Source organism: Epinephelus fuscoguttatus, linkage group LG5, assembly GCF_011397635.1.
Source record: "Epinephelus fuscoguttatus linkage group LG5, E.fuscoguttatus.final_Chr_v1".
Classification (NCBI taxonomy): Eukaryota; Metazoa; Chordata; class Actinopteri; order Perciformes; family Serranidae; genus Epinephelus; species Epinephelus fuscoguttatus.
This window is the reverse complement of record NC_064756.1, coordinates 26,845,408-26,980,781: the sequence shown is the minus strand read 5'-3', so window position 1 is coordinate 26,980,781 and position 135,374 is coordinate 26,845,408. Positions and strand designations below refer to the sequence as shown.

General features: G+C 40.4%; 4 protein-coding genes and 2 non-coding genes across 10 annotated transcripts; 5 read left to right on the top strand and 1 right to left on the bottom strand.

Moving 5' to 3' along the window:
* The first annotated feature begins 35,091 nt into the window (after positions 1 to 35,091).
* LOC125889327 (CD166 antigen homolog) lies at positions 35,092 to 91,522 on the top strand. 2 transcript variants are annotated; one of them, XM_049577194.1, is made up of 16 exons: positions 35,093 to 35,406; positions 66,963 to 67,069; positions 67,314 to 67,530; positions 76,450 to 76,514; positions 76,946 to 77,033; positions 77,272 to 77,445; positions 79,798 to 79,922; positions 80,051 to 80,183; positions 80,517 to 80,629; positions 80,719 to 80,845; positions 81,744 to 81,865; positions 85,587 to 85,719; positions 87,321 to 87,350; positions 87,821 to 87,932; positions 89,673 to 89,808; positions 89,905 to 91,522. In XM_049577194.1, exons 1-15 carry the CDS (start codon positions 35,346 to 35,348, stop codon positions 89,773 to 89,775), a joined length of 1,710 nt encoding a protein of 569 aa, XP_049433151.1. In that variant the 5' UTR covers positions 35,093 to 35,345; the 3' UTR covers positions 89,776 to 89,808; positions 89,905 to 91,522. The 2 variants fall into 2 exon arrangements, with proteins under 2 accessions (XP_049433152.1, XP_049433151.1); XM_049577195.1 differs by lacking the exon at positions 87,321 to 87,350 and having other exon boundaries at positions 35,092 to 35,406.
* Positions 91,523 to 101,443: 9,921 nt separating this feature from the next.
* On the top strand, positions 101,444 to 113,219 carry dyrk1ab (dual-specificity tyrosine-(Y)-phosphorylation regulated kinase 1A, b). 3 transcript variants are annotated; one of them, XM_049576111.1, is made up of 12 exons: positions 101,444 to 102,280; positions 104,166 to 104,235; positions 105,969 to 106,165; positions 106,476 to 106,568; positions 106,699 to 106,887; positions 107,146 to 107,293; positions 107,401 to 107,687; positions 107,854 to 108,000; positions 108,351 to 108,491; positions 108,615 to 108,918; positions 109,148 to 109,272; positions 109,568 to 113,219. In XM_049576111.1, exons 2-12 carry the CDS (start codon positions 104,223 to 104,225, stop codon positions 110,153 to 110,155), a joined length of 2,232 nt encoding a protein of 743 aa, XP_049432068.1. In that variant the 5' UTR covers positions 101,444 to 102,280; positions 104,166 to 104,222; the 3' UTR covers positions 110,156 to 113,219. The 3 variants fall into 3 exon arrangements, with proteins under 3 accessions (XP_049432068.1, XP_049432069.1, XP_049432070.1); XM_049576112.1 differs by lacking the exon at positions 104,166 to 104,235; XM_049576113.1 differs by lacking the exons at positions 101,444 to 102,280; positions 104,166 to 104,235 and adding an exon at positions 102,324 to 103,146.
* A 232-nt stretch (positions 113,220 to 113,451) lies between these two features.
* trnap-cgg (transfer RNA proline (anticodon CGG)) lies at positions 113,452 to 113,523 on the top strand. Its single transcript has one exon. It is a non-coding gene; the product is annotated as a tRNA-Pro (tRNA).
* Positions 113,524 to 113,784: 261 nt separating this feature from the next.
* On the bottom strand, positions 113,785 to 113,856 carry trnap-agg (transfer RNA proline (anticodon AGG)). The gene has a single exon. It is a non-coding gene; the product is annotated as a tRNA-Pro (tRNA).
* Positions 113,857 to 114,443: 587 nt separating this feature from the next.
* Positions 114,444 to 119,580, top strand: thap12b (THAP domain containing 12b). The gene is made up of 5 exons (XM_049577126.1): positions 114,444 to 114,737; positions 115,297 to 115,417; positions 115,507 to 115,614; positions 116,635 to 116,671; positions 116,783 to 119,580. Exons 1-5 carry the CDS (start codon positions 114,649 to 114,651, stop codon positions 118,720 to 118,722), a joined length of 2,295 nt encoding a protein of 764 aa, XP_049433083.1. The 5' UTR covers positions 114,444 to 114,648; the 3' UTR covers positions 118,723 to 119,580.
* Positions 119,581 to 119,883: 303 nt separating this feature from the next.
* map6b (microtubule-associated protein 6b) lies at positions 119,884 to 131,876 on the top strand. Of its 2 annotated transcripts, XM_049577128.1 has the most exons (4): positions 119,884 to 121,134; positions 123,630 to 123,843; positions 125,803 to 125,851; positions 129,581 to 129,637. In XM_049577128.1, exons 1-3 carry the CDS (start codon positions 120,389 to 120,391, stop codon positions 125,845 to 125,847), a joined length of 1,005 nt encoding a protein of 334 aa, XP_049433085.1. In that variant the 5' UTR covers positions 119,884 to 120,388; the 3' UTR covers positions 125,848 to 125,851; positions 129,581 to 129,637. The 2 variants fall into 2 exon arrangements, with proteins under 2 accessions (XP_049433085.1, XP_049433084.1); XM_049577127.1 differs by lacking the exon at positions 125,803 to 125,851 and having other exon boundaries at positions 129,581 to 131,876.
* The last annotated feature ends 3,498 nt before the right edge of the window (positions 131,877 to 135,374 follow it).

Genomic DNA, 135,374 nt, shown 5'->3' with positions numbered 1-135,374 from the left:
TCAGGCCAATTTGTTGCCCAAAGCATCAGGCTCAGTTTGGGTTTGGTCATTTTTAAATATAATTCATTAAGAAATGTCTCTTTTTCTCTCTCTGACTGTGCCAAATTGTCTGTTGATCATTTGTTGCAAGTGGATACACAGTGCCCAGTGGGAACAGGAAAATAGACCAAGTGAAGTCAATGTGTGAGCATTATCAGTAATGGGTGAAATAAAGCAAAAATATAGCTTAGAGAATCAGGTTGCTTTCCAGTCTAAAATTTGGCAGTACCAGTTAGATTTAGCTGGTACGGGTCTTAAAACTGTTCAGATCAATATTTCCATGTCAAAGTCCAGTTTGGACCAAAGACTTGCGATGAGATGAGTTAAAACATACAACTACTTGCAATGCACCGTTCTGCAACGTTCTAAAAACCTGCTGGATCACAACAATGCAACTAGATGAGACGGTGTATCATCACCTCTGTTCTGTTTTCCAGCTTTTCAGGCTAAATCTGTGGCTGAATATAATTTGTAGCTTCTTGAAATATGAATGAGGATAGTGATAGAGAGATACTGGCTATTTGTAGTAGTGATAAAAGGCCAAAAAAACATAAAAGGAGCATCAGAGGGACTGTATTCATAATTGATATGTCACAACAATATAAGTGAGCAGCGCCAATTAATCAGTCAGCGAGAATATGCATGTGTGACGGGGGATAAGCACATACAGCGAGCAGCAGCAGCGACTCACCATCTGACACGTGTACATGTGAGGACGGAAATAAGGGGCTCGGCAGGGACGGAGCACCTGCTGCAGCAAGCGAACATGCCATCTGCAGTCATTTTGACTTTACCAGCAGACTTCACTACACGCTGATTGGCTGTAGAAACAGGTGACGAGCTTTAAGGTGCTGACACACCAAACCAACATCAAAGAATTAGCGGCGATGAAAGCCAACTGTTGCATCGTCTATGCCTCACGTCACCCTGTGTCAGTTGCATTTGAACACACTACACGGACTACATCCGACGGCCAAGTGGCACGTACGTTCTGCACCTGCATGAGAGAGAGCGGAGTGAGAGAGTTGTACATCCTGTCAGCCGAGGGGTTTCCTATCTGTGCAGCCGAGCACCGCAGCACCTCCACAGACTATTACATCCAGATGGTCCCGGTGTTTCCTCCACAGGCTCCACTTCACTCAGCTGCCCAACAAACCTGCTGCTTTTTTCCACTTTAACCTGAATAACAAACTGGGGCTCGGTGCTTCGGTTGGATCCAAACGGAGAGCCAGGGCTAGCTGGGAAGCTAGTGGAGGCTAACTGGCTGTACTTCCCTCCAGTCATGCTGTGGCTAACGCTCCGCTAGCCTCACAGCTAGCCCCAGTTTGTTATTCAGGTTAAAGTGGGAAGAAGCAGCGGGTCTGTCGGAGTGGAGCCTGAGGAGGAAGCACCAGTTAGCCCCAGTTTCACTACAGGCAGATTCACTTGCTACAGGGGCGAGGAAATAAAACCTGAACAGCCAATCAGAGTGATTACTCTCACCGACAAGCTGTGCCACCGATTTAACATGCTCAATCGGCCGAAAAACCGCCGATGCCGAAGTGCCGATGGTGCGGGACACACTGCAAAAACTAGGGTGACAGACGATCACCAACGGCCCGACTTTGACCAACGGCCAACCATCGGCTTGGTGTGTCAGGGCCTTTACTTTTGAAAACCAGCCGCCAGCGATTGGACTGGCTCTAGTGGCTAACTGGTTAACATACTGGAGCAGCGAAAGAGATATTCCCCTCAGGAGTTGGTGGAGACCAAAAACTTACCATACATGGTGCCACCTGCTACTTAGTAACCATTCGCACGCTCTCACAGCGACAGAACAGCCATCAGGAGCAATTTGAGGTTCAGTGTCTTGCTCAAGGATACTTCGACATATGGACTGGAGGAGTCAGAGATCGAACCGCCTATCTCCCGATTAGTGGACGACCCGCTCTACCTATGCTCTATATGCAAATAATCCGTCCTGTTGGTTAGGTACTATATTCTCTCACACAGGCACACACATGTGAGTCAGCTATTGGTTGCAGTCTTTGTGATGTGTTCACAGGCATCGTTAGACAATGCAACAGTCAGCCTTCCTTGCTGCTGGTTCTTTGATGTTGGTTTGGAGTGTCTGTGCCTCAGGGGCGCCAGCCTGGTGCTTACTTTGCACTTTGACCTCCATGTGTGTAACACACATGCTCTACTGGGACCAATGAAAGATCAAATTATTATCACACCGCTTTAAATAATTGAATGGTATGTAAAGCTGTTTCTATCTATATGCATTTCCTTTAAGCTTTCAATCGATCCATTGGAATTGAATTGATTTCATCTGAATAATGATTCTTGTGCTGTAAGAGAGGACAGACGCATTAAAGATGTTAATGTCTTGACTCTAAAACAATGAAGCTATAACCAGCGGACACAGTAATAGCTAATAACATATTTCCATTATGGTACATAGATTGACAAAGTAGGAATATTTGCTTGTCTGGCAATCATTCCGCCCATAACTCTCTCAGTCATTAAAATATTTGATTCCACCTTTAGTTGAGCAGAATGATGAATTGCATTTCATGCTCCTAATTTGTCTCTTTTGTCTTCATCAGCATTTTTTTTTTACACATCCTCTCATTTTTCTCTCTGATAGAGTGTGAAAGAGGGATTTCTCACTTTAAGGTGCAAACGTTCAGCGACTTCCTCTTTTTCTTGTTCCACCTGCAGCATCTGTCTCCATTTGTCTTGGTCTGATTTTCTGCTCTTGTTTGGCTCTGTATAGTTTCTGTACAGTTTGAAATGTGTTGAACTTATTATGCATACTAATACTGGTGCAGCTTCTCTTTGTTGTTCTCACTGCTCGCTGAATGGGCCATGTGCAAGACTTCCACCCCCCTTTATACTGTACGTGTACATTGCAATTGTGCACACATTCATTTGAATGTTTGTGTAATTAGGGAAATCCAACTGCCTGTGTTTGCTGTGTATTTTCTCTTTTCATCTGTCTTATATGTACATGTCTGCTCCTGTGGGTACGTGTGCATGTGATGTTTCCAAAAGCAAACACTTGGAGTGAGTAAAACGCAACCTCTTTGAAGTCATTGTTCACTCAACAGAGGGAACTGATGACATGCTTTAGTGATGTTTGTACGTATGAGTATATGGCAGAATATTTGCAAAGATTTTCTATTAGTTCGTTTTTTTTTTTAACTGCACCAGCAGTTACACCGACAGGAGAAAAAAGCAGAGAAATGTCTGCCTCTTAGTGCATGTAGTTCACAATCTTTTTGTGCTTTAGAGCTCCATAAAACCTCCATAATGTGACTAAGTGCCTCTGCTTTCCTAAAATACTTTCCCACGATGAATGTATCTTGAGTGTATTATAACACTTTACATGAATACGGTAATACAAATAGCACTTACTGATGCATTGGTTACAGCAGTGCCCGATGAAACCATGTCTACAGTCTAATGCACCACATGGTTATCTCGCGGAAACTTCCATCTCTTGCTGCCATTAACGTGTTTCATTCATAAATAATCACTTCCTCTCTTTACTGCAGCTGTAATGCATGGCTGGCAAGCAGCACTTATCATAAAATCCATATACTGTCAAGATGCCTGACTCTAAACTACTAAAGAAGAGAGACACGCTTGTGGTTAGCGAGTAATCAGTGAGCAATGTAGATTTGCGTACAACAAAAAAAGGGCGTGGGGGGCTACACTTTAAAACAGTACATCTGTATAAATAGGATCTCTGTGTGGAAATATCACTTCTGTTTGCAAAACAAAACTTGACTGAATAAAATAAATAATCAACTTCTCATGAATCCTGCATAAATTTCCGGTGTCATTTTCCTACTCAGCTTGTGCTCAATCTGCTGTAAACTTAATAAACAATCTCACTTTTGCATGTTTGTATGAAGACTGTTTTAGATATTTAACTGGAGGCAAAATGATTAAGTATGTGCTTCACTACCTCCTGTTCCTTACCCTTTTTAAAATGCTGAAATAGTGCAAGGTCCCTGTGGGAGTTTCTGAGGAGGGAACCCGAAACACAGCAGCTTCAGTGCACAGAGAGCCGCTCCCATGACACATTTGTACTGGAGAAGGGGATTTATCCTGTTTTGGGGGAAGCAAGATCTGAGATCTCAGCATCTGCTCTCCAGCTTGGCACTGTGAGTGCTGGAGGCAAGGCACATCACCAACGTTTGATTAAAGATTTATACCCTTTCAGACATGTTTTCTCTCATTTTTAGCAAACCATATCTCCTGCGTTTTGCTGAGAGCTGTTTAAGGTGAGGGAGTGGCTCCTGTCTCAGTTGCTCTGCGACTGATTTTTAGCATCTAGAATCTCAAACAACACAGTTGTTGATTTTTAATAAATGTATTCAGTTTGGCTGAGTTAAAAATGTAGTAATAAAGGAAGTAATGGGGCAATATTAGAGGCATTTACATTTTTTTTCTCCACATACTTAAACACAGCAATCATATTTTTTTTAAATTCTACTGATTTTCAGGTTTAGATTATCTCCACTTAATGCATGACTGGGCTGGAGTTGAACTCCATTCAGTCTCTGTTCTAAACAAATGTTTAAAAGCCTCCATTCAGTTTATTTGCATTTGAATTGGGGACAGCTCAGCACTGTCTGTAAATCACGGTCCACTATTGTGGCTCTTGTACGTGTGGATTTTCCCCCTCAAACTCATTCAACAAACAGACACTTTTAATCAAGCCATATTTATGTGAAAAACATCCCCAAGCACAATATCATATTCTGAGAGATGGAAATGCATTTAAAAACACATTTATGAGAGGTGAATAATATGACCCGTAACCAGCAGCATCCCAAACACTGAAGGATGCACCTTGCATTCCTGGATGCATTTTGTTCTTTATTTCTCTGATTACCTCAGATAGCCGACGAAAGGACAGAAAGTCAATGTTACATCCAGATAATTCAGTATAGCTGTGATACAGTTTAATGGAACAACATGGTAAATGTCAAATATTTTAGTGTTAGTCCTTCAGAATTCAAGAGAAAGCTCTTCCTTAATACACTTTAGATTACAGCCTGCAATTTACACTATAAATATGTTGTAAACATGGCGTAAAATATGGTGTAAACAATGAAATAACAATTTAAGTATTTACTGGGCACCAACCAGTAGGTGAAGGAGAGGGAGTACAGGCAGTAGAGGGGTAACTAATTTGCATTTAGAAGGGCCCTACTGCAGAAATAAATTACACCATAAGTACTTTTTTAATTACCCAGCACATATTAAGTAATAACAGTGTACACAGAGGACCAACAGGCTTAACCATGTCCTTTTCAAAATAGGCCTTTTTCCCAGCAGACTTTTGGACTTGTCATCTTAGGAAAAGCACAGGTGTTCCTAATTACATTAACAATAGCTCTGTTATATTCAAGTGTCCCAGTAAGTCATGACAGTGTGACAGTGAAGCACAATACCTGCACCCTGAAACTTAAGAGGCTAAATGGAGCCAGCCATCATTCATTCACATCTGACACTGACTCTGTTGCTGCACCTATGGCAGAGTTTTGGTTGCCCACATTGGAACCTAAACTGCACCAAGGAATCATCATTTTTAAAAACATCGGCATAACTATTTTACAGCTGTGGCAGTAAAGGTACACCTTCCAGCGTTGTAGTCAGGACCACTTAAACTGAGATCAAGTTATGACCACAACTAGAGTGTATCAAGACCGAGTCAAGACCAGACCAGTGCGAGTCCCACGCTGCATGAAACACTTTCGACAACAAATGGAAAAATGCAAACTACAGGCACTCCTCAGACTGATCTGAAAGATCCACATTACCATAAAAACACCCACAAGAAAACAAATGAAAAATTCTCCTCACGCATCTCTTTGCATGCATACTGTGTGTTTGTAAAAACGCACCATGAAAAATGTCTTGATTAAATAATCAAGAAGCGTTGCAGAGGTGAATTTGATGTGTAGGAGTGTCTTTTGTTTTCTATGAGCAAACAAATATAAACAAACACTAAGAAGCTGGAACCAACTTAAAGAAGTATTTCACTGTTGGAGATGGTCTTTTCATTAGGGCTGCGTCCTAATAGTCAACCAAACGTTCGTCCACCAGAAAGGTCATTAGTTGGCAAAATTTCAGTGGTCGCTTAGTTGCAGGAAAAAACAAAAACAAAACTAGTGAATAACATGTCGGGCAGGAAATCCAAAGTGTGGGATCATTTTGAGAAGGTGAAGGACGAACTTCATTGGTCGACTACAAACATGACGTATCATCTGAAACATGTACGTAGCTACATGCCCATTAGCCACTTAGCACAATCATTACTGCTTTGCTGACAGCGTCATTAACAGGCGGCTCGCTCAGTTTGTGACGTGCACTTAAATATAAAATATAGGCCTATATTAATGAAGGTTCATTAGTACGGTTTGTATTTCTCTGTAATGTAGCACAGTGTTAACAATGTGACTGATACTATTCTTTCTCACACCTTCAACCATTGTGTTGTCCCGCCCAAGATATATAATTTAATAATTAGATTAATATGGTAAACATGTGGGCAACTAGTCGACTAATGGCCCTACGTGACGACTATTGGTTGACTAGGAAAAGTCTGAGTTGTGGGCAGCCCTACTTGTCATTAAACTGGACTGTCTATGCAGTACAAAGACAAATACTTCTGAGCTACCTGACCAGAGAAAAAAGAAAAAAGGGACTGTGGCCTTTGGTTTCGCTCAGGAGGTAGAAAGCCTACAACTACCAGAATGCACTGCGCCAGACCAGACCAATAGACACTCCCAATTGTGGGCGACATAATGCAAGCTTGGCCATTTATCCATAGGAAACAACATGGCAGCCAGGTGGTAACAAACAATCTCCAATTACAGATAAATGGTGAGCTAAAATATTTTTCTAAAACCTCTCTAGCCAATACGGTAAAACAATCTTGGTTTATATTTGATCAGCACTGTCTAGTTTTACCGCTTGATCTGAGTTTGAGAGACGGGCGGTTCCCTAGTCTGCTTGTTCTCTTTTTGTCCATGGTGGTGGTGAAAATGCAGGAGTACAATCTGTAGTTTGAGCAACAGCCCCAGAGCCAGACAAAAAAATCCACAGCATCTAGCAGATTTGAGCTGAGAGATGAACAGGGAGATCTGGGCCCTGGTAAGATGGAGGGAAAACATACTACCCACATTGTTACGATACAAAGCTGGTTGAAAAAAACGTTTCTATTCAGCCATCTTTATTTAACACTCCTGTTTTCTTGCACAGACAATTCAGTGATATCTCTGCAGATGTAGTCTTGACGAGAAATAACATCCCAAATCCATTTTGTGAGACAAGGCTGAGTGAAAATGTGGTGGAGTCTGAGACGAGACTGAGACCTTCAAAAAGTAGCCTTAAGATCAGTCTCAAGGCGAAGACAAATCATGAATATCATAACACTGCAACCTTCTTATTGGTATTACATATTCAAAACGTTTTACAATGTAAGTTCCCAGTTTGTTTTTGTAACAATATGGAAGTTTAAATGACACCATAACAAATTTGATTACAGTATCATCACTATAGCATGCAATTTCTGTTGCTCAGTCCACCACTTTGGTCCAAACTGATATATCATGACAGCTATTGGATAGATCGTCGTAAAATGTGGTGCAAGTCTCAAGCTTTGCCAAAAAGTATCATCATTATTTATTGTCCCGGACCACATGATCAAACTTTAAAGCTGATGTTGGTCCAATATTGATTCCCCACTTTGATCTGTGTGTTTTCTGCTGGTGAAGAGGTGAATCACTCGGGGAGCTCAGACACCTGTAAAATCAACTCCTGTATCATTTACCTCACTGTATTTTCTCTGGTTGCCGTGGTTACACACTGAACAAGTTGAGAAAGTTAAACTGCCATAAACTCTGCAGCAAATTGCCAAATAACCCTAGAAAACCCTGGAGTCTTGTTTATGTCCTTGTTTACCCAGAAAGAATGTTACCTTTGATATATAACTATAAAACAAATACTCTGTATTTAAAGAAATACTTACAATGCATTTTGTTTTACATGGTAAATCATTTATGTGGATTATTCATGTATAAAGTCCCCAAGTCCCTAACCTGTTGTCCTCTTCCCCTCTACTTTCATATTTGTCCTGAGAAATGTACTCAGTATGTACAGAATAATTGCACTGTAATTTGCAGGCTATAATTTAGTGTCACAGGATCCACTGCAGCCACAAGCCATGATGTGTTTTGCAAAAAGGGGGTGGTTAACTTTCATTTTTCTCGACTGGAAAAACTAGTTCTTTGTTGTTGATTTCACCATAGCAGCCTATTGTTATCGCACTAATGCAACAAGTCTGGGCGAACACTGTGGGGAATGCTGAAAGTATTTCTGGAAAAACATTAACTGAGGTTAAAATATGAAAGGCAGGATGAGGTAAAGAGAAAACATAAATTATAGCTCTGGATCGCAATTGACCTCACAGAAAGCTTTAAACATCAGAGACTGATGATGCATGAGAGGAGTAATTTTGCTTTAAAGGCTGTTGTCCACCTGAGGGTGTCAGTCTGTCTGTGCCCCGCAGCCTTGGACAACACCAGTGACTTTTAATTGGTCTCTCATACAGAGAATCAAAATGCAAATCCTGATCTCAGCCCTTCAATTCTCCTCTGGTTTGCCGGAGAAAAAGCTTTAAGAAGCTCTTGTCTTTTTTTTTTTTTTTTTTTTTTGAAAGTCACAAGATGTAAATGAGCAGGTACAGGATGAATGTGTCATTGCAAACATTTCCTTATTAGATGCAAAATTGGATTTCGTGGGCGACGTCAGGGATCAGCCTGAATGAATTAGCTCTTTAATTAATTGGTTTTTTTTTATTTGTCCATCAAAATTTCCACAACACAGCGTCACACGCCATGAAGTCGTCTCAACAAAAGGAAACATGAGTTGAAATATTAAATAAAGTGGTTACAGAGAGCTTGAGGGTTAACCTCAGGCTGAGTTCATCTTTATTATATGTGTTGTCTGCAGTTCATCTCCAGTGAGTGAGTGAGTGAGAGAGGAGTGTGGAAGCGGTGGACGGTGATTCATTACTCAGGAAACTTGATGGACTTGCTCACAAGCACATCATTGTTGCTCTAAAGCCTCTGGAAATAAGAGGTCTCCTCTCTGAATTAGAGAGGGTACCGGCTGTCAGGATTCAGGGAAGGCTGGGGAGCCGACCCCTGACCCCTCTAAGAAGAATGTGGCCGGCATCGGCAAGGACGTCTGTTTGGAGGGAAAGAAAGTGTCAGAAGGCCATGCGGGGGCCTCAGTAGTTAAATCATCCCTCGGAGCAGAGATACCACCCAGGGGATCGTTTACTGGAGATAATATAACGTGACATTCAAGGAAACTGTGTCTTGTTACAACCTGTCTCATTTTAGTAGTTTTGGCAGGGATTTCTTCAAGGTTACAATAACATTTTACTCATCAGCGTAATGGTGGTGAGACTGTGCTAACACTACAATGGATACCAGTGGGACAGGAAACATGAGCCATGAGATTCTCGCACAGATTGTAAACAAACCCCAGTTTCACACAAAAGCAAAATTACTTGGAAGTGACAATGTAGGTGAACGTACCTGGAGTGTCCGTTAGCTGTTTGAAAATTACCTTTAATAGGTCAAATCTGATCTGGGAAGTAGATCTGCATAATCTATAAAGGCCCAGACACAAACCGACATCAAAGAACTAGTGCCGACGAAGGCCAACTGTTGCTTCGCCTCATGTCACCTGTGTCTCATTTTAAAGTCGCACCAACACTATGCCAGCAACCAATCACAAGGTACATTGTGTTCCTGTGTGAAAGGACATCGCTCTCAATACCAGCAGGTGGCAGTAGTCTGTATTCGTCATTCAAAAAGGGGAACACATTAAACACACATTAAACATGACTTAATAGAGACAATTTCAAACACAAATACACAAATTGGCTTCAATATAACTCGCAGCATTCACAGTGTGTCCTTATCTGGACACATTTTCCCCACAAATTCAACACGCTAATATTTTTAGCACAAGCCTATGGTATTTTACATTGTATAAATTAGCCTGCGTCTCAGCGGAGATTTCCTCTGCTCATATAAAACCAGGGACAACAGCAACATTTAACAAAGGTAACGTTGCAAAATTTGGCTCCATTACAACTCACAAGGTTCACTGACAAAACAACTGTCTTATACTAAACACGTTTTCCAAACAAAAATAACATGCTAATGTTATTAGCAACAGCCTATGGCATTAAACATTGTATAAATTAGCCTAGCGAATAATGGAGATTTCCTCTACTCTAATGAAGCCAGGATAAATCACACACAAGACTTAAAATGCTATTTTGTGGGGACTTTATTGTCTTTATAATTTATTGTTTCTTATCTGTGAAATTCAAGAAATTAAAAGCTTTGTTTCCGCTCAGGGAAATGGTTTCAGCTTACAAAAACAGACAGAAGGTCTTTGTCACCTTTCTGGGGAGGTGCACGTAAGGCTTTGGCGTAGGGTACAGTGCAAGCTCTATGTTGACGCAGAGACTACGCTGTTGGTAGGATGTCAGTTTGATAGAGAAGTATAAATCCTGCTAAACCTTTAACTTTTAACCAAACCAGAGTTGGTGATTGTTGAAACAGGGGAAAGACTAACGAGTGGTACTGGTGAGTTTTATTTTGTTAATGCTGAGTATGAATGAAGTGTGCTCTACGATGAGTTATTAGCCAGGTGATTAAGCTAGCATTAGTCTGACAATAAGCCTCTCGGGGCTTATATTAGGGCTGATATTTTGGGCGTAGCAAGTGGATACAGGGGCCAAGACGTCTCTTTCATGTGCCTGTCATTTTGGCTAATTTAAACAGCTAAGCTAAAGCTACACAGTCAAGAGACCATAGCCAGTGAGTTTGAAGTTTGCATTTTGGCCGATGGACTGTTTACCTGCCACTCAAATGTGATTGGTCACTACTGCTTGGACTAGTTTAAATGGAAACCAGAACACTTCAGGTTTCAAAATCTTGACTCATTGCCTACAGATTCTGTCTACATATGCAAGTATCTGCTTATAGAGATTAATTCATTAGACTAAGAGAGCTTGTAGCCTACTAGTTAGCATGGCAGAGAAATGCTGACCCCAGTTAGTGTGAAGCAGGTGGCCAGGCATTACACATCACATGTTTAACCCAGACCACAATCTTCCCCTAACTGTAGCACTTTGATCTGCTTAAACCTAACCATATAAACATGAATCATGCTTTACATTACATCACAGTTGCTACAAGCAACTAAATATATGGTAGATATGCAGATATGTTCATGAAAATATGTTCATGTCTCACTATGCCGATAATAAAAAATGAATGCTGGCAGGATTATGTTTCACTGGAAATGTACAAGCTGTTGCAATTAGCATAGTATAAATGTAATTTCTTGGAGTCAGGGTTGTGTTTTTAAAGGGGTTCACCAGTGATTTAGCCTGGCATGGCCATTAAGTTGGAGGGTAGATTTTAAAAAACGGTCAAAATTGATGCTGAGATAACCTAACTTTCACTCTCTGGTGCGGGTCAGACTCCAAAAACACTTTCATCAGACTCTTTAGAAAGCTTTTCAAAGCTCCCTTGAATACCACAAAATACAATATAGCTGGGTTTTAAATGCTGTGCAGCACCCCAAATAAATAAACTGACCTTGAGGTGTAAAATTGGTAAAATGGCCCTTTAAAGATAAGACTGGGGATAGGTTTACAACGTGTCTGATGTACGGCGATGTTAGAGGCCCTCAGATCAGCAATATCTCAATGAAATGTTTCTACACCATCATTAATGGTGACCAACACTGTGTCAGTATGACTCAGGACATAAAAAATGATGTATTTTTAATAAAGTCATGTAAGAGTTTGAGTCAAAAAAGCTCAAAGCAGATTTAAGATCAAAGCAATTGTTCAAAGCAATGTAAGGATGTTTCTACCTGTAGCAGGCGCAGCATACACATGATTTGTAGTACAAACAAATATGTATTTCAACATCTTAACACTGTTTTCACTGAACCAAGTGAAAGGACAAGCACAGAGTAAGGATTAATATTCTGGTTAATATCACACATTAGAAATCATCGTGAGCAGAGGCACTTGTAGGTGTTTTCAGGAATGCAAACACGCCATTATGCTGTCCACGTTTCACACCAGATTAATGGTTTGTTGTCCTCGTGGCAGTTGCCAAGGCTGCTGGAAGATGAATGAAATGTGACTTGTTTCTGTAGAAAAGGGACACTGGGATGCACAAAGAAGAATTTAAAGAGGTTGTCTAATTAGAGATAGAGATAGGCAGTTCTACTCATTATCAATCCATACAGACACCCGACATGAAAACAGGGCTGACAGTGCTGAGTAATTGCATTACCCCTCACCTCTATCTCCCCTATGTACTGCAACAATATGCAATAGGGCCACTGATTTCCCCTCATGAGCAGGAAGTAAGATAGACCTCTTCAGTGTGACAAGCACATATTTAAAGGAAATGGAGAAATATTGACCACTTGTTGTGTGTTGTTTGGATTACTGACCGTTTTCCGAAACAGTGTTTTGGATATTTGAGTGTTTTTATCACTTTTCAGGCAATCTTTGTTGCCATTTTCCATTTATTATAAAACAGGACCGATAGTCTCAGCCTGAGAATTGATGTCTGATAGTCATCTGCAAAACAAAACATCAATGGTGAGCTGTGTTGTTGGAAAATCAATTTTTTTTTTTTGAATGTTTAGAACAAGGCTGCAACAAATGATTATCATAAATATCAATTTATCCACTGAAGCTGAAGAGTGGGTCCTAAAATAGCTTGTTTTGACTGACACAGCCCAAAACCAAAAAATATTTAGCTCACACTCACGTAAGAGTCCTGACATACAATCGGTTGTTGGTCACTGTTGGAATGTCAGTGAGCATCTGTTGCCTTAGTCTTTGCGGCGCGTTCAAGTGCAGTTTGTTGGCACAGGCAATGAGAGGCAACACAACAGTTGGCCTTGGCTGCCACTAGTTATTTACTGTTGGTTTGGTGTGTTTGGGCCTTCAGACAAGACTACAAGTCTGCAGCGGGTCCATGTCATTGGTTCGACAGCCCATTGGTTCAACATCCCATTAGTCCGACTGTCTGTGGTGCTGACTGGCTCGCGGCGGGCGTATGGTGCGCCGCGACCGGCTTGAGGCGGAGCAGGCTCACGGCTTATGTGTTTGTCACTTTCTTTTTCATTTTAACCCACACCATGATCTTTTCCTGACCCTAACCAAGTGGTTTTTGTGCCTAAACCTAACCAGACCTTAACCACAGGGCATCATGGTGATTTCGGAATGGACCTCGGAACAATGAGTTTAATATGGTCGGAACAATGGGATGTCAAACCAATGGGCTGTCGAACCAATGGGCAGTTCCCGTCTGCAGCCATGCTAGCAACTCTGTGAGGTTGTTTTTAGGCAAAGCAGCTGTTTGAGATAAATGTTACTGCTAGCATGCTAACATGCTCACATTGACAAAGCTTGATTGTGGAAAACAAGTGTTGCACACTCTGGCTCTATATGCATTTCTTTTATTTGATGACGTTTCGGCTTTTGGGCCTTCTTCAAGATCAACAAGCTTCAAGAACTCTTGATGAAGGCCCAAAGGTCGAAACATCATCAAAATAAAACAAAATGCATCCGGAGCCTTGTTTTCTACAATCAAGTCTATTGCCAGTGGTCAGCACCTTATTATATGCCAGTATGTGTTGTCTTTATATTTTAAACATTAGAGATGCTAACAGCAAGTATAAAATTTTCCATGTTTTGGTTTAGCATGTTAGCATGCTAACATTAGCACAAAACACAAAGTAGGCTACAACTGGGACTGATTTTTTGAAGGTATTTGGACTTAAAACTAAGAATCTGACGTAGTAAAAAGACAGTTCATTCAAGTTATCACAATGCATCCTGAGAGAGACATTTATATCTGAAACAAATGACATTTCACATTTATACAACTCGAACAAGCAAATATTTTATTTCTGCTTGAAAAAATACTTATTACTCAATTATAAGAACAGTGGATAATTAATTTTCTGTCTGCTAGCCCATAATTGGCCAACTGTTTCAGCCGTAGTTCAAGCAACATGTCAAATTGTGATTTCAGAGTGTCCCTGAATGCACCAATTGTTAGTTTTCAGAGCAGTCTTTAGTATCACATGGAGCAACATGTCATTGACTAAATCAGAGGCGGTGAGTCGCTTGCAGTGATGGATTATCTGTCTCGAGCAAGTTCCACAAGCTGATTTTAATAGTGCACTGAAATGAATGGAAAATAATGGCTGTCTGGGAGAAAGGAAATCAATCTGCAATCTTATGGTTTGCTCTGGAAAAAAGCCAGTAATGCAAAGTATACATAATTTGTAGCTAATGGGATGGAAGATACAAAGCTGCCATTATGATCTTTTAAAGGCTTCTATGATAATATGGTGTGTGCAGGAGAATCTCATTCAGCAGCTGCAACGTTAGTCCTGATGTTAAATATTTTGCAGTATGCATGCTTGGGGGCGTGGAAGGTTCACGGGAGGTGTGAGCAGCCCATTATCCATGAGGGGAGCCCAGTCTCACTGGAGACGGCTAATCTTGTTTTACTTTGCAAATGCATTTGCTTGAACTTAATTGCAGCAGCAAGCCGTCTCTGAGTGGATCAAAATACAAATTGAGGCGATTGTTTGGCCTCTTTTTGACCTCTCATAAATTTTAGGGTTAATCTGGTTAAATTACTGACTAATAAATTGAATTTTGAAAATTTGGTTATCACAGAAATACCAGTAAGCCAGGGGCAAAGCAGAGGAAGGTGTACATTTGATAGTTGTAATGGGCAGTGCAAAGGCACGCGGAGCTTTTAATGGATATCTCGAAGTGTTATCCTTCACGCCAAGGACTTTTAAAAATAGGACGGCTGAATCCTTTTTTCGAGCCAAATGGTTTGCATACAATGACTCTGATATTTGCATGGCTGACTCAGACATTGCAGAAAGTTTCTCTGCAGTGCATGATAAGCTGCAGCTCCTGATTCAGCCTGACAGCAGCCCGACAAGCTAATATTGGATCAGTAAGACACTCAGGACCTCTTAAATATTTTCTATTTCACTAATATAAGGCTTATTTTTGATGGCAAGCGCAGAATGCATTAGTCTGTCTGAAATGTCTATTTAATGGGCGTAAAGAAAGCTTTACTCTGTGTGCATGACACACTCATATAATATATGAAAATCTTTTAAAATAGCCTTAAAGCTCCACCAATTAATATATTCATATTAGTGAAGGATCAAGTGTGTAGTGCAGCTCCCCCCAGCTCTGCAAAACATTTTATCATCTTTTAGAATATTGTTTTGGTTTTCTGGCCTGAAATTTTCTGTTTTTCTAGTCTTTTCAGCTCACAATGTCCAGCCACAGCAGCAAGTTGTTTTCAAGGAAGGAAAAACAAAAACATAAACCATCTGTGCACAACCTGCTGCAGCACCACACAACAGACAGAGTAAAAGTTAGTAAACACAGTGGAACATTTAAAAGCTAAAGGTGGCCAGTAACACAACTCCGAATAAATGATGTCGCTCTGCTGGGTGTGTACAGAGGTATTTGTTTGCCAACAAGTTCATCATATCAACTTAAAGATGCTGTGTGTGGTATTTTGTGGCATTTACCTGCAAAGGAGTGCAGATTGCATTCAGCTGTGTGCCAAGTGTGAGCTCTCGGTTAGGGTTCCTTCAGTGTTCATTGTTCAGGAGGTTTTAACCAGGTGTCAAATTATTCACAGAGATCTCTTCCTATCCAAAACAAACAGACCAGGTGATTAAAACAGGTAAAAACACTGAATAAAGTAGTTTAACATTAGAAATAATTGTCTTTCCACCATCGCTAACTAGAGTGGCTGATAAGGTTTGTCTGTTCTGGGCTACTGTAGAAACATGGCAATGCAACAGAGTGGACTTTGTGTAAGAGTACCACTCCCTATGTAGATTTAAACCGCTCATTCAAGGTAACAAACAGTAAATTTTAAGGTCATTCTATGATAAGAAAACATACATTTCTGTCCCTAAATGCTACAAACAGGACCTTTACAAAGGTGATAAAGTGTTTAACTAAATAAATTAATAAACTACTGTCCTTTAAAGGCCGAGTGTGTAGGATTCAGGGGCATCTGGGTTGCAGATTGCAACCAACTGAAACTTATGCCACGTGCCAAGCATGTAGGACAGGGGTCACCCTTAACAAAGAGCCATTTTGACCAAAAATGATTTTAAAAAATCTGCCTGGAAATGCAAAATGTATTTGAGCCTTATGGTAACAATGTGCATTAAGTCTAAACTAGCCTATTGACATTAAACATAGGTCTAAATGCGCATTTATAAATTCATTTTACCACAAGATGGCTCCTCTGCAGTGGGATATTTATGATTATTTGGTACTTCAGCACTGCAGCTTTGACGGAGAAAGCAATCAAATCTGTTCATGCACTATTAAATACTCTTTGGTTCCTCTGAGACTTTAACTTTAATGGATTTGGAATCCATTGCTAGCCTAGCTAAGGAGGCTCAGGACTAACAACTGTTGCTGAGGTTTGGCAAGATGTGGAGGACAAGGCATCAGGCTGTAGACGCATGAACCACATTTAAGGTGATGAAATGTTAAACCTTTTTTTTTTTTTTTAAAAAAAAAGAATTTATTTTCATAATATTTTTTGTCAAAGCCACAGAGAGCCACTGGACAGGGAGCCTGGTCTCACTCCAGAGTCGTTGAAATCCGGCGCTTGGGCAGTGACTTGAAGTGTCAGAAACCAATGAAAAAAGGCATCCTTTAATGTCGGCATGATACGCGTCTGGTTGCCGTTATAGTTTAACTGCGCCCTGCAGCGTCAGGGGGAAATGCAGCAGGACAAGGACGAAAGTTAAGGTGGTGAAATTCCGAGAGGCGGGCAAGAGTGGTGGCTAGCCTCGCATCACCAGGCTCTTGATATATGGCGAAGAGCCTGGTTTCCATTCACTCTGAATTTTGTCTGGATTCTGGTTCCGGTCTAGAGAGCGCATCCGGAATTTTAAATTCTGGCGCACCATCGATTTCCGTCTCCGGTTTCTCCACATTGGAAAGTTGAATCGGAAAAGAAAGAAGAGTGAAGACTGTCGCCACGATTGATACATTTTAATCATTTAAACATGGATGTACAACAGTCTGTTTTAGAAGAGGTTCTTCAAGAAACTTGGTTGATAGAGTATGCTACATGGTGAGCATCAGGCAGTTTTCCTCTCTCTTCCGCCCCCACCACCCCAAACTTTATTGAAAAAATGCTACAGGTATAATGAACAAAACTACAATCAAGTGCCTATTAAATAAAACAGACAACTGAAATAGACAATAACTTGTAATACAATTAAATACAATAAGAGAAAAAGGTTAACTTAAAGGGCCAGTGTGTAATATTTGGCATGGTTTATTGTCAATCTGAATCTGAATCTGAATATTCTACCCATTAATATGTTTATACAAGTGTATAATCGCTATAAAATAAAATTTGTTTGGTTTTTGTAGCCTTATAATTATGCTTATGTATATATATACAGTATATATATATATATATATATATATATATAGCAAGGGCCTTGCTTTAGAGAAGTCGCCATCTTGCGCCGCCATGTATGTAAGGCAGACCGAGCAGACAATCCAGCCAGCCAGAGAACGCGTTTTAATGTGTATAAATGAACCAACGAAGACAGCGGAAGGAAGGAAGAAGGAGGAGGAAACAGCAGAGAGTGTTAGTAGTTTGTCGATAGAGAGTAGTGAAAAGTTTTTTTAGTTATAAAGTTTGCGAATGGACCACACTTACCACGCAACAGGAGAGAATGAACCTGAACCGTTATCTGCAAGGAAAAGAAGACGCAACTTCACTCCTTGTGATGCACTCTCTGCAGCGCTTTTCCTCCTGATGATGTATCTACCCAATGATGGTAGCAGTAGCACCGAATCCCATTCTGTGCATTCAGCCTCTCTTCTCGCCCGCTCAGCATCAAACACATGGAGTTCCTCATCTGTGTGCTCCGGCTCAAACAGGTATGGCTCTGGGTCTGTGTCCGCTACAAGAAACTCTTCAAAATTGCGTTCAAAGTCGTCCATTGCAGCTACTATAGTCCGGAGATATTGCTAGGCTAAATAAACAGCTGAGCTCTGTTTACAGGCTACGCTGTCAGTCAGTGTGCGGGCTGGAGATTGGTGGAGCAGAGAGGGGAGGGGGTACCCACTCGGTATGGTAAACGAGTATGTGTGTATGAAGTGTTTCTGTTACGCTAGAAGAGTCAGAGTTTGGGATGGAGTGGAGTGTTACCGGAGTTTCTGGAGTGCTCAAATAAACTGGCCTTTTTCCCGAACGCTTCTCTGGTCTCCTGCTCGTGAGGGATTCATTACAATATCGTAACATGGCTTAGATTTCTAAATAAATATTCACCTCGTCACTAGATAGACCTACTCCTGAAAAACTCGTGCGCAAGGCTTTTTGTCCCTGCAAGGCCACCGTCATTTACCCGATGGGAGGGGTGAGTGAGTGAGCCCTGCAATCTAGAATTTGACCACTGATGTCACTGTTTTCAACCCATTTTACACACTGGCCTTTTAACCGCTTCATCCTCTTGAGGGTCGCGGGGGGGCTGGAGCCTATCCCAGCTACATCGGGCGAGAGGCAGGGTACACCCTGGACAGGTCGCCAGACTATCGCAGGGCTGACACATAGAGACAAACAACCATTCACACTCACATTCACACCTACGGCCAATTCAGAGTCACCAATTAACCTAGTCCCCAATCTGCATGTCTTTGGACTGTGGGAGGAAGCCGGAGTGCCTGGAGAGAACCCACGCTGACACGGGGAGAACATGCAAACTCCACACAGAAGGGCTCCCACACTCGGGATCGAACCGGCAACCCTCTTGCTGTGAGGCGAGAGTGCTAACCACCACACCACCGTGCCGCCCCTTTTCTTGTAAATTATATTCTTTAAATTAAAAAGTTTCACCGCATTTTTATTAGCTTGGTGCTTTTATTTTGACAGAAAGGCGCATCCATCGAATTCCAGATTCTGTCTCTCTCACCCTGGTTCCAGGTGCTTACCAAAATGGCCACTAAACAGCCCCAGACTAGTGGTGGCAGTTGCAGTGTTTGCATCTGGTAAGAATCTAAAGCCAAACCCTGTTTTTTGTCCTAAACCTAACCATGTCCTTTTGTTGCCTAAACATAAACATGTGTTTTTGTTGCCTAAACCCACGTGTGTTTGTTGTTTGTGAAAAAAAAAAAAAAATGTATTTTGAAAGAAGGCAATGCATGTAACAGGCAGAACTTGACATGGTGTCCCAGAAAGTCAACACCCAACACACCCAGGGTACCTTGCAAGTTGTATATGGACATTCATGACCAAACGTCATCATGTGGCGAGGTGGGAATGTGTTGATGTGGGTGAAAGAGTCACAGGTTGCCTACCCCGCTGTGGGAGAGCTACAGTAACCAATGCAAAAATGCCAAAGCGTAAATGGCCCTATCTAAAGCCAGTGTTTGGTTTGTTCATTATGGAAACACGATGAATCTTATTTTCAGGTGATTATACAGCAATTAAAACACAGTTATGAATATTATATTCCACTGAACTGCCACTATATCCCCCTAAATTCTACATATTGGACATTTAAAAGCAAAGATAGAGAGTTACTCTGGGTATTGCATGATATATTTCAGTTGCACTTTGTGATTAAATAAAACCCCTCGAATGTCTGTAACGAAGTTTAGGAGAGGAGTGCTGGGCTTTTCAATTAAATAAGAGGTGAAGAGGTCAGTTTTAGTTGGTTTCAGTACATTCATTAAAATGTTCTCGTACTTTAAACTCGGTGTTATTCATATAATTCTGTGTCAAAGGCTATCCAATCAATGGCTGCTCATCAAATATAATATTTTGTCATTTTAAAGTTCAACCACTGGCCAAATGAACTGCTGGAAACTGCCAGAAATGACAGGCATGCATCAAAACCCTCTGAATGTTTCTAATAAACACTGTATACGTCTAGAATGATCAGATTTAGCTGCCACTTGTGTTACTTTCTAAAAGGTTATTTAGAGCAAATCAGCCTCACTAATAGGAAGTCATGAAATTCAGAGCTGTCTTGCCAGAGCAGGTTTGGATTGAATGGCACAGCTAGCTAATCTCCATATGAAATGCACACCACAAAGGAGAAAATTAGCCGCAAAGAGTAATTGTTTAGAATGAGGCATGGAGAGGGAGAGTAAAGGCAGTGGGGCAGGGACACATCAGCTCCAGTGAAGTCATGAACTACCCTGTGAATGTCCCACGAGTTCACATGCAGAGGTTGTTTTGGCCCAAAGTAATATTAAAACAAATCCACAGTTAGTGCTCTGCGGGATGAATTGTTAGTTCCCTAAAGAGAGTCAGACAGAGGAGCTGAGAATGCAGAATCAAACATGGAGCCTGGAGTATTTCAATCAAAAAGCTGATTTAAGCCTTCCACGTCTATGAACGTCTTTAGTATTTAATGCCATAAACACTCTCTTGTCATTTGAATAATTTGATATTTTTATCACATAGCAGAAAATAAATCCAGAGACAAACCAAAACAACACATTGTCATTAAAAGTACACCCAAAAGCCAACACAAATCAAACAAGTCAGTGTCACCTGAGGCTCGTCATGGTTATTCAAATGCAAACATGAACAGCAGAGCAAGTCATGTGAACACTAAACAGAGGGAATGTATGCAAGGCCAGATTTTAGATATGTGCTGTTTTTTTGGCCTCGGGCAGGTTTCAGGGTCATTTGCATTCTTTGAAACCATCCTAGAATGAAACAATGCCAAATACTGTGCTGTCCTCTACTGCGAGCTACGACAGCAGCCAGCTCTGCACCACCCAGCTGCCTCTCTCTCTGCAGCTGAAGTTGCATTGTCATAGACACGGCATGAGGCGAAGGGAAAACTGGGTAGAAACAGAGCTGATTGTTATGGTAACACCCGTTTGTTTGGAGGTGTGTTGTATAATGTAGGTGTGGCTAATTGTACTAATGTTCTCATAGGTTGCCACTCGTGAGCATAAACTCTATGGCTTGTTTTTCGGAGCCTGAGGGCGTTGAGGAGATAATGTGAGCCTGGTGTGGGCCAACAAACAGACCAGTGCTTCTGCCCCAGACTGGTGTTAAACCTTCAGGGCAAAGAGGCTCCAATCCCTCCACATTCCAGAGTTGGGGGGCTTTAGTCGTCCCTCATCTGCAACCGCCTGTGTTTAAACAGTCTTAATCAGATTGATGCGTCGGGCTGTTGAGGGCAGGGTCGGATCCGCATTGTTATCAGAGACAATGACCGGCTTTACAGCAGCAGTGTGAGGTGACACCTGTAAGGTGCTTCTTTCACACCCTGCAAACAAGGTATTAGGAAGTAAGCAAACTTTTTGTGGCACCTTTCAAAACAGGAGCTACAAGTGCTTTCCAGAGAGAAGCCAAAGAAAGGACATCAAGATAGACAGACAAGACGATATGCAAAGACATCGAGGCAAGGGCTAAGGCTTTGTTTCAGTTTCAGGGGTGACATATGAAACAGGGGGTTTGGGGTTCCTCTGCCAAAAAAACCCCAAGCATCAGAAGTTAAATTTCCTGCATTCTGATGCACGAATTTGTGCCTTTATTGAGTCAGTTTATGGTCTAAATGTCTTTAAGTTCATCAGAACAACAATTCTCTGCTAATGTTCTAAATATTGAGGGTGGTGTGTCCCCTGCGTCTTCATCTATACCTATCCACTGACGCATTAAACCAGAAATTATAAAAGGTATGATCTCAGCTAAAGGCTGGATGATTACAGGAAAATGCTGTTTTTAATTAGAAACCCAATATAATCTCTCATTAAGTTTAATTTCTTGCCATTCTTACAGTTTAAAACCCTTAGGTGATGCAAAATACTGTAATTCAGCCCTGTCTGTAAAATTATTGGTTGGTTGTTCAGTGCCTATCCCTAGCTTTTCAAACTGACTGATTTGATCACCGCAGGATGCGGAGGATGCTTCATCTGTAATTGTTTTGCAAGGGATTCACTTAAGACACCGAGCAAACATCTAGCAATCAGAAAAGTCTAGGGAGAAATTCAAACAGCAGCTGATGGCAGAGATGTTTTGGAATCCTAGAAATCAGGAAAACTGTAACCTCGTGTTAAAGACAGACACAATGAGCAGTAAAATAGCTTCGCCACAAAGGAACCTGACGCAATCAGAGGATTCAGAGAGAGAAAATATGAAAGAGTATCATCAGTGCATGCAATGTGTTGGTATTTGTGTGTGACTGTCATCAATTGGGACCTGCACAAGAATCGTGAGCAGTAGTGCATTCAGAAATCTGACACCCCCTCAGAATAAAAAGACAAGCCCTATTCTCAGTTGGAGGCGAGTATAAATTCAGAGAAGGTTGAGAAGCTACAGATGTTTATTTCCTTCACTGCAAACTAGCTCCACTGGAGATGAATGCAAACTATTTTGGACACAGATCCATATTTACGTCATGACAAACTGGAATAAGTCAAGAGAGGGTTCGATCAACAGTGGCAATAAGATAAAAACATCAACATCCGTCTTTAGATTGAGATTCAAATTAATACGTCTGACTAACAGAATTTAAGATGTCAGCACTAAGTACATTTACACAAGTAGCTACTGTACTCATACAATGTAGAGGTAATTGTACTTGTGTGTTTCCATTTTTTGTTGCATTATATTTCTACACTGCTACATTTCATCTGCAAATATTGTTCTTTATCTTCACTGCTTGATAACTTTAGTCACTTTGCAGATTTAGGTTAGAAATACAAAATACCATCAACCAAAAGATATAATGTATGATTATATGTTAACATAAGGGGGAAATTCACAAGCTAGCAGTGTCTACAGTAATCAAATTCAGTCCCACCTTTACCACCTGCAACATTAAAGTGATGTGCACCACTAATTATAACCAAATCATACATTATTCTGAAATGGGCCATTCTGCATAATAAGTGCTTTTACTGTTGGTGTTTTTTAGGTATATTTTGATGTTGAGCAGCATTGCAAAAACAAACATACACACATTTAGACTTCTGAGTTACTGTTGGCTGTATTGCTGATGTGTTACAGTTTAGCACAATCACAATATATCTTTCATATTAAGAGCAACTATAATCAATATTATAGGGATTGCAAAATTCTGGGCCAGTACCAATGTTAACAATAAAATAACAGTTTTTACAATAGCCAATGCTAATACAGCTGCTGTTGTTTATTTTGTTTTTGTTGTTTCATTTTCCCCCTTTTGTGCCAAAGAAAACTTCATTATAAAAAATAACTCAACTGATTTAAAGTCTTTCAACCCTTCATTACACCATCTTTGAATGAGCATAAATTCAGTTCTACAAACTGATTAGAAAAAACAACCTTTAATATAATATTTCACATGAAAAACATTTTTTGAAGGCATGTAGGCCAATTAAAAAAAATAGATAAAATCCACAGCAATTTGGACAATTATTACAATCTATTAACGTGCAAAACATACAATTAATAGGTAACAATTATATGGCTAGGGTGAGTCTAACTTTAACATCGCTGCCTGGCCAATTTTTCGGTGGTTGGAGGAAGATTTTAACAGAAAAATAAGATGGTTGTTCGTTATTCCATTACACAGTGCTTTTAGGATCAGAGTTGTTACTAAATCAGACACACAGTCTCTGACTGGTCACACAGGCTCTGATTGGTCACACAGGCTCTGGTCAGATGGGTCATGGATGCAAGCAACAACAACTGTTTTTAATGCAGAAATTATAAATAATGATAGCAGACACTAATGTTGGATTTATCATTATGGATTTGTTTTACAGTCTCTCACATGCATCGTTCCAAAAATATTAACATAGTAACATAATATTAAACATGACATTGTGACTCCAGAGTTAACTTTTATAATGTCCACTATGTCCGATGTTTCTTGTCCGCCCTGTTCAACACGCTCCATCTCAGCGATACAATACACTATTTATTCTCAGACAACATTACATTACACATCACATTTGTTTCTTACCTCATCAGACAGGTGCAAAGAGGCATTACACTGGCCCTAACACAGAGTTTTCTTGCCCTAGGGAAGTGTAAATGTTGAGCCCTGAACTGCCTATTGACAACAAAACAACCACTAAAGATAAGCATCTCTGCCTTGTTGCAGCTGAGTCTTTTTCTCGTCTCATCCAAGACGTGATAGCTGAACTGCTGCGATGACCGCAAATAATCAGCACAACATGCAGCCAGTGCAACGTTGATGAGACACAATAGATAAACATTGGCTACTGCCATCAGTAAATGTCATCTTAACTGCCATCAACAAGGCGAATATCCGATGCAATGTTCAGCTGATTAATCTGAGCATCTCTAATATTTTTATTTTCACAGTGGCTCAAATGACTCGGTATAATGTGAAAGGGCTCTTGTAGCTCGTGGTGACAAACTCAACAGTTCCCCTCAGCTCTACAGAGCTTTTTAGTGTCTTTCAGTCATTTTTTGTATCTATTTATTTATTTATTTATTTTACAGCCTGCAACTTTACTGTTTTGGTTCACTGTCACTGCTTTCATAAAGTTGTGTTCAGCAGGCAACCATTCACAGTATAAAAAAATCTCTGGTAACTCTAAGTTAGCAGCAGTGGAACATTTAGCCGCTAAAGAGCCAGATATTTCTCTTAGGAGTTGGTGGAGACCAAAAACAGAGTTAAAAGAGGAGTAACATTGGCATAACATTCACCAGGTGACCAGAAACACAGCGTCAAATGACTATTCAAGGTTAAAATTATTGTGCAACCTGTACATGAAGCTCCTTAAATGTCCAGTTTGTAGGATTTAGGGGCATCTATTGACATATCAACGTTCATAACTGTTTTCATTTATGTATAATTACGTGAATATAAGAATAGCTGTGTTTTCATTGCCTTAAAATGATCATTATTATCATTTATCTAGATACAGTACAGTACAAGTTTTAGTTGAGCAACCTCGCTGCTAGATACCATTGAATCTTACACACTGTACCTTCAAGATGATATCCTGCATAATCGCACATTCCAAATTTTGGATAGGTTGCCAAGAAGATCCCACACCTTCATTTCAAATGTGCTAATATTAAACTTATCTGTCAACGCCAACGTAACCAGGCTCCTCAGGCACTCCGTGACACGGGGAAACCTCTGGGGGTTTTTTTGGCACAGTCACTCAGGGGCATCTACGGGAAATTGTAAGGTGGCATTTTGTAAAACATTTTCATCTGTTTGTTGTATCCTCAAGACTGCTGAAACTTAAGTTGGAACAATTTGTCAGGATCAGATAGATGATCAGGTGCTCTTTCTCTGTTTTTATTGTGTTTTTCATTTATTACTGTGCTGTTTTAGAAGAAATACCTGTTTTGTTGTGTGTATTCATTTGAAGTCTGCCGAGCCAGGAGTTATCGTAGAGTATAAAAGCACTAGTGTGTGGCATTTGTCTAAGGTAGGTTAAATAAATGGACAAGCAGTGACAACAATCAATTAAAATATCAACTTTTCGCTGCCACAATTCAACAAATAACCCTCCAAACTCTGAAAGCTTCATCTAGTGACACATTTTCACACAGCCGAATGAGAGCAGGATTATTGTAATGTATGCAAAGCTCAAAACAGAACATACAGGCCTCTGTGATGGAAAGCTGGAGTTCCTCTTTTTGTACGTCCTACAAACTACTTTTCGATCAAATCCCAGCAGACCATGAATGGCAGTGCCTGATTCAGTTGTTGTTGGAGAAAAAAAAAAAAGTTCATCTTTTATATTTGATTACTTTGTCATCTGTTTGATATTCTTGACATGCCCTTTTCACTCCAATATATCAAGAGATTGTATCTCACTTCGGCTGGTATCTACCTCTTCTGCTTTAAAGATTAACCGGCGAACAGAATGTCAACCTGCTTTCACCACTTTGTTGTTTAAAAAAAAAAAAAAAAAAAAAAAAAGAGGAGAAAGAGGAGAGAGAGAAAATCACCAGCAAATGACAAATTATTCCAACAACTTTGCCTTTGAAATCCCTCCACAGCGAGGAGTTGGAACTTTTTCAATTCTAATAACAGAATTGCCATAACATGACTTATCTTTTGTTTAAGAGTTAATTTCATGGAACATTTGGGGGGTTGCACGTCATTATAAGGAAGTGGCAGAAGACGCACTCCCAAAAATATTCACTGCCATATTAAAGAGGGATAACAAGAATCTGCCATTTGTGTTTATTCTGGGTTGTTGCTCAAAGCGTCAGCCTTGCAGCAGGCGGCATTTAAGCACCCGCCGATTCCACCGGCAACGAGCCGCCATTAACTGACAAACCAACAAATAGTTTCAGGCTTAGGTGAGAAATAAACAATACTGACAGCTGACAGATGCCGGAGTTGTAGCAGACCGGTCTACATCTTCATGAATAATTTCTCTGCCTTTCATGCTGCCAATGAATTACATTTATGCATTCCCAAACAGGTAATTTGGGAAAACAGACACAACCAGAAGCCAAGTCTGCCAGACTTTGTCGAATATATCACACAACAACAGCTGCATCCAGCACGGGATGCAGGCAGAGACAGACTGGGAACATTTCACCTGTAATGCATCTGAACTCAGCACTCGGTGTAATTGAATCTGCCTCACAGATTTTATCCACAATCACCCAGGTTGGTTTCCATGCCCTTTATATGAATTCCTCAAATAATCCTTGTTACTGGATTTAATGTTCTCCGTTAATGTTTGGTCTTCATATCAGCAAAGTGTTAAGACACAGAAATCTGTTCAGCAACACAACAAATATGTTTTTATAAGAATCATCACTGGTGCAGTCTTTGAAGACTCGTGTGCCTTGATCTAAATCAGATTCTAGAAAAAGCAAATGTCTCATATGAGTGCCTTGTTTACTCCGCTGTGTAAATGTGTATAATTTTCTCATATCATATGTTGTATTAACATTAAACACATTCATGTAACACAGCAGACATCTCAGGTCTTTTTTTTTTAAATTCCCTCTTCGTTTAATATCATGAGTCATCCCTCTGTCGCATCTTCCCATCAGGTCATAGGGCCTGCAGGAATCGCTTTCTTTCACCAAGCACAATGGTGTCACGAGGAATTTGTCTCGGTAAATTTGCACTGACATGCTGCAACACGGTTCCACAATACAGGATTAACTGACTGCACGCAGGATAAAAAAACCTCACACGTGGTGAAAAGACATACAATATGACATTAAATTCAATTAAATTACAGTCGCGTGTTCAAAACTGAGGAGCTGTGCCAGTGTGACAGCAAGTTAATGGCTGAACGGGGACTGACAACACATCAAAGTGCCAAAGCAGTGATAGGAAATAATACACTGTGTTGCTTTTGTTATTTGAAGGATATTTACTCATCTTCAGTGTCTTAAAAACTATTTTCCTGTAATCAAGAAGAAAACATAACTATAATTTTTGTATTTTTATGCAGTATCAGTTCTCTGCTGCTGCCATCCACTCCTTTCCCTGCTCAAACTGATACTGGTCTACTATTTATAGATTTGACAACACAATTTTAAAGAACCATGACAGACAGACGAAGAATAGATTAAACAAGCCAATGTCAGCCAATGGCATTGAACCATCAATCAACGCACAAAGCTCAGTGTATCAAGATGCTTTTAACTTCTGAGGAGGTCAGATTTTAACCTCTTGTGAAGTAAAAACTTGGTGTGTAAAAAATAAAAGCTGCTGTAATTAATTTAAATGTTGTGTTAACAATGGGTCAAATGACTTCATGTAATTTGAAAGGGGTCCCTCGTAGTGACAAACCCACAGAGATATTATCACCCGACTCTGTGGTTCCCCTCAGCTCCACAAAGCACTTCAGCGTCTTTCAGCTCTTTGTTTTGGTTCTACAGCCATGAACTTTGTTGTTCAGTTCACTCTCAGCACTCTCCTCAACATCATCTTCAAAAAACTGTTTTCAGCAAAAAGCTCTAAAACAGACCAAGTAGGCGGCTAGCTGATGAACACAAAGAAGCATTTATGGTGGAGACTAAAACAGACCTGAAAGAACAACCCAATCACCAGAGTAGATGTTGGCATTATACAATTCTGCAAACCACAAATATGTAACATTTGTACATTTCACCACAACAACTGCTGACAATGCAGAGATGTCTTGCTAAGAAGCACCTGGTTTAGTTGTTTGTTGGTCTTGAACAGTTTTTTGCTGCTTGGTTGCTGTCTCGCCTTTGTTTCACACCATCCTCTCACCCTCCTGATGACAGTCAGATCATATACATGTAATCTGAACTACGTCACTTTAGAAATGTTGATATGACACGTACGAAACATACAAATGTAACATATCCGTGGTGTGGAGAAACATACCATGCCATTACAATGCTCAGTCGTCTTCTGGCAACTGGGCTTTAATTTCAAAAGAAAATTTGTAGTTTGGACTTACAGTCATCAGGTGACCAAAAACATACCTTTAAATGAATGCTCAATGTGATCTAATCCCTACTCGTCATATTTTGCAGCTTGGGCAGAAGCCCTGGGCATTACTGAAATGATGCAGAGGGCAATCTTTTGCATTGTATATTGACACAGAAAGGGTTGGCAGTAAGGTTTAGGCAACAAAACTACATGGATATGGCTGGGAAAAAATGTGAATGTTGCCAAAATCACCCAGCTTTCTGTGGCACAAACACATTAGTAAGAAGAGGTCGGTGGTTAGGTTTAGGCAACCAAACTACTTGGATATGGCTCGGAAATAAATGTGAATGTTGCCAAAACCACCCAGCTTTCAGTGGCATAAACGCAGCAGTAAGAACGGGTCAGCAGTTAGGTTTAGCCAACCAAACTTCTTGGATATGGCTCAGAAATAAATGTGAATGTTGCCAAAACCACCCAACTTTTTGTGGCACAAACGCATTAGTAAAAAGGGGTCAGTGGTTAAGTTTAGGCACCAAAACTCCTTGGATATGGCTCGGAAAAAAATGTGAACGTTGCCAAAATCATCCAGCTTTCAGTGGCACAAACGCAGCAGTAAGAACGGGTCAGCAGTTAGGTTTAGGCAACCAAACTACTTGGTTAGGGAAAGGAAAAGATCACGGGTGTCACCAAAAAACACCAGCTTTGAGTGACACAAACACAGCAACCAAGGTTGTTGGTCTCCAACACAGGCCTCTTGGATCCGGTGTTTGTTGACCTGTCCACTGTTTCTCCTGCCCACGCCTGATGGACTTTCACACTGTTAAACTACATCTGTTGCTCTGAGTGTCTCATAATGACGCAGATGGGTTTACACTGGAGTTGGTGGAAACCCCAGTGTGTATCACAAGGATGCTAAATGGTGCCCTTGGCGTCATCATATGGACGTGGGGTTCACTGGCCAAGCAAGATATTTTGACTCTGTGGAAGTGAGGCCAGGCTGTAATGTTCATGTTACTTGCTGGATTTGTAAGAAAGGCAACTGTTAACTAACATGTTTGTCATATCAGTGTCAGCTTATTTTAGTCGACCCCAAGTGGCCATGAAGTATGAGCTAATGCAGATATGTGGTCTGAATGACATCAGTTTGTACAGTAATACAGACACCACATCCATCATAAGCTCTCACTTAAATTAAACAACAGTTAATGACTTAGAAATCTTCAGAACAGTGTCTCCACGCTGAATATTGGTAACAGAGTTGCCCTTTTCAGACTACAAGTAACATAGCAACCTGACAACACAAGACATGCCATTTCGTCTCATTTGTTTTACTGTTGCTATCACGAAGGAGTTTCCATTGATCGGCTTTAATATAAGTGAGGTATGGATGGCATGAGGGGCGCAAACAAAGAGATCCATTCTCCTTTTCTTGGTGTAAATGTGAGGATTAGTTGGGGGGAAAAGTTAGGCTCTACAGAGAACAATGAAATCAATAAAACGCAGACTCCTCACAGAAAGAGAGGTAACTCTGCATCGACTACAGGCTGCTCACACACTCAATCAGATTAACTAATGAAGCAATTATCGATCCAAAGTGGGGCTGCTGGCCGGCACAGGACTAGCCATTAAGTGGATCTTCCCCTCCCTTGGCCATGCTGAAAATGTCAGGGTCACTCTGTTCGCTGCTTGACACAGTTTACCGAAGCCCAATCTGTAGGAGACTAATCACTCGTCTGCCTCCCAGGAGCACTTGTGAAGGGGCCAACACCTCCACGGGATAGGGGAGAAATTTGATTTTCACAAAAGCTGGAGAAGAGCCAAATTAACTTGTGCCATATATGCAGCTTCAACTGGGTGAAAATGAAGGAATGGCAAAGAAAACTGACCACCGCGGGGCTGTAAATGAGCAGGATCCTGTTCAGTCTGTAACCCATGCTGCACTGCCAGCTCTGCTAACTGCTATTGTTGCGTTCACTCTGACAACGCTGAATTTAATTATTTTTATACTTGAAACACCTATGATAATTAGTGTAGACCTGCAACATGAGCCAGTGGGGGGAGGGAAGAAAGAAAAAGATTTCCTGTCTGCAGCATCCCCGAATGTCAAAAATGTGTACTTTCATTGCCCGAGTCCATAGCAACGCGAGGTTGTTTGTTTCCATGCTCATAGCGGGAGCAGTGTCACAAGATGTCTCACAAGATGTCAGAATAGGAGCGCTCATTCTTTCATCAAATAAAAGACAGCTGGAGCTGGTACAGTTCCTCCAATATGACATGATATATTGTAATTCATTAGTCTGTGTGTAATCTCTTTTTCTAGTCGTGGGGACTGACTGAAAATGCTCGCTCTTGAATACTAAATTAACTTGTGCTTCAGCTGCATATATTCCTCTGTAAAGAACTTCCTGCTCACAGGTTAATGTAGATTTTTTTTCTTGGTGACATGGATTTGGGGTTCTGTTTTTGTTGTTTGCTGTTTTTCAATATTTAGTTCTTCACCGGCCTCACCTGAAATCCCAATTATGACCAAGATGTTTATGTTTAGTTTGGCAATTTAACACCACGCTCCGGGCTCGGTCATCAGTCAGTCTCATTCACTTTCACCCACATCGAAAAAAAAAGCAAATAGTTCTTTTTTTTTCACTCGGCGCACTGAGGCAGGAAAAATATTGCTTTGCGGTTAACTTCTAATCAAATTGCATTAGGTTTTCACAGCCTGTGCCCTCACTCCATTTGCACAAACCATCACAGACCTACATGAATTTCACACCCAGGGTGAGGAATACTTACTTCTTCTCCCCGATAGATTTCCTCCCCCAGTCCAACACACACTGTGTGCACATGCAAAACGCACACATTTTGTGATCAGACAAGCATGATCATGCAGTTACAGCACAGTGGTAAATCATTTTATTTGCAGCAAGTGTGGTTTTAATGACATTTTACATGCTCTGATGTTATTTTTACCAGCTTCTGAAATGGACTCGCACAGACTGTCACTGTTATGCCCGTTTTAGAGCGCTGTACTTTAACAGAAAACAGCCCTCATCTACAGTCACGATCTATTTGTCACCACACGAGAACCCTTCCTTGAAACCACGACACGACATTGCGTGTAAATATAGACAGCTACACAGAGCTTTAAACGAGTACAAGTGTAGAGGGGTCAGAGCCAAAGCACTCACATTAATTCTAATTATTAACATAGTCATTGTATGGATATTAATTATGGTGGCGCTGCTCTTTAATGTGCTCCGTGAAATAATTGAAAAGTAAGGAGATATGAGAGATGATTTGAATTATTAATTACATCTTAATTATTTATGTGGAAAATTCGTCATTATAATTAACCTTGGACCCACATATCCTATAGCCTGCTTTACAGCCAACCTTTTGTCCTCCGCCTGTGAGGCACAAAGCTCTGTGTGAAACAAGTCTGAGGTGGGGGCTGATCGAAACTATAGCTCAGTGTGTGTATGTATGTTTGTGCATGTGTCTGTTAAGTGTGTATGTGAAAGAGACAGTAGAGGTGAAAAGCAACACGTACTTATCCTTAAGTTAGTGCTGCCACGATAATGGAATTTTGAACTTTAAGTACAGTACCTTGGACAATACTCAAAAGAACTTTCAGTGCCACAGGGAAAGCTTGACAGGTTATTGAGGTTAATATTGTTATCAAAAGATAAATATCACAAGGTTATAACATGAGAGAGACTCCTTTTCTTTTCTTGGTTAGCAGCACGGAGCAGCAGAATGCAGTAAACATTAACAATGAGATGAGACAACACAGTTGGTGCAGACGTATCAATACTGCAGAAAATGTGTATTAAAACCGCCTCAAATATTCAGATGGTATCAATAAATTGATATTTTTTACAACAAAAACTAAAGTACAGCAGTTACGTACAATATCCAGCTTGTGTCATTCTCCATCCTGGCAGATATCTACTTATACTACATTTCAGATGTAGATGTACTTCTTTTTTTAACCTCGCTGCATTTATGTTGCAGCTGTAGTTACAAGTTACTTTGCAGGCTTGAGATTTGCCGCTGTGATACACTCACCAAATGTCACTATTGTCAGGTAAAAATAACAAATATATAAATAAATAAAATCTAGATGTCTGCTTTTCAGGAGCTCCTCAAAACAGCCCTGTCTATCTTGATGACATGATAACTTTTTGACATTGAAGTGACATTAAGGAGGACTGCAAGCGTTCAGCTCGTCTGAAACAATGAGAATCCCCTAAAATTGTCTGTTTAGGCAAGTTTTGTTATTTATACATTTGGAGTATTCAAGTTCCAGTGTGCAGGATTGTGTGTAGACATGGTAAATTATATTCATAACAGTGTTTTTATTAGTTTATAATCACCTGAAAATAAAAATCATCATGTTTTCATTACCTTTAGCCCCTTTCACACACGCTCTGCAAACCTAAATTTATCTAGACATGACTCGGAGGAGCTTTATGTGAGAGCACAAGTGTCCTAATCAGTTGGTTCGGACAATAAACTGACTTTACCCTGCCAGCTTCCTGGTACAAAGTCCATGTAATGTCCAATTGAGCGTACGTGTGGATAGAGCAGGTCATTGTCTGGGGAATTCACAGTGAACCAGTGGGTGTGTCGATGACGTTTCTGTCATGCAGCACACGCAACACCGGAAGAAAACAATCATCTGAGGTTGAAGAAGGAGGGTCATTTACACGAAGACAGCAACAACAATGTGTACACACTTCTGTCACACACTTCTGTCAGTAAGGGACAGAGCCGAAATTGTCAGACTGTTGCTGTTAGTGACCACATTACGAAACGGCTACAAGACTGCACTCTGATTTTCAAGACACTGTCAAGAGTTCATCTGAGAAAATGGGTTTAGAATGAGCCATCTACCTATAGAGCAGATCCTCTTCTATGCAGACCGCCATGTTGTTTCTACAGTAGCCCAGAATTGACAAATCAAGTGCTGGCTTCAGATAAGGACATTTGCACTTTCGCCTCAGCTACCATAGTTCTCCCAGGTGCTTGGCAAATGGGAGAAGTTTCCGCTCTGCATCCTCACTGCTAGATGCCCCTAAGGATGCTTTCACACCTGCCCTGTTTGGTTTGGTTCAGTCGAACTCAAGTTTGTTTGCCCCCCAAACGCAGTTTGTTTGGGCAGGTGTGAACACAGTAATTGCACTCGCATGTGCACCAAAACTACCAGACCAAGGCCTTCTTGAAGAGGTGGTCTCGGTCCAATTATAAATGAATTCTGGTGCGGTTCGTTTGTGGTGAGAACATGTTCTGACCTCGATCTGAACCAACTGCAGTCACATTACGCATTGTTTGGGTTAAACATGCATGTTAACAGTCCCTGTGCATTCGGCGCATCCAATGCATCAAAACATTGTTTTCTAGTTGGAGCCGCGCCTCATTTTCAAACTGAATGGTTTGTCTAAAATGAGCAATGACAGCAATATAGTCCACGATGACCAGCGCTAAAATCAACCTGCGTAGTTATTCCTCCATTGTGACATTAGAAAGTGTCACATTTATCTTGAAAGTGTACTCCGCTTCAATGTTTTGTTTACTTTGGATTTTCCCACATGGAAATTCTGACCAATCAAGAGCAGCTTTCTTGTGCAGGCATTTTATCTAGTCTTCTTGTAAATGCTGCCGTGAGAACACAAACCAACTGTAGGCAAATACGCAGCTTTGTAACAAAATGAGTCCCTGATTTAGACCAAAGCAAGACAACTCTAGGTCTGAAAGCAGCCTAAATCCTACACACTGGACCATTAAACACTCTGAGATATAGACCAGTATTTTGATGCTTGATTGTAACAATTAGCCAATTAATCATTGAGTAGACAGACATTAAATTAATCCCCAACTGTGAGATATAATTGATGAATTATGTAAAAGCAGAAATGATAAATCCCATGGATCCAACCTCTCAGATATGAGCTTTTGCTACTTTTCTAGCATTTAATAAACCAACTGATCAATTGATTCATTAAAAATGAGTCAGATCACCACTGGGAGCACATCTGACTGCTAATACTCACTAATATGTACTTTCACATCACTCACATGTGGGTTAAGGATGAGGAGATCTATTCTGAGGTTTGTGCTTGAAACAAGTCTGAGGTGCTGCTTGATTTGAGGTTTCCCCGTGTGTGTGTGTGTGTGTCTGTGTCTGTGTGTCTGTGTCTGTGTGAACATGTGTGCTTGCATACAGAGTGAGGGTGCATGCTGGAAAGACAGAAGGGTGGGGGAATGAGGGGTGGAGGAGGAAAAAGAGGAACTGAAGATGAGAGTGAAGGGGGTGAGAGGGAGGAGAAGGAAGGGGGGCATAAGGGAGGGGGTGATTTAAGGGGGGTCTCAAGGAAAGGGGTGGGGTAAGGGGGCACTTGTGTGTGGGAAGAGGAAGAGAGTGTGTGTGTGTATGTGGGGGGGTGGGGGGGGGCGCTGCTGGAGGGAGGTGGTGGGTGGGGGCGGAGCTGCAGACAGTATCCCCCGCCCTCGTGCTCGTCTGTGCGCCCCTCGCAATTACCTGTTCCACCAGAACTGATGTGAGCGCGAGTTGGCGAGCACATGCCACGTTGGGAGAAGAGCCAAATCTGAACTGCCTTTACAGCAACAGGGTTAGGCTCGCGAGGACCGCTTTAATCCAAATCAACCCTCCTAGAAAAAGAAAGAAAGAAAAACAAAACTCAACCCAAGTGGTTTTGAACACACCTCTGAAACAAGCAGCCGACTGAGGATCTCACAGACCCGCAAGGATGCACTTGTTGTCCGCCAGCTGCGTGTGCGCCCTCCTCATCACCGCGCTCTTCCGCCAAGGTAAGCTTTTGTCTCAGCAGCCGGGCAGCGGTGGTATTCACGCGGGGTGCGCCGGTGCACTGAAGCCGCAGGTATAATATGAGAGAGGGAAAAGTGCCAGCAGTCACACGCAGGTGCCTCCAAAACTTCAGCCCGGGTTATCGACCACATTTCCGGGGAGTAGCGGAGCAGGGACGCTCCTTGTTTTTAGTTTGGAGTTTGTGAGCTGGAATATAGTTTCTGTTATTTGTATCTCATCGAGGTATTTGCTTATTTATGTAGATATGATTTGCTTAAATAAATATTTCTCTCTTTTTTTGAAGCATGAAATCATCCTGTTGTTATGGCAGCATGCAAACCACATAATGGTCACTTTTCTCCATGGCAAAAAAATGCATGAAAAAAGTGACCATAAATAAGACCAAGCAGTTTCTTTTAACTTCTCTCACCTTTGTTGATTATTTCATATTGAAAATTCATGATCGTATCTACAAAAGTGACTTTTCTGTGTATAAACTGCACATGTGACGTGGAATATTGCCCGTTGTGCCTCCCTTTTTGTCCCCCCCACCCCACATGATGGGAGAGGCAGGCAGTGAGGTAGTCATCATCATCCACTCTTCACATGTGCTCATGCCATGATGTCATCATGATGCCTCATATTTTTTTTTTTTTTTTTTTTTGCCTAATGTGTTTTCTCTCCTGTTAAGGCAGGCTGCTGAGCAGAATGATGCTGCGTTCACATCCTGTCTGATTTATTGTAATTATGGGCTGCCTGTTGGCTGGGGGGAAAGCGCTTCTGACAGGCTCCCACTAGTAATTACATGTAGGATAGGACTCATTTTGGATGTGGGCAGTTGTAATGGGTTGTACAAGTGAATGCTTCCAAGTTTTAGTGAAGAAATTAGGTTCGCTGGGTGTGATGTGAATGCGGCAACTTGGCATTAAGTGGTGATTTAGAATATGCTTTGAAAAATAGATGATTTTGCCCCTGGTGGCACTATGAAAGAAAAAAAAAGATGAAACAAGGACAAAGTATGCTTTAAAAAACACCTTTAAGTCCTAATTTTTCTATGCTTGGTGTTTAATGTGCAGAGAGTGTTAAGCCTTTCTCCAGGCCTCCTTGTTGTGTGCTCTGTCAGGCCAACAGGTAGCAGCACCATGTGCTCACATCGCTCAGCCAGGCCATTAAGCAAAGCTGCACAGGAGCTCAGAATACCCCCCCTTTGCAAAGGAAAGGGGCGGAGAGGCTGATCTCACTGTAGTCCTTTCTATCTCGTCACACTACAGTGGCGCCTGTTGTTGTGAATTAACACCATGCAGCACCTATCAGTCAGGCTCAGGTGGTTTATTTGAGAGGAAACGAATAGCCCTTTTAAGGTCTTTTTACACTGTTGTGCCGCTGCAGTGCCGTGTGCTTGAGACAGGAGGAGAGTGCACTGAGTTGGTAATGAGGTTAGACTTTGTGATCATCCACAGTGCTGTGTGTTCAGCGGGCACGCGGCCTGGAGTGATGGTCAAAACCTGTGTGTTTGCTTTCACAACAGATGGTCGGTCTTCTTCATGTTGTTGCAAAAGAGTGAAGGTTTCTCTTGAGTTGTTGCGAAACAGAAATATTCTTCATTTTTCTCGATGCAGGCAAAAAATCTGACTGAAAGGGTTTATTGAGTTTGGGATTTGCAATAAAAACAGCATCGATACTTGTAATAAAAAACAGGCCTGTGTTTATTATATTTGGACTGATGAAACAGAAACAGCTCCCAGGGCCTGGGCATTAAAGGCCGAGCCATGGCCACAACCGGATACAACAGAAAAACAGAGCTCTGAATTACTCTTGGAACAAATAGTCAGGAAGATGCATCTGTTTTTTTGTTCACTCCCTTGTCTCCACCCTTCCCCCACCACCACCACCACCACCCTCACCACCCTCGCCTCCTCCTGAACAGACAGGCAGCGCTCGGTGTCACAGCTGGTATTACTCGTCAAGCGAGTGGGGCTCTCCCTTTTTGCTAATGGACTAATCTCTTGCAGGGGTCACCCAATTTCACCTGAGATAGATTCGTTCTCCCTCCTTTCATCTTTAACTAGGTTATGTCCGGACCTGTCTTCATGAATGTTGTGACATTAATTTACAGGAAGAGGAAAGAATGGCTCTAATTGTACACCTGTGTTATATGTGAGACTGTGCACAAGCGTGTATTTGTGTGCTTGTGCACGTCTCGTCTTGTTTATAGGCGCTTTCCTCTTGATGTCTGGAGACTGCTTGTGGTTGTTTCTTCTTTGAAAAGAGATTTCTTTGTGACTTGCAAAGTATTGTATCCCTTCATGCAAAATTCAGATGCATTCATGAGAAGTATGGCAACTCATCCGAATCATGGCTTTGAATAGAAATGCTGCATCTGTACTTTGTGCCATCGCTTTAATACTTCCTCCCTTAAAACAGTTTAGTTGTTTGTTGATCACATTTTGCAAATGGCTCGCTGGGTGGCTACAGAACATAATCAAGTTTGTGAAATCAAGATTAACCATCTGAATAACTGCTAAACTAATGGAGGGAACAAACCTATGAATCCATAGTTCTCCTCACTTGTTAGAACAATGCTTAAAATGGCCCCAAATGTGATATCTGTGCAACTCATCGCGCTGCTAGATGCTTAACCCAAATTTAGCACTTCGTAATGTCTCTCAAAAAGCTCTGTAGGACTGTCAGTGCTGTATGCCGGTGAGTGCATGAAGTGGAATTTTTTCTAGCATCACACAGTTAGTATACTTATGTTTTCAATGAAAAAGACCTTAGCACTGAGTGGGAAGTGAGACATATGCCATTACTCACCCAAGAATCACAGAGCGAGTGAGATATGAGAAAGAAACATGTTCAGTAAGGAGAATCTTGTGTGTGCATTATGTCCTTCTCAAGCCTTGATCAGAATAAGAAATCAGTGGAAATGTGAGCAGAGAGCAGATGTGCTGTCGACGGAGAGAAATCGGGGGACAAGAGACAAGAGAGGGCCGTTCAGACAGGCGAGGTCGTACTGTAAATTAGAGCAGCATTAGGGTGGGGAGCCCAGTGTCACTTCCCATCAGGGGGTGCAGGATTCCTGCTAGCGCCCCTGGCAGCAGCAGCGCTTTATAGCCTGGATGTGGGGCTCAAGCTTAATTAACTACTGACATGGTAACTTTGGCTTTAAATTACTAATAACTAAAAATAAAGATGAAGCTTAGGGTGGTGTAAAACTAAAAATATCCCGGAGTTATGATGAAATTAAAACGTGGCTGTTACATAATGGTTGATGCAGCACTTAAAAAGAGCAAAGAGCAGGTTTTAGTGTAAATCTAAAATTGGGAAATCTCATAGAAGAGGTCATCAATAACCTGCTCTGTTGTGTGGAGAGAAACCTTTGCATGCTACATTTACCAAGAATTTAGGCCGATGCTTCGGTGTGTCCCCAGAGACATGATGCTTATAACATATGCATCTGGACCATATGGTGTGGTTACACCTCACATCATACAGTAGAGCTGGAATTAAATGGACAAATCAGTGGTCCTAGATTGTGCAAACAGGATGCACAAAACTGTAATTCAGCTGTAACACTGTTGAATGTAGACATGCGTTACTGTTTTCTCTTGGTCTTTGTCTGCCCCTCGCACAGTTGGTTGGAGTGGTGCGCCCCCACCCCCACCCCCACCCCCAGCAAGACACTGAACAGGTGGAGGACTGTTGGTTTTTAGGGCCGTGAGGAGGGCGACTGTCTCTTTATGATTCCTGTTTGTGTTTGCAGTTGCTTAGAGAAAACACTTTGTTCCCATCACTCACCTTGAGCTAAATGATAAGTTCTGAGCTCTCGCCTCATTATTCACTTGCTTCAAACTTTCAGAGCTCTTTGTTTTACGGGTAAAGCCCAAAAACTGTTGTATACATTTTTAGTTTTGCTACAGAAGTCTCACCATTAAACCAAACATCACCTTTAGATTAGATCTGGTGCGACAGGACTGGGGAGATATGAGCCACCACATGGACATGCTGAGTTTTCCTGCATGTCAGAGAGAGCAATTCACTCTCTGCTGGACTCTCAGAGCAGGGGGATGTATGAGCGCTTTGCCTTGAGAAAATGAAAGGACTTGTGTGGCAAAAGCAATCATTCCGAGGCAATGACTCAATGAGAAAAAGGTCTTTTGTTCGCCTGTGACAGTTTTACACACAGGATTATCAGTAAAACAGCAGCAAGTGAATCTTAATTACACTTTGGTGATTGGTTCGCCCCACTTTTAGAGTCGGAGTGTGAGATATATTCAATTTTTATAATCTCGGCTGAAATTGCCTCTTCAGCTGTCCATTTCTTGGTGTAATTTGCCAGCCAGGTTAAGAAAGGCCAGTTGAATGTAGTGCTTTACTGACTTTTTATACATGCTATTTAACACTTTACATGAGCATACTGAGGTGAGATCAGTTTAAAGTGAGAGAATGCATTGTAATGTTTTCCCAGACAGACTAACATCTTAGTTTTCTCTGCCATTTTCTCAGTCTCCTGATTTTGCACACAGGTTCCTCGCTCTGCCGTGCAAAATAATGGTTTATTTGTTATCCAAGGGGAGGGACCAGAGTTCTATTGTTTCAGCTATAAAGAAAGGCTTAACAACAGGAGAGAGATGACTATGCTATGCAGCGGTGCTCCGTTCTTTATGCAGGAATACCCCCATTGAAATGCATGAAGGTATCCTTGGTTTTGGTGAAAGACCAACAGCACTCTGAAATTGGGCAGCCCTTGTCTCAGGGACAAAAAAAAGTGAGGTTGTTTCTGTCTTTTGTCATTGATGCAGCCCCCAGCTTTCACCGGATTCCTGTGGACTCCCGCCGACTGTATTGTGAGGCTGGCTCTTTTTAAACAAATGAGTGTATGATAGCGACTTCTTGCTCCCGCTCCTCTCTTTGTCATTAATATGGAACAGCACACACCCCTCGGAGAGGGCACAGAGTAGCTGCTGCCGGTCCCTGCACTTCACATGTGCAACTTGACTGGGGGGGCGGGGGGTGGGGGGGTGGGGGGGGGGATCTCTCCTCCATATGAAAAGCCTGTGGCCACACCCATCTTTGCCAGGGCCTGGATCTTTGTTCAAATTCTCCATTAGAGTCATTGCTCCATTTTAATGAATTCTTTGAGAGGCCTCCATTAACTGTGATGGTAATCATTCGACCTCTGAGAATATTTAAGGAATACCATAAAGGGGCGCGTGTGTATGAAAAGCCAGAGGGTGGGTACTTGTGTGGCTTTTGTTTTTGTGAATTACATTTAGTGAACTTCTTTTTCTCATTAAAATGTATCTTATAGATTAAGCAATGGCAAAGACGCAGAGTGTCAGCAGCAGGGGCACCTACTGACCTGTGGAGGGGGTTTGTGGTGAACCTCTTGTATTTATGCCTGCACTCCCATAAAGTCATTATTTTTTCCTATTTTTTGGAGTCAAGTGGCGAGACAGGAGGTTCCTATTGTATCAGCCCTTTATTTTGACTTTGTCTAAGGTTCAAGGAAGTCGGTCTGGTTGGCACAGCTTTTGTGCAGAAGGTGGAACATTCATTTCAAGCCTGGGGCCAACCAATAAAATGACATAGAGGTTTGACTTCCAGTCATTTCTGAATCATCCTCTGTTGGGCCAAAAGCCTGTTTGCAATACTGAGAAGTCGTTCTATTCATTCAGATGCTGTTTAGCAATTTTTCATTCATGAAACATTGCACTGCTCCCACTGTGCACTGCCTTTGGGACCCAACAGAACGGCCTTGTGTCTGCATGTGACCTCAGTATTCACATTCCTGCCATTTAAAAAGCTGTTTCTTTGTGTTGTGCTGATGTCCACCATCCTTCCCTCATAGACTGCAGCAGCAGACTGCAGTGCCTGAAGCTATCTTTGATTACACGCTGCTTCGGTTGAACTTGCCGGAGACAGGAGTTCTCATTCAGGGAGACTCTCTTTCACAGGGGATAGCAAGAGTATATCTCTGATTGGAATTAAAAGCCTGTCATTCTGTTAGTGCCTAAGTACGAAACAGGATAGAAGATTAAACGTTTGGCCCGTCTTCTCTGGGTCATCAATGTATCAGTACTCTTGGGACTACCCTTGAACCTTTATAGAGGTCTAAAACATGCTGATGGGAGGGGGAGAGAAGCTCAGACCTGCTCTCTGGCAGACAGGTTGTGAGGCACGTCTTTGCATGTAGTTGAAACTATCTAATGATAAGCTTATGATTGAAATGAGTACATATTTACTGTAGTTTAAGTTGGAACCTCTGTGTAAAGGTTCCTTACTCTAAAGTAACATTAGTTAAATCATGAATCCCCTATTCCCGTTTGAAGAACAGACATTTTCACATACCAGTCCATGACTTAAACTTAGTTGATGCACCAATTTATTGGCCTATATTCCCTTTATAGTCTGCCGTTGGCCTATGGGCAATGACAATGTCATTCACCAAGTGCGGTGGCCCATGTTTTTCCTGTTGTGTCACATCAGTTTTGCACTGACTAAAAAGCAGGGCTCAAGACTAATGTCGTCCCGGGGACAATAGAAAATGTGTTTGGGACCGACAGAGATCTTCCTGTGGCGCCTTCAGGATGAAAGGATGCAGTAAACTCTCTATCGACACATCGGGGACACACTGTTTTTTCCTTCAATCCATGCTGAAATCAGCAGGAGGGAAACTAGCCAGTTAGCGTTAGTTGTTAGCAGCTAACAGAGGTTGCATTGAGTTACATTATGATGTGTTAAAGCTCCATTCAGTAAAAGTAAGTGTTGAGCAAGGGTCATTGTGTGTTTAGGGATGCATGATAATATCGGCACATCCTCAGTATCAGCCGATATCGGCTTTAAAATGAGCTAGCGGAATTGGCCAATATGCTGGTAATATTGGCCAATATGCTGGTAATATTGGCACATCATGGGTGTGGGGTGTGAAGGCCAAATCGGCTTTGAAATGAACCTGGATAAGAATTTCTTATGTTTCACTGTGAATGTATATTACATACTTTGAAAAGGATTCTATTTCATGTCTTCATCTGCTGGTGGGCCGTCACAATAAGAGTATGCATGCATTATATGATGTTAATTCCACTACAGAAGAGACTTGTTGATCACTAAAATTAGGTGGGGAAAAAAGTAGATGTGTCACTATTGGTATCAGTTATTGGCCAAATAAGTCGGCATATCTGATATAGGTAAAAAATGCAATATCATGTATCCCTAGATGTGATCAAATATAATTTTGAAAAATGTAGTTTTTTGATGAGAAACTTGAATAAATACTGTTGTTTGAAGAAGAAATTTGTTGATGTTTTTACAGCAAATATAAATAAAATAAACTAGTAGGTATTAGAGAGGGAATTATGATATTATATATGGTATGGTATATGGTAGAAGCAGTTTTTTAAAAGATGTTTCTTGTGTGAAAGAAGGTTATTTTAAAGTTTTTTTCATAAATGTGTATGATTGAATTTGCTCATTTAAAGCTAGTGTGACAAAGGGCTCAGTGACTTAAAGTGAAGATTTCTCTGTTTCCCTGGCAAAAAAAAAAAAACGGGGAATAAATGACAATAAACTTAGTTCTCCTTCCTAGCCCCAGGGCGTGTACTTCCTGAAGTGCGTCTTCTTGGAAAAACAATGATTAAGTTAGAAGGAATTTGATCCTCACATCAAAATAATCTTGTCATAAGCAAAATGCATTAGCAATAGCAGCACTGTTTCCTCAGAAGTCAAGTGGTGGCTTTTTGCATGGCGATTACCCCTCTAGCTTTGACACGTGGATGTGTTAGATGTTTTTATGATAAGACACTCTGCTTTGCTGTTAAGTATTCAGCTGTTCCACTGCCAGACCTGACGAGGAAGGTGAAGAGATGCAGGTCTGGTAATTGGATGCATTACTTAATTTTCTAATGGGACATCTTAAGAGGTCAAGTAGCCTCGTGTTCCTGGGGAGAATCTCTAAGCATTACACATCCCACTGGTGCAATTTAGATACAGACTTTTGTACAGACTTATTCTCTTAGCATGGAGAAAAAAATTGACATTCATGAATCTGATTTCACTCTGGCTCAACTGCAGGGTGGTCGCAATAGAAAAAAGCAGGAATATTGAATAGTAAACTCACAAACAGGCTGTCTGCCCGAGGTGCTTGTCAAATAAAAGTTGCTTTATCACCATGCCTGACTTGTCTATAAAGTGAAGACATTGTTAAATGAACTTTGCAGGGTTTAATTTTGAGTAATGAAGATGCCATAACCTATTATGCTACCACTCATTTCCCCCTCATACAAGTAGTAGATACAGAGATGACACATCATTTCCTCATATAATGATAGTGATTTCATTTCAGCGCGCATGCAGGTTTGCACAGCCAAAAAAAATTGACAATGAGGAATGAACAGAGTGTAAGACGTTTAGGGTAAAGCGGCCTGGATTTTCAGCTCTTTTTTGGGGGAAATCTCAGGATTACCTGTCTTATTGTGGAGGGCTTGCCACAGCACGCTCATGTATAAACAGAGCCAACACAAACGGATCCGCCAAAGCAAGACAACATCACAGCCACAGTTTGTCATTTTGCTCACACAATAATATCTCCCAGTGGGTCTCTAATAATTGTTACCTTTCTGCTCAGGGTGGCATTTCCTCAGATATCATGCTCGAATGGATACATTTCTTATTGTCCTCAGTAATGTCTTGTGTTCACTGTATTGTCATATCTCAGGTCATTACATCTGCAAATAAGCACGTTCTTAATATGAACAAAGAGAGGAGCCGGGTAAGCAGTTAGCTTTTAGATGTAATTTCCTCTCCTCTTGTTTCGTTTGTAGTGACATCTTTTATTTTTTTATTTTAATGAGAAGTTTAATGAACTATATAACAAGACACAGTGCTGCTTTGAGCTAACTGTTTACATCAGCATGCTAACATGCTCATGATGACAGTGTTAACATGCAGATGTTTAGCAGGTATGTTGATTACCATGTTAATGCAAGCATTTGCTAATTCGTAAATAAAAACTAAAGTGCAGCTGAGGATGATCGTTAATCAAAGTACATATGGAAAGTGAAGGGGTCACTTAAGTTACAGTGTAATCTCACCCCTACTTGTCATATTTTGCCACTTGGACAGAAGGAAGTTGGGAAAGGATTGTGCATGTCGCTAAAAAATACCCAGCTTTGAGTAGCACAAACACGGTACAAAAGGCAATGGTGTGTCGCTAAAAAACACTGTAACTGATATTGTTGTTTGTTAGTCCAGCACCAATCTCCTGGGTCAAAGTCCAGTGTTTCTTGGACCCAAACTCCTACCCTAGCGCCCACCTTGTTGGACTTTCATGCTCTTTAAACTACATGTGTTGATGAGTTTCTTGGAATGATGCTGATGGGTGTACATTGGAGTTAGCAATAAGCCTGGTGCATCTCACAGACTCTCACAGGCTTCATTATAGTGACAGCGGGGGCCACTGCCCAAGCAGTGTATGTAGACACATTTGGAGTGAGACCAGGCTGAAAGCTATTATAAGTAATCCAGAGGGGAACCTAAAGACATGTACTTTCGCTGCAACTGTTGTTTTCATTGTCATTTAATATGACAATTACTTCCTAGATTAATCTTTTAGTTGATTTGTTTGTTAGACATCATAAAAAAGTGAAAAAGAACATCAAACTTTTCCAGAGCTGATACTCATGTCTTCAAAAATAGCTTTTCTTGTTCGACCAACTGTCCAGAGCCCAAAAATATTCAATTTACCACCGGGTAAGATGGCGAAAATCAGCAGATCTCCACAAAGGAAAAGCTGGAACTATCAAATGTTAGGCATTTATTCTTGAAAAATTATGAGTCCTTGATTATCAGAATAGTTACTGATTAATTTTCTGTCAATCAACTAATCAAACAATTGACTCTACAGCTCTAGTCTGTTCCAAATTTAATCACAAATTCCAATTTTGACCTCATGCTGGTGCCAGAGGAAATGTCTGGAGATCACTAAAGTTATAGGTTGCATCATCTGCGTAAAATGAATGTCTGTACAACATTTCATGGCAATCTATCTAATAGGGCTGCAACTAAGTTATTTTCATTATTGATATCTTTAAATATCTTATTTTGTCCATCAAAAACCCAAATATATTCAGTTAAATAGGATATAAAACAGAAAAAAGCAGGAAATCTCTGTATTTGTGAGCCTGAAAACAGCATTTTCTACCATTTTTGCATGAAAAATGACTTGTTTTGAACAAGTAATTTAAATTAACAATTAGTCAACTAATTGTTGCAGCTCTGCCATCAAGTAGTTGTTAAGATATCTTAGTTTGGACCATAGCTGCTAGAGTAGCTAAAAAATATATTCACATTCTCATATTTCCAAGAATGTGCTCAGTTTCTTCCACTAAGATTTAGTTGTATTTCATAATTACAGCAATATCCTTCTAATAATCAGTGGTGTTCTTGTTTTGTTAGTAATTTATAGCCCTTTTGGAATGTGAGAGGAGCTGTAGCCGCAAGCTCCTGTATTTTTGTCTGACCCTGCAGAAGAAGCAGCTTATTGCCCGACTTTCTGAACAGCGTGTTGACTCAGTTTGCTTGAAGGGGGGTAGTCTGTGCAGAGCAGCCCTATGAAGAATTTTACCCCTGAGCTCTTTAGGCCACATTGCAGACATGTTGTAGATACCTTTCAGTGGAGCTTATTGACAGGTTTTGTGTGAAGTGGGGTGTTTTGTCTGCTGCTCAGTATCAGTCAGATCTGCAGGGCTTCTCCTGCTCTTGTTCAGGATGTACCACACAAGACAGAGGAGGAGCAGTTAAAGATGTGCAGCGCCAGGGTGGATGGTTAAAAGCACTTACCTTGATGTATGGCTTCTCCTCATGTCATAATGGGAGAGGAAAATGCAGTAGCCACTACTAATGAAATTATTATGCCTTAAAGGTCCCATGTACCCAAGACGACAGTGACATATACAGAATTACATAAACTGAGAGTGGTTATCTCATCTTACAGAAACAGAAGACACAAACAAAAGAGCAAGACTGGGTTTGTTGTGACATTTCTATCGGTTATGTGTCTTTTAGTGACCTTGCTTCAACAAAAGATAAATTGTCTTTTGGACATAAGTGAATGTATTGCACATAAACAAAGACTTTATAGAATACGCAGATTCATCATGCACAAAAAAACAGCTTGGCGCCATTGGAGTTAACACCCGTAAAACCTTTCAGCCAAATCATGTTAGCGGTTATCCTGCTACGTAAATCTGAAAGTCCTGAAGTCGTAGGAAGACTCAGTGGTGTGACAGCGCATGTTAATCTCCAACCTTTCACAGTACTCCATCAAAGCAGACGTTGGTCCATGGGTATTAAATGTGAAACCACACAGATTTGATGTGCAAGCAGGTACATAATCCTTTGTATGTATTATCTGCATTCCATGTATTCCTCCCATCGTTCTCTGCTCTGTTTAGCCAGCAGAGGCTTTAGGACCCCCCCAGAGCCAGCAGCTAAAGCAGGACACAATTTGAAACCGTCATGCCCTCTTAATACCAACCAGGCTGTTTGGCTTATTGGAATGGGGAGCATTGCCCGCTCTGTTTCACTGTGAAGGGTTAGAAGGTCAGGCCTGTCATTATGAGTGCACAACAGCATACATGACTCTTTGCACAACTAATGTGAAAGTATCAGCCTCACCACGGCAATTACCAGAGATGAAAGCTACACAAGCCATCTGCTGAACAAATGAAAATATCTACCTGTTAATATTTTCTGTTGTTTACAGCGTAACAAGGCATGCATTATTGATATGGCAAAGTAGGTGCTGTGCATTACATTCAGACAATAGTACAACTGTTGCACATATTTCCATTAATCATCCATTTTGTGTTGGGGAAAATATTAGTCTATGGTTCATGCAGCGTCTAATGAAGCACTTTAAGATCGATAAGTGGATGCATTCTTGTTTAGCCACGTAGAGAAGTGATGGGCTCCGGGTGATTCATCCCCCCCCCCCCTTTCTCCACTGCACTGGTCAGGGCTGTGTGTGTGTGTGTGTGTGTGTGTGTGTGGGTGGGTCTGCTGCCAGCTCTGCTGTGTAGAGGAGGCTGCTTTTACCTTCAACAGGGGGTGTGTGTTGGCAGCAGGTTTGATTGGTATCCTCAGGCATCACCTGCAACTGTAATATGGTCATACAGATAGTATAATAGTAAGCACAAGTGCTCCCCCAGGCCCAGTGTGCCGCAGATGTTCAAAGGATTTCCTATTGAGGGAGGCGTGGGGGCAGGAACAGGGCGGGGCCACTGTTACAGGAAAGGGAGCACTTGCTCTACAGAGAGACATGCAGGTATTTGAACAAAAAGCTTATTTCAGTTGGGTAAATAGTGGAATGTGGAGCTGCTAGCTGGACTAATATTTCGAAATGAAAAAAATAATCTAATTCACTGAATTTGCTACCAGCAGGAGGATGCTTTTAGTTTGATGGTGCAGTGGATGTTTCAATCTTGACCCTCCTGTAGGGCTCCGTTTGTTGGTTTATATATAATATGTTGAGCATGAGGGTCTGGCATGGGTCTGGGCTAGGGCTGCAACTAACAATGATTTCCATCACACATGCAGCTGTCATTTCTGTCAGAAACTAAAGAGGAAATGCCCATCACACATTCCCGTAGCCTAAAGTGATATGTGCAAATCTGCCCAGCAGTCCAAAACCCTAAAGGTATTGTGTCTGCAATGATACAAAACAGAAATAAGTAGCACATGGCTAGATTTTGACATTTCAACGTGATAAATGGCTTAATTAATCGATTAAGAGCTGAAACGACAAGCAATTAGTCATTTTTCAAGCAGAAATGCCAACCAGTCTGTAGTTCAAGCTTCTCAAATGAGGATTTGCTGCTTTTCTCTCTTTTTATATCTCATTTAAATGAATATCCTCAGGACTGTTGGTCAGACTGTTGGGCTCTGAGAAGCAGTTGTGATGGGCATTTTCTCACCACTGTCTGACATTTCAGAGACCAAATGATGCTCAAACAATAGAATAAAAAGTAAGTGATTCAGTGGCGGGTCTTGCTATAGGCAACATAGTCAGCTGCAAATATGGAAATGTGACGCATCGACAAGGCCACACCATGTGGCGCAAACTCGAATCTGTAACCCCTTTTCATGTCGAAGGTCTTCAGATGGCACAGACCAAATCTGAAGTTGATTGAGTGAAATCTGTCGGAAGATCTCTTTGGTATGATGCCAGTAAATGACAAATAAAATGCACAAAAATTGCAATGTTAATTCAAAATGGCTGACTTCCACCAGGGCGAAACTTGCCTAAGGCGCTGACTGTGCTAGGTCCGGCATTGATTTGATTAATCAGTTATGAAAATCTTCATCAGTCGCAGCCCCAGTGTTGTGCATGAGGGTTTGTAATGGGCCTCAGCAAGGACTGCAACAAGTGATGCATTTCCTCACAAAATAAGCTGTTGATCATCCCTTTTTTCAATAACTAATCTCTTAGTCAATAAATGTCTCAAGGTGACATCTGTAATTGGCTTGTTTGTCTGACAAGCAGCCCAAAGATATTCAATTCGCAGCGACATAAAAGCGAGAAAATCAGCAAATCCTTACACTTCAGAAGCAAGCAGCATTATGTTTGACATTTTTACAGGGTAAATAACAAATAGTTAATTAATTATTAAGAAATGTGACTACTACTTTCTGTCGATGCATTAATCAGCTAATCGTTCCAGCACCAGTCTGTCTTTCTTCCCTATATGACGTTAGTACCGTGGACCCTTTAGGCTAATTTTAAAATTGATTACAAATGATGTACAATCTATAATCCAGAGAGCAGACACTTACCCTGGAAGTGAGTCCCGCTCCAGTTGCCTCTGTTGCTTCAGGCAAGCGAGGCTGGCAGGTTTATGGCCTGTATGCAAAAAACTGATACCTCCCGTCTGATGTGATACCTCTTGAAGAGACCTGGTGAAACGACGAGCACTTTGATGTCAAGAAGGTTGTTTTGAATGTGTCAGGAATATTTTAAAGCTGCCTATTAACACATCTAGCCGTGCAGGGGAGTGAGGGAAAAAAAAAACCGAAGGATTATAACAACTTGAGGATTCACTTCTCGAACTCAGATTTATGGATATCAGTTCAAACTGTTCGGTAATTCAAAGGGCACTATATTCATTAGTGAGACGCATTACTCACCGTTTGAGGCTCCATCTGGAGCATCACACCATCTGCTGCACCTCTTTAACCCTTACATTTATTTTATTAGGCAGTAAACATTTATTTCATTATCAGTGTGATTGCATTTTTAAGCCTTAATTGAGTTGGTTATATTTCCCAGTGATTGCTGGAGGAAAGGGTCTGCGATTTTAATTACATAGACTGAAAATAGTTTCCAAACAGCAAGTCGCACCCTCTGTGTGTGCGTGTTCATCTGGCCTCACAACCTCAGATTCAGGAGAAATGAAGGAAACCCTATTAACCATGTGATCACACAACTGATACAGTGGCTAAACTCAGATGCATGCAACTGAAATGTTGTGAGTTGGATACACGCAAAGAAAAACACACTACGGACATCAGTTCAAGCTGCAAATGATAGCTTGTGTGTTATTCTTTATAAAGCTACCGAAGTGAGCTGTATCAGTGCTGCTGAAACATCGTTAAACACCAGGTCAAAACTAAAATTTAACAGCTCAACTTCAGCCCCAAAAGAGACCCTTAGAAGTGTTCCAGTGACTGAGAGATTAACTAATTTAGATTCAAAGCCTCTGTGATTGCAGGCAGAGATGTTGCATGTGGATGCGCACTCATCATTAGGCATGGGCGAGCAGGACAAATTCAATAACATTTGTAGGATCCTGCAGCATAATAAAGTTTGAAGGCTCCTTCGCATATGAGAAAGTCATCACATTGAAATGACTCAGAAATAATTAAGAATGAATGAGTGGGTTCTAATCACGCGTCTGAATTGACTGTACTGAGAGTTAATAGGCCCCAGCCTTGCTATCCTCGACACAAAAGCAGCGTTTCACATTAACTCGGATGTAAGCAAATTTGATGTGCATCCTTCATTTGGTGCATTTAGGTACTGAAGTGAAAAGACTGAGCATTGAAGGGCAGTTCACCTCTACAGATGAAGTTAAATGTTTATGTATTAACATTAAATAAAGCTGACTCTGCTTTAAAGGTCTAGTGTGTAGGATTGAGGGGTAAATTGGCTAGGGTAGCAAATCACCAGTTTCATCACGATACAATATTATATAGATTATTAGGACAACGATATGATATTTGCAGATAATACAAAGTCTGCCAGGATACCATTTTGATGAGTTATAATCTGCCCATTCAACACAAACAGTTACAAAAGAAGCCGTCACAACTTCCTTTATTACTTTTGGCCATAAAAGATAAAAACAAGACATAAATGATAAGTGCAGTTAAGTTTACTTAGAATTTACTCCACTAACGCACATGTAACAGAACAAGAAATAAGTTAACCTTCAGGGTTTTGTGCCAGAGAGACCCTTCTAAAAGAAATCTTTTCATTTTAGCTCAAACCATCATCTTTTTCATAAAACTTCAGGGTTGTGTGGCTCAAAGCCCTGAAAGGAAACTTCTCCAAACAGCAATGAAACGTGGATTAACGACATCGTTTCACAAAAGTACAAAATTCAGCTCAGTAACTATCAAGCCTCATAGACAAAACATTTGCTTTTTGCTAGTCACCCATTATTAGCTTAAGCATGTTTACATTGCATAAATTAGCCTAGCGGCTAGTGGACTTTTTTCCCTTTACTCATTGCTTAACCGATTACAGGTAACATTATTTTTCTTGCTCACCAATGGTTTAGAGTTGCTGCTTCTCTTGACAAAACAGCTTGGTTGAATTTCAGGCTGCATGCACCTAATATTATTGAAACAGAGCAGCTAAACGAGTGAGATGTCTGTCCAGGTAGGTACTTCATGTTTCCTGAGGATTTTATCTCATAACGGCATTGTTTACATATGGCATGTGTTTTGTCTGTCAACCCGTATTCTTTACAAACCAAAAGTATATCTACACTGCTGATTTATTCCTAATGTATTAACCCTATCCTCATTGTCTTTCTCTTGGCTGCTTGTCGACTGCCTGCTGCTGTTTGACGGCGTCACAGAATTCCAAAATAAAGTCAAAACCTAAAGATAATGATATCGATCGATGTGTTCACTTTGCATCGATGATACTGGATCGTCGATCCTTGAATCAATATGTCGAACCAGATAATGGATCATCCTAATATTCACAGAATTGGAATGTAACATAATAAGTATGTTTTCTTTAGTGTTTAATTACCTGAAGAATATATTCATTGTGCTTTCATCACCTTGGAATGAGCTGTTTATATCTACATAGGGAGTGGGTCCTCATCTGTGGAGTTCACCATGTTGCACCACCATGTTTCTGCAGTAGCCCAGATTGGACAAACCAGACACATGCTTTAAATAAGAATCATTCACGTTTTTGCGCCAGCCACCATCATTAAATCACCTTGTCCTCTGCGGAAAATTCGTCTCCCGTTAAAAACCTCCTGCACGTCAGGATCCTAAGTTATAAGAGAAAAACAGTTAGCACACATTAGCAGGCACTGGGCTAGCGGCTCATCTGTGGTGTGCCAAAAAGCATTGAAGAAACACTGATTTGGAACATGCAACTGCTCTATTCAGTGTTTAAGTCACCGGGTCTGTTTGTTTTGGGTAGGAAGAGACCTCTGCAGATAATTCGGCTCCTATTAAAAACCTCCTGAGCAGTGAACACTGAAAGAATCCTTCCAAGGAGATGTAGCAGCTAGTTGCAATCTGCAATCCTCAGCACTGCTCCTTTAATATAAATTGAGATGGTGTTCTTTTTAAATTCTAACCTGAGAAACGCGGTGACCGTGGCACACTTGGAACATGGAGATCCATTAGCTTCCAATAGTGTCAGCTACTAACAGGGAATTTAAAAAAAATCTATCTTCATTCATAACCCAGAGACTTGGGTGGGTTAATGTCAGCTCTTCCGGAAACAGGAAAATGAAGTCATTGCCAAAATGTTAGGCAGTGAGTTGCATTAGGAAGGGTTAATGGATAAGTAGGTAGTGGTGTGGCTGTGCTTTGTTAATGGCCTAATGTTGCCTTTAATGGCACGCTGCTAATGGGAGTTGGTGGTGGATGTTTAGAGTCAGGACTGTGAGCTCTCCTATGATCTGCCCCAAGTCTGCCCCCAGGCATCTCACAAGCACTTCTCCCCTTGGGTCCTCTGGCCTGCGCCCTTCAAATACATAATTCACGATATAATGGACGTGATTTCTGAGTGCACTTACCACCCGATCACTCCAGCAGCAGGCTGCTGTCTTAAGAGCAGTCCCCGCACTCGTGCAAGCTCATCTGCTGACGCAATTTATGACATTTTTTAAAGAGGGCTTTATGGAGGCTCGTGTGGTCGAGTGTATGGAGGAGAACATTTGAAAGACTAATGATCGTGCCACAAGATCAATTTCTAGGAAACCTTATGGCATGTCGTTTAGAGTGATAATCACCCTTTTTGTAATATGCTTTTATCTTTTCCATCTGTCTCGCTCAGAAATATGTACAAAATGACTGTGATACTGCCAATAATATGCAGAGGCACACTCTATATTAAAAGGTGTGTTTTTCACTGCCTTACAGTATATACATATGTTCTTAATCCTTATGTTAACATTTATTTATGCTGCCATTAATCCCAGTACCAACAAAAACTTTCCCCCCAGATATTAGCTCTCTGCAGTGCTCTGCTGAAGGTTTGCAGAACAATTTAAGCTAAATCAAAGCGGGATTGTCTGCTTTGATTGTGCTGTCAACATCTTTAGAGTGAGATGTTGATTTAAAGGAACTTGAACATCATTTATTAAAAACACTTGACAATGGGTCCCTTTTAAAATCTCATATTAGACTCACTTGGTAATCAAAGGGAAAAATGCAAGAGGTTCTTGAATATTTTGCAGTTCCTTTCTGTAGTCTGTAAATCTTTATGTTGTGTCTCTTATCCAGCTTCAAAGCTTTGAATGTTACTCAATTAATAATGATGCAGAAATTCAGATTGCACATATATATCTGAGTGCTGTTGAACCTATGAGAGGATGACTGTGGTGGAGGAGTTAATGGAACGTGTTTTTGGCAATCTGCCTGGCAGTTTGAGGTCTGTTTTGTTGTTTGGCAGAGTCCTTTTTTTCATTACCTTGGATAAGGAGTCAAACGCAGACAACTTGACATCATGTTGAGTTATTTCCACTGAAACCTCAATGAAATTTAATGGAAAACTTTACCATCTGAAGCATGGACAAGAAATTTCCGTTTCTAACACCAGTCCCTCAGAATCACACACTATTCTCATTACTTTAACACACAGTGACCGTTACTCTGACAGTGTCCTTAATGGACCAGAATGCAGTGCGGTCACAAGACATCGGGCATTTTGAGCTGCAGAGCAGAGCTCACTGCTTCCTCTGGGCTTATTATTCCAGTGCTATTATTCTCTTCGCCTACACGCAGATAACCCACAGATGATGCAGAGTGTTTGCACCTCTTCTCTGGGGAGTGCCAGCAGGTATTCTGGGAATTGTAGGAAATCACAGAAGTAGAAGCAAACAAGATATGATGTGCTGTGCACACAGAAAGTCTCGCTCTTGAATTAACTCCTGCAGTGGAAAAAGCCTGCAAAAAGAAAAAGATCTAGATACAGGAAGTATCTGAAAAGTTGGTTTCAAACCTTGTCTCTCTTGATAACATACATTTTTCATGACTAAATGAGCTCGAATCAAAATTAAAGTTTAGAAAATAACTGTTTCACAGTCAAAAATTAAATTTGTATGTTTCTGTTATCACATTTCGAATCAAAAATTGCCAAACTGTGACATCATATATTCCAGCTAAGCCCCACCCACTTCAGATTAGTAAATAAAACACACACACAGAAAAATGAACATAAAAATCTCTCGTGTGAAATAATCAAAACTGAATTAATTTGGGCAGAAAATACTGTTTTTATGTGCGTCCCCATCAGTCGTAGTAAAAAGCTGATTAAAAAATATGTTTTGAGGGCCTGTAAAACGTGCGTCTAACATCACAGGTTTTTGACATGAAAGATTTATCTACAACAACAGGACGTTTCTTTAGGGAGGGAGCCTTCAATTGCACGAGTGGCTTCAAACACCTGAAGGCAAAATAAATCTTTTCCTCCTTCTTGAGCCCTCCTTGCTTTCTTCGTCCTGTCGTCTCAATCCCTGACGCGCGGCGGAAGCGGCAACCTGATTCCTCAGCGGCAGGTCTGCACAGGTACCGAGGGCCCTTCCTCAAGACGAGCCTGAAACCCGAGAAAATGGAGCCAGCATTTTCAGTCACGAGGTAACAATGGGAACTCGACAGGTGGGACTGCAGGCAATGCATTAGCCCTGTTCCCGCCTGCTGTCGTCTGTAGGTGTCTGTTGACCACACATGATGCAGCAAATGAACAATGTTTTTTTTGCCTGAGGGGGATGGAGCTCTCTATAAGTCTCTGTGAAAAGTTCACACTGGAAACTGCATTTTATTTCTAGTGAGGGTGTAACGTGGGTTAGGCTATCCATTGCTCAAGTACACTGAAGTATAAAGATGCATGAAGTGCACTGATGAAGGTTATTTTTGGGAGCAGTACTCATCTGTGCTTCAGCACTCTTACATTTCGTTAAAAAACCTCCTACATCCACATTAGTTTCTGCCTTATTTTCCTGAATTACATGCAGCATTAACATGAGTTCTGTGATTGGGTATTTTATTTACCAAGCATGAACACTATTGTTGGTTTGGTTGCACAGTGGTCTGAAATGTGTGCATGCTGCTGGGGTGAAGGAGGGGAGCCATTATGCTTAATAGACTCAGACTAATAATACTGTGTGTTGTATACTCTACATAATTTTCCATTTGCTGTCTGTCCTCCTCCTTAGCAGCACACAGGCTGGCTCTGCCCTGAGGTGACAAACATGGCTCTGCTCAGTGTGGCCTGTGAAAATGTGAGGTTTTTTACCAGCCATGACAACGCTGGGACGGCTGGTATTGTGTTTTCACCTCGCGAGTCTGTGTTTGTATGCGTCGTCATGGCGAAATGTTTTCCAGGTGACACCTGTAGTAACTGGAACTATCACAGAGGTGGTTTTGAGTGTTTTGTCAGGTGTTTATATGTCTCTCTGTCTGTGGACAGATTTTATCAACGTGATAGTCTCACAACCGTGCAACATGCAGTCACAAAACTTTCCAGGTGTGCAGAAGAAGGTGGATAGGAATTAAGGAAGGGGCTTCTATTTTATGCCTCTGGCCTACATTTGTTTTAAGTTGTGGGTCACTGTATCGCAGCTGGACTAATCCTGTCGCATGCTGGTCTCTAATTATTCATTTTGTTTTACTCTTTCTTTTAAGGTTGTCCTGTTTTTGACACAAATGAATGTGAAAGGTGCAATGATAAGTACATTTTTTTTTATAATTGCTCCAAACATTCTCTGTATTTTCTGCTCTTCACTGTGCAGTATGATTGTAAACTGAATATATTATGGTTTTGGACTGTTGGTCGGACAAATCAAGACATTAAAAGATGTCTCCTTGGACTTAAACAGCAATTAATCAGTTATGAAGGGAATAATTTGCAGATGAATCGATACTTAAATTAATTGTTAGTGCAGCACTAGTCAAAAATTAAACAATGCAGCGTGGACGATGCATCTACAGAAAGATTTACTATTCATTATTATTGAGTTAAATGTTTCAATATTGTATCTGATGCACATGTGCAGTCATGTGGACTTGCTCTGTAGAGTTCTGTCATTAATACAGCTAAACATTAAACAATTCCATGTTTTACGAAATAGATTAACAGTTATTGTCATTGTTTATTTGTCTGGATCAGTCATAATGTCTATAAAATGTCAGAAAACATTTGCAGGAGACAAAAAATATTCAGTTTACAGTCATTAAAAGAGAAAAGTTAGCAATGTTTGGCATTTTTACTTAAAAAATTTATGATGAAAAAGTTTTGTTTCAGCTGTGAAGTGGATGATAAAGTGATCTTAACATAATATTCTATCAAGTGCAATAACTCACCAACTTCTCAGTTGTCTGACTGTTGGAAGTGGATGAAGTTTTAGGGCTCGAGGCTTGAAAGAGAGATCTCATTGCACAGAGAATATAATATTTCATTAGTGTGAAAATAAATTGGTAGGCTGTTATTGAGACTAATTTCCCATTCCACTATTTTTCATTGTGTGGCTGTGCGTCAGTTCAGCTTTATATTAATGTCAGAAAATATCAGAGACTCTTTCTGCCATAAAAGTAATAAATGTGTTTGACTTTGGACGTCTGTTATGGAACTTGTAGATAAGAGTCTGCAGAGTGGATCACTTATTAAAAAAAAAAAAAAAAAAGACTAGACAGGCCGGGTTCAGCCGGACTGCAGATAGAGCCTGTGGGTAACATTGTAGAAAATGAAACCTTTGTCCCAGCTGCTCATAAAGGGACCTTCTTTTCAGATTGGTTCTGTAAAAGCAGCATCTTTGACCTTCTGAAGGTCAAAGAGGTACAGGGAGACATGTTTAGGGTGCTGGGTAGCTTTCTGTGCCCTCTGACAGATGGTGCGGCAGAAAATGAGGCTTGGAAAATGACTCTAAATCTACACGTCACAGAGTCTGTGCAGTTCATTTCACACAATGTGGCTTTTGTCAACCCAGAAGTACTTTCACAAACTCATGCATGCAGCTTAGGTCTACAAAATAGATGCATACAGGCAGCTTGTAAACATCAACACTAGAGCTGAAACAATTTTCACAAATTATTCACTAACTATTTTGATAATTGGTAAATAATTGCAGTCATTTTTAAATAAACCTTCTCTGGTTACAGCTTCTCAAATGTCATATGATTTTATATAGTTAACTGAATGAGTTTGTGTTTTTGGCTGTTTATGGTATAAAAAAGGACAGTGAAGATGTCACCCTGGTCAGTTTTTCCACTGTTTTCTGGCATTTCACAGACAAAATGATGAATTGAGAAAAAAATCTGCAGATTTATGAATAATAATAATTATTTGTTGCAGCTTTAGTCAGCAACAACTTAAAAGACAGCCAGCTGAATCCATGTGTATTTGTAAATCCATGGAAGACAAGGCTAGTTACTACAATGTGGCTACACGGAGGCACAGCTTTGCTTGGAGCAAAACGCTGTTCATAAACAAAACATTTGTTTTTCTCTTGACATCTATTATTACCTTAAGCATGTTTACATTGCATGAATTAGCCTGGTGGCTAGCGGACTTTTCCTCTACTCATGGTTTACAAAGTGCATTTATATTTCTACTTCTTTGTACTCACCGTTGCCTTAAGTCACTAGACAAACATTGTCAAACAGAGTAGCTAAATCACTATGTTAGAAGTAAGCAGAGTGAGAAGCCCGGCCAGGCAGATAAGTCATGTTTTATCTTATTAACGTCATTGCTTACGTACAATATGTGCTCTGTCTGTTTACCCAAATTTCCTCCGAAATCCAAAATATTTCCACACTGCTTATTTATTTCCGATTAAATAATGTTATCCTCATAGTCTTTCTCCTGGCTGCTTGCCATCTGGCTGCCGCCGTTCGACAGTGACACAGAGTTTTAAAATGAAGGCATAATCTAAAGATGATATGGATTGATGTTTTCACCTTGTATCGATGATATTGGATTGTTGATCACTGAATCAGTATATTGATCCAGACTGATGGATTGTTACACCCCAAATAGGATTGTCTTAGTTTTGCAGGTATTTGTTCATAACAAAAGTATTGGACACATTTATATGACCTGACGGAGGTGCTAAATAAACAGTTAAGATATTTTCAAAGTCATTAGAATTTATCCTGTAGGAGCCATGAATGTCTGTGTAAAGTTTTGTGCCAGTTACAGTTTGGACGGTGGACAATGTCATCGTCCTTCACTGATGTATGTCAGTCATCAACCACTGAGCCCGACATTGTCATTACAAAACCTTGACACAGGTGTGTGGTGGCTTTAAAGGAATTTATTGCATGCTGAAAAAGTAATAATTCTGAATTATCTACCAGATAAAGTGTTCAAGTGCACAAATGTTAACGTCATGGATGCCCTTGAAGAAAGGTCAGGGGTTAGGTCAGCAGGATTTATTGTCTGCAGAGCATAAATGTTTTTACCAAGTTTCAAGGCAACCCATCCAACAATTGAGATATTTCAACCATCATCCAAGTGTTGGACTGACCAATAAACTGACAGACCGATCGTTATACTGAGAGAACGACATTGCCATCACAAGAGCGATGCTGCCAGCATGGCTAAAAAGTTTTTAGCCTGCCCATAGAAGTGAGAGAGGTGTAACATTTTTGGGGGAAATACTACCAGCCCCCTCCTTTTACTGCAACATACAGAACTGAACATACAGGGCAGTCTGGTGTGTGTGTGTGTGTGTGTGTGTGTGTGTGTGTGTATGTATCCTCATTACACGTCTCAAAAATGGAGAGTCACTCAGCTATGGACATTAGTGGTTTTTTGCCAAACAGCTCTCAACAGTCGGGTAAAAAATACAAGCTGATGCCCTTAGTTTTACGCCATAAAGACACTGACAGGCAATTACAGTAGGCAGGAAAAAGCGAAATTATAGAGCACACAATGTTGACGTTTGGAATGGTGCCTCCGTGGTTCAGCCTGCAACAAAAAGAGAAACTGTGTGAAAGGGATGTTGTGCAAGTGTGCTGTCAGTTATCCATCAGTGACATGATTACACCCCTTCCCTCGAGAGAGAGAGACAGACAGAGATAGTGAGGATGTAGCTGTGTATTTTTTAAGAAAAATCCCTCCACAGCTAGCTGGTCTGGAACACTTCCTCAGCATGAGCTGCAACTGTATCAGAATTCAGATACAGTCATATGCTTGTCATAGTCAGTAGCACATGAGCTAAGGGTATGAACTGACAAAACAGGAGCCTATAGAGCTCATATATTACAAAATGGCTACAAGGAGGCTTTGAGGGAACCTGGTGGTAGATGTAGCAGTTTTCCGAAACGTTCCCGCACCTTTCCATATGACAGAAGTCCCTGTGTGTGTTTTGACAGCTGAGTAATGAGAGATTGAGCTTATTAAATCTCTGATCTCTCCTAGTTTCAGATATTTGATATGGCTAATCAAAATTCAGCACTTGTTAAATTATTAAAGAAAAGACAAGGACGAGAAGCAGAATGTCACGGAAGGTTAGCTTTTCTTTGATTTTTCGCTCCTTAGGAAAGCACCGTTCACTATAAGAATCTCACCTTCCCTCAAGTATTATTGATCTAGTTGAAGTGGTTCTGTCTGCCCCCTCACCGCTGAACTGCTTCTGAGGCGAGGCTATTTGCCATCAAGTCTTTGTGGACATGCGCCATGGGATCTCCATTCACTGCACAATCCTCATTTTCAGCACTTAATAAGTTTGGGCCTTCGCTTTCTTTTTTGGATGTTGCAGCTGAACGATGTGCGCACACACCCAGACACACACAAATGGGAGGGCGTAGGTAGCAAAACAGGGATATAGAGACTCGTGTGGGGAGGTAGCTGATTTCCCTGGTGAGCTTATATCTGAGCTGTCGTCACCTGTCTCTTCTCAGGGATAGAAGCGCCTTAATCAGGAACATGAAAGTGTCTCCTGTGGTGCTGCCTCCTGTCTCTGTCACTCGCCTGTCTATTACTTGATTTACCATCGCCAGAGTATTAGCAAATTTTTTATGTCCAGTATGATAACTCTGCTTTTATGAGTATGGAGAAATTCACATCAAACCCGGCGAGTCAAGTTATTTTGGGTTCAGAGGACTGAAGTGCCATTAAATGATTTGTAAAGACACAGATGGAGCGCGTTTGAACGTAGTGTTGTTTAACCCCGAGCTGCTGTTTGAGACCCGGAGGGCTCTTTTGCTACTTAAATAAACATACTTAACTTTGTTTCATCAGCTTGATTCTTTATAACTTTAACTAAGTTTACGAGAATTGCTCATAAATGTGTTTCAGAAGTCTGCTGCTAAAGGAATAGCACATTACCTCTGATTGGAGTCTCAGAAACCTGATTCAATAATGCCTCCAGAAGTTTTTCGCAGGGGTGGCCAGATGGGGCCACTGAAAGTCCTAGGGTGACTCACGAACCCCAAAAGCCAGAATGGAATTTTAGGGACTAGATTATACTGTTGACCTACACAGGCTAGTTGAAAACTGTGTCAGTATTTAGAGTTAAGGAAACGCATACTGATATACTTTGGTTTCTTATGCTACAGTTAATGTTACTCATTATCTGATGTGCACAGACTTAACCAGTGCACTTAACATTTTGAGATTCACAACAATGTTGTTTAATGTTATGTATGTTTGGTGATTCATTGTTCTTTAGATAGTCTTGTTGTCCTTCTTCTTACAAAGACATATACACAGCTTTAATTTGAAGGAGTACAATGCCTGAAAGGAACAAAACATTTCCTGGGAGCAAGCCTATTGAAGTTTAGAGGAGACTCGTGAGTAACCATAGAACCCATTCTCATTCAGACATCTTGCGCTGAGAGTTCCAAGGACCCCTTTGAAAATGGCCATGCCAGTTGTTTGCTTGCCAAAATCTAGTCTAACATTGGAGCATTATTTTTCCCTCTTTCCAACAAACTATGCTGCCATGGTCGGCAGTTATTGTCACCAGGGGAACCATTGGGTGAGGCGGCAATCATGTCAGGGGGGTCATGGCCCTCCTTGCCCCCCCTTAGGGGCAGCACTGACCCCATCTTGAAAGCATGGTTGAAAGCAGTTTCATTGATTATTTTCAATTAGCTTGATCAATGATGATGGCGAAAAATATCTATTGGTGTTTCCCAAAGTCCAAGATGACCACCACAAATGTCTTCTTTTGTCCAGAACTCAAAGATACTCAGTTTACTGTTACAGAGGAGTAAAGAAACCAGAGGATGTTTGCATTTAAGAAGCTGGAATCTGATCATTTTGCTTTTTTAAGGTTACTTAAACTGATTGGTCGATTGTCAAATTAGTTGGTGATTAATTTAATAGTTGACAACTAATCGATTATCAATGCAGCTTTACTGTATTTCTTATTTGTGTCTTTACACAGCACTTTTCCTCCCAAATCACAAATAGGTCCATATTTCTGTTAATGGAGTTTTACAACAGCTCATTTGTCAAATCTCTCCAAAACATTAGTAGTATTACAACAAATGATGACATACTGTCTGTAGATGACCTTCTGGCAAACAAAAAAGATTTATATTTGTTTATGTGTATTCCATATAATATATAAAACAAGCAATATGTCCTAATTTGGTGTAATAGAAATGCATTACAATACATCATCATATGTGCGAGCCAAGTTTGTGCCAAAGGCAAGAGTTACAACTTTGACGCTTTTCTACAATGGCGTTTTAATAAGGTCAGAACAAAAGAAAAAAGGTAAAACATTTAATTATTATTACTGCTTTTACACATACAACAGCGGGTCTGGAAGAAGAAAAAAAAACAATCTCAACCGAACACAAAGGTTCTTCCGTCTGTTCCCGTTGCCCCCTCATATAGACAACTGTTTGAAGTGATCATTTTTTTCATATGCACAGTGCATGCATGTGTTTGTCAATGTGAAGTCACACTGTTCACCTACTTTTGTGGCGAAGGATTACCTTATCTCGCCAAGCAGCAGGAGCTTTGTCTTCGTAACTCAACATGTGCGATTAGTTCTCATTGTGTTACAGTGTAATCTGCGCTGATAAAGCCTTTTCCTTAATACAGACTCTTTTAAAGTTCTCAAAGAGGCTGAACACAGCTTTATTTGAATATTCAAAAATGCCTATTTGAATTTGAAATGTAAGGAGTCTATTATACAGGAAGTGCGATAACCTCTCCAACTCTGCAGTGCTTGCAGTGTAACCTGAATATAACTGAGTCTTGTTACTTAACAATTGTAAGATTCAGCAGAGCAGATTTTGCAGTACTCTTACCTGAGAAGTTTGAGGCGTAGCACTAGGAAAACACACATGGACTCGGTTGCCAACTAGAGTCTGAAAAACATTTGGATGTTTCCCCGACCATTAGGGTATTCTGGCACGGACATGCCCAGGTGTTGCACATAATCTAGATACTGACAGATTATTTTTGGCACAGTAAAATAAATCACAATATGAAATGTAGCAGGATATCATCGGGTTTGACACATATGCAAAACACGAGCCCATGTCCTGCATGGGGAGCTCATTAACTCCCTCCTCCTAATAGATTCACAATGTCTCCATTTTCCGTTTTCCACACAGCGTGTGCAATCATTTCTGCCTGGACCAGAAACCTTCACATCTAGCTAAAGCCCATTCAAGCATGTGAGTCAGTTTCATTAGATTTACATCAGAAAGACAAAAGCAGGGAGTGTGGGGCGGCTACATGAGCATGCTGTTTGCGCGCCAGCAATCAGCATTACCATTTCAGGTGGGTCGCACTGAAGTACACCCAGTTGCTGAAACCTGGATGTGAGCAAGACTGTGTGAAATGCAGGTGCAAATTTACAGTCCATATGCTGCATGCAGACAAACAAAACAGAACTTCATCAAGTGCATAAGAAAAGAGCTACTAACTATTCATGAAGATGGAAAAGTAGAAAATGTGCAAATACGTGGAGTTGGGTAATGCGTTCGGTGACATTTGACTCAGCGAAATCACTTATTGAGGCCGATCAATGCATGACTCCATTCTAAAAAAAGCTTTTAATCCTTTGAATTCACTTTATGATGCGAGAGGAACAGATTTTAGGTGTGGCAAATCGCGGATAATGAGAGGAATCAATGCAGGGAATAGTTTTAATTGTACCACTGTTGACAAGTGACGGAGCTTATCCCTGTGTTTGGTGAAGAATTCCTGGTAAAACTGTCAGCAGCTGAAATGTGGTGAGGTTTGTTTTGTCCCATGCTGTCACTATTAAATGCCGCTGAGCCTTATTTAAATGCAGGGATTGTATCCATGTGGGTGACGTGCTGCGGTATCAGTGTTTCTCAACTAGCTTTTATTGGGTGGGTTACACTGCTTTGATGCCCAGAGATAGAGCTTTAAGCACTGATTATAGTCATCACCACAGCTATACCTAATACCTTTGTAAAGCCCCTTTGTTCTCTTCTGTGTATTTTTGTTTCACGGTCGCTGTATTGGTAATGATGGTTTTGCGTCCATCAATCTAGCTAATTTCATATGGATGTCATAGCAACTTAAACCCATAAGAATGGTGTTCAGTTCAGCCTTTTCGTTTCATTATTACCATTTTTTCCTGTTTGAAGAAATAAAAAAGATTAAAAGATCAGCAATGGTTTAAACAAAAATAAATCACACTGTTGGGGCGGCCTCTAGCTCAGCAAGCTGAGTCCTTTGCAGTAGCCTGGATTTGATTCCAACCTGCGGCCCTTTGCTGGGTGTCATCCCCATTCTCTCTCCCCCCCCTACCTGTCCCTCTCTAGCTGTACTGCAATGAAGGTAATAAAAGCCCCAAAAAATAATCTTAAAAAATAAAGAAATAAATCACACTATTACCTCAAGCTCTTTTTACACAGAGATCCCACAACAGGGAAGCAACAAAGTCCCTGTGGTATGTCGGCCTTGCTCTTTTATACAGAACCAAAGAGCACCGGCATAATGCATGCCAGTGTTGTGGAAGTAAAAAAGGCAAGATGTGTGATGCAACAGCGTTGTCCTCTAGTGTGACATAGGCAGCACTTTCTAAGCATTTACCATCACTGTTATGTGGTGGTTGATTACGTCCTCTGCTTGGAGGGCAAGGAGTTCGCGAACTACATTATTTTCTCAATTTACAGCCATTTTTGCTTGCTGATTTTCCCCTTTTGAGTTAGCTGCTAACTGCTGCCAGCTGCCTTTTAGATCTGGTGGTGAGCTGCACACATAACACACTGCCAAAACGTCAAACCCGTTCCATCCCACTGGCAGTTTCTTTTACGCAAATGTCAATTTGGTGCTGTTACTGCCTCCACTGCTGACTTAAATTCCAATTACGCAATCACGCCTGTCATACAAAACGCTGAGGCGGAATAATGGTGTGACATTCGCACCTTGAACAGGCTGCATAAACGGGGCTTTAGTTTAGCATGAAGCCTTAAGACGAGAAAAACAACCAGCCTTGCTCTAGTCCTGTAATATCACAACTTTTTGTTTTTACACTTTTTGTACAGCTTAAAGAAATGAGGTATATGCCCAGTTCAGACCATTGATTCGCAACGAGACAAAACTGGCCATCTGAGCTCGACCCAAGCCGGTTGATGGTGTCACCTGCAGCACAGCTGGACAAATCGCCAGCGGCTGGTTTTAGAACGTAAAGCTGGTCACCTGTTTCTACAGCCAATCGGTGTGTAGTGAAGTCCGCTGGTCAAGTCAAGATGACCACATATGGCATGTTTGAACACTGTGGCAGGTGCTCCAGCCTCGCCAGGCCCTCTGTTTTCCCTCTTCATGGTGTGCCAGTGTCAGATGGTGGGTCGCTGTTGCTGCTCGCTGTATGTGCTTATGTCCCCCCACACACACATTCTCACTCACTGATGAATTGCCCTGATTATTGTGGCATATTTATTATGAATCCAGTCCATCTAATGCTCGTTTTGTTTATGTTTTTCTTTGTTTCATCATTACTACAAATGCAGCCGCAGCCAGTATCTCACTATCACTATCCTCATTCATATTTTAAGAAGCTAGAAATTATATTCAGCCTCAAAATAAGCCCATGAAGATGGAAATCAGAACGGAAGTACAGAGAATTGTTGCATCGAGATGATACACTGTTTCATCTAGTTGCATCGGTGTCAACCTGCAGCTTTTTACAACATTGCAGAACCAGGCCAGCAGTTTGTCCATGTTTCCAGTCTTTATGCTAGGCTAAGCTAACTGGCCACTGGCTGTAGCTTAATATTTATCAGACACATAGCCTAAGTGATATTGATCTTCTCATCTTACTATCCCCAAGAGAGATGAGTATGTTTCCCAAATGCGGAACTATTCCTTTCCAGTGAGACGAGTGGCCACAGGGCAGGGCAGTCATATCAGTACCAGCATGGCAGGAAACAATTTAAAACGGAAATACAGCAGAGCTAAACATGATGCAGAACATGCCCTGTAGAAAATCATATTATTAAAGTGTCTGTTGTTTGTCATCTGCTCGCTGTAGAGGCCTCACTGACAGGCTTTACTGACTCTGGTTAGTTCAGCGTCACACTCGATGTTGTTTCAGAGCTGACAGCTCCTAAAGATGAGTGACAAGTGTCGGGAGTGTGAACCTGCTCAGCTGAGTGTCAGGAGGACGGCATTAACAGCAGACTGTGTTGACTTGAGGCAAACTGTTTGATATGGTTGTGTATCTTTTACTAAGGCAAAGCATTAGGCTACAAGAGCACATAACTATTTTATGAACTTGTTTAATTGTGTTGATGTGAAAGTGACACTCGACAACGGGGGAATTAGCGTGTGGGAAACAAAACAGACGGAGCAGGAAGCAGACGTTCGTGCTCGTCCTGGTATCACAAGCAACTGAGCAAATACGCCTTCAGGGTCCCAGTTGTTACTCTGTCCTGATGTAGACAATGGTAACCATAGTAAAAGTATTTACTTTTATTCAAATGGGATTCAAATTAGCATCAGGCACAAAGCAAATGAATTATCCGCCCCATCTTTGCACCTCTCTGAGGAAACCTTTAAAGGTCTGATGAGTTAAGAGGGAAAGTGAGACCAAAACTTTAGTTGCACTGCAGACTGCGTTACACTTTGCAGCACTTTTGTGGTGCATGAATATAATCACACAATTTCACAGCTGAATGCACACAGAATATTTGAGCTTCTTCATTGTTTCGCGCTTTTCCTGTAGAATCCAACATTATTTGTCACTGATTCAACAGATGGAAACTGGTTTTGGCCACCGCTTTGTTCTCTCACACTTTGCTGAATGGCTGATGAGCTGTTTTTGGATTTTAGCTGTCAGATTTTCGTCTCCACACACCCGCACTCATGCGTTAACTTAGCCTGAACTCCGAGAGGTCTGAAATGAGAATCTGAATACCAAAAAACTGAGCAGCACCTCATTTTCAGTCGGGCCATGGCAGTCTCTTCTTCCCTGGAGCCCTCTGGCTCTCACCCCTCATCGCAGCCCATTGAGACTCTTCTGCTGGCACCCTCCTCCCTTCCCCCCTCTCAAGCACTTTGTCTCCATGGCGATGTTTTGAAAGAAATTTAGGGCAGGAAAGGTTGTTTCATTTTTTTTCTAGGGGAGCTGTAAAATTAGAATTCTATAGAAACTGCTTTTTTTAGTGTATGTCGGCGAACAAACGCTGAGTGGTATTGATAAATGTCAGTCAAATATGTACAGAAGGGGGAGACTTTGATGCATTCAGAATAGCAGTTTTCAATTTTCAGTCAAAAAATTTCATGCTGTGTCGGAGCTGACCAGATTAGCCCTTTTGAAAAAGTAATTGAAAATTGTGTCTCTGCTTTTCTCTCTCGCAGTCAGCGGTTTGGATACTGTTATCGGCCTGTATGGGGAAACACTCGAGATCCCGTGCAACAATGGAGCCATGAAAGCAAAGGACGTCCTGATCACTAAATGGAAATATGTAAGTCACAGCAGAGGTCAATAGATTCAAAATGGTGAAGTCTGTCTGACACCCACTTATCATGTCTGAACCACACCCAGTCTGAGTGCACACGCAGTGCATTAGGCCACGCATCTGTCCCTCCATATGACACTGCATGAGCCGAGGGCGTGGAACAAAAAACACTGTGTGCTTTTTATTTGAACTGGAAGCCACTGCCATATGTGACAGATTTGTAACAAGTGCACTCTCCTCTGCTCTCCAGGACAAAGGAGAGGGACTTCCGGGAGACCTGCTGGTCAAGAAGAAAAACCAGAATGTCTCAATCAGTGCCACTCTCGAATACAAGAGCCGTGTTAGCATGGCTGCAAACTCCAGCCTGCTGCTCTCTGAGGCGAAGCTGTCCGACCAGCGCACTTTCACCTGCATGGTGGTGGCTGGGGCAGACATCGAAGAATACCCAGTTAACGTGGTGATCTACAGTGAGTACAAGCTGGCAAAGCTCTGAAATAACTGTCCTTTGTTGGGCTGCACTAGTTAAAGGTCTCATACTGTAAACAGTCAGATTTTCATGCTTTTTTAAATCATAAAGCAGGTATAGGTGCAATATAAATACTGTAAAAGTATCAATACCTAAAATCCACAGAGAAATGCACACAGCCTGTATCAAAAAACCTGGCCTTTTGATAAGCCATCGGGACTTTAGTGAAGTTGTGATGTCACAACTAGGCTATACTATATAAAGCTGCCTCTGCAGTGCCCTTACAGTAATTTCCCAGTTGCGGAGAAATCAAGAGCGCAGATATGGAAGATCACAAAACACTGACAAATCAGAGCAGACTGGGCATTTTCACGAGTTGGGGCTTAAAGAGACAAGCAGAAAAAAGGAGCAATTAGACAGAGGGTGAATACAGATATATTTAGGGAGACAGAATGAGAAAATTAAAGTGTTCTAGTGCCGTGAGAACACGAACCAACTCTAGGCAATTATGCAACTTTGTAACAAAATTAGTCCCTGATTTGGACCAAAGGAGGCGGACTCTAGGTCTGAAAGCACCATTAAGGTGCTATAACAGGCAGAATACGTGGGCTAATCTAGTTCAGCAAAAACCCAGAAATATATAATATAATATTGTACAACATGTTACAATAACCGTAATATGTAAAGCCATCACAACATGGAAGTTGCCAGCAATGATTCTTGAAGCACCCAGTAAGGCCATTTTTAAAGGACTACTAATGAAGCACATTAACAATAACCCCGAGTCACGTAGTACGCCCGCCCAAGATGGCCGCATAGGGAGAAACGGAGCTTGCCTTTCCCCAAAATCCCCGTAAAAACTTCAATTTAAGTCGTTGTTTTGATTGCACTTGGTTTTCGGACTTTCTTGGGAGGTGGCATGAGTCAGAAAAGTCACTACTTTACTTGCAATCAGCCTCTTAATTCCAGAGGAAACCCAGCGCCGGAACCCCAGGTAACACCACAGCCTAAAATGGTGGAGATACCTGTTACAACGGAGAGTCCTCCTAAAGAGAGCGTGGCGGCTGAGTTGACCAACATCCGATCTATCCTCGAGATCCTGGCTAAAGACATGAACAAGGTGAAAAACGGAGTCGAGTCTCTAACGAAACTGTTAACAACCTTGGCAGTAGGATCACGGAAGCTGAAGAGAGAATCTCCCAGTTAGAGGACGAAGAAGCTAAGGCTAAACCAATCATGAAAAACTTGGTGAAACAGAACCAGCAGCTGCGGGAAAAAGTGACGGCACTGGAGGGATTTTCCCGACGCCAGAATATCACAATCTCTGGTATTAGAGAGGGAACTGAGGGCCGGGATTTGGAAGGATGCCTTAAAACTCTGTTGAATGAGGCGCTGGGCATTGAAGCTGATGCTTGGTATGAAATAGACAGAATCCACCGCGTTGGCCCTGCACCTGCTAACGACTCAAGACCGAGACACATCATCACCTGCTTTGTGCGGGACAAAGCCAAGGCCATGGTTCTCACGGCTGCAAGGAATAAGAAACAGATCACCTGGAGGGACATGAGGGTCCGCTTTTTCCAAGACTACGCCCAAGAGGTACAGGAAAAGCGCAAGAAATATGATGAGATATGGCGTATGCTGCAACAACGCAAGATTGAGCACTCATTGCGGTACCCTGCTGTTATGACTTTCACATTGGATAACCGGCGACACTAGTTCTCAAGCCTTGCGGAGGTGAAGAGTTTTTTCAGCGGCCGGGAAGCAACGGAGTGTCCCGCTGAGGACAGGTGCCACTCAACATGGGCGAAAAAGGATGAATCTGTCTGGCGTGGATTAATCTAAATAACGTAAACACACTGGCTGATGTTCTCGGCTTAAAATGTGGAGGACAACTAGACTCAGATGGAGGTTTGATTTTGGATGAGCGCCTTTTTTTTCTGTCAGGCCACACTCACGGCCCACTGAGATGTTATTGAACATTTAAGACTGAAGTTAATTGTGGATAATGCGCTCGATTTTGTTTGAGGGTTTATCCATTTGTGTTTGTTCTTCACTGAACGGGTAAGATATAATTTAATGTACTTTCTACACCCACGTAACTCCAATAATAGTATTTTGTATGTGTGAAGGGGTTAACGTATGTTATAGGGGTAGATTCATTTCGGACATTGATCTATAGTTCTCCTGCAGTTTGAGAGTGATCTAAGTAAACTCAGTGACTTAAATAACTTGTGTGATACAAATGAGTGAGGGATGGGAATGGCCGAGTTAGGAGGGGAGCCAAAAAAGGGATCCTTGAGTACTGCTGACCTGCAGAAATCTTGTTTATTGGGTTATAGTTTTGCCTAACGGTTCCAGCTGTTCATGCTGTACTTTTCTTTTTTGTTGGTTTTATTGTGTCTACAATGTTGTACAAATATGCATAGGTCATTCCTACTATTCGGTGCCATTTGAGTCCCCATGACATAGTATGGCATATTTTGTGTAAAAATGGGCTAACACTTATTTCTAAAAGCTTGACTTACATGGTGAACCGCCCTCTACCATAGAATACAATGATATGTATGCAGGATTAATTAAATTTAAAATAATTACCCTAATTGTAGGACAAGTAGGCTAAACTGCCATGTCCCCAATCACGTTTGCTCAACTTAAGGTACAAATATAAGTAATAGAAATCAAACAAATTCTACATTTTTCATTACTGTTGTATAGCCTCATTTATAATATTCCTCGCAAAATGTTATTTTTTGTTATTAATACATTTTTACTATACTTAAAATTTTTAAAATATGTTGTGTCCCTGAGTTGACTGTCCCCCTGTTACTCTGATGCAAAGATCCCTGAACACACCCCCTGATTCTTCATCTAGTCACATGACACAGGAAGTAGCTTACATTTTTGGAAAATTAAATACAAGAAGCAAAGTAAGTACCACTCTTTAATCAACCTTTTTTTCCAATGTTTTAGAATGCTTGACTGATGTGGTAAAGCATAAAATGTCCACCCTGTTATGCTTATTTATTGTGGAAACCGATCATTTGTGGTAATTTTGAAAATATGGTTAAGAAATATGTTAAAAATCTTCCTTGGCTGTCACCAAGGGCTGGCTTGTTTTTCATCACATAAGTAGTAATGGATAACTTAAGCATAAAATGTCCCCCCTGTTACTGTTTTGCACAGTAACAGGGGGGACACACAGTAACAGGGTGGACGTAAGAGAGCTAGATGAACACGTTTTTCCAGCATGTGTTGATTTTTATTATTAATTGATTATGAATTGATTAGTTATATACTTCTAAAAGATTTGTTAAATTGGCGTGCTTGTTCTTGTCAAGGAATGGCGCCCCTGTCTGCTGCAGAAAAATAGCGAGGCTACAGGGCACGTTGGGATGCAGACCCTGAAAGAAGGCAGCAATACCTCAATAAAGAGAAGGATAGGTGGAGAAAGGACAGAGAAGGAAGAAAAAAGAAAGTGTCAGACCTCAGTGAAAGAGAAAAGAGAGCACAGAGAAAGAAATGTCGAGAAAGGAAGAGGAAGCTTAGGGAAAGAGCCAGGACAGTAACCCCCCCTCCAAGTCCAGACACTCTCCCAGAAGCAGAATATGCCCCATTGCCAGGGCCCTCAAGGTTAGAAGAGAGTTGATGGTTGTGAGTGAGTGAGTGAGTGAGTGAGTGAGTGAGTAAATTTGTTTACAGTCACATTGTGTAAATAAATAAATATATAAATAGGGGAGTTTAGGGAGTTAATAAAGGGATGGTCTTACAACCACAGGTATAAAGCACAACTCACTTTAATGTGATAATTAACTAATGTTTATAATTTTAATTAATGTTTATAATTTTAATGTTCAGGTAAATGTTGAATACATTTACTCTCGTTAATGAAATGTGTTGTCCACTGATATGAGGTCCACCCTGTTACATCCTGTCCACCCTGTTACTCTTCTGTCCACCCTGTTACCTGTATGTTTTTGATAATAATTAAATAAAAATAACAAATACTAAGCATTCCTTTGTGTTTGCTTGCAGTGAACTGGCAAAATGAAATCATTTGCAAATAAAAGCAAATTCCATTTAAATTCCCTTTAATTCAAAAAGAAATGTGTTGAAATTACATTGTGACTTAAAATAGAGCAAGACATTTTGTGAATATACTTGTTTGTGAATATTTGTCAAAATAAATATTTCAAGGGTAAATCAAGGGACATTTTAACTCTTAGAAAATGGAACTATTACAGTCATTGTGCATCCAAAACATGTATTAACAGAGATGAGAATGTCCCATAACAGGGTGGACATTTGGTCTCTGTAACATTCAAAGAATTTGGTCAAAATTATTAGACCATAATATCCTGAGCTGGACCAATATAATAAAATCATGGAAAATTTAACTTTTTTTGATAAAGTAAACCAGGCTGAAATGGCGCCGAACAGTAGGAATGACCCGCATATTTTGACCAATGATTCTTACCAAGAAATTAGTTATAACTCAACGTGGATTGGACAGACAGAGCTCTATGGGCGTTGCTGCCTATTTAGACAAATATAGTAACACTGCCAGATGACTATGTTTAAGATAGTGTCATGAAATATAGAAGGTTGCCACAATATTGTGAAAAGGAAAAAGATCCTCACCTATTTGAAACAGAGGAAAACCGATGTAGCATTTATACAGGAGACGCATTTAAATGGTGATGAATCGATAAAATTAAAAAGGGATTGGGTGGGTCAAGTTTATTTTAGCACTTATTCCAACAGGAAAAGAGGGGTGATCATATTGGTTCGGAAGAACTTAGATTTTCAAGTACTGAAACATTACTCTCATCAGGAAAGTAGATGGGCAATTTTGGATGCTATTTTAGAGGGTCAGAAAATAACTTTTGTAAATGTCTATGCGCCTAACACACCACAACCAGAGTTTTTTCATGAATGATAATATCATAATTGGAGGAGACTTTAACCAGGTTAGGGACGTGTATTTGGATAAATCCTCCCAACCTAGGCCAGTTAATGACCCAGCATGCGCTGCTGTAGATGTGATGATGGAAGATCTGGGATTGGTTGATGTGTGGAGATGACTCCATCCCCAAGAAAAAGATTATACGTTTTTCTCTCACCCACATTCTACCTATTTCAGAATTGATTATCTCCTGATCTCCCACTCGCTGGTGAGTCAGACTCTTAGTGCCACAATTGGCAACATAGTTCTAACTGACCATGCTCCAGTGGATATAGCCATATCGATATCAGAAAACACAAAATCTACGATGAGGTGGCGCTTGAATAATCTATTACTAAATAGTGAGGAATATTGTGAGTACATAAGAAATGTAGTGGAATAATTTTGGGAGTTTAATGAGGGTTCAATTGTTGATATTGGTATAACTAGGGATGCTTTTAAAGCCTTTGTAAGAGGGCGTCTTATTCAATATAGCTCTCGAATTAAAAAAGCGGAGAGGGATAAATTGCAGAAGCTAGAGCAAGACATCAAGGAACAGAGACACAACATATGCAGCATCCTGAGAGGGATATATGGAACAAATTAATTAAGTTAAAATACGAGCTGAACAATAATCTGCAGAAAAAAGTTGAATATGCCCTATTCTATTCCAATCAAAAGTATTTTGAACAAGGTGAGAGAGCAGGTAAGGTCTTAGCATATAGAGTAAAACAGATGCAAACATCTAACTTAATTCCCACCATATTTGATCACGATAACAAGTTGATAACAGATAAAAAAGCGATTAATGATGTATTTCAAACATTTTATCAAAAGTTATATACATCGCAAGGAATCATTGAAGAACAGAAAATGACAGATTTCTTTTCCTCCATTAAAATCCCATCTCTAACAGAGGAACAAAGAAACTCACTAGAAGGAGAAATTACATTGGCAGAAATTAAACAGGCAATTCACAGTCTCCGGTTAGGCAAAGCTCCTGGCAGTGATGGATTTCCATCTGATTTTTATAAGAAATTTGTGGAAGATCTTGCCCCAAGATTGTTGGCTGTCTACCAGGATGCACTGCGGAGGGGTGGACTCCCAGCTAGTATGAGATCAGCTGTTATCACTTTACTCCATAAAAAAGGGAAAGACCCACAATATTGTGGAAATTATCGTCCAATCTCGTTAATTAACATTGATGAAAAAATAATCTCCAAGGTGCTTGCTGCAAGGCTAGAAAGGGTGCTTCCCAACCTGGTACATGCTGATCAGGTTGGGTTCGTTAAAAAAAAGTGCTCAGCTGACAATCTCCGCAGAATATGACACATAATGTGGAAAAGCAGGAATAATATAGAACCCATAGTTGCCTTCTCCCTAGACGTGGAGAAGGCTTTTGATAAAGTTGAATTTGCCGTCCTCTTTCATACATTGGAGAAATTTGGGTTCGGTCCATCCTTTATTCAGTGGTTACAGTTAGTATATACAGAGCCGATGGCTACAGTACTTACTTATGGTGTGATGTCACCCTCATTCAAACTTAGTCGTGGCACTAGACAGGGTTCACCCTTGTTGCCGCTGATATTTGCCTTATTTCTGGAACCACTGGCAATTGCATTGCGTGATAGTAAAGACATTAAAGCGGTTCAAATGGGCCATGAAATACATAAGCTTTTTTTATACGCTGATGATATTCTTTTGATTACAAGAAACCCAAACACAGCAGTATCCAAGATCTCTTCCATTATTGGCTTATTTTCAGAAATCTCTGGCTACACAATTAATTGGATTAAGTCAGAGGCCATGCCTGTCTCTAAAATATGTCCTCCGGCCATTAGGGAATCTTGGCAGTACAAGTGGATGCCAGCAGGCCTGACCTATCTAGGGATCAAGCTGACACCAGGATTGGACAAAATAATGCATTCTAATATTTCTCCAGTTATTCAAGCTATTCAGTCTCTCTTACAAAATTGGGCTAAATTGAACTTATCTTTGTTGGGTAGGATTAACTTGGTCAAGATGATCATCTCCCCTAAAATCCAATATATTCTGTACATGCTACCATTAAGTTTTCTCCTAACCTCTTGAAACTATATAATACTGTCACAGAGAGTTATGTATGGGCAGGCAAAACACCAAGCTTTAACCAATCAAAATTATATGCGGCCAAAGAAAGTGGAGGCTTATCATTGTCTAAAACAGAGTGGTATCATTATGACTTTTTACTCTCCCAGTTAGCTAAGATAAATAATTTGTGGGAACAGGTGCCTTCCTGGGTTAAAATAGAAGAGGAACTGGTGGCTCCAACCTCCCTTGAGGCTTTTCTTACTCAGACGGGAAGACCGTTACCCTTTAAGGACCCAGTGTTGGCCTTTGTACAAGAAACTTGGATGAGTGCTCATCAACTTATAAAATGTAGCCTGCATCTTACCCCTAAATCATCTATTTGGTATAACAAAAAACTATTAATTGGCAAAAAAAACTATTATATGGGAGAAATTGGCAAAAGCTGGAATAAACTTGCTTTGTGACTTGCTTAGCGAAAGTGGATTGAGGTCATTTGATGAAATTAAGCAAGAATATAACCTTAGACAAGAGGATTTTTGGAAATTCCTACAAATTGGGCACTGCATTAAAGCTATCCGGGGGAAGAACCCAGGGGAACTGCCCATTAGTTCGACAGCCCATTGGTTCGACATCCCATTGTTCCGACCATATCAAACTCATTGTTCCGAAGTCCGTTCCGAAATCATCATGATGCCCTGTGGTTAAGGTCTGGTTAGGTTTAGACACAAAAACCACTTGGTTAGGGTCAGGAAAAGATCATGGTGTGGGTTAAAATGAAAAAGAAAGTGACAAACACATAAGCCGTGAGCCTGCTCCGCCTCAAGCCGGTCGCGGCGCACCATACGCCCGCCGCGAGCCGTTCAGCACCGCGGACAGTCGGACTAATGGGATGTCGAACCAATGGGCTGTCGAACCAATGACGTGGACCCGAGACCAGGATTCAGGAGTTAGTCCATGTAACTAGACATAAAAAATGTGTAGCCTCTAAATTCTATGAGCTTTTCAGGGAGGCACGACCACCCCACCTGGAAGGGTTGAGACTAAGATGGGACAAAGATGTGGGCCCCCAGTAAAATGGCCAAACTAAAACTTAAGGACAATGACACATGTTGGAGGTGTGAGTATTCTGGGTCTGCTGCCAGATGATAACATTTTGACTGAAGGACAAAGACTACGGATACTTTGGCTACTAAAACAGGATGTAGAATAATTCTGAGACACTGGAATCATCAACTCCGTGCTGTTTCAAGGAATGGACTGAACAAATGACAAAAATGGCTACATATGAGCGAGTCACTTACAGAGTAATGGGGAGAGAGGATATCTTTGATCAAGTCTGGGGCTCCTTTTTGATGTCAATAGAGGGGTTGTCTGTCTAAATATAAGGTACCGGATCTGATCTAATCCAATATAGTGTTTGAGTGGTAGAATGAGAGGACAAACGTAAAACATAAGTATAAGGCACATGTTGTTGTTTTTTGTGTATTCGTGTTATTGTTTGTTTGATGTATGTTTTAATTTTAAAACGGGACAGTCGATGATGTAAATGTCTCGTAATCTGTGATCGTGGCATATGTTGTACTGTCTGTCAAAAATATTAATAAAAAAAAAACAAAAACCAATATCTATATATTAATTAATGGCACTGAGCGACTACGATGTGACACCTTCTGATGTGTTCTTCACTTGACTTCAACTCATCTTGAACACATTCTTTGAGACTTTCTACACGTGTTGTATGTCTTGTTTCATGTCATGTTTCTATGTGTGGACCCCAGGACAAGTAGCTGCTTTCTTAGTAGTAGCTAATGTGGATCCAAATAAAGCATAATGAGTGACATGTTGAACACAAATCACCCACACTAATACCCTGTTCATTAACACGTTTTTTTCCATGTTTTGCAGAGCCGCCGGCAGGCCTGGAGATTTCTGACAAAGCGTCGGAACTGGAGATTGGCAAACTTAATAAGGTGGGTTTTTAATGATAAACATTGCTTATACCTACATTATTTTAAGCAGTAAACCATCAAGGGAAGTCCCTCACTTGAGCTAAGGTATCTTGAGGCATAGCAGAGACCATGTTCCTACAGTAATGAGTTCTTTGAAGTGATTCTCATGAATTAGTAAAGAGCAGAATCCCCCCTACTGCAATTAAAATACCCAAAGGATCTGAGGGGCTTTAGAAATGCTTTGGGCATTTCATGCTCTATTGCACAGAAAACTACTTAGTCCTCTAACGCCGGAAAGGCGCCAAAAAAGTTAATTTGCTCAGATGTTTGGTCATTTATAAAGATGCAGATTTATTCTGCGTTCATGAAATGGTGATTTTTCTTTCAGTATTTTTGTCTCTAAGTGTAGGTCTCTGCTATTTTTCCCAAGTTTGGATTTCTTGTTTTTACAGCTCGGAACATGCATTGCACCAGACGCCAATCCAGCTGCAAATATCACATGGCTTAAGAACAACATACCACTGGTGGCTGATGGGAAAGGTGTGTGTTCTTCATTCGGTTGGATGCTTAATGCCAAAATAACAGCTCTTTGAAGTGGTTGTGACATTTATAAATATTACATACTGAGATGTATTTATTCTCTCTGACTGGGACAGTAAATTATTCCTCAGCGATGAATTGCACCGCACTCTCCGACAGTGTGAATGCAGTGTTTTGGTCATTACGCCATTTTTTCCTTGTTAGAGTTCTCAGACAGAGTTGTTTGTTTTCTGTCCAGGGGTTTCCATCGAAGCCTCAATGCTGCCGGACCCTGTTACTGGCCTTTCAACCACTACCTCCATACTGAAGTACTCGGCCAAGAAGGAAGACACGGATGCCGAGTTTACCTGCAGCACTCAGCACACCGTGGGCTCAGAGCTGGTGTCCTCTCCAGTGACCTTCACTATCACCTGTGAGTCACCGAACCTCGCTAACAACCTTCACTGGACACACTTAGTGAAGTGCACCAGCTGCTGTCGACCAGCAAGCTGTCGTCAGAGTAACTTCTGCACAAAATCAAAGATGACAGCGCTGGTTGATGACGACCTTTTCAGGCTTATTATTACCACAGACAATGAAAAGTTAATATTTTGTTCTATTTACCTCCTCAAAGGAATAATTTTTTTAACTTTTTATCAGGATATTTCAAAAACCTGTTCACAGACTGATGTAGAAAACTTGTACGTCATGTCAGTCACTTAGATGAATTCAAGAATAACTTAGTGAACCTCAGTTGGCCTTACTTGAGTATATATTTATTATAACATACACCTGTTTGAAGAAGCTTTTGGCACAGCACGTGTGCATGGACAGAGATATACCAAAAGCTTCAAATAACATTACATTTACCCAGCCTTATACAGTATATCCTAATTCATACAGAATCACAAACACGCCACCTTAGAGGATGCAAAAAATGTTTTGGAACGCATCCAGAACATCTACAAGGTCCTCATTTTATCTTAACTGCCAGATACGCAGAACAAAACCTGCCATAAAAGAATATTTCTTCTACAACAGAGACTTATAATAGATAAGAGTTAAAGTTACATCATGTGCAAATGATCAAGTGGGTAGTTTTTGTCTCGGATCCCCAAAAAGATTCAACATTTTTAGGAATCCATGTATTCACTTTCTTGACGAGAGTAAGATGAGAAGATTAATACCACTCTCCAACCAGGATGTAAATATGAAGCTACAGCCAGCAGCTGTTTAGCTTAGCTTAGCATAGAGTCCAGTAAAAGGGAAACGTGGCAAACAACTAGTCTGACAAGGTCCATGAGAGAAAGGCTGGTAGGTAGGTGTGGTGGAGCTGCAGGGTTAGTTGAAATTTACTGGGTTAATTGAGAGAGTGGCATATATGGCATGTAAACAGTGCCCACTGTGACATTTTTTTTTTTTTTTTTACAGATTAAATAAATGAGATATATAACATGTGGAATAGTGAGCTTTCAAGGTGCCAGGATTGTTTACCTTTGCACAGAGTCAGGCTAGTTGGTTCCCCTGTTTCCAGTCTTTATGCTGCTCACCGCCTCCTGCAGTATATTCATATTTAACGCACGGATGTCAGAGTGGTAACAATCCTTTCATCTACTCTATGCAAGAAGGGTAAAAAGCATTTTCAAGCATAATTTCCTCACATGATTTGGAATTTCAGTATAGATTAGAAAACAGCAAACATGCATCCCCTGATTGTCCATCACCTTGGGTATTTTGATAGAGATCCAAATCCAGGTGCAGACTAGAAACTTCTCAATATTCTGTTCTTAAAAAATAGAGAATTGGGCAGACTGAAAGCTCGCGGGCTCTTTCTCTGAATGCATTCCAGGTTTGCTGAAACATATGAAAAGTTAAAAACAACTACAACACTGCAGCAGAAGGTTCTCCTCTGGTTAAAAAAAAAAAAAAAAATTACTCAGCTGTTTTATAGCAGGTTGATCTGTTTAAAAAATTTTCTTGGTAGTGTCGGTGCTTCATTATTTATTTTGCCATTTTTTGGCACCTATCTACTTCTGTACTGTTCATTGTGAAAGCTTAATTTCAGAGTCAAATTGCACATCTTCAGGTGATGTATGCGTTTACTTTTCTGTATTCTTACATAAGAATTTATATTTAAGTGTTAAAATTCGTCTATGGGAGAAATGTTTGACAGCTTAAAACTCAACAACTACAGGAGCTAAAACAATTGTACTCATATGCACATGCTCATGCCCCATCTGGAAATGCTTAGCATATTAAAATATGATACCAATAGCGCCACCATGTGGTCAGTTATTTTGTGTTTTATGTTTTTGCTAATCACTCATGAACAACGAGGCATAGTAAAACAGTATTTGCCCAGTGTGTTATTGGATGATGGCGATTTGCAGCAGCAGCGAACAGCTTTCAGCTCACACAAGCATTATAATTAGGAAATTAGGAAAAATTCTGCTTATTTTTCTAGTATTAACAAGCAAAAAATGGTACTTTATTAAATTCTGAGATTACCGTTTTTAAGTGGGTATGTTTCTGTGTGATTGAGTCAAAAGTATCACTAGCCTTACTATTTTAGTCAGAGTTACTATTGAAGTCAGAGTTTTTATCAACATCACACACAGTGTCTCACTGGCCTTTTCAGGAATACAGCAGCAGCAGCTCCTGACCCACGAGCTCTCACCAAAGACCAAGAAAATCTGCTTTAAAAACCTCAGCTCAGCTCTTCAGCTGCATTTTGAAGTTGGTTGCACTGCCCTGTCTGACTTCCTGTCTCCTATTTTCTGCATAGATACCACAGAAAACATCGTTCTTCAGGTCATCACTGAGGACCCTTTGGTAGAGGGAGACAATGTGACTCTGAAGTGTGTGGCAGATGGTAACCCGGCTCCTACCAGCTTTAACTTCCAGCTTAAGGTGTGCATGCTCATCAATATCTCATTGAGACGCTTAGAGATGGCGTCCATTCATGCTTACTACATGCATTGTGCAGTTTTCGTCAATACGGCATTGTAAACTAATAACCTGATTGTCTGTCTTTAAAGGAAGAGTTGGTGAAAGTGGAAAACACAGACACTTACATAATCACGAATGTCTCACGTGACACCACCGGTGAATACAAATGCTCTCTTGTTGACGACCCAACGATGGAAGCATCTAAGGACATCACAGTCAACTGTAAGAGACCAAAACAGTAGAAATAACTGCAATTTTGCTATATGCCGGTCAGCATTGTTGTCAGGGTAATTTCACTGTCTGCCTGTAATGTTGTTACTATGAAAGCGAAAAAGGGTCTGCTAGAGAAAAGAAAGTCCTAATGTCTCTCTTTGCCAGCCTACCTGTCTTGCCGTGCTTTGTGCAGTAAAGTGTTGTGTCAACCAGACTACCTCTAATAAGCTGCATCTGCAGGGCAGTGAGCCAAGTGCTGGGTTGTGTGGTTAACAACAGGAATGTTTCGACCCTTGTCAGGCCTTTGAACCATCTTTTCACCATCCTCTTCTCTCTTGTTAGACCTAGACATCAATTTAAGCCCCTCTGGAAATATTGTCAAGAGTACCGGCGAGGCCCTGGATCTAAGTTTCCAGATTGATGCCTCTGGAGACGCCAAGGTCTCCTGGACAAAGGTAAAAGCAATCTCTTAGACACTGAACACTGAATCACTAAAGACAAGTTAGTGGTTGTTATTGACCATGCTCCTTTTCATTTCATTCAGGATAATGTTAAACTGGAGAAAGAGCCCAAGTTTACCAAACTGACTTATGCTGACTCTGGCCGCTATGAGTGTGAGGTGACGATGGGGGTCCTCAGCAGAAAAGCTGCTTTTGAGCTGGCTGTCGAAGGTAAGGGCTTAAAAGACACTCCAGGTTTTCTCACAAAATCCATTTACTTGCTGTATTGCTGAGGGTTGGATGAGAAGATTCATACCTCTCATGTCTGGATGGTAAATATAAAGCTACAGCAAGCAGCATGTTGGATTAAACAACTGGAAACAGGCTAGCTAGCTGACTCTGAGCTCAGGTCACGCGTAAAAACGATACAAATTAAAATGTTGTAACTTGGTTGTTTAATACCTACAGAAATTCGTAGTGTATGACTCGTGGTTTTATGGTGAGTTGCTAGGCAACCAGCAGAGATGATCTAGTAAGTTAATCAAAACCACATTTTGTCATTCCAGCACTTTGGTTCAGTGATGCCAACTTGTCAACGTTCTTGCTAGATTAGCAACTGTGCAGCAACTGTGCAGACCCTCCTAGAGACTTTATTTCTAAATCGCAGCTAGCAGGAGTTCAGTTGAAGTGTTTTTCTGTGGTTACTTTGATGCTCAAGCTCTCTGGTTTAGAAGTGTGAGAATGTGGTGCACTAATGCTTCCATTAATGCTCAGTGACATCATCTGGGGACTTTTGGAGCTAGTGCTAGCTACTTTCATGGGAAAGAGTTGGCAACACTGCATCGGTTTTTGCTACAGTGCTATAAGCCAGGCTAGTTGTTTCCCCATTTCTAGTCTTTATGCTAAGCTAAGCTAACCAGCTGCTGGCTGTAGCTCCATACTTGTCATACAGATATGACGGTGATGGTGATCTTCTCATCTAACTCTCAGAATAAACATCTTTCCCGAAATATTAATCTATTCTTGGCCATTTTGTGTGTGTGTGTGTGTGTGTGCATGAATGAAATGCAGCCATCATGCCACACATGCACCCATTCAGATAAAGCTGACGAGTTCTGTCCCCTTGCAGGTGTTCCAGTTATCAAACAGCTACACAAACAGCCGGGTAAAGACGGCACACATGAAGTCCTGATTTGTGAGGCTGAAGGTTCTCCAAAGCCAGATGTTTCCTGGAGCATCAATGGCACCTCGGTATGCACACACACACACACACACACACACACACACACACTCTTACAGCATTAGTCCTTATCATAATTAGATGAAATTCTTCTTCCTATAATTGTTACAATTTCTGAAGGTCATATCTATAATTTTTTTATAACTGCACAGTGCACATACAAGAACATTTTATTTTTTCATGTACACTCAGCTCCTTCTCTGCCAGCTCACAGTAAATTCTTCACGTTCCTCGAGGCTTAAAGAAACCTAGAAGGGAAACATACTCTGTCGATAGTAATAAATACAGTATTTCTGTTATTGTAAATGTAGCAGCATGTTCAGTTTATTGTCACATTGAAACTTATTAAAAAACACATTATATGTATAGGATAAAAACTCAAATCTGATCCTTTTTGTTACTTTAAAATGAGCGGAATCACACATCGTCCAGGCTTCACAAGATTCTATGAGATTCCCAAAACAGTTTCTAGATCAGTAGACACAGTTAAGAAAATTGGACTTGGTGTAAGGCTGAATGCAAACCATCTAATGCACTTGCTGGTACTCAAGATAAGTTTATTCATGGTGCCCACACTTTTAGTGGAAGCAGATGCAACTCACAAAGCCCTTATAACAAAACAAAAAAGAAACTGCTAAAATTTGGCATGAAGCAACAAGTCAAAACAAACAAACTGCAGGCATGTGATATTTTGACTATTTTTAGGATAGGGGAGCTGTCAGCGACGGTGTGGAAATCCATATTAGGAGTACCCAGCCACTGTAAATAGTTCATACCATTATTCACCATTTATGCAAAGAGGTATTTTTTACAATCACAGTTTATAGTTATAATCACTAAGATTATAGTCCATGTTAGTGTAGAAACAGTAAACGTGGTTTAACACCACAGCAGCTACTCCGTCAGAAATACGTCAGAGCAGCAACTGCTACCGTTTACAGTGCAGCCAAACAAACTCATGTTGATTTAATAAAGAGGTCGAATAGTTTTTAAATAATTTAGTATCAGTAAAGCTGGATCACATTCTGCATCGTTTCCAGTGAATCCCTTACGTGTATGTAGCTTAAATGCAGCATTGGAGTGGCGGACTCTGCCACTAACAGTGAAAACTGCTGTAAAGGAAGGTAATTAAGGAATGTAATCACATTTAAGACAATAAATGACAACAAAACAGGGTGTTTTTTTGATGAATGATTATAACTTTAAGGGGAAACACTACAGCTGAATAGTAAAACCTTTAACTAAAAGATATCACCATGGAACTTCCCCAAGTTATTAGTTGCATTAAGACAATTATTTTCTTGCATTACAGACATCCCCAATTTTTATGATTAAGTATGCAAATAAGGTATTATCTAATTAATTATGCACTAATCTGCATATACTCCCCATGCAGCTGTCTAAGCATTGAATAAAGCCATTTATTTTATTTTGTAGACATATTAAAGTCAAGGGTTTAGACAGAGGGGATTTTGAATATCTTTTTTATCCATAAAAAATTAAATTAATAATTATCTGTTTTTCGGAATAAAATGTTATATAAATCAGTCTGCGAATGATTCAAACAAACCCCTCCTAAAAAACCCTTCAGAATATAGATAAGAATAGACCTGGAAACTTTGGTTTAAGTGCTGCTAAAGTGGAGATTTCTGCCTCAGAGTATGAAATATCAAAACTAACTCTGAGAAAAATGACTTTAACAATATGTATTGTAAAATTACATGTATTTTTAGACAGAAGATAAGACACTGGGGTAAAAATTTTAACAAAGATATGATCATGAAACCATTTTTTTTTGTGTGTGTGTAATGTTTTCTAAAAATATAATTAAATGCACAAATGAGGCATCGTCCCATTAAATATGCACTTTTGCATAAATTTCCAGAACAGAAATAAACACCTAAATGTGTATTTTGGTTGTTTTCTTTTGGCTAGTCTTAAAGAAGACATGTTATGCCAGCAAAATAGCCTAAAGTCTCAAAAACTGACCAGTGCATGAAGAAACTGTTTCCACCTGTAGTGTCTTTGTTGTGCTTGTAGCAGCCTGCCCTCTTTTCGGAAAAAAGCCATTGCAAAACCATCAATATATCATCAGTGTCATGGAGGACAGTTGAAACCTAACAAGCCATAACAAGCCCGTTTCTCATCCCAGATTATGGAGAAAGACTTTTCCCCATGCACTTGTTAACTTGTGTGTTTTTCGACAGTGCACTGATTTATGAATTTAAAAAGCAAGATGGATATCAGCTTTATTAAGTGAGCACACAGCCAAGTTATTCCTCCTCTTGACCACCTACAATGACACTTTTAGTTAACTTTTTAAGAGACACATTATTCAGAATGCTTTAAATGTTTCTGTCCTTTTTTGCCCTTCAGTCATTCTTTGACTGATAAATCAATACTGGCTGTCACAAAAAAATCAATGGCCTGACAATGGTGTTCCTACGAAAGATGGCAACTGGTTTGTGCTGCAGTAACTGCGGTGACATCTTTAGGCAGCATCATCTACATGCTGTCAGTGGAGCAGCCAGGACATATTGTAGATGATCTCTATGCGCAGCAGGTGAACGCTGGCTTTACACTTTGTGGTTATTTTAGTGCTATTTAAGTGTCTGGTTCATCAAACGACATCTAAAATTCCACTTGATCCTTCTCTCTACGCTATAAACGGCTCCTTAAGCGGCGAAGACAGCCCAGAAATGCTGATATTGTTGTTTAAATATAATGGCATTGTTTTCCTCTGAACAAACCTATGAATAACATCAGCCGAGATGTGAAGGTGTGACTAAACAAAGGCAGTCTGTTTAAGCTTCCTCCCCTTGTGAGGATGCTAAAGAATCCAAGATTTACCTTGCCAGCGTCCTGGTCCTGAGACAGTTCATGCTTTGCTTTTGCCACAGAGTGAATACTCCTTGTTATGTGCGCAGCAGTTTGCACTGTTAGTATTTTCCCCAGCTAACACACTTATCTAGTCCAAACATTTCTCAGCGGTTGTGCTCAGTGTTTCGAAAGACTAAATTTCTGTATTTTCTCTGAGGCTCAAACACAGTATTATGCATCACACTGTCATGAAGACAATTTTTATTTAAATGGACATTTTTTTTCTCTTTTGTTTCTGTGGCGTACCTGTGTGCACACTGATAGCAGAGCCACTCAATGAAGCAGTTTAAAAATTACATGTGAACCCGGGGGTGTGTGTAGGATGGTTACAGTTCTTTTCAGCTCTTTCAGTCAGTGTCTAACCTCAAAACCTGAACCCGTGTGTAATAATTAATCAACTCCAAAGGTGCATGGGACTCTTTCACTGAAGGACAATGCATTTTGGAGATAACACACATTTCTGCATTTCAGTCAAAGTTTATTTTTCCTCCTCTTCTCCCATCCTGTAAAGCCTATTCACAGAGAGAATAATGTAAGACTTGAATATGGGATCCGTAATGGGTATTTACAAAATTGCCACATCCCCTTGTATATGTAGAGGACGTGAAAAGGGTGTTGGCAGTTTGTCTTTGTGTCTGGGGTTTTCCTGTGAGACTCGAGTGTCTATATCCCAGAGGCACACACGCTGCGTCTTTGTCATGGAAAGGCTGAGTCGCACATCAATCCAACGTCGCCCCCTAGTGGTACCAAATGTGCTCTAATTACACACGGTGGCAGACTGAAAAGTCCAGCAGTGTATAAAGTCAGATATGTAACTACTAACATTTGTGTTTGTTTCCTGTCATTGTTCAGCCTGAGGAGAGTGCCTTCGTCAACGGAATGATAACACACAAGCTCACAGTCGTGCCAACCGCAAATCTGACTGTCTCTTGTACGGTGTCCAATGGGTTTGGCGCAGATACCAAAACTATAAATGTGTCATACAGTAAGTACAAAGTGGGAGCACAGCCCTCTTGTCTCCCTCCGCTTCGTATATTTCCTGAAGACTAACTTGGTAATCTGCCTTTGTAGATGTTTTCCTACTTGCTCACTCTTTCTGTCTGCATGTTGACGTGTTGACTACAAAATCTTGAGATGCTTAAATAAAACCTCAGTATTTTAGCAGGTATGCAGTAAATAGTGTACACACATAATGTAGTGGATCAATGGATAAAATATGAGATCATTTTGGGCTGACATAATGATGTGTGTCCACATAGTGGGTTTTTTGTGCAAAAAAAAGGGCAGGGTGCTGGGCAACAGTCAACCCAGCGCTTCATAATGCCCCATGCGTGGGTTTTTATTACTTCAACAACAATATCTTCAGGTAGATAGGTAGGTAGCTGAGGTAACACTATGTTAACAGAGGGTTGACTACACAGTTAACAGCAAGCTATGACGCATATGCTGGTAAAAGCATCACACTCACCAGCAGTATTCAGTGTCTGGCCCATCTGCTTCCACAAATTTAATTTAATTTAATTTAATATACTTTATTAATCCCTGAGGGGAAATTCATTTTTTTCACACTGTTGTCATACACTTATACACACAGGCCTGAAATACACACACATATGCACAAACAGGACCTATACATGCATTAGATAGAGAGATGTTGGGGGCACCTCAGCAGTGCCCAGGAGGTGAACTGGCACCTCTCCAGCTACCAGTACACGCTCTATATTTGGTCTGGATAGGGACTTGAACTAGCAACCCTCTGCTTCCCAAGCCAACTCCCTATGGACTGAGCTACTGCCGCCCACAAATAGGCTTTTCTGTCTTTGTTGGGACAGTTTCTGACCAAAATATCACACAGCGTCTGATAGACAGTAGCTGAAGGAGAGGCAGTGTTGTCACCAGTGCCTTTCTAAAGAGTTCAGAGATTTTCAACTAAAAGCACTTGGAGCAGCCGGCACTTTTTCTCTTGGTGGCCTCATGTGGTCGCATCCACTTTCTCCTCATTGGTAATAACTGAAAACAAAAAAAGACGCTGCCACTCAGAAAAAACACTATGTGGACACAAGCCCTAAACCTTCCTGGTATACATTTGTTTAATCAACCAATTTATTTACTCAAGCCCAAAATCTTTATCCCTATTAAGCGGTACTAAGATAAGTGGTAAAATATCTATTTTTGCTTCTTTTGAGGTGTCTGCAGATTTCTGTTTGGTTACATTGATGTTTTTTGCCTTTTGATAATAACTGAGTGAAGATCTATCTTCTAACTATCACCTCTCCACTGTCAAAATCAATGCATGCTCTTAGCACTTTACACACACCGTTCTCCAACAGTGTGCAGTGTTATTATCATTCTTTGCTCTTTTTTGCTTACTCATTCCTGTGTGTTTGAGACAGCATTTCACCTCTCTTTCCCTCCCTTTCACTCCGTGGTGTGTATGTTGGGATGCTGGACTTAATCTGTTCCCTCTTTTCTACTACTTGCATGCAACAGTAGAGTAGAAGTAGAGTGGCCACTTCTGGCCAGCAAGCTTGTTTTCTTTTATTTTTCTTTGGTTGGACGTTAATTTTATTTCATATCTGATTTCAGTAAATGTGGAGGTGAAAATGGATAAACAAGGTAAGTTGTAGCGGTCTTCTTGCTTTTAAGAATCAGTGGGAGGGGAGATAAGTAAGACTATGGGGGAATCAAATGTTGCTCACTGAAAGAAAGCTCTTGATTAAATATTTACCTTTAACATCACCTTGGACTCTACAACTGGAAAATCAATCGTTGGACAGTGTGTTTCCATTAATAAAACACAGATATGAAGGAATAAGAGGAGTGGAGCTACCAGCATCCTGACAAAATGTCAACATTGTCCATAATCCCATTGGCTGATGAGATACCAGTACCAAACTAAAGATATCTGTCATTTACATTTAAATCAATGAGTCATAACCATGTGCAGTGCGGATGTGTCCATTCATCAATGCATTTATTGCACGTACTGACTTTTTTTTTCTTTCCTGTATTAGTATGCAGTCAGGCTGGAGTTTCGTACTCAGCTGTGCCTCCCAGGTCTCTCATGTTTCTGTTCTGTCTTACAGACCAATCCGATGGTAGTGACCAAACCAAGTTGGTGGTTGGAGTTGTTGTCGGTCTCCTCGTTGCCACTGTGGTTATAGCCCTGGCATACTTGGTCTACATGAAGAAATCCAAGTAAGTCAACACTGACCTTCCCACAAATCATTGTACTGTTATATAATAATGATTCTAATCTTTTGTAGTGATTTTTATCAGTGTAGATTGTTTTGGTGTGAGTTGCAGAGAGTTGGAGAGGCTGAGACGGTGGAGATCCCTTCCTTCTGTTGAACGTAATGGAACTAGATGGCACCCGGCATGTGGTGCTCAAAGCACCCCAAAAAAAAAAAAAAAAAAATCCATTTGAAGAACTCAACAGCAATGCCCTTTTCCTAGAAATCATGACCTGGTTACTCAAAATAATCCACAGACTTTGTTGTGAGCAGTTTCATCTCTGAACTATTTTCTTTCTACCAAACTACATCTCACTGCACAAATCACTGCACAAAAGGAAGTGTGCATCCCATGAGTAGATGCACTCTTCCTTCTGTGCAGTGATTCAGTTGGCAGGTGTAGTTCAGTACAAAGAATATATATCCTACATGAAAGTGCTCACAACAAAGTCTGTGGATTATCTGAAGTAACAGGCTAATGATTTCTGCAAAGAGACATTGCTGTTGAGTTTTTCAAATGTATTTTTTGCCTCTTTGAGCACCACAAGCTGGGTGCCATCTAGTTCCATTATATTTGATCGAAATCAGACAACTCTTCGATCGATATCTCCAACACTCAGCACCTCACACCTAAATAATCTAGACCTTTGAGCAAATCCAAATATAGTTTTTTTTGTGAAATACACAGATACAGTACACACTGGGCACACAGCAGACTTTACATGTCAGCTTCACTATATGTCCAGACAAGAGTGCTATACTGGAAGTTGTTATTCTGTGTGTAAATAAAAAGTGCTGCAAGAAGCTCACAACACAACGGAAACTGTTTCCAGGAGACACTAAAAACGGATGCACACAGTTTGGACATACATCAGCATCATCACTATGTTGAAATAAGCCCCCCACCAAAAAAAAACCCCTTACACTTGAGGTGGTTTTCCAACACCACTGACAGATAGCCCACTTCAATAACTTAATGGCAACAACAAGCGTGTCCTTCATTTGCTTGTGTTGTGTCTATTTACACACAATTTCCTAATTTGCAGTGTGCACGGATGGAGTACTTAACAGGCCTACCAGGCACAGGCCTAGGGGCCCAAAGTGTCAGGGGAACACTCCTGTTGACTCGCAAAATGTCACTCAAATTAAGCTACCAACCAGGGAGACACTCAAAATGAGCATAAAGAGACACAAAATTATTATAAAGCGACACAAAATGCTTATAAATGACACAAAAGATTATAAGGCGACACAAAATGATTATAAAAAGACACAAAATGATTATAAAGTGATACAAAATGATTATAAAGTGACACAAAATGACACAAAAAGATTATAAAGTGATACAAAATGATTATAAAGAGACACAAAAAGATTATAAAGCGACACAAAACAACCACAAGGAGACACAGAATGACTACAAAAAGAAATAAAGCAACAAAAAAAGACACAAAATTGCCTCAAAGAGACACAAAATCATCAAATGATGTATAATAACTACAAAGAGATACAAAACCACCACAATCACCTGTGGGTCTTGCTCCTGCATAGTGGGAGGTGGTGGGGCCCTCTGCATATCTGTGCCCAGGGGCCCATTGTCTTATAATCCACCTATGACAGTGTGCTGAGCTCTTTTAATATACAGTATGACTGTGGAGGTAAGGATTATCAGCATGTTGGGTAACAATGTTTTTATTCTAAACAGGCAAGGAAGCTGGAAGACTGGTGAAAAGGAGGACGGGTCTTCTGAGGAGGAGAAAAAACTGGAGGAGAAAGTGGAGGAGAACAGCCAGAAAGCTGAGGTGTAAAGAAACGGCAACCATCCTTTGGGAATGTGAAAGGTAGGAGACATTTCCATCATATGCCCAAATAAAGATGAACAAAGTCACTCTCTTTTTTTAAACATTGTTTTCGCTCTTTTTTTTTTTTTTTTCCAGTGAGAACGTGGGACTTTTGCACATTTCTCTTCACCTCTGTCTTTGGGGAAAAAAAAGTGTACATTTGGATGACGACGGTTTGGATTTGGTTTCAGGGAGAATTTTACTAAAAAGCATATCCAAACACCCCCCAAGCCCCTCGAACCCTCACCCTTCCATTGCTAAAAAAAAAAAAAGAATGGATACTGTATGTGATATACATAACTTGTCTGCACTACTGATACATGTGTAAACTTGTCTACTATTAGGATTCATGTTTGCTAGAATGGAATTTTGGGAAAGTGAGAAAATGCAGATCTTTTGTTAGTTGATGCAAGTAGAATTACTACTAGACCAGTTGCCTTTGCTGTAAGGATGCGTAGGCCTGCGTTAGTCTGACTCCGTGGCCCTCGGAGACACAGCGGGGCCCGAGGGACGTCACCGCCATCGCTTGTTAGCTTCACGTCATCACGGTCAAACAACCTCTGCCTTCAACATCACTGTACTAAATCTGTTTATTTGTGCGTTCATTTTAGTTTGTTTATTCAGCTGTTTAAAAAAAAGAAATGGAGATGAACTTCCTGAAAGGGCTAAGGGTATGTTGTGATACTCAGCATTAGTTATAGATGGTAATCTGATTTACAAGTTGCATCGCAGGAAGTAGGTGATGTGCCGCAGAGTTTTTTGGCATTTCATGATTTTTTTTTTGTCGTTCTTTGATTGTGTACCTCTTTCAAAGTTACTAGAGAAAACAGCATAAATCCAGTTCATTTTGTTTGTTTTTTTCAAATGTAATGTACATTCAGCATAACCACTGTATAACACACGCAGGTAGATTATTGAGAGAATGTAACTCAGCTCATATTACTGGCTTTCATTTGGCTGTATAGATTGTTTTACATAAAGCCACTGTTTGTTTTCATGCAAGAAGAAGAAGTCCTTGAGCCTGTAGTAGCGGTAAAAAGATTTCTCAATTTGTGCTCCATCAGTGTTGATATGATTTATTGTGTAGCTAAGGCATCGTTTTGTATCGGAGCACGCAGGCAGGACAAAGTGTCTCAAAGTAGCCGTCATGATATGTTTGCCTTCTTTTGAAAATCTACCTGTGGCCGCTTCAGTTTGTGATGTGCACTAGGGTTCATGTTTTCATGTCAGATTTGTGTAGAATACGACGGAATACGCGCAGCTGTACATGTCACAATTTTGGTCAATGTTAAGAGCATTCGCTAAATTCGAAAAATGTATCAAGACCAGGCTGTAATTGTGAAGTATGTGAATTTAATTTTCTTTTTCTTTTGTTATTTATATTGTGCAGGATTAAAATGTCCTGGTAGGCAAATTCAGTAATCGTCACATAATTCATGACTCGGATCGAAAGCGTCAGTAAATTGCTTGCGGACTTTACAAAACTGAAATTAAGTTGTGAGTCATCAGTAGGTTGCTCAGCGTCTGGTTGAATAATAGATTCAGCATGTGATCATCTCAGACCTCCAAGCTGCTGTATGTTGCCTACCTTATGTAAAACCATCCAATTGGAAGAATGACCAAAGAGAGTGAACATTGCCATGCAAGTATTGTAAATACCTGATGTTTGTTTTTGTACTTTTGTTTAAAATAAAGTGTACATTTGGAAAAGTTATGTCCACTGAATATTAATTGTGTTTCCCATTTTCCATCTTTTGAAATAAAGAGCAACACAGTTCCCAAATGTTTTTCACTTGTATACATGTATGACTGTCAGGGGTGGCCTCATGATATGATACTATCACGACACTTAAGTCACAATACAATACGGTATGCTGAGTTGTGATAACATATATTGCAATTTATTAAAATTTTCAAATGCAAATTATGTTCCCCCCAAAATACTTTGTCAACATCTGTTTTATCTCACAAGATACAGCTCTCACTGTTCATCTCACTTCATTTTTATCACAGGTAAATGTGTCTATTGGACTGAGAAAGCAATTATTCTAGTATGCTACCTAAAGTTTGATTTGTATTTGCAGTATTCATAATTCATATAAAAGATCGATCGTCCTTGTATTGATACAATATTGCCATGCAAAATATCACAATCCTGTGTTCTATTGATTTCTTCCCCCGCACCTAATGGCTGAAGTTGTACAGCAATTTTACAAAACTATGAATATAGCAGAAAATAGACCATAAGAGGGCAGAAGGGAAGGTGGACATAGTGGAAAAGACTGTCATTCAGTATGTAGGATGAGTTTATTTGAATTTATTAGAATCAGTCTTGGAATTTGATGAAAATGTTTCTGCATCAGAATCAGATACAAAAATACGAAACAAAAATCACCGATTTTCGAATGTGTTATTTCACATTTTGATGCATTTGTGGTACAAACTATTGTTAATATTTGATTTTCATGTCTCAACAAAAGGACAATATATACTTCTGTTATGAGGAATAACTTAAGTATAACAGTATGATGACTCATTTTGATATGTCCGACGTGAAGTCCCAGGTGGACAAAATGAATGTGAGATATTGTATACATGACACATTCCTATGTTGATTCACAGGTAGAAGAGAAGCACCTGGAGCATTCACACATTTACACTAACTCAGACAACAGATTGATAGCAAAGCTCATCTGGGATTTAGCACTTTTACTGCAACAATTTTTTTAGTCTTCTTATTGAAAATGGTTCCCAAATAAAAAAAAAAAACTGTAATCCTGGCTGTTTTAGAAACCATTAGGCTAGACATAACATTAACATAAAAAGCCTCCATGCTGTCGCCAGTGTGACCACAACAGGAAAACAAATTGATGGATGAAGAGGTATGACACGTGCAGAAGATGCTTGTAATCATCTCAGATTCAAAATCATTTAAACTTCTTCACCATGAACTTGTAATTGAAGTATTATTGAAGCACAATTTTTGAATAAACTATTTTTGCTACTTCACCTCATTACAGAGAGAAATATTGTACTTAATGCTCAGCTAGATTCATCACACAGCTGTAGTTAATATTTCATGCACAATGATTTAATCCACATATGAAATATAGCACATTTTTATACAGTAAGCTCCCCAACAAACAGGTACATCATTAAAATGCTGCGTACATGTTAATGCACCAATCATATTAATTCAAAAATATAATTTGTATCACATATAAATAAATATAACACTCTGTAATGGGAGACTCTGCATAATGAATGTTGATAATTGTGACACTTTAAGTATATTTTACTGACACTGCACACTGCTTCTGTACTTAAGCAAAATTGTGAATGCAATGTTTTTACTATATGATATTACTACTTAAATAAAGAATCTGAATACTCTGCCCAGCACTGCCATTATCTTTATACCACACAACGGCAAAACAGTATCTTTGGAATCTATTTTGACTCAGTGCTGGTGTCTCAGCAGGGGCTTTAACATTATATCAGAGTGAACAACATCACTGAAACTGAGTGCCGCATGTGAGGACACTGGTGAAAAGAAAAGGCAGGAATGTTTGATCTGTGAGTTTTTTGAGCCATGAAGGCCCGAAAGGACAAAGACACCCTGATGTGATTAAAACGATTTCAACTGATATTTGGTCAATAATCAGATGAAATGCAAGGTCATTTACAGGTCAGTGTCGCCAGCACGTTCAGTCTGTTGCAGTTATCGCTCTGCATGTGATTAGCCATTACCTTTAACCATCTGCTGCTCAGCCAGTCAGTGACATGAGGCCTCATCTCTAAATAAAGTGTACACTAAGAAATTTAAACAGCATGGACGTCATCACCAGATGGTCTGCATAATAGTGGACAAAATGAGCTTCTGCTGCCATCCTATGGTGAAAGCATATACTGCAACAATCAGCGTTGGAATCAGGGAAAAATCTGTGAAGAGTATGTTGTTTATTTCCGGTAACAGAGACTGTGTTTATACAGCTGAAGTCTGAGCGTATGAGCCACACGGTGGACTTTTATTCTAACTTTTACAATGTGAGGAAAAAATCTGATCAAACAGACCAGGTGCTCTGGCCTACTTAGATCGGAAAACATTAAACTTTTACACATATAGCTACATTTGTGGCTACTGTTCAAAAGCATTATCAGTATCACAAGAAAAATACTTGAAAAATTAATTTAAGAATCCAACTACTGATAAAAAGCACAGATACATATAGGGTTGTTTTAAACATGCTGAAGTTCAGGGTTGCATCAACACTAAAACATCCCAATATATTGTTAACAGCGTTATTATGACTGCACAATGACTCATTTTAAACATGGCTGACGTGAAGTCCCAGGTGGACAAAAAGAATGTGAGATATTGTACATGACACATTCCTTTGCTGGTTCACAGGTAGAAGAAAAGCAGCTGGAGCATTTACACATTTACATGAATGCAGACAACAGAAAAAAAAGATCCAATACATGACTTAAAATAATTAACTGATGGATAGTGAAACAGGAAGTTGACAGGGTTGATGGTGACGCCTGCCTCTCCTGTCTCAGTCATTGAAAGGAAAGCTTAAATGATGATCTCTTCTATTTTAGTCACGTATTTGATCATTATAGAAGACTGGCATGTAAATATCTCAGGTGGATTTTTGAGGTAACTATATTCTGAGGTAAATCCTTTGCATTTACAGCAGTATTTCATAGCATTAAAACATGATTATCACAAGACATTTAGTTTGTGATCATGTCACACAACAACTTCTGTGGCCTTCAATAAGTACTGCATATCTCTGGCAATAAAGAAAAAGAAAACAGAAAGATGACCAAGAGAATTGGTGCACCAAAAAACTTCAGAGTTGTGGGAACTTGTACTGCAATTACTTGAAAACAATGCCGCAAATCAGTGGTTAGAGTTCCTAAATGTTTTCCTTTACATGGTTGTGGCAATAATCATTTCGTCATTTGATGTACCTTTGTTTTAGAAATATCTTGGGCCAGGTAACGGGTTAAAGGAATACTCTACCAGCAAAATGAGCATTAGTAAATCAGTTAGTCATGTTGTTTTACACTGAATTCATGAGGTAAACTTTTTCTTTCTTGCATGCCTTCATGGAAAAACAGCAAACACATTGATTTGTTAATTGACTGTTACCTGTGTTGAGCAACAGCAATCCATTGTATTCAGCAATTTGTCCAGTCATGTTCTCAGTACTTCCTAAACACAAGCATTTTCTAAAACCTTACGATTTAAAACTGAACTGAAAGTAGACTCAAATACTAAGAAACATGCATTTTTTTTTTTGTTTTTTCTTTTTCAGCAAAAAAGCATGCATGTTTCCTTGGAGGTATGCAAGGAAAATAAAGTTTTATTCAGGAATTCGATGTAACACGGCATGACTGATTGATTTACAAATGGTTATTTTGTGGTGAAGTATTCCTTTAACTTAGTCCAGGACTTCATGATCAAAAAATACAAACTTAAAAAAAAATGTTCTAGACTGAAGCTTTACTTTATATGTTGTGCTATGCATATATGTGATACTGAATCACCTGTTTACTTTATTGGTGAAATCTTTTATCCTAATCTTAATTATAAAATCATTGTTGGCATTGTTTTTCTCTGACATCCTAATCTGCACAGATGTATGGAATTGTCATCTTTGTGTTCTCATCATCTTTCTGTCATTTTTCTCTTTCTGTGGGCTTTGAACATTAGGTGTGGTTTGACAAAGGTCATGTATTCATCTTAAAAAATCTTGTTTTCAGTTGCTTTATGGCACCTGGGGTTTGTGTGCTGTGGTCACATGTGATGCAGACTGCTGTTGTGTTGTGCAAGTAACAATATATGATCAATCACTCACTGATAGCACTCACTCAAAGACACTCTGCATTGGATGCCCTTTAAGTATAGCCTTTGTTTACCAAGTAAAAAAAAAACTAACACAAACAGTAACATGACCAGTAATGACATTTGAGTATTTCGAAGAAGCTTTTTGGCAAAATTGAAAATACATGCCTGCATGCAGGAGTAGATGTACTGCACATCTTACAAAGCCTGTGCTTCACTTGTTATTGGACAGGCTTTTGTAGTGTTTTGCTGTAGTTTAATGGCACAGGTCAAAATCTTCTGTTAAGAATTTCTGGCTAAAGGAGTTGAGGGATTAATAAAGAAGTCATCATTCTGGGTTGAAGTATTCCTGTCAGCTATAACATCCTGGCCCAGAAGCCAGTAGGCCTATGTCTAATTTCAGGACAGCTATTTGCTCATCCCTGGAGGTATCAGGAGGGAGAGATAAAAAAAGAAGAGAAATTTAAAGGAAAGAAAAAGAAAAGCAAGACGGACATAGGAAGCAATACAAATTGAAATGAAAAAAGAAATGATGGAGGGTAAGATGGCAATTTGTCCGAGGAAAGTGTTATATTTTGACATATCGTCACTCCCACCTCACCACGTGTCGCTGCATGGTCATGGACTTTCCATGTCGACATATGACAGGCAAGGAAGTGTAAATGCAGGGGTGTAAATATAAACAGTGCAGGCAGTCCAATTGTACTGGGGCCCCTGGGGTGGAGGGGCCTGTAGAGAGAGAAGGCCCTTGCAAGTGATTCAGATTGCCACCCTGGAAATATACCTGTATTCAAAGATAAATGATTAAAAAGAAAATTATTAATTTAAAAATGGTGCCAGTTGCTATATGATCTCAAAAAGGCAAACTCATCTGCATCATGGTTCACTTTTTATTTTATTTTTCTAAATAGTCAATAACTATCTAAAACAAAATTATGAACTTTTTCTTTATAAGCTATAAAATCTATAAATATACTATGAAATAAAAGGAAGGAAAAATGGCTCAGGCTGAGACTCTTCCAACAACTCGTCCAAAAACTCAGTAGCCTATATCAGGTAAAATTATGCTCCAGTATGTAAGCTTGGCCTTAGGCTTTCTGATAACAAATATTTTAAATCACAGACTCCAGATAAGGCAAGGCAAGCTCACAAAATCAAAGGAAAATAAGTGATTTGTTTGGTGGTACCACGTGGACGCTATGATTGCTGCACACGTTTGTGCAACAGCTGCTATTTTTGCAAAGTATCCTTTGTATATAGGCCTACTTTGTTGAACCTTTCAAACTACATCATGCAAAGGAGAAAAGAAGCAGACTTTAAACGTCCCACACACAGCTAGGCTCAACTGATTCGGATGAAAATGTAATGGCGTTTGCCACTGAAGATCGGGAGATGTTACAGGCAACCTCTACTCAACTTAAAAAACTGGACATTGTGAAAGAACTGAAGCAGATGTCTTGGACACTCCAAGGAGTACAACAATGGTCTAATTGAAGAGCTTAGAAAGGAAAATAAAGGGAAGTTGCACATTTACAGTCAGTGACCACAATTCTGACAAATGATAATGCTAAACTTGAGGCGACCCTGCTGGATCTCCAATGTAGAGGCATGCGGGATAATCTCTCGTTCATGGGGATACAAGAAAAAGAGACAGAAACTTACAAAACATCGGAGGTCATCATGGGGAAGTTTATGCAGGAGCATCTCAAAATCCCAGAGGAGGATGTTAAGAAAATCCAACTGGAGTGTGTTCATAGGCTTGGATCCCGAAAAGAGCTCAGTAATGGTAAACCTATTTATACTATAACAACTATTCAACTAAATGATTGATTTCTTACTTTCTTTCTTCTTTATATTTGTCAGATATGCATTGATGATTGTTGATGTTGTCCAGTGTCAGGTCTCTATTTGTGTCAAGGCAATACATGCACAATAGCGTACATAGGGACCATCATAATATTGTGCACTGGGGCCTGTTGTAACCTCCTTGCGCCACATAGGTGTGTTTGTTGCTGACGTTCTGGACACTGTGTCAACTTCAGCCTGTTACATGCATTGTTTTTTCAAAATGCACCTCTATTTTCACAGGAAATGCACAGTTTGCATACAGTCTCTTTCAAAATAAATGCACTACATTGGTACAACACCATGACTTGACGTTTTTTTCCTTCAACAACAAATGCAGGTGGTTACATTTAGCCAACACATGCACAAGCTTAGGTTTAGGCAACAAAAGCATGTGGTTAGGTTTACAAAAAAAGACCAGGGTTTGGCTTTACATTCAAAGGGGAAGTGAACACCAGCCTCCCACATGAAAGTTAGTGATTGTTGGACCCATCCACCACCACTCCCACCTACCCTACTTGGACTTTTTGGCCGCTTAACTTACACTGTTTCCACATGTTTCCCCCTGACACTGTCAGGTGCATTGTTATACCCTAATGGTGCCCGGCCATGAATTATGCCGACATGATAGGACGGCCATTTTTGCCAGTGAGTCAGCCCAAGAGGTGGTATTCGATGACTTTGGATTGAGACCAGGTTGTATATTTTAGCCTTCAACACAGATATGTTGTATAAAGGTATAGTGTGAAGGATTAGGTGGAGATACTGACAGAAATTGAGTATTTATATATGATAAGTATGTTTTTATTGGTGTATATTCACCTGAAAATAAGAACCTGTAAGTGTTTTTGTTACTATAGAATGAATCGTTTTTGTCTGCATAGGGAGCGGGTCCTCTTCCACAGGGATTGCCATGCTGCGCTGCCATGTTTCTACAGTAGCCCTGAATGGACAAGCCAAACACTGGCTAGGGCCAGTCACATCCTGTGTCAGCCACCATAGTCATTTGTCATTTTTTTAACATGAAACTGCTGTATTTATTGTTTTTTACCAGTTGTAATCACCTAATCTGTTTGTTTTGGAGAGGACGAGACTTCTGGAGATAATTCAGCTCCCAATAAAACCCTCCTGAACAATGAACACTGAAGGTATTCTAACCATGAGAAGTTTCATTTGATTGATATGTACAATCCTCACCACTAGATGCCATTAAATTCTCCTAAGTCTTACACACTGATCCTTTAACTAAGAAGCACAAGATTTTCTAAAGCAAATAAAAATCAACATATTTTAAAGACCTATCAGCAAACAATGGATGTACTGTAGAAATTCCCTGTGATTTTGCTTAGGATGACATATTCTGCCTTACAAGAGAACCATTATGCCCTGATGGTTGTTTTGTGTAACATTACAATGTAGAAGTGCATATACAATTTGAAAGTCCCAGTCTCTGCCTGATGTCATTGTACTGTATAAATTGTGGCTAGCACTGGCACCTCATAAAAACATGTCAGTTTGATAGGCTGCGGCCTTTCTGTGTGATGTTTTGTGATTTCCTGTGTCAGTAAGAGTTGCTTCTTAGTCAAAGGACAGACTAAGTTGTATGTGAGCGTGTTTCTCTGTTTACAAGTGGATGCGGATAGCAACCTATCCAAGTACTCAGTCTTTTCCCCCAAGAGCACTGACCTTCAACAAAGTAAGAGAATAGTATATATTTTACATGTTTTTATAATATTTTTGTGTAATTTTTCTGTACTATATCTATGTTTCTTGACTTTTAGTACTTTTTAAGTTTTTCTCTCACTATGTTTATTGTTATGCACCAATGAACCAAAGTAGATTTTTTGTATGTTAAAACCTGCTTGGCAATAAAGCAGATTCTGATTCTCATGGACATATTATTTACCAAAATTGCCAATAACTGTTGGAGACTACCAGGTTAATTTTTTCTGGCAGGAGAGGAAATCCTGTAGCTGTGAGTATAAGAGAGAGATACTCGCCACAAAATCAAATTCTCTACCTCAAGACAACAGGTATGAAACCTTAAAGTGCTTAATGGTCTTGCACCAGCCTACTTGTCCGTCCCATACTGGGTTGACTTGTCCGACATGCATGAAATGTATGAACCAGGGCGGCCCCTCAGGTCCTCTGGCACAAGTATTTTAGTTGTAGTTGTAGTTATAGTGCAGGATACAAAGTTTTTGTGCATGAGGCAGCTTTAAGTTTTTACCCTCAGAGCTCCACCTAATTCTCATCACCTCCTGGAAACCTTAAGTATAAAGCAACATGCATCCTCTACAAATAACTCAGGATGGACAGCTCTCTGCATCAATATCACAAATTTAAAGTAGTTAAATGAGAACTTTATTATACAACTTTACATCTTGAGTAAAGAAATACAATCTCAACATTTAATAAAAGAATGTAAAGCAGATATGTTCATTCCTTTGCATGTTGGCACATGTCCAATTTCAAGTTACACAAGGTTTTTGATGATTTTAAAAAAGTCTCCCTATGGGGTTTGCTCACAACCAGCAGATGTCATAAGTTGACAGTTTCACTCACATCACAGCTATCATGGTAGCATGTTACCTGACTGAAGGATGCATTGAAGTAATCACTGTTAATGCAGTGGGTAACCGTCATAGCCACCTCAGATGGAATAATGTTTGTTTTGTGAAAGCAATAAAGGTTGCTTGTGATTAATAGCTACAGTTGTGTCATGACTGGATCATATTAAATTTTAACTGATTAAAATTAAAGTTTACTTATTTCTTCTGCTGCACTGGTATCGTTTCTTGGTAATTGTAGCGATCGTCAACTAATTTAATTTTTACCCTTTAACAGTTGTTTTTTGCTTTTAGCTGTGAACCTAACACAAAAGCCAGAAAGTTTTTTTAATAAGGCCTCTGGACAAAATTGGATTTCCCTTTTCTCATATAGTGAGTACAGGACAGGTGACAAACTGTTTGAATAATAGCCATTTTTAGCACATCTTTAATTGCAGGAAGTGTCTAGGCTACATTAAAGGGTAGGTTCACAATTTTTCAAGTCTGTATTAAAACAACAGCCAGGTGCCCATATGTAGCCTACACTGAAACAGGTTTATCTTGCTGTAATTATTCCTCTTGATGCTGGCTATTAAGAAATCTCCTTTTAAAAGAAAAATAGGTAAGTACTCTGTCTGTGAAAAAATATATTCCAAAGTTTATCTGAGGCCTATCTGAGTAGTTAGACAAGTGGCCTACAGTGGATATATTCCAAAGTAAATGTGTTTTTCCGTTTTTGTTTGCCTTCTTTTCTTCCATTGCAGCCCAGAAGGGAAACATTGTCTGTGGAAAAATAAAGAGGGGATTTTATGCTTAAAAGACTGTAAAGTAGAAGAGGAAATACAACAGTTTTACAAATAAATAAATTATATGGGCTATTATATACTGAATTTATCTAAGTAGATAAATTATTATTATCATTACCAATAAAATTATTGTAAAAAAAAAATTAAAATCGTCTAGTTGTATTCCAGCCAAAATAATTTGAGGGTGGTAGACGGGGTATTGGGGACACATATGACCTCGGTATTTCTAAAATGCTGGCACTAGCAATAGCCTAAATGAGTTTTGTCTAGGTTATTCTTAAAATCACCGATACTAAATTAAGAAAACGGAAAAAAACACACAGGCCATCTTCCTCCTGAGAAGTAAGGCGTAGGGTTACAATCATAAAAGACACTTGTAGTCATTCAAAATATAAAAATAAACACAGTCAGTGTATATATATTTCTGCCGGATGGTAGCAACAGGCCAAACACGGTTAAAAAGACAGACAGGGACACACCACTGGAGTTATGTGTGTCCTGTAACTCTGGCCAGTTAGATTTTATTCGTCATTGGTACATCCGGGTACTTTATTTTTTGATTGACAGTTGCCATGGCAACAAGCTAGAGCATCGCCATTTTGTCAGGAGGGTTTTTTTCCCAGCTCAGTCTTTTCAAATGTTCTCCCTTCCCGCCGGAATAATGCTGTCAGTGGATATATATTTGACGTTTTTGGATATCGAAATGCGTCTAGTGGATCGGATGAAGAAGATCAAGAGGCCGACGTTTTAACATAGTTGAAATAATTAGGCGGCGCCGCACTAACTCAGTTGTCCGTGTCTCTGGTCCACCGGGCCGGTTCACTGCGCAGGTTTGGACCGCGCGCCATTTTGTGAAAATTGACACAAAATTCCTAACCAAAATTATCAGAGGACACGGTTTCTGTTTCATGTTTGAAATACTCTGGATTTAACTGTATTGTCGTATTTATCGAAGTGGCCGACGCTTAATTTGCAAAGACAACGTAAAATCAGAATTTGGCATAACGTTTATTTAGCGGTTGCTAGAATTGTTAGCTTGAGGCTAGCCAAAGAAGCTACAGCTAGCCAGGGCAGGTAGCTAATGTTAGCTGCGTTCATTTTGTCAACTAGCTAGCCAGTTCGCTAAGGTTAGCTAGTGAGTTATGCCTGCTAGTTAACGTTAGCATGTTGCTAGTCATCAGCTGATAGTAACGTTAGTCAAAGTTGCTTCGATCGCCGATGCTGTTCATCAAAGCTTGGGATATGATATTAAATCTGGCTGGCGAATTATTTTAGAGTTTGCCGATCAGAGGACGGGGATTGGATTTAACGTTAACATTACTCGCTAACCGTGCAGGGAGGGGAGAATCTCAAGCTGGATAAGTTTCCTCATCATACAGGTTATTGGACTTTAAATGAAGATCGTGCCATCAGAGGTGAGCAGTTGCAAAATATTATCTTTGACAGTAGCCCTCATTATCTTAAAATTACACGTTAACGCTTTCGCAGATGTATATTATATGTAACGTGAATGGTTAACAATGATGGACGCGACAGTGAAGTTGAGAATGGTAGCTTATGGTATGGCGGCTAGCTAACATTTTGTGGCGGTGCCGACTCCTCTGAAGCCAGCGTTAACATTTGCTTTCAGTCAGTAGGTCAACGGACTAATTTTAATGTTAGACGGGAACCGTTTTCTAGCTTGTTGTGGGCCAGAGGGTGCAACGGATTGTATGGGCTTGGACGGAGAGTCATGCTGGCACGGTGTTAACGTTACAGCTAACGTTAACCCTGCGATATTAGACACTGTCATTGTACGATTTAAGCAAATGTAGCCGTGTTAGCTAACAGCTCCGTTTGATTTGCTGTCAATGCAATGTCTTATTGTATTAATATTAGAGGTGTAGTTGGGCTTTTAGAGTTATACATTACGGAAGCTCACCTAGCTAACCTGGCTAACGCCTTGTAGCTAATTCGGCTAACCTGGCTAATGGTTAACGTTGACTTGTTGACGAACCAGCTGAATGGGCCCCACAACCCGCTGGCTGAACACAGCGTCACTAGCTAACGTTAACGTTGGATTGGTGAGAGATATGCTTGCTTGTCCCGCAGTTTTCAGGGTAACGTTAACGACGACAACGTTAGCTAGTTAGACTGCTAACGGTAACGTGAGTCTGAATACGTTTGTCATTTATACGAGGAATTTGAGGCATACGCGAACGATATGTAGCAAGAGAGGACGCAAATTAACACTGAATATGCTTTCTAAATTCCAACCATGACGAGATCTACCCCATCATCTGTAAGTACAGAGCTACTCGGGCACCTCTTTATGCACGGACCTTAGGCTTTTAATTGTTTTGGATGGGTTGCATTTGATTCAGCTTTGGAATGGATCTAATCAGTTGGGCGTGAGAAGATGACACATAGGCTTGTTACAGAGGTCTTCAGTCTATCACTTATGATATGATACGGCTACTAATGGCAAGCTAGCTGTCGTTATATTTACACCTAAATAGGCCCGTTGATGCCGTGATGAGCAGAGCCAGGAAGGGAACTGTTCATATGTCAGTACTGAAAATGAACAATAATCAAAGGTTTAGGAAAGAGTAAAGAGCTACAAGTGCGCTTGCAAAATGGCTTTGTGGTCAAATACAGCTTGAATCTTCCCATTAGGGTTAGGGATTTTTTAAAATGTCAAATTCACCCCACAGTTATGTTAGTCTGATGTCAGGTATTGTTTGCAAAATGGGCTCAAACCAAACTTTTTCAGGTCTTTGTCAATTTGTATGATACAGTAACTTACAGTATTGTATTGAAACATATGTACAGTAATTTTATTTGGGCTGCCAATTTTTTTTAGAGTATATTTCAGGTCACTGAGTCCACTATAATTAAAAAGGTATATTAACTATGAACATACTGCTTGGAAATCCAGAGCTTTTAATTTCACAACAATATTAATCCTAAATTGTTTTGTTCAGTTTTATATAGTCAGTGACTCTGTAAGTTAACTATCTATCTCTTAACAGATTCACAAAAGCTTCAGATTTTTTGTTTAAAATATTTTATTGCCAGGACGTTAACTTCCTTTGACTGCTGATTTACAAGCAGTTTACCTCTTTGTTGAATACCAGCCTAATTTTTAAATTCCTCAAAAGTTCATACATTTACCCCCAAGCTCACTTTTCAAAGTTTTGGTGTGTCCTCTGTTCTCCCAGGGTCCTCTGTCCCTTCTTCTCAACGAAAGTTTAACCACTTTGAAGTTAAATACCCACCAAAGATGGCACAATGATAATGATCTGTTTTTATTCTTTGTAGTGGGTTGTGGTTTGCTGCTGGACTCTCCTCCCAGGATGATATGAAATTTTACAGGAGATGATGCATCCAGGTTAGCTGCTATATATTAAGCCGTAACCCTTTGGTGGGAAGTGGTGCACCTAAGATCTTCTCTTTCACTTATTTCGCTTTTTTTTTTAATTCTCACATCCAGACTCACAAATTGTAGGACCTTCTGAAGTGGGACAAAAGTCAATCAGTGTTAAATAATTTTTAGAATTGGTCAGGGCAGCATTTAAATATCAGTTTAATTAAGTTTAACTTTTTATTTAATTACAGATCTCCAGATTTAAATTTCTTTGACATAACTGTAATCAGGACTAAGCTGAACAAGCAGAAAAATAGTCACAGAAGTTATCATGACAAATCAGTCATATCATTTTAGCAATACAAATTTAATGTGTATAAAAGAATCCTAATGAAATTTAGTGGATGTATCTAAATTACCTAAATTAATTTTAATTTAACAGTATAGTTTAGACCATCCTCCTACATAAGGTTTTATCCAGAGATGTATAAAAAAAGGTTTATACAGTGGAGAAGAACATTTAAAAAAATAATATATAAAAAAAAAATATATATATATATATATATATATATATTTCACATACATAGATATAAACACACACACACACATATATATATATATATATATATATATATATATATATATATATATATAGTACATAACATATCTTAGTTTCTTAAAATACAGCCTTTGCCTGTGCTCTATCATCTTACAGTTCCTCTTATTTCTGTCAGTGGATGTGTATTTTTTCCTTTTCCAAAGCTGGGTCAGCTTTCTAATGCTCTCAGATGGAGTGCAGGTTTTGGGCTGTGCAGCTATTTTGCTGTCAGGCTCTTGTGTTGAAAGCAGCGTCTAAGTGTGCCAAAGTTCAATTTTATTTCTTGTTTATTTCTTGTTTTCTCATTGGAAAATGGGAGCAGCTCTGCCCTGGCAACAAAAGTAGGCTATTTGCATACTGCGTTGTGATTGGTCTGTGCATTGATGGGCTTGCCAAATCACGCTGTATCTCTGTGGTGATAGGCTATGCTAATTAGGTGCTGTTGCTGGGATTCTGAATAGTGGTTACTGTGTAGCACTGGTGAATTGTGTTGTCTGGTGAGAGATGCTGATAGCTGAACATGCTATTTGATAATTTTTTGATTCCTTCTGGCTTAAAATGAAGGATGATTCACTGTACAGTGTGGGGATGCTTTATTTTCACCCCTTTTCACTGTTAAACCTGCTGTTTTGCTCCTTTTTCTTCACAAAGGTTGATATATTACTGCTATGATTTATTTTGTGCTTATCCTTTGATGCATTTTTCTGACTTTACATGTTTAACAAAAGACCTTATGCATTAATCTGACATTTCTCTTAACAATGAATTTATCCTCTTTATTGTTTTCAACCTCTTATGATCATTTCTGTCTGTGTCTGAGTGTGAGCTTGATCATTTCAACATACATGTAAATATTACAAATGCATAATTTGCATTTTGCATATATTTCCTTGCCCAAAGGTAAATTTAGACGTGATTTTGTCAAGGAAATTCTCAATGGCTAGATTAACCTGCAAATAATGCCTTTTAATATTAAATCTGTACAATAAGAAGCAAATATCTTTACCTGTTTTATTTTTGGGCCATACTCTCTTGCATGGAAGAGGAAATACAGCTCTTTTACATCAAAATTATTACCCTTCCCTCCTTTGTGTGTTTGCTTACATATAATGTCAGATTAAGGTAATATGCAACTCATAGCAGTGTTAATTTCTTCTAGGAGGAGAGACTTCAGCATGCAAACCTTCGTCCGTCCGGCTTGCGCCCTCTTTTTCTTTACACACTGCTGGTCTTCAGATGGCTGCTCCAATGCCCCATACGCACCAGCAGTACAGTGACCGCCACCAGCCAAGCACTGACCAATCTGTTACGGTCTTACCGTACAGCGACCAGACACCACAGCTCACTGCCAATCAGGTACACTAACCCTACCCTACCCCAGCTCTTGCGTTTCTTTTAGTCTTAATGTGCAGTGTTACAAGAATTGCAATATTTAATATGATATGAAAGTGTACTTCCCTTTTTGCTGCTGTCACCAGGCAGAGTAGCAGCTTGCAAATGTTCTTTCAGTCGAGCCATTTAATATTGTGCAAAATATATTGTATTAAATTAAAGGAATGGCCTCTAAGATTTATCATCAGCAATTTAGATAACCCCTGTTACGTACAAAAGTACTGTGCATATTGTTTGTTTATGAAATGTTTTGATTTCCCCATTGATACTTCAGAGGCACATGCCCCAGTGCTTTCGTGACCCAACTTCAGCTCCCCTGAGGAAGCTCTCCATTGACCTTATCAAAACATACAAACACATCAATGAGGTTTGTTTTGTTATTCATTAAATGCATTTATCTATATCATCTGTTTCTTACAGTGCGAAATTTTGAACATATAAGAGGAACATTACATTGCAAGTGTGATCATGAGAATTGTTTACCTTTTAATTCATAGGTGTATTATGCAAAAAAGAAGCGACGGCACCAACAGGGTCAGGGTGAAGACTCCAGTCACAAAAAAGAGAGGAAAGTCTTTAATGATGGCTATGACGATGATAACTATGACTACATCGTCAAGAATGGGGAGAAGTGGATGGACCGCTATGAGATTGATTCCTTGATAGGAAAAGGATCATTTGGACAGGTACTTAATTTTAAATTGCACACACACACACAAAATCTTGGTTTGAGTCCATGTGACACAGATAATTGTTTTGAATTTAGGCAAACAAATGATGGTTGCATGTTGCTTTGTATAAAATAACTTTGAGATGTTTGATGCCACTTGCTGAAGATTTTTCATGTGGCAGTTAACATTTGAAATGATGATGTACATTTTCAAAGGAGCATCGCTGATTTAACTTAAAGGAAAATTAAAATATGCTCTTTTTTGCATCTGTAGGTTGTGAAAGCGTATGACCGGGCTGAGCAGGAATGGGTCGCCATTAAGATCATCAAGAACAAGAAAGCTTTCCTCAATCAAGCCCAGATTGAAGTGCGCCTCCTAGAGCTCATGAACAAACATGATACTGAGATGAAATACTACATCGGTAATCAACTCTTCAAATCTGCCTCTGATCTGAAAAGACATATTGAAGATATTAAAAGGCTTTTCCTGTATTTGACTAACATGGATACAATTTGTTTTTTCCTGCAGTTCACCTAAAGCGTCACTTCATGTTCCGGAACCACCTCTGCCTCGTGTTTGAGATGCTTTCATATAACCTGTATGACTTACTCCGAAATACCAACTTCCGCGGCGTCTCGCTTAACCTCACCCGGAAGTTTGCCCAGCAGCTATGCACGGCGCTGCTCTTCCTGGCCACGCCTGAGCTCAGCATCATCCACTGTGACCTGAAGCCTGAGAACATCCTCCTCTGTAACCCCAAGAGGAGTGCCATCAAAATAGTGGACTTTGGCAGCTCATGCCAACTGGGACAAAGGGTATCTAGCTGCAGTTGTCCTTATCAGCAATAAAAATGAATGTATGCAAGAATGTACCTAAGAAGTGTTTGATAGCTGCTGCCTCTAAACAGTGGGTGTAATGAGTCAGTGATTCATAGTTTCCAGGCAAATGGGAAGTCTGACTGTTAATGCTTTCTTTTTGTAGATATACCAATATATCCAGAGTCGCTTCTACCGTTCCCCAGAGGTGCTGCTGGGAATGCCCTATGACCTGGCCATCGACATGTGGTCCTTGGGCTGCATCTTGGTAGAGATGCACACTGGAGAACCTCTCTTCAGCGGAGCCAATGAGGTAGAAGGAACTGAAATGCTTGTCTTACAATATAACCGAGAATGACATAGGCTATGGTTTCATTGACATTGATAGTTCTTTCACCTCATGTCTTGCTTACAGACAATGTCACCTATACCTCAGAGATTGAGAAGTGGAGTTCACAAGCCTAAAACATACCACTTAACACTCAGTTGTCAAACCTTGAAATTGTTGTTTTCAGTAATTTTGGCAGCTTGCCTGAGCCTGAATGTTTTGACAGTGAAGTCAACTTCAACAAACATTTGATGACATTCAACTTCACATGTACTGGGTATAAAAATGTATTTAGTTTGCTGAATGCTACAATAACTTGATTAACTTTTCTCCAGGTGGACCAGATGAACAAAATAGTCGAGGTTCTTGGTATCCCACCTAATCACATAATGGACCTAGCCCCAAAAGCCAGGAAGTTCTTTGAGAAGCTTTCTGATGGTACATGGAGTGTTAAGAAGACCAAAGATGGCAAAAGGGTGAGCTCTTTTTCCCCCTGTAGTAAGCCATACTAAGACTTGTGTTTCCAGTTAATTTGAAAACCAAGGTAGAACGTGTGACGATGTAAATCTCTTAATCTTTGTGCACTCTGCCGTATACAGTATAAGCCTCCAGCCTCGCGGAAGCTCCACTCCATCCTGGGTGTGGAGACAGGGGGTCCAGGTGGCCGGCGGGCGGGGGAGTCTGGCCATGCTGTTGCTGACTACTTGAAGTTCAAGGACCTGATCCTGCGGATGTTGGACTATGACCCCAAGAGCCGCATCCAGCCCTACTATGCCCTGCAGCACAGCTTCTTCAAGAAGACTGCGGATGAGGGGACCAATACAAGCAGCAGCGTGTCTACAAGCCCCGCGTTAGAGCAGTCCCAGTCTTCAGGAACCACCTCCAGCACCTCCTCTAGTTCAGGTAACTGCTACCTCAACACTCTGCTGCCCCACTGTCCTCGTTAGTTGTGTTCCAAGTTAGCATGAGAAAGGTTCATCACATTTTTCTGTTTGGTGAGGGGTATTAAAACTATTAAAATCTATTATATTATGGAGCTATCAGACAATTCTGCTAATTCTCTTGTAGCTTTTGACATATTTTAGGTGAAATTGTTGAGACTGTGCTCGTAACATTTTTGTTTAACCCTCAGGAGGATCATCTGGGACAAGTACCAGTGGCAGAGCAAGATCAGACCCTACCCATCACCACTTGCACAGTGGAGGACACTTCGGCACGGCCATGCCTGCCATAGATGGTGACAGCCTCTGCCCACAGGTCAGTAAGATACCAGGAACAATACAACATATCCCTCATAGAAATATAGTATCGACTGTTGATGTCGGTCTGATCCTTATACAAGACAGGATAAAAGTCAAATTCAAAAACTGTGGAATCAGATTTTATGAAAGTAACATTGGCAAAAAATTGTTATGCTTGCTAAATTAGGAATTCTGTCAACTCTGTTTAGTCTTCTTACAGACCATTGCATTTAAGCACCTTAACTTGAGACCTTAAAAATGGCGCAGGCATATTCCACAACTGACTCCTCTTATTTGTTTGACATTGACAGGCAAGACAGCCTTACCCACCCCCGCTGGTGTGGGGAGGTGGCGTTGGACCAGAGTCAGTCACTGGAGAGACCCACCCAGTCCAGGAGACCACCTTCCATGTTCCCCCTCAGCACCCTAAGGCCCTGCATCCCCACTCACATACTCATCACCACCACGGGCAGATGATGGCTACACGGCCACGCCCACGCCACTACACCTCCCCGACACACAGCTCCTCGACACAGGACTCCATGGAGGTGGTTCATGGCCATCTGTCCATGACCTCCCTGTCTTCCTCTGCCTCCTCTTCCTCTACATCGTCCTCTTCCACTGGGAACCATGGCAACCAGGCCTACCAGCTCCGCCATTTGCCTGCCGGAGCCCTTGACTTTGGTCAGAATGGTGGGCTGAGCATGGGGCTAGGTGCCTTCTCGAACCCACGGCAGGAGACTGGCATGGCAGCGCACCCTGCATTCTCCATGGGCACGAACACAGGGCCTGCCCACTACCTAGCGGAAGGCCACCTGGGCATGAGGCAGGGCATGGACCGGGAGGAGTCTCCAATGACTGGAGTGTGTGTGCAGCAGAGTTCTATGGCCAGCTCGTGACTGCACTGACATTTGGCTGTGTGTTCCCCCTGTGCGTCATTTTTAAGGTGGTGTTTTTTACTACAAGGTGTGTTGAGAACAAAAGCTGCTCACGTCAGAAGGGAGATATCACTGAACCGCTACTACAGAGAAAAACCTTTGTTAAAAAGTATATATGTAATTTTCATCAGTTTTTCTTTTGCAATCATTAGGCACAAAATAAAACTGCGGAGTAACCATAGTGAGATTGAGACATCCATTTTACCATTTCACCAGTTTCATGTAACCACCAAGTAATCACCATATGGTATTATGTGGCAAAATCTTCTAAGGAGCATTTCAGAGCAAAGTTTGAAGCTGTTTTGCAGGTAGCTGTTGGTGATGAAATGCTTGGCGTCCTCTTTTGGTTCAGACCGTGGACTGCCTGACATTACTGTTCCACTGGTTCTTAATTATTTTGCCCTTTTTAAGTGAAATTTCTCGTAAAAGCTGCTTGTAAATCCTGTAGCTTGACAATGAGGGGAAGTGTTTGCGGTGATATTTCTTGTTGTTGGTCGGTATTGTGTAACTCTGTTAAAGGGGAGCACATAGCAGTGGAGTCCCTATAGCGTGTGCTGGCCGGGTGGAGAGGAGACCCTGTAGGTGGATACTGACACCGACCGGGTCGAAGGAGAGGGAAGCACCACCCCTCAGGCCTAGAGGCCCCGTAGTCCTGCAAGCTGCAACCGGGCCCGGCACAGCTGAGAGCAGCGATGGGCACGGGAGACGAAAGGATCCAGCCCAGTGAAAGGAAGACAGTCAGCGGCTGGTTCTAGATAACCCTTTGGCCTTATGACTCATGGACTTGGAATGGGATGGAGCTGGACATTATCATTTGAATTAAGATGGCTTTTCTCTATTTTTCTCTCTAGACAGCCCTTAATTCTTTAAGGAAATTAAAAACAACTTAGAAAAGGTAAATAAGAATGGTAATTTGAGGCCTTTCTCGACAAAGATTTCTTCTTCAGCAGGGCCCCACATAACAGGGTCTTATTGTACACAACAACCTCCTAAACATTACTTCCTTGAAAATCTTATTCACTGGTTAAGGATTTTGCAGTGGAAAGAACTATCTATTCCAGAGTCTACCCTTTTATGTTTTGTTATTTTTCCCTTTTGCATGTAGTTCCTCATCAGAACCACCTGCACAAGTCTCTCCATCCAAAACATGGAAACTGAAGAAAAAAATGAGTTAAGTGACTGCCTTTTTTCTCCTCAAATTATGCTGTGAATTTTACAAGAATTTATTTTCCCTTTGGATATGTTTTTATACCAAAGCAGTTGTTTTATAGCATATAGGTGTCTGTAACCAATAATGTAGCAGTTCACCACTTTGACGCAAAGTTTATCAAGATCTTATTTTAACGTCAATACAAACAGCTGCAATATATTACTTTAGCAAAACTGGAGACCGTTGTTGAGACCGTTGGCTATTGTGTATTCTGGCCAGATTTGTTTGCAACGTTTTACCAAAACTGTTTCCATATTAATTGGTAGATTATTTTGGGAGTCTTTTAAAACTTTGGTATGTTAGAGAATTTGGTAGTTACTCTGCAGGCTCCGGAGTAGCAAGATAGAAGCTGATGGTTTAAAAAAAAAAAAAAAAAAAAGGAGACTAATGCGTTCTATTTCTGTGTCGTCGTTTTTCTTTTGCCCCCATCATACTATTTCAAAGGGTTTTGCTGCCTTTCATACATCATTTGGTCAACTTGGCTAGTTTCTGCCGTAAAGCAAGACTTAATGTCATTGTCTTGGCAGGGGTAAGGATAATTGTGGCAAATCAGTTTGTGTTGAATGGTATTTTTCTGATTTGGTAGGGCAGATCCCCCATGATTGTTGTCCTATTCAAAGGGAAAGCGTGTCCGTCAGCCCACAATCACATGCTTTGCCTAGACAGACATGCATGTCCTCAAAACATTAGTCAATAACCAGATTTTTTTTTATATCAGGGATTTTGAAGTGCTTTCTTTCTTCTGTTGCTCATTTTACCAGCTATGAAATTAGACAGAAAAAAACCCTGCCCACAGCCACCTTTCAAATTGAGGGCAGGCCACAGGTCATGCTGTTGCCATTTTAAAGGAGAAACCATCATAAGAGATCATGCTTGGTATTTCCACAAACACAAATGTAAAGCTACCTATATTGAGATTGGGGTTTTATCTGGATGTCAAGGTTAATTGCAAATTTGCAATCATTTTTCATACCCCGCAGAATTTGAGACATTTAGAAATTGCCAGTGGTTTTATTACTGGCACTCATACTGGTACTAAACATTCCAAAAATAAAGACTGAAAAAGAAAAAAAATTGACTGCAGTGACTCGTAAGTGTGCGCCTATTTCAGATCATGCTGATTGACCTCTTATTTAGAGCAGTTGTCATGAAATGCAGCCCCTTTTTAATAGTTGAAATAGAATTTATGTATATATTTATATTTTTTTAATAAAGGAAGTATAGAACTCACTACCTTGCTCCTGCTGGTATGTTGATTATGTTTGTCAATTTGGTGACCATTCAGTGGGCAGGAACTCCTGTTTTCTTAGTGGCAAAACCTTGCCTTTTGGCAAAGGTACTTGACTACATCAGGACAACACTATGAGGTAGGGTTTGAATCAAACAGGGAAAGCTAGATCTTCAAACCTTAATAATTTTCACAGGGTATATTGTAAGTGCATGTACATCACAAACCTTACTTTTTGGTTATATGAGAAGCACATGGTTGAAAAAAAAGGTTCCATCTTTCATAAGCCTGTTCAGTTTGTGGGTTATACACAAACACGTATACTTGTCGACATATCTGAACACCCAACAGAAGTTGAAATCCTCTTATTTAATTTGGATTTATCCTTTTCATTTTTGATTTCACATTTTTTCACTTTTTTTGTACATGCAACATGCACTATAGAATTGAACAGCATGGGGGAAAGGATAAGTCCATGTATCCACAGATTGTAAGATCTAGTCAAGACTTTGCTGTGTTTATGACAATGCCCTTTGTATTATATTAAGACAGTCTTATGTATGATATATAAAAAGAAGTTAATTGAATTGCTCTGTGTGTCTTTATTGGTCTCCATTTACATTAGCGACTCTCCGAAACGGATTTTTCACTGCTAAAGAAATACATTATCCGCCAAAATACATTATCACACAGTGCTTTTGTTACAGTTAACATACAGAGACTACATAAATAAAGTTAACACTAAAAAATGGGCAATATGTAAAATCCTATCAACATCCAGCATTTTATAAAAGTAGAGAGGGCCTCTTTCGACGCTCCGGCTCGTTGGTCTAGGGGTATGATTCTCGCTTCGGGTGCGAGAGGTCCCGGGTTCAAATCCCGGACGAGCCCATTGTCTTTTACACACCGGACAAATGCTGTAAAAAGCTGTCGAACTGAAACTAAAAATTTCCATCGTGAACAAGTAACGTAAGAACGACGTAATTCCAGTAGAAACAATGAAAACTGTTACACATGGCAGGGTATATGTCATACGGTTCTTGTGATATTTTCACGTGCTGATTATCGTTAGTTTACTTGAATATTTGTGCTTATATCAAAGGCCTTTGGTCATCTGCACTTAACATTAATTAACGTGCGCAAAAAAACTGAGGGCTCGTCCGGGATTTGAACCCGGGACCTCTCGCACCCTAAGCGAGAATCATACCCCTAGACCAACGAGCCATGTGAAGAAAAAGAAACTTGTTTTGCAATTTGTATGCACAAAGGAGACTGACATTTGTGTCTTTTTATATTTGTATGTATTCATTAATGTTGGAAACATTTTCGACACAGAAATGACTGGAATGATGACACAGCTGGCCGAGTAGCTAACACCGACGGGAAGAATGGGTAAGAGGAAGTGATGGCGATCCACAGCTAATAGCTGCTAATGGATTTAATGCTACTTTCTAGATTACCTAGCTAAAACATCTGTTTTCGCTCCACATGTTAGTCACTGTTACATCCAAAACGGATCATTGCACGGTAGTTAGCGTACATCACTTTTATACAGTGACAATCAAACTCGTCGTCCTTCCCTTTACGCTAGCTAGCTTGCTCCTGTCTTGTAGTAGGTTGGCCAGCGGATGGCAGCACTGCACTTTGAAGAGTTGCAGTCATTACAGTCAAGGGTGAAGAAGAAAAATGGTTTGCTGTCTTTTAATTGGTCGATAGAAATGCTCTGCAACACGAGCAGCCAATAGTTGAACCTCATATTTTTGCTACGTCCAATCAGGTGCCTTGTGGGCGGGACATCGTCCTGCAAAACGACAAACTCCAAATTCAACCGTTTGTGATTGTGAATCCTGTAAGAAGTGTTCAATAACTTTATGGAAACGCCTCTCGGACAGTATTTGAGGTCCTGTAAAAGTTGTCTGTTAGCCGTAGAAATCACCTGTGTCCACACGACTCTCTAAGCAAAAGCGCTGAAGCTAGCAGATGATAATCGTCAGCTAAGTTAGCTTAGCTTTAAGCATGCCGAATTTTTGCGCGGCCCCAAACTGTACACGGAAGAGCACACAGTCAGATTTGGCGTTTTTTCGGTTTCCAAGGGACCCAGAAAGGTAAGGCATTACTTCTGACATTTTCCACGTTGACAAACATTCATGTAACTACCGGTAACCTTTAAAGAGAATAATAATTGTATAACTGGAAGTTAACAGTAAAAGCTGTGCTAACTCATAGACGTCAGTGACTTGTTTATGTTGCAAGCAAATCTTTAAACTGTGGCAGAGTCAGTTTAGAGCTACTGGGCAGGTAACTCAGACCCTGGAATAACATTAGGCAACAACATAAAGATCACTTATCACTGCTAAATAATGTAGTCTCAGCTAATGTCACAGCTATGAAACAATACAGCCACTTTCATATTTGAATATTAAACATATGCAATATTATTATTGTACCAGCGATAAATTACATACCCATATTCTCAGCTGTGACGAGAGCTTTTTTCACCTCAATGAGACATGCTGTCCACAGTGGTGAGTAGCTTCAGCACCATACTCAGCTGCTGTCTGACTCAGAAAGTTCAGTATGCAGGCTGTAATAAAAATGTCAACAGATACTGTCTTCCTGTTTTTCCAATGTTGCATAAAGCTGGTATATGTGTGTCATTTTCAGATGTCGCATCTGGGTAGAGAACTGCCGCAGAGCAGACCTAGAGGCAAAAACATCAGACCAGTTGAACAAGCACTACAGATTATGTGCCAAACACTTTGACCCAGCCATGGTGTGCAAAACAGTGAGTATCTCACACAGGTTTAACATGCCTAGCTTCAAGTTTCCACTTATTTCCCCAAAAATGTCTTACCTGAGTTTATTGCTTTTCAGAGCCCCTATAGGACCGTATTGAAGGATACAGCCATTCCAACCATATTTGATCTGACCAGCCATCTAAGAAATCCCCATACCAGACATCGCAAGCGGATTAAAGAACTTGTAAGAAAAATGGTTATAAGCTCTGCTGTTTTAAATGCATCTCTTAAAGGGTAACTTCAGTATTTTCCAACCTGGACCTAATTTTCCGATGTGTTTGTGTGTAAGTGACAAATGGGAACAACAGTTTATGAAATTGGTCCATTATTGAGTGAGACAAGCATGGCTGCAATGTAATCCCTGCAAGCAACTGAACACCATCAAATTACGTCCAATAAGAGTGCTTGTTTTTGCCACTGACAGGCTCAAATAGTTATTATAAATGTCTGACAACTTATGGAAGAGATCCCTACAGAGATTGTCTGTAGATCCTTTTTGTTTAACCAGACAAAGACCCATAATAGCCATTGACAGAAACATCAGACTCCATTCAAATAAACAGTAATTTTAGCCTGTAGAGGAAGCACATTTTCATATCTAACTGGGTGAATAAAGAGTTTATTTCAACCAATCCAGAGTTGGTGTTGTTGGAACAGTGAAGCGATGAATCAAGACAGCTTTTGTGAGTTTTATTTTGCTTCTGTCGACTTCAAATGAAGTGTGCTTTACAATGATAAAATTACATATTTTTCAACTGAAGTCTGGTGGGTTTGATGACAATCCAACAATCACAAACTCTGTTTTGGTTGAAATAAACCCTTAATTCACTCAGATAGATGTGAAAATATGCTGGCTTTACACACACTTAATCTACTTTCTATTTAAACGGAGTCTGGTGTGTTTGACGATAACGAATTTGGGTCTGTTTCTGTTTAAACTAAATCTTACTCTTTAACGAAGAGGCCGACTTCTGTAGTGATCCTTTCAGAAGACTTAGAATAACAATCTGAGCCTTTCAGTAGCAAAAACAAGCAATTTTATTATTTGGAAATTGATAGTACTCTATTGCCTGCAGGACTTTCATTGCAGCCGATTTCAAGTAATAGGGTCCAGGTTCTAAAATACCTAAGTTACCCTTTAAGCTTGATAGTTTAAACATCTGTTGTCAGATTTTTGTAAATTAACTTAATCTTTTCATTTCAGACTGAAGAAGATATAAGAAAGATGAAAGAAAGGAGATGTAAGTTTATAGATATTTATGGTCATAAATTTAAATAATTGCATGTTAATTTTATTTAGTATTAACTGAAAATGATCACTGTTCCTTTTTTGTCTGTCTCTCTCTCCCCAGTGGCGTCCTCTATTGAGCAACTTGCCTCCAAAAAAGATGCAGCAGCCGAGGATAGCACGAGCGCCAATGACGATGAACCTCAGCTGTCCACAGAGGAGAAGGAGTTCCGTGAATACTTGCGGTCCTTGTTTGAGGTCGTGGTCATGTTAGGAAAACAGAGTATCCCAGTAGTGGCTGGCAAAGCATCTGAAGCTGAGCACGTGTCAAGCAACTTCCAGGCCCTTCTAGATTACCGCATGAATGCTGGTGACGAAGCTCTGAAGAAGCGGTTTCGGGCGACAGCTGTGAACACAGAATACCTCTCTGCGACCCAGCAGAGCCAGCTGTTGGACGTCTGTGAGAACACAGTGAGAGAGGAGATGCTAATGGAGGTGAGAGAGAGTCGCTTCTTCTCTCTAGTGACAGGTGACCTTGTTGAATTTGCCAACGAGAAACACCTGCCTTTATTTTTACGCTTTGTGAATCAGCACAATGTCCTTCGAGAGGAGTTTTTGGACTTCGTGTCGTTTGATGGTGATGAGTCTGCGCTGGCAGAGAGGCTGGAGGCCCAGCTGACTGATCGTTGGGGACTCAGCATGGAGGACTGCCGTGGTCAGGGCCACAAGGCCACTGGGACGTCCACCACCAAGATGAAAGCTGTGGCAGTATTGCTGATGGAGAAGTATCCCCTGGCATTGCACATGCCTTGCTCTCATATGGCACTGAACATCCACCTGGCCAGCAGCCTGCCTTTTCCCAATGTCCAGGTTGTCATGGAGACTCTGAGGAGGATTGGGGCTTTCTTTAGAACCCCATTTACTCAGGATGAGCTAGAGAAAGCTATCGCTACTCACTACCAGAAAAATGAAGAGAAAGCAGCTACACTGAAACAAGCCTGCAGCCCTGGATGGACAGAGCAGCACAATGTCTTTGATGTGCTGTTAGATATGTTGCCACCCCTGCTGCTGTGCATGGACAATGTTCGGGACAATGACAATGGAAAGTTTGCAGATGCTGTCACAACGGATGCATATGCAGTCACAGAAACTCTGTCTGACTTTGAGATCATCGTCACCATCGTCATCTTAAAGAATGTTCTCACATTCACCAGGGCCTTCGGGAGGAATCTCCAAGGAGAAACACTTGACGTGTTTTTTGCAGCCAACAGTCTAACTGCTGTCCTGCATTCCCTAAACGAGGTCAACGACAACATTGATGTTTACCATGAATTCTGGTACGAGGAGGCTGTGAGTCTGGCCAACGTAATGGAGATTCCCGTGAAGGTGCCGAGGCTGTTCCTCCGGAAACAGCGCGCGGCCGATGTAGGTGAAATCCAAGCAGAGGCGTATTTTAAGGAGTACGTCACTGTCGCTGTTATTACCGGCATCATGCAGGAGGTGGAGGACATGTTCTCTGAGACCAACCTCAAAGCTCTCAAGTGCCTGTCACTGGTCCCAGCTGTCATGGGCCAAATGAAATTCAACACCACCGAGGAGAACTACGCAGACGTTTACCGCAACGACCTCCCCAACCCGGAAACCCTTCCTGCGGAGCTCCACTGCTGGAGAATCAAGTGGAAGCACAGGGGCAAAGAAGTGCGCCTGCCCACCACCATTCACGAAACCCTTCAGCTGCCAGACGTCAAGTTCTTTCCCAACGTGAACTCCTTCCTCAAGGTGCTGTCCGCCCTGCCAGTGCTGAAACTAGAGGACAACAAAAGCGACACAGCGAGTGAACGGCTGCAAGTTTATCTGGACAGCATGCCGGCTAAGCAGTGGAACAAAAGTCTTGCGATGCTTAACATTAACACTCATGTCAAACACGACTTGGATGTCATGGTAGACAAATATTGCAGACTCTATCCAGAGGACGATCCTGAAGCTGAGGCCGAGGCCGAGGCTGAGGCTGAGGAAATAGCTGAGGCTGAGGAAGTGGCTAAGGAAGATGTTGCGAAGAAATGAAGCCTCACAGACACTAAGCCTGCTTTGCTCCTCTGGGACAAAAATGACTGAAACACTTGTCAGCCAAATGCATCCTCTTGTGGTTGCTAATCTATGTGTCTGTTGGTGTAAGTACACGTTTATACAAGTACTAATGCTTTTAATGCAGATATTAATGGATTTGTGTTCAACCCCTGAGTTTGCCCAGAAAAATGAAATGACCGTTGTTCTTATTTTATGTGGTAAAAAATAATGCATTGCAGCTTAATCTCACATTATAAATAAGCAAATCTGGCATGAAGGAAACATTAAAATAAATGAACAACACCTCATGGACACTCAACAAAATGCTCAGAGATGTGAGGCCGTGTTAATAACACAATCTGTAAATAGCTCTGATACTTTGTCAGTTTGTTTTATTATTAAACTTTCTTCCTTTTTTTTACTCATCACATTCACATTTGGCTCATTTACTGATCCCTTTTCTTTCCTGTGTGCTTTTTATGCACATGATGGAGGCAAGTCTTGTGCACATTGATTACTTTCACTGACTATGAAGCAGGAAGAGCACAAGAGGGAGCAGTTACACCAATATCAGAAGTATCCCTGGATCCATGCTCAATAGGAAGACATTTTCATAAACTAGAAGCTAACACTGCTAGTGTGACCTTTTTTGGATTGTTATAAAGGCTCATATGTTGGAGGGTCACCTCTTTAAAGGGTACATATATACAGATGGAAAACAAAAGTAGGGAGCTGGACACAACTCTGGATGTAGCAGTATTTGTATGTTATTGTCATTATTTATGGCAAGATGGTTCTTTTTGCAGCCACATAAACATGAACTTGTCATTTACCTGCCTTTACAGTGTTTTCAGTTTGATTTAATAAAAGGAATTTGTACAGAAAGCAAAATTGAGGCACTTTGAGTCAGCTTTGTGGCAAAAATATACTTGTGGCTTTATTTCAAATGTTACTTTCTTCAGTTGTGTGCATACTTATGGATGCATCTTTGACAACTGCATGCAAACACCACATTGAAAACTTGTAAATGTTAAATGGGGACACAAAAAAGAAGAATAAATGTAAATATTTGGCTCTTGCAATTTGATACATGGAAAAGTAAACCCCTCTCCAGCAGCATTATCGGCCATTTCCTCCACATGCAACAACAATAGGCTGCAGCCACATCCTCTCTAGTTCTAAGTTTTTCTGACATGGCAGCACAGGGGTTAACTATGTCTCCTCCCTCTCTGCATGGCCAGACGGTGACGAGCTCAGGTGATAGTTCACCGTGCAAACTCACAGTGCAGACCCCGGGCATCTCGTAAGCATCACACAAATGTGGGTGGGGTCGCTTTGATGCGCAACCAGACAGCAACGTGCACTCCACAGCAAAACCCCAAAGTCCATTTAAACTTCAGTAAGAACAAACAGCCTGCAGGAGGAGACAGTGGGAGGCGTGGGGACTTTTACTTTCCTCAGTCTCCTGCAAAGCTCGCTGAGCGTAGAGAATTGCATAAAGCTTTAAGGAGCAATAACCCTGACTGGGCAGAAACTGAGAGGGCACAGGGGAGAGAGGAGGAGCACTTGCAAGTCTTCAAGTCGTGAGTAAGACGTTTATTTACTCCTTTATTCCCAATCTAGAGTTTTTCTGCGCATCTTTTGCCTCCTAGTATTTATCACCATGGCATGGCCGTGCATTACGCGTGCTTGCTGCATCAACCGCTTCTGGAGCGAGCTGGACAAAGCGGACATCGCGGTGCCTTTGGTTTTCACCAAATACTCGGATGTGGCCGACGTGCAGCATCTTCCCCATCACCCGCAGCCGAGGCAGAAGAGGGCCGGAACCATTGCCATAGAAACCCAGCCCCATCCCGGCGAGCAGGAGGCTGGGAAGGCACCGCCCGCGACGGGTGCCGCAGCGGGCAAAGATGGCTCTACTGCGTCCGTCATGCGCCAAGACTTCAAGGCGTGGAGAGTGCGCCCCGAGCCCAGCTGCAAACCCAGAAACGAGTACCAACGCTCGGCGGCTCCGTTCAACACCGAGACTCAGTATCAGAAGGATTACAAGCCCTGGCCTATACCGAAGAAGCACGACCACCCCTGGATCCCCAAGCCCAGCCCCACCGCCACCACCACCACCGCCTCCTCCGCTGGGCCGGAGCGGAGCGGCAAGCTGGAGCACGCGGCCGCTGAAGTGGAGAGCGGCGTGGAGAAGAGCGAGATAGAGGAGAAAACACACGAGAAAGAGTCAAAGGAGCTGCCCAAGAAGAGTATGAAGAGGGAAAAGTCAGCAGAGAGACAGACGGGTGAGAAGACGGAGGCGCAGGTGCCTGCAGATGTGAGCGTCGAGCAGAGGAAAGGCAGAGCAGCTGCAGACGCTCTCAACAGACAGATAAAGCAGGTGATGTCGACTTCCAGCAGCTACAGGTAAGTCTGCAAAGAGCGAGCCTTCATCATACACACTCATATCATGGGAGTTAATTTATTCTAAGCCCTCAGAAATAAAAGCCTTTTCCTTTTACTGTGGCTTCGTGATGGTTTACAACTGAGGCATATTTAATTCTGACGCCAACAGTGCTGCATTCAGGTACCCCCCTGTTACACAACATTACCAAATGTCAGCTAACCCACTAGCCTCTGTGAGACACACTCCTCTGTCCAGAGATCATCAAGCACAATCTGGTGTTTCATGGTCTCTTGTTACCATCTCCAGCCATCCCCAAAGCAAACTGATATTGCCACAGATAAAGGTTGCATTATTGATTTGTTCCTCCCTAAGAGTACTACCAAATCAATGCAACAGCCCATGAATGAGTACAGCCAGTAAACTGGTCTGAATGTAATCATGTCTTAATGTGGTTTATGTGCACAGGCTTCCTCTGAATTGAATTACGGTTGCGTGATGCATGCAAGTTAACAAGACTCGCCGGCTTCAGTCTGCCCCCACTGAAATATTTAAGTGAACACACACCAGTGTCTTCTTCTTTGGTTTTAGTTTGTTAAAGAGAAACTCATTACAAATGATTTTTCCCACTGAACTCAAGTGAGCAATAAACTCAATGTGCAACTTATTGAAGAGCAGTTGTGATGTGCTCTGTGAGCAGTGATACAAATTGAATCTGATCAGGCCTACATAATTAATGAGATGCTAGATTAATAATTGGCAGTTGTAGGTTGTAGAGGAAGAACACAGACCACACATGAAAAAACACTAGAGATGACCCCTGTTCTTCAAATGTTGACATGACATTTATGTTATGTGCTGATTACAACAGGCAAATAATGTTAATAATAATAATAACAATAATAATAATAATAAGCAATTCAGTATTTATTTTAGTATAGCAGCAAGAATAATAAGAAATCTCTTTTCCTAACAGGGGAGACAAGGGTTGGTTGGTACACTGCTATTTTCTGGGCCTTTGAAGGTCACAGAAACAAAAAAAGTAGCACCAAAATGTCAAAAGCTTTTCTTTACCCACACTCATCTATCATGTTAAAACACTGGAAAGTCACTAACTTTTTTAGTGAGGGTAATATTTCAGTTTTATAGCATCAAAAATAAACAAAGTTGTCTGTGGACTAAATGTATTAAAAAACTGTGTTAGATAGAGATATTGGAAAGTGTTACCTCCAGTTAAAAGATAAATCTGCTACATTTGAATATAAGATTTGAAATCTGGGATGAGTAACGGTAGCTGGCTTACAAAATTTCATCACTAAGTTAATCAGATCAAATGTGAGCAGGTTTGGGTGGCACACATGCCAGCTCATTGTAAAGTTAATAGTTCTACCTCTGACTGTATTTTGAGAAATTAAAACCATTAAAAACAATGTTTATATTGGATATTTGTCAGTGGTATTTTTATTGGTCAATAGCAAAAATATGAGACATTTTAATGAATTGCTTAAAATGTTGGTTATAAAGTTGGCAGGCATTCTATTAAATGTTCATATTTTCTGGTTATTTGGATTTTTTACTTTTTCAAATTCTTTATTTGATAGGGACGGTGCAATTTAGCGTAGTTCCAGTCCAGAGTATGAGACTGATGTGTTGCACAGAGAGTTTATAGCTATTGCTAATTTTCAACCCTTGTTCTTACTCTTACATGTAGGCCTATAGTGTTTAAAATGTAGTTTTAAACATCACAAAACCACACCATAAACATGGTAGGCACAATACAAAACATATACCACATACTACATTACACAGACCACAATACATACATCACAACATATACCACAATACATCTACTACAATACATGTACCACAATACACCAGTACACTTACACTAATACCCCTCAGAAGTGTGTGTGCACTTAGCTAAGAGTGGGTACAGCTTTGGTTTGCTTTCAGCCAGCATTTCACCTTTGTTGTTTAATTTTGCCAGAGAAGAGCAACAGAGAGGAAAAAGTGTGCCAACCAACCCCGGTCTCCCCTACAGTAGAGATTTTTTTTTTTACTCCTTATTATCCATAACAGGAGTGTTTAAAGGTCCACGAGCCTTGATTGATCTTTTTAAAGAGTACACATTTCCAGTCTGTAAAACATGCTGCCATGTCAAGTCTTATTGAACTTAGTCAGTTGGGACTGAAGTTGCTATAAAACATCAAAAATGCAGTGTTCATTTTCATCAATTCCAGTTACAGTAAACCTTTTCCAGCTGAAACCATGTGTTGATCGGTCAATTAGCATGACCTAAAATTAATCAGTAACTATTCTGGTAATCGATTAATCATGAACTTAACAGTCTCTGGTTCCAGCATATCCAGTATGAGGGTTTGATGCTCTTCTTCCTCATGTTTAATTTGGGGAAATAACAGGCCCAAATCCAAATGTATTAGAATAACTGGAAATAAGTATAATATAAATAATTTGCAGTCATAAAAATCTCCCTGTTTGCTTTTTCCATTGTTCTCAGGACTGAGTTCAAGGCGTATAAGGATGTGAAGCCAGTGAAGCCCATTAAAGCTCCTTCCCAGTATAAACCCCCAGTGGAGGAGACCAGTCTGGAGACCAGCTACAGTGCCACATACAAGGGGGAGCAGGTGAAGGCTATCCCCACTGACAACAAGCTGTTGGAGCGCAGGAGGATACGCAGCCTGTACAGTGAGCCCAGCAAGGAGTCTGCCAAGGTGAGAGCACGTACTGGTGCCACCATGTACTATTAGTAGAGTTTCCTTAAAGTACAATGAATTACAGTCATGTCTACAACTCTGTTAGCTCTGCTGCTTTGTGATTTACAAACTTTGTCAGTTTTACTTTGTTTCGATTTGAGTTCTCACTCACCGGAAGAGCCACTGTGCAAATTATATTTTATTTTATAAGCCATCCAAGTCACAGTGTGGTCCCATGGCAGGTGACTGGTTCTTATTAACAGTGGTGGAATTCAACAAAGTGCTTTTACTTAAATACTGATCTGAGATACTGTTACTTTACATGAGTGTTTTAATCTCATGCTTTCTACTTCTGGTCCACCACACCTCAGATTTATGCACACAAACCATATGAAAATATACAGGTGCAGCTGAAATCATTAGGTAATGGATTAGAAAATGAATTGGCAACTATTGTGATGATCGTTTAAGTCATTTATCAAGCAAAAACATGTCATGGTTCCAGCTTCTCGAATATGAGGACTTGCTTCTTTTCATTTGAATTATTTTCATGATTCTGTTTTATTAAACTGATTTAGATTTTTCTGCATTGAGTACTTTTACCTTTAATACTTAAATATATTTTCCTGAGTGTACTTACATACTTTTACTGAAGTAACATTTTCAATACAGGACTTTCACTAGTAACAGAGTATTTTTATAGTGTGATATTAGTACTGTTACTTAAGTAAAGGGTCCTCCAACACCGCTTATTAAACGCCAACAAAACTGTGTTATATCACAATTCAAGTCTTTTCAACCTGGAGCGACATCAGTTTTCTTATGCTGCTTTCAGAAGCCCTTTGAAGTATTTAAACCTCTGAACCCAAGAAAAGTGGTGTGATTTATTTTTTCAAAAACATGGGGGAAAAGGCAATGAGCAGCCTGGTAATATATGTTCCACAAACTGCAAATATTAATAGATTTAGAAAATTATTTTAAAAAAGCAAGGGATAAACTATATTTATAATTAGCATTATTTTATGTTTGAAATTATGTTACACAATTATTATAAATTTTAAGCTCTTTTTTTCAGGTAATTTTCTTGTATGTTTATTTTTTTGATTCATTTTCTTGTTTTTAATTTTCCCTTTTTACTAATTTCCTGCTATTTTTTGTGGTCATTTCCTCATTGCTCATTGCCTTTTCCCATGTTTTTGACAGAAACCAAGCCAGTTTGTTCAGGTTTAAAGAGTTTCGACCAGGTTCTTAAATTCTGTTCTATAAAAATTAGGCCTTAAAAGTCATGAAATGGTCTTAAATTTGAATTTGTGAGGTCTTAATCGGGACCTTTTAATTTCATTCTGTCAAAGCAAGTCAAGCTCTTCTGGTTGAAAGTCCACATTTCTGATGTTACAAACCATTGGACCTAATACTGTTTTTTTAACTTCATAATTGCTCTTACCTTTAGGTTAAATGTAGATTAACCTAACTCATACTAATTACCATATTCTTATATAATAAATTAAGGTAATTTGCCCAAAAATCAGTCTTAAATTTAATGAAAAGTTATCTTCAATAGGTTTTAAAAAGTATTAAATTTAAGTGTCTGTTACCAGTAGACACCCTGTTTAAGATATTGGAAATTACAACAAACACTTGTCATTGTTATAATATTCCACCATGCTTACTAATCAACCAATAAAATGTTTAAACAGGTAGTCTGTATACATTTTAGCTTAGCAAACAGTAACTAGGTAATTGAGCAAACTTTACATACCAATACAGAGAACACTTATTGCATCACTTTGAAATGTTAATACCCCAATGCTGAATCATAGGAGCTAGTGACATCATCTCATATTACAGTAGGCCTTCATCTAAAGATAACATAGTTTGGTATCTGCGTGCATGTTCTGGGTAGTTCAGACAACAACTGGTTGATAATGTGTCTATAGTGGTGTGTTCATATGGCCGCTCCCTCTCTCATTCTTGTAGGACGTCTCAGAGACTGAGAGCAGCTCTGTTCTAAATCTGCTGTAGTCAGGTGTGTTCTCTGCTTCTTCTAGAAGGCATGGAGGCTGACCTCAAATTGATCAGACGCAAACGTGCATACTGTACACACACACACACACACACACACACACATACACATACACACAGTATGCGCCTTGGCCAGTGCGAGCCACAGTCACATGTGTCACCCGGCTGTCAGATGCAACCCTGCAAAAACGTATCAGCCACATCTTCACTGTATGCCCACCCCTCAGCCTGCACCACCCACCACCTTTTCTGCAGCTTAATAGTTTCAAAAACTGATCCTGCAAAATTCTGTGGGTTTTTGCAAGAGGGTGGAGTCATGATAAATGGAATAAACAAAGAAGCTTAAGTGATCTTTACAAGTAACAGCTAAGAGAAGGATTTATTGCATCAGTGGAGGCCAACAAGACAAAAACCTCTTGACATGATTAGTGTGCATTTAAACAGATCTTCGCTGTTTAGGGCTCTATTTTGGTGACAAATGGTGCAACTTTAATCAGGCAAAATGATATTTGGATCATAACTTCTCAGATGTCTGCACACAATTGGCTCACCATGAATTTTACTGCATACAAGTGGGATGAGAGGCACAGCGGGGTGTGTGTGTTCCAATGCCAGTGGCAATCGAGCGTTGGTAACACTTGTTTGCAGTTGATGCTTTTGGCTTTTGATTTGAGTAGTAGCAGTTTGCAGCTCAGTATGATGCAGCCTGGAAGATCTAATTTTATTCTTCAAGGTCCACAGCATCAAGAATATACTGATAATAATCCTAATTCCACCTTGATCGACAGGTTTTGTGGCAACAAAATGTACAGAAAGTTTTTCTACGCCCTACGCACCACAACCTCTATTCACAGAAATAGAGCCCTTCATCTCTACTGTCAGAAACAGCCTCTTAGAAACATTTGTCATCTCTTACAATATATAAGCTTATAAGGTTTATTTATTCAGCAAAAGTTGAGCATGTTTGCAACTTTTTTGCTGTACACCAACTCATTTATACAGATTGAACGCCTGGGATCTTATCCATCAGCATTTTATCGTTGTGGCAACTCCACAAGAGCAGAGACAGGCTCAGTGCCTTGCTTAAGTTTCCCAGTTGGTATGGGACTTTGAACCAGTGACCCTCCAGTCACACGCCTGCTTCTTAAACATCTAGGTTTTTTCCACAACTATTAATAGTTGAATGATACCAAATATATTTCATTCTCTAAGACGACAGACTAACATCATATACTAACATAAACCATTAACTTTGTATGTTATGGTTTCTTTAAAATTTGATGGAAAACTGCACGAACCACTGTTCTATAAAAGGAAAGGCACAAATACACCTTTTGTGCTGTGTTTCTTTTTCTTTTGTCTTCATTGCACTAACCACATAATGCAAATATCACCTATATCGTATGGTGTCATTTGCCTGTCATTATGTTAAGTAACAGGATGAAAAAGGTACGTATTGCATGCTAACATAGGACTTAGACATGAATTAAGCAAGTGTGGTTGAGAGGAATTGTTTGACATTTTTGGAAATATGCCTGTTTTCTTTCTTGCAGAGAGTTCGATGAGAAGATCGATTCCATTCTCATATCTGTTGCTAAATGTTACTCAGCAGCCAGCAGCTGCTTATATCTTAGCATAAAGACTGGAAACCAGCAAGTCACTGCTCCCAGGCCGAGGAGTATTGCAGCACCTAAAGGCCCTAACGCAGCAAGGCCGACAGTTGGCCGCTGGTTAATGTTGTGACGTTGGTGAGCTTCTGTCACCCTGGTTTTTGGGGTGTGTCCCTGCACAGTTGGCACTAGTTGGCCCTCTTTGGCCCTCATTGGCCCTCGTTGGCTTTTTCTTGGCTGATTCAGCATGTTGAATCAGCATCTGAGACAGTGGAGCCCGTTAATGAATCAAATCACTCTAATTGGCTGTTCAGCTCAGTGCTTGAGAACAGAAATGGAAGTGAGAAAAGCAAACAAACGGCGTAAGTCAAGAGGGTGTGAGGTCATAACAAACTTGTTATATTAGGTAATTGATATGATATGACAGATACGTTTGTAATTGTATTATTCGCTACTGCGCAGTAAATATCCTTTGTTTGTTCAACAAAGGGTTTTGTTGCTATTGTGCTTAGAAGCTAGCAACTAGCATTTCCAATCTGTCCAGTTGGTCTTCTGATTTCCCTTCTTGAATGACATACAGACTACAGCCGCCTGCTGATATGGCGAGTTATTTTGTCTCACACAGGCACAGAACGTATGTGCTAGTTGGCCATTGACTGTAGTCTTTATGGTGTGTTCAGGTGCAAGTTTTTCGCTTAGACACGGGCAACATGAGGCAACACAACTGTCAGCCACTAGTTCTTGAATGTTGGTCTGATGTGTCTGGGCCTTACGCCTTGTTTCCACTTATGTATGTGTACAAAGACGAGGCAACCAGAAGTCCATTCATTTCTATGGGAATCTCCATAATATCCGATGTGCCTGCGAAACTCCGCCCCTCCATAATTTTTTCAGTCCAGAATTTGGCGCAAGTAGTCTACATTAAAAAAATTCAACTTTTGCGGTGGATTTCAGAGAGACTGTATGAGACTGTGTGCTAGCTTAGCTAACAGGCTGCTAACTAGCCAACAGGCTATTTTCTTCAATTCAGTTGCCCATATTGATCGTCAAGTGAGTTTGTATGATTAAAAAGAACTTGTTTATCTAGTTTGAGCACATTGTGAATTGGAGTCATGTTACCCTGTTAAAATATGGTTCTACATTATATGCAGTCAGATTGTCATTATGACTCGTTCAGCCATTCACACGTCTTTTTAATTAAATATTTCACAAAACATTCCACGTACCTGGCAGGTCCTGTTTCTGCTCCGGTAATTTTCCAAGCACATATATTCCGAACTACTGGATGGTGAAAAATGGACAAAATTAGCCTCTCGCCCATGGTTACAGGAAGTTTCTATCAGGTTTCTATCCATTTGAAAAGAAATGCACTTCGTTGGGTTGGACACTAAAGGCATCATCCATGTGTTGATGGATCTACGGACACCAGTCACATACGTAAGCATAAACAAGGCGTTAGCCCCTTGATTAATCTCTACAAACAGATAACTGCATATGTTTACAGAATCTGTACACAATGGGACAAGATTTTGGTATCAAACCTGTTCTGCTTTCCATTTGTAAAATGTTTGTAGTCCAAGTAGTACTGTCCAATCATGTTTGAGTGTTAGGTAAACAATCTACGTGGAGAACAAAAGAGTGGAACGCAGTGGCTGAAATGCTACCTCAGAACCCGTTGTCTAAAGATCTAAAGATGATTTTACTTTTTATTAGCTTTTTAGATTTATTTATCCACATTCATATGCAGTTATCTGTTTATAGAGGTTAGCCAAAATGACTAGCGCACACAAGAGAAAGTTTTGGCCTGGATATCCACCGGCTACACTGGATCTCCTGAAATGTTGGCTATATACCCCAGAGGCTTATCATCTTCAGACTGATAGCCGATAGATTCCAAGATCGTTTGTTTTTACTAAGCTAAGCTAAGCTAATTGACTGCTCACTGTAATTTCATATTTAATGGACAGATATGAGAATAAAATTAATCTTCTTGTCTAACTCTTTGCAAGGAAGTACATAAGTGCATTTACCATAAATATCAAACTATTGCTTCAACCTCAGTTTAAGTTTATTTAACTGTTGATGTACTTAATCTCAGTGTTCTCACCTCTCTTCTCTTTCAGGTGGATAAACCAGTGTCTCGCTCCAAACCAAAAAAGACACCAGCAACAACAACAGCGAAGATGGTGAAAAAATCAAAAGAGAAGCAGATTGCTAGCTCCCAGTCGGCCAAGAAGAAATCGTCTTCGGTCGCCCCAGAACCCAAACCAGAGGGAGTCGTCACAAAGAAGAGCAAAGAGATCAGCAATAGACTGGCCGAAGCGAAGCAGTAAAAGTAGTTCATCTCTACACTTTTGTGTGCTTGAGCAAAGGCGACTTGACAAATTAGGCAACTTTCTTCCTTTTGGTTTATCGCCTTACCTGTTGTTTTTGCTGTCCTGTCATATATTGTTCACCTCTGAATGAGCACTGATGTTGAGCTTTTAGAATAATGCAAATAATTCCACTGTAAAATGTGTGTGTGTGTGTGTGTGTGTGTGTGTGTGTGTGTGTGTGTGTGTAAATGTGTGAAGGTGTGATTCCTTGTATTTTGGTGCACAGAACCGCTTTATATTATTGAGCACATCATTTGCACTTTGTTTATATGAGTTCAGTTTGACATCAAACTATCAAAAAGAGCCATCAGTACACATGGAGTATGTGTATGCCAGGGCATTTCTACCTTTGAGTGGATGACAGATCAACATTAAAATGATTGTAGAAAATGTCAAGGGGATACTTTTGTCTCTGAGACTGTATCACATAAGAGGTTTTGTGGACATGCAAAATCTGTTTTACGATTGCGTTTCCTAGTTACAGTGCCTCCGCTGTATGGTCCTGGTTTTCATTTCATTGTTCTGGATGATATCTGGTCTTATCAGTTTGGTTGCTAAGGAACCAAATGAACTGTAATATAATTGCTACAGCTTGCATGCAGGACCCTGTTTTTGGTTGAGTAGCGACATTTTAGCAAACTATATGTCACAGTCACATTTTAGCTTGTAAATTGAGCCATTAACAATAAATGTATAGGGGCAAGACCTTTTCAAATATAATGCATGTGTAGTATTAGACTCTGGTCACACCGAAAAACTAAACACTAAGTAAAATCATAGTCTAGTGGCGGTTAGAGCTATAAACTTAATACACCAGCAATATGGTTTCACATACAGACATATTTCTTGCAATCTAAATAGAGATCCACTTCTTCGATTAATGGGAATACTGCAGTTTTTATGATGACTCAGTATTTTGTGACAGTGTACTCCATCCTCTCCTCCGAGCTGTGATGCCGTAATTGTGCTAAATAAGAAAAAAAATATGCATATAGGCCTGAAAAAGGAGAACCCTTTGTATTTACTCAATAAATGTCACTCTGGAAGCAAATAAGAGACATAATATATATTTATATTTTGACAGCCACTGAATACTTAACATTGAACTTAAAAAAAAAAAACCCACTGAATTAATAGCATTGAAATATTCTAATTTGAAAACCATGGATTTAAATTTATTTGTTCTGACTTTACCTCTTTAAAATTAGAGTATGAAATTTCTTGAACTGCAATTTCAATTTAAAATAAAAAAAAAATAGATTCAGGTTGCTCAAATTTGATTGGTCAATCAGGTCTAAAAATTCAGGTTGACAAAAATAGTTACATCTCGGATGCCATTCAGATTTAGCTTTTGAAATTGCCTATCAATAAATTTATTGTTGTGTCAAAGAGGTGAATTCTGAACAAATATATTTGGATATATGGTTTTCAAAGTAAAATATTCAAAAGCCATGGATTTAATGGTGTTTAAATTTTAATGTGAAATATTCAGTGGTTGTTAAAATTCAAATTCATGTCTCGTCTTTGCCTCTGTATCACTCTGAATGGGCTGATCTCTCCAGGTGTTGAAGGACAAGGAATGGGCCAGGACTTGAAGTTCAGCTCTTTAAAAATGCTGCTGTCTGAAAATGCGCAAAATCACATCAATTCATCGTGAGCGTGACACGAGGTGTTTTTTTTTCCTAAAACCCTCAGCGGCTGACGTGGCTGCAGTGTATGAGAGCCCAGTCGAGCACTACCCACCGTGAGTCTGCTTCCAGTTTTAGCTTCTGTGTGTGTGTGCGAGTGTGAGTGAGCGAGGTTTTTGTGTATGACCTTTACAGCCTGCTGCCTGCTAGCATCAAGTCTGACCCTACCACTGGACGTGCTGCTATGCACAACACCCTGGTGCTATATCTCTCGTTGTATGTGCTGTCTGGTTTGGACTGCGTGTGGCGTCAGACCAGAGTGAAATGATGATATGATAACGTCATACCGCTGTAGACATGTTGTGATATTGTGCTTGTGCTCTCCGCTTGCTCTGAATGAACTCTGATTAAAATGATGATACAGAATCCTGCCTTGTGTCTTATTATATCCCATGTGTTAGTATATAACTTATTCTACCTGCACATTACACAATAATAATGATACAATAATGATATTTGAGATATTTTTTGTATTTGATGCAACAGCCTTTGAATGCTCTAGTAATTAGGAGTAATATAGCTTACCAACAACGTTCTGTGTGCTCTATACATTTTTCTAAACAATTTAAATAATATATCAAGACATAAAATTTGTAACTCAAAGGTAAAATTGCATGAGTTGATGGCTAACTATAATGCACAGATTACAAAAGTACCCTTACCCAGCAATGAGGCCTGGATTTCCAGGCCTGAATTTTATTCCCACAGCACTCCTACAGGCCAAAGTAAGCACAGTGTGTCACTTTATTCAAAGAGTAGGCACATTGTGCCCTGCAAATGTTTTAATCCGGAAATTCAGCCAACATTTAGAGCCATTAAAAGGATGTTTTTCTAAACATGAGTCATTACCGGTGCCCTCTCTCCATGTGCACAATGACATGCATAAAGACCCCATCTTAAAAAAAATACTCATCCCAAATGAAACAAAGTGAAGACATAAAATTGAAACATATTTTTTTTTTTGTTGTTTCACTGGCTAGCTTCTGGATTCTGGTGGTCATTTTCCTGTGAATCAGTCATCCTGACACAAAACTGCATGAATAATTCAGTTGTTATGGGCCCTTACGTTTGCAGAGCAGCATGAAATACTGAATAACAGATCAGCGATGGCACTGGAGCTGCCTCAGCTCTGTCCCTTCTATAAAAGACTTGTCTGGCTGGTTACAGTCTCACCTACACAGTTTATTATATTGTGCTGAAAGGATGTAAATTGCACATCCTTACATTTGTTTCACTGTGCATGAAATATAATTTATAGCTGTCCATTTTTGTCATGTCGAAGCAGTAACTGACAGTGACTGTCATAAACCAAAAGGCACAAGGCCTCAGCCATAAAATTTATATGTAGACTGAATGTTCAGCCAGTTAACAGCAGCGTAGGAGAGACTACAGATGGTAGTTCTCAGTTTGAGCCTGCACCAGACCACTCCTCGACACACTAATGTGGATGAAATGTGCACCACAACACAGCTACTCTGAGCACTGGCATCGTAGATATCAGTGTGCAATACTGTGTGACTTAATTTGACTTGTATTGACTCCACATTAAGAGACACGCAGCCTTGTGAAAAGACTGTATTTCTTGGACAGGCAGGACATGTTGTGGTGCTGATAGTCAGCAAATGATGACCTCTAGTGGATAAGATCTATTGCACAATCTCCCAGCATCATGTGAGCCTGTATAAAAAGTAAGGCGGATGCAGACCAAGCAAAGGAGCTCAGATTTCCTTTCCCTTAACCTCCAGACAAGATGTCCAAGGTCCCTCAAGCTGGATGGGAGATGTAATTCCTCCAGGCATGAATGACCTTTCTAAACTCTGCTGATATTGTGAACAATGCCAATAAATATTTTATGGCACGTGAAGATGCAATAGCGTAATCATGGTCAAGCTCTCGATGTCTTTTGAATTAACAGAGTAAATCAGGTCATCATTGAATAAATCCACAGTCTTTACATACCTCCTTATTAAACATACATTAGGAATCTAAGGTGAAGGCAATACAAACTGATTGAACATAAAAAAAGGAAATTAAAAATGAATATAATTATGAAATGAGGTTAGAAAGGTAAAAAAGTCCTTATGTTAACTTATGATTGTTTCTTTGTTTAGCACTCAACAATGGAAAGGGTGGCTACAAGGAGGCAGTTTTCTTATTGTTTCACATCATTCGAAAGTTCATATAGGGAGTGAGGGTGTGGTGGTAAAAGGTACAATTGAGCATGATGACTTGTAATTTAACAACACCCATACAAACAAAGCAAAATAAAACAAACAAAGAAAAACAAACAAAGGAGAGACATGTTCTAAGCCACCTGTCCCCAACCTTGGGGTCCCAAACCTCACTGGAGGTCGCCAAAGCCTCACAGGGTCTTCAGTGCTAATATTGTAATCTTAAGTGCTATATTGTAGACAACTGGACTTGCTTGAGTTTCTTGAAGACGATTCGCCTCTCATCCAAGAGGCTTCTTGAGTTCTAACAGACTGGTGCATTAGAATTGAAGACAGTCCACTAAAACTGAAGAAGCCTCTTGGATGAGAGGTGAAACATCTTCAAGAAACTCAAGCAAGTCCAGTTGCTTACAAAATAGCACTTAAGATTACCATGACCTGGATGACTGACAATCTTCACCGACATCTTCACAATGGTTGGGAGGGCCTTCAGTAGTCCTACAGCTCAACATTTCATTCATTTCTGTAAAGAAAACTAAAAGAAATTGTTACTTGTAAAGGTTAAATCATTATTACGATAAAAATTGAAAAAAAAAAAAAAGATCTAACAAGGACATGATGAAGACCTGAACATAAGCTATATTCACAGAGCCTTTACTCTCTGCTAAATAGCCTCATCCTGCATTAGAAAAATGCACAGTTAAATACACAGTTAAAACAGCTTAATACTAAAGAGAGCAATAGCCAGGCAGGCATCAGGAGAACAAAACTCTTATCACTATGTATGAAATAAAATAAACAGAGGCCTGTTAGTTTGAGGGTTCTGTGCAGTATCTTAGCCGTTCCTGGGACTGCGCTCTTCTGGACAGAGACTTCAAATGTCATACCTGGAATCTGCTGGAGCCACTCTCCCAGTTTGGGGCCACAGTCCCAAATGCTCGGATTACCACTGGCACCACTGTTGCCTTTACTCCCCACTCTTTTATAGCTCCTCCCAGCTCCTAGCTGCTGCATCTATCACTACCACCTTCTTATGTGTGTCGGTCAACACCATGTCTGGTTGGTTAGCCATCAGCAGTTTGTCAGTCTGGATCTGGAAGTCCCACAGGATCTTAGCTTGGTCATTCTCAATCACCTTAGGAGGTGTCTTCCATTCTGACCTTGGGACTTCCAGTCCATACTCAGGGCAGATGTTCCTGTTTACTATGCCAGCCACTTGGTTATGGCATTCCACGTACACTGTTCCTGTCTGCATCTACCCTGCTATTATGTACTGAACTGTCTCAGGAGCATCTTTGCACAGCCTGTACCTGGGGTCCTGTCTGGTGTGGTAGGCCGCTGTGTGCCTGTGCTTGTGCTGTCATGATTAGTGCTTCTGTGTTGTCTCTCAGTCCAGCCTTTTACAGCCACTGGTAGGATTTCTTGATGTCAGCCACTTCTTCAATCTGTCGGTGGTAGCCTACATGTCCTGAGGGGTTTGTCCTTCCATGATGGTTCATCCTCCTCCTCTGCATTCTTGGGTTATATGGGAGAATACTATAAAAAGTTCATAAAAATATCAGGAAAACTTATCTCTGATGGAAAATTCACAGGAGATATCGGCTCAAAATACATCCAAATGTTTCATTTTACACAAACTTCCAGCAGTTCTGCATTCACTATTTCTGTTAAATGCGACTGTTG

Excerpts from the sequence above, each read along its gene's own strand:
- LOC125889327 (XM_049577194.1), top strand. The coding sequence starts at position 35,346 with ATGCACTTGTTGTCCGCCAGCTGCGTGTGCGCCCTCCTCATCACCGCG. Across the intron at positions 35,407-66,962 it reads CACCGCGCTCTTCCGCCAAG|TCAGCGGTTTGGATACTGTT; the intron begins GTAAGCTTTTGT and ends TCTCTCTCGCAG. Across the intron at positions 67,070-67,313 it reads TGATCACTAAATGGAAATAT|GACAAAGGAGAGGGACTTCC; the intron begins GTAAGTCACAGC and ends TCTGCTCTCCAG.
- dyrk1ab (XM_049576111.1), top strand. Across the intron at positions 107,294-107,400 it reads TGAGATGAAATACTACATCG|TTCACCTAAAGCGTCACTTC; the intron begins GTAATCAACTCT and ends TTTTTCCTGCAG. Across the intron at positions 109,273-109,567 it reads GTGACAGCCTCTGCCCACAG|GCAAGACAGCCTTACCCACC; the intron begins GTCAGTAAGATA and ends TGACATTGACAG.
- thap12b (XM_049577126.1), top strand. The coding sequence starts at position 114,649 with ATGCCGAATTTTTGCGCGGCCCCAAACTGTACACGGAAGAGCACACAG. Across the intron at positions 115,418-115,506 it reads CAGCCATGGTGTGCAAAACA|AGCCCCTATAGGACCGTATT; the intron begins GTGAGTATCTCA and ends ATTGCTTTTCAG. Across the intron at positions 116,672-116,782 it reads AAAGATGAAAGAAAGGAGAT|TGGCGTCCTCTATTGAGCAA; the intron begins GTAAGTTTATAG and ends CTCTCTCCCCAG.
- map6b (XM_049577127.1), top strand. The coding sequence starts at position 120,389 with ATGGCATGGCCGTGCATTACGCGTGCTTGCTGCATCAACCGCTTCTGG. Across the intron at positions 121,135-123,629 it reads TCGACTTCCAGCAGCTACAG|GACTGAGTTCAAGGCGTATA; the intron begins GTAAGTCTGCAA and ends CATTGTTCTCAG. Across the intron at positions 123,844-129,580 it reads CCAGCAAGGAGTCTGCCAAG|GTGGATAAACCAGTGTCTCG; the intron begins GTGAGAGCACGT and ends CTTCTCTTTCAG.